Genomic DNA, 144,179 nt, shown 5'->3' with positions numbered 1-144,179 from the left:
ATGATACCGGATGGAAACTAGTTCCATGAAGAATGCTATTAGTTGATGTCTTTTTTCGGAACAAAGTTGTTTGTATCTTATTATTTTTTATGTACATTTTTGTGTCCAGAAAGTCTATTTCTTTATGATGTATATTATATGTGAATTGGAGCCCCACCTTGTTGTTGTTGAGTATGGCAATGTATTGAAGTAATTCCTGTTTTGTGCCTTTCCATAGTAGGAACAGATCGTCAATAAATCTTAACCATAACAGCACATTTGTGGTGTATGGATCGTTTTCTTCTCTCCAAGCTATGTGTTTCTCCCACGATCCCATGGTGAGATTAGCATAGCTTGGAGAGAAGGAAACACCCATCGCCGTTCCTCGTTTTTGTGAGTAAATCTTATTGTTGAAGAGGAACACATTATTGGTTAAACATATTCTAATGATTTCTAGAATCATGTTAGTGTGATTTAGTTCCCCTATTGGACGTTGTTTCAAAAAGTAGACAACTGCTCGTAGACCAAGTTCATGGTCAATTGACGTATATAGCGACACCACATCGATTGTTGCCAATAAATATGTGGGTTGCCATTCTGTTTCCGTAAGTATTCAGAGAAAATCTCCCGTGTCTTTTATGAAAGAATTTAGTGTTGGCACTATTGGTGCTAAGAAAAATTCTACATATGATGCTATGTTCTCATAGAGTGAGCCAACACTCGCGATTATTGGGCGTGCTGGTGGTTTATTGAAAGTTTTATGAACTTTTGGTAAAAAGTAAATGGTTGGAGTTATGGGGTTTGAAACTGTCAAAAAGTTTTTTTCCTCTTGGCTGAGTAAACCTTTTTCTTGCCATTCCGTTATTTGCTTGTGTATTTTGGTTGTCATCTCCAACATCGTATTGCCTGCAAGTATTGTATAGTTATTTGTATCATCGAGTTGTCAGTTTGCTTCATCTATGTAGTCTTGTTTGTTAAGGATCACGATGTTTCCACCCTTGTCAGCCGGCTTTATTTCAATTTGATGGTTTTCCTTTAGAGATTTTAATGCTTGGCGTTCATTCCAGGACAGATTTTCTTTTTTATCGTTGTTGCTATTTCTCATGTTGTCTAGGTCTGCATTTATTAGATCTTGAAATGCATCAATTCGATTTCCCGGGTGTAACACTGGGCAGAACTTTGATTGGTTTTTAAATCCTGTTTTTGGGTGTACATTGTGAGGAACTTCCATGTCCGTGAGTAGTTGTGTTTCCGTCATCTCTATTTCATCCACTTCATGTACTAGTTGGTAAGCTGTTCTTAAACTTGGTATTTCTGATATTGTATATCCTTTTTGTATGGTTGGTTCATTCATGGCATGTTCCGATCTCTCAGCAGATTTCATGGGCATTTTTGCAAAAAAAAATGTCAGTTTTAATTTTCGAATATACTTGTACATGTCAATTTTAGTCTCCACTCCATCTTGATGTTTTTCTGGACAAAAAGTAAGTCCTTTATTTAGCAATGTTTATTCTGTTTTTGAGAGAGTGTAGTTGGATAGATTGATTATCAGGTTTTGGACTATGTCATTCCGTTTTCCAATATTCATTTTCCTATTAAGGTACGGTTGCGCAATGGATATCTTTGTGTGGTTTGCTCTTCTGGTTTTGCGCTTGGGTTTTGATTTGTATATTGGCCTCGCCCACGGCCTCCAGGTCTTCCTCTGCCCCGACCCCTTCCTCTGGATTTTGGATTCTGTTGATCCAGATATAGCAGTTCCATTTCCTCTAAAAAAGAAAACTTTTTTGATGCAGTTAGCTTCTCTGCACGTGCTCTTTGTTCTCCTTCACTTGCGTCCGATTCTGTTTCGCTGATTGCTGGTAGTGTTCCTCTATATTTAGCTTGTTTGGTGGTACCTTGTTGTTTCAGGACATCGAACCTCTTTGCAAAGGTAAAGATAGTGCCATGGGCATAATCGAACTCATCCCTTCTAAACTTACGTTGTTTTCTCTCCTCTATTTCATTTTCATGTTTGTCCAAGTTCTTTTCCATTTTTGCTTGCAATTTATTGGCTTCTTCATCCTCTTTTTCTGAGGCTTTAATTTGTTGTTCCATTTCCTCGATTTTAATGTGCAACTCCTCTACACTTTTCTTCGTATATTTCACAATGATTAATATCATCGTTCATGAACACTCCATATTGTTCCGCCCCCATTCTTCCAGCATTTCCGCACTAGTGTCGGGGTGGTTGGGTAGGGTAAAAATGCGAAGTCCTCTTGGTACTCGTCCTAATTCAAGGTACTAATCTCAGTAACCACAGCACCAATCACAACACCCAATACAGCGTTGGAAAGGGCAGTTGCAGCAGAAGGACATAGGCTATGCAGACTGCCACCATATACATTTAAAAGGTAAAAGAACCGTGCCAGCAAAGTAGTCCCTTGTGGGCGTGTCTGCGTTCTGCTGTGGGTGTGACAAACGCTGGGGGCGTGTGGTACGTTCCGCCCTTCATGCCATGTGAGTCGTAATTGCGCCGCATCAACGGGCACACTGGGAGCATGACACGCTGGGGCCGTGACAAACGCTGTGGACATGTGTCCGCGCTGTGGGCGTGTGTCCACCCTTCATGCCATGTGAAGCGCCAATTACGCAATTGCGCCGCATCAATGGGCACGCTGGGGGCACGACAAATGCTGGGGGCGTGTGCTACGTTCCGCACTTCATGCCATCTGGGTCATACATTAATCAGATCGCTGCTGTGGCCGTGTGCCGGGGACAACACAAAGGCGTTCACCTCGAAGCGTGGTAAGTAACCATTCGCAAGACTCCCTTGGGGGACTGCCCGTTGTCTCACACATACTGGGGGTGCCGAATGCAGTGTGTGCCTTGGCCTGGGTGCGTCTAAAAAGCACTCGGGCCAAAGAGCGTTGGTGTGGGTCATACAAAAATAAGAACAGCGGCAAACAATCATTCAAGACTCACACAATTCTAATTGTTAGACGGTCGCCGCTGGCCCTCAAGCGGGGGCCACACGCGACTGAGCGTGTCTGCGGGGACAATTACTGCAGCCTCTCATGCGCGCTGTTACTGAACTATCACATTAAACCAAATAACACGTGCCTGCTAACATCAGCCAGGGCTGTAGCCGGGCTCAGGCAGCGGATCACTACACTAATTACATGCGCCTGCTAACATGAACCAGGGCTGCAGCCCGGCCTCAAGCGGGGGGACACGCGCCTGCTAACATCAACCAGGGCTGCAGCTGGGCCTCAAGCGGAGGAACACGCGAATGACTGTATCTGAATACACACATTACACACATTCTATTTCATACCCGGACAACGTCGGGACGGGCTGCTAGTATATATATATACGCCCAGATAGAAAGGGACAAAGCCAACATGAAATTAATAAAAGCAACCCCTGACACGTGTTTTGCTCTCATTAGAGCTCTTCAGAGAGGTATAGCTTTGTCCAGACACAAGGGAGCACCCAGTGTAAGTCAAAACAATACCCTTTCAGGCATAAAGTGGTGCATAAATTATGAAAAAAAGAAGCAGAGAACTCTGGGTAGTTCTCAAGTTTAGGTGGAAAGCAGCTCCTGTATAGAGCACCCTTAACACCAGCTGCACTCTAGATCTGTTCGCCTCAAATGTCTGCTTTTCAATCAAAGTCTTTAAGCATAGGATTAGCACGGTGCCATGATCTCATTCAGACAGAGGGACAGAGCAGAAGCAGGTGGGGAATTAGATTACTTAGGAAAAAGATATGTTTTTATAGACTGCATGGTTTTGGATGCTGCTGATGCTCACCGGGAGGGAGTTCCAGAGTTTAGGAGCAAGAGCTCGGAAGGAACGCCCTCTCGCCCTAGTTCTCTTGACCAGAGGGACAGATGCCAGGTGCTGACCAAGCAAAGGCAGATGGCGGGTGGGGGTGTAGGGTATGAGAAGATACCCCAGGATATAGGGAGATTCGGCATTCAGGATGCTATGGGAGATACAAAGAGCTTTAAAGTAGATTAATTTCTCCACCGGAAGCCAATGGAGTCTGCAGATGAAGTCAGAAGTATAGCAGGTTCTGGGTAGACCGAAGAGCAGCTGAACTGCAGTGTTCTGTGCCTTTTGTAGGCGCTGTATCTCTGTTCTATTGGCCCCTAGAAAGAAAGAGTTTACGTAATCCTGCCTGGATAGTACAGTGGCATGGATAATAATCTGATGGGTGTTAGCATAAAAAAAGCCTAGCAGGGGTTTGAGACCCCGTAGGAGCCCAAAACAGACTCCAGCTACCCCCTTTGTTTGTTCCACCCATACAGCCAGGTTTTTGACCGTTTGTTTGGGGGCAGGTGTGGGGCCTAGGGTGGATGGCCATCAGAGCTCACTCCACAAATGAGTGTTTTTCCCCACCAACGGGATCTCAGATTTGCTGGCATTCAATTGAAGACAGTTAGATGTCATCCAGTCCGCAATAGTTGTTAAATGTGTATCATCCGCATAGGAGACCACAGTCAGGCCCCTGTCCTTAGCGGCTGCAGCCAGGGGTCCAACTCCAAGTAGTAACAATTCTAAAAATAATAATAAACAGGCACAAAATGACCACTCTTACAACAATTTGCACTAATTAAGGCATAACAACGTCTCGTTCAAAGCATGCTTGCCTCCGGATTTTACAATTCCACCATCTTACATTTGTTTCCACTTCACTTTTGTCTTTCTGAAATAATATCCCTCCGAGGCGAGTGTCTCCCTCTCGACTGACCCGCGTGCCTTTCCTTACGCTTAGTCAGACGCATACAATGGAGATGGCCTCACAAATCCTTGCCATCTCATGCCCCAAAAAGGAAGGATTCGCTCCCATGTAATAATCTTCTGTTTTGGGCAGGGAACATTGGGGCATATTATCAAGGGGGTTTATCTCCGCTTTTTTGGCTTTAAAAGCCAAGAAAGCAGAGATAAAATTATCTCCCTATTACCTAGCTGTCGCTAACACCAGTTAGCGACCGCTAGTAGGAGATAGCGACCATCTTGGGCCCCACTTTGCATGTCAGTGATATTTATCACTAATGACATGCAAAGTGGGCGTGCCAAGATGTTAGCGACTGGAAACAGTCGCTAACATCGCTATCTCCTATTACCAACTTTTGGAGATATTCGCGCTAAGTGCGAATATCTCCAAAAGCTAACACCTGCCCTGAGCAGTTCTTAGCCATGTTATCCAATGGGAGGTGGATAACATGGCTAAGAGCATTAGCTCGGTAATGCATGAATATCGCTGACTTTTCAGCGATATTTATGCATTGCGGCCGTTTTTTAGCGCATTTGCGATAAACCTTGGTAATACCAAGGTTTATCTGCGATAAAAATCGCCGCAGCTCAGCGGTAAAATTTTGTCTCTAACCAATCAATAGCGATCATTATCGCTATTGCTTGGTAATATGCCCCATTGATTTTTCCCATGGTTACCCTGAGGTATTTATAAAAACAGCAAAACGAGTGAATAACATCCACCCCAATGTGCACCGTACAATCCAGCCGTTCCCTGTCAGGCTACATAAATCGTCCCTATTTTGTGCCGCCTTTGATGTAACTTTGCATTTCAAACATTACTTCCACTTTCCTGTGTCCATCCATGCAAGTACATCCCGGGAGAGTGAGCTTCTTGTATCACCCCTTTGCTATATGTATTCATTTATTTTCGGAATAGTGCTTTCGCAGGCCAAACTCCGCTTCATAGCACTTACATCCAGGGTGGCGCTACAATATGACGTGAGAGAGCGGTAATTAGCTGTCAGGGTGACAGCACTAGCACCAGGAGTCTTTGTTATGAGCTGTGTGGCAGAACAAAAGTCTGGCTGGACAAGTCTTCGGAAACTTCTCGAATCTGAAAAAATGTGTCTTTAGCCTACACTTGTGACCTCAGTCTGGCAGCACTGACAGGGGACTTATTCCTAGGGTCCATATAACAGGACATGGGCCGAAGTGATGTGGTTCATTTGCAGACAAAAGTCTTGAAAGATGCAATGCGTGAGCACAGGCACAGCTACATTTAAATGTTAGTTGCCCTATATCTGGGAAAGTATTACCCACAGTCTGAGGGTACTTGCTTCCTTGTTCATAATTCCCTCCTCATCTGCGGTCCTCATCCTTGTACTTATGTGAAGGGAGAACCTCCTCATGTGTGAAAGGCACTCGGACGAGGAAGACTGGGACACGGAGTAATGAAGAAATTATTATCCACACTCTGAGGGTACTTGCATCCTTGTTCCCTCCTCATATGGCTTCCTTATCCTTGTACTTATGTGAAGGGAGAAACTCCCCATGTACGAATGGCACTCCTCGGATAAGGAAGACTACGACGCGGAGTAATGAAGAAAGTATTATCCACACTCTGAGGGTACTTGCATCCTTGTTCATAATTCCCTCCTCATCTGTCTTCTTTATCCTTGTACTTATGTGAAGGGTGAAACTCCCCATGTACGAAAGGCTCTCCTCGGAAGAGGAAGACTAGGACGCGGAGTAATGAAGAAAGTATTGTCCACACTCTGAGGGAACTTGCATCCTTGTTCATAATTCCCTCCTCATCTGTCTTCCTTATCCTTGTACTTATATGAAGGGAGAAACTCCCCATGTACGAAAGACACTCCTCGGATAAGGAAGACTCAGTAGCGGTCGGCAGTAGGTGTTTCTGTAGGGCGGTGACGTGGGCAGGGGGAGGGGCTGGGTGGGGGGTAGTAATGTATGGATTACGGAGTTTTACAGGTAAATAAACATTTAAATAAATAAAACGAATTTCGTTGCGCGCACTGCATCAACAAATGTGATGCAGTGCGCGCAATGAAATTCATTTTATTTATTTAAATGTTTACTTACCTGTAAAACTCTGTAATCCATACATTACTACCCCCTACCCTGCCCCTCCCCCTGCCCACGTCACTGCCCTACAAAAACACCTACTGCCGACCGCTACTGGGAAGACTAGAACGCAGAGTAATGAAGAAAGTATTATCCACACTCTGAGGGTACTTGCATTCTTGTTCATAATTCCCTCCTCATCTGTCTTCCTTATCCTTGTACTTATGTGAAGGGAGAAACTCCCCATTTACGAAAGGCACTCCTCGGATGAGGAAGACTAGGGCGCAGAGTAATGAAGAAAGTATTATCCAGTCTGAGGGTACTTGCATCCTTGTTCACAATTACCTCCTCATCTTCCCTCCTCGTCCGTGTATTTATTTGAAGGGAGAACCTCCCCATGTATAGAAGGCACTCGGACGAGGAAGACTGGGACACGGAGTAATGAAGAAATTATTATCCACACTCTGAGGGTACTTGCATCCTTGTTCATAATTCCCTCCTCATCTGCCGTCCTCAGCCTTGTACTTATGTGAAGGGAGAACCTCATCATGTAATGAAGAAATAATTGTCCATAGGTCCTTACCTCAGTGGTAACAATGCCCTCCTAGTGTGTCTTCCTCATATTTACACAAGAGGTCAGTCTCCCCATGTACGAAAGGCACTGGGATGAGGAAGAGAAAATGCGAAAGGGTCCAAAATACAGTACTCTTCTTGGCCCCCCACTGAGAGCTCTTGCATCCCCTTATCTCAGGGAGCTGCACTTGCTTCCCATCAGGAAGAGGATCCTTTTCAAGACGTTGCTCCTGGTGCACAGGGCGCTCCATCAGTCTGGCACTGGATACCTCAGAGCAAGGATTTGCTTTTATGATCCTTCCAGGCATCTGAGTTTGGCCAACCTATTTCTGGCCAAAATCCCAAGGATTCAGCAGTCGAGAATGGGGGCAGGTCCTTTTTAGGGCTCGGCCTAGAGACGCGCTAAGCACGTTCTCGGCAGAGAACTATTGTAATCGTTTCAGTCTCCAAAGTCGACAAAAGGAGACAAGAGCTGGGCACGCGCCCAGCATTCTCAATGGGAGAGGTGCGACAAGTGCTGGCCACGCGCGGATTTAGTCGCGCGCACGCTCATGGCGCCAGCGTCCCCGCCGCGCGCCGATCACTGCTCTCTTCCTGGCCGGCATCGAGAAGTTTCGCAACGCAGTGAGGGCACTGAGAGGTAGGTGCTTGTTCAGAATGTTATGTCCTCTAATTGCATGGACTTGCAGGAGTGTTTGCAGTGTAAAGTACCGGAATGGCGGGAGCAAAGAATGATGTCAGATGTGCTTTGAAGGATTCTGCTAATGTACACAGAACATTCAGTACAGTCTGCTCTCTGAGCGTGCACGTTACTGATCGCCTATTCTTTATTGGACACCAGGGTGCGCCATGTGTTTTTTTTAATTCAACCCACCAAAATAAACGTGTCTATTCTCTTCTAGAAAAGAGTGTTAACCGTCACCAGTGTAAAATTAATCAGTAGCCTTGCCTGCTTTCTGAGTAGTGAGTGCAGAGTGGTGAGTAGTGAGTGGTGAGTGCAGAGTGGTGAGTGCAGAGTGGTGAGTGCAGAGTGGTGAGTGCAGAGTGGTGAGTAGTGAGTAGTGAGTGCAGAGTGGTGAGTGCAGAGTGGTGAGTGCAGAGTGGTGAGTGCAGAGTAGTGAGTAGTGAGTGCAGAGTAGTGAGTAGTGATTGCAGAGTAGTGAGTAGTGAGTGCAGAGTGGTGAGTGCAGAGTGGTGAGTGCAGAGTAGTGAGTGCAGAGTAGTGAGTGCAGAGTAGTGAGTGCAGAGTAGTGAGTGCAGAGTGGTGAGTGCAGAGTGGTGAGTGCAGAGTGGTGAGTGCAGAGTAGTGAGTGCAGAGTAGTGAGTAGTGAGTGCAGAGTAGTGAGTAGTGAGTGCAGAGTGGTGAGTGCAGAGTGGTGAGTGCAGAGTGGTGAGTGCAGAGTGGTGAGTGCAGAGTAGTGAGTAGTGAGTGCAGTGTGGTGAGTGCAGAGTAGTGAGTGCAGAGTAGTGAGTGCAGAGTAGTGAGTGCAGAGTGGTGAGTGCAGAGTGGTGAGTGCAGAGTGGTGAGTCAGAGTTGTGAGTCAGAGTGGTGAGGCAGAGTGGTGAGTCAGAGTAGTGAGTAGTGAGTGCAGAGTAGTGAGTGGTGAGTGCAGAGTCGTGAGTGCAGAGTGGTGAGTGCAGAGTGGTGTGTGCAGAGTAGTGAGTAGTGAGTGCAGAGTGGTGAGTGCAGAGTGGTGAGTAGTGAGTGGTGAGTAGTGAGTGGTGAGTAGTGAGTGGTGAGTAGTGAGTGGTGAGTAGTGAGTGCAGAATAGTGAGTGCAGAGTAGTGAGTGCAGAGTAGTGAGTGGTGAGTGCAGAGTGGTGAGTGCAGAGTGGTGAGTGCAGAGTGGTGAGTGCAGAGTGGTGAGTGCAGAGTGGTGAGTCAGAGTGGTGAGTCAGAGTGGTGAGTCAGAGTAGTGAGTAGTGAGTGCAGAGTAGTGAGTGGTGAGTGCAGAGTGGTGAGTGCAGAGTGGTGAGTGCAGAGTGGTGTGTGCAGAGTAGTGAGTAGTGAGTGCAGAGTGGTGAGTGCAGAGTGGTGAGTAGTGAGTGGTGAGTAGTGAGTAGTGAGTGGTGAGTAGTGAGTGCAGAGTAGTGAGTGCAGAGTAGCGAGTGCAGAGTAGTGAGTAGTGAGTGCAGAGTAGTGAGTGCAGAGTAGTGAGTAGTGAGTGCAGAGTAGTGAGTGCAGAGTAGTGAGTGGTGAGTGCAGAGTGGTGAGTGCAGAGTGGTGAGTGCAGAGTGGTGAGTGCAGAGTGGTGAGTGCAGAGTGGTGAGTGCAGAGTAGTGAGTAGTGAGTGCAGAGTGGTGAGTGCAGAGTGGTGAGTAGTGAGTGGTGAGTAGTGAGTGGTGAGTAGTGAGTGGTGAGTGGTGAGTAGTGAGTGCAGAGTAGTGAGTAGTGAGTGCAGAGTAGTGAGTAGTGAGTGCAGAGTAGTGAGTATTGAGTGCAGAGTAGTGAGTAGTGAGTGCAGAGTAGTGAGTGCAGAGTAGTGAGTAGTGAGTGAGTGCAGAGTAGTGAGTAGTGAGTGAGTGCAGAGTAGTGAGTGCAGAGTAGTGAGTGCAGAGTAGTGAGTGCAGAGTAGTGAGTGCAGAGCAGTGAGTAGTGAGTGCAGAGTAGTGAGTAGTGAGTGCAGAGTAGTGAGTGCAGAGTAGTGAGTAGTGAGTGCAGAGTAGTGAGTGCAGAGTAGTGAGTAGTGAGTGCAGAGTAGTGAGTAGTGAGTGCAGAGTAGTGAGTAGTGAGTGCAGAGTAATGAGTGCAGAGTAGTGAGTGCAGAGTAGTGAGTAGTGAGTGCAGAGTAGTGCGTAGTGAGTGCAGAGTAGTGAGTAGTGAGTGCAGAGTAGTGAGTGCAGAGTAGTGAGTGCAGAGTAGTGAGTAGTGAGTGCAGAGTAGTGAGTAGTGAGTGCAGACTAGTGAGCACAGAGTAGTGAGTAGTGAGTGCAGAGTAGTGAGTAGTGAGTGCAGAGTAGTGAGTAGTGAGTGCAGAGTAGTGAGTGCAGAGTAGTGGATAGTGAGTGCAGAGTAGTGAGTAGTAAGTGCAGAGTAGTGAGTGCAGAGTAGTGAGTGCAGAGTAGTGAGTAGTGAGTGCAGAGTAGTAAGTGCAGAGTAGTGAGTAGTGAGTGCAGAGTAGTGAGTGCAGAGTAGCGAGTAGTGAGTGCAGAGTAGTGAGTGCAGAGTAGTGACTAGTGAGTGCATAGTAGTGAGTAGTGAGTGCAGAGTAGTGAGTGCAGAGTAGTGAGTGCAGAGTAGTGAGCAGTGAGTGCAGAGTAGTGAGTAGTGAGTGCAGAGTAGTGAGTGCAGAGTTGTGAGTGCAGAGTAGTGAGTAGTGAGTGCAGAGTAGTGAGTGCAGAGTAGTGAGTGCAGAGTAGTGAGAAGTGAGTGCAGAGTAGTGAGTGCAGAGTAGTGAGAAGTGAGTGCAGAGTAGTGAGTAGTGAGTGCAGAGTAGTGAGTAGTGAGTGCAGAGTAGTGAGTGCAGAGTAGTGAGTAGTGAGTGCAGAGTAGTGAGTAGTGAGTGCAGAGTAGTGAGTGCAGAGTAGTGAGTGCAGAGTAGTGAGTGCAGAGTAGTGAGTAGTGAGTGCAGAGTAGTGAGTAGTGAGTGCAGAGTAGTGAGTGCAGAGTAGTGAGTAGTGAGTGCAGAGTAGTGAGTGCAGAGTAGTGAGTGCAGAGTAGTGAGTGCAGAGTAGTGAGTGCAGAGTAGTGAGTAGTGAGTGCAGAGTAGTGAGTAGTGAGTGCAGAGTAGTGAGTGCAGAGTAGTGAGTAGTGAGTGCAGAGTAGTGAGTGCAGAGTAGTGAGTGCAGAGTAGTGAGTGCAGAGTAGTGAGTAGTGAGTGCAGAGTAGTGAGTAGTGAGTGCAGAGTAGTGAGTGCAGAGTAGTGAGTAGTGAGTGCAGAGTAGTGAGTGCAGAGTAGTGAGTGCAGAGTAGTGAGTAGTGAGTGCAGAGTAGTGAGTGCAGAGTAGTGAGTAGTGAGTGCAGAGTAGTGAGTAGTGAGTGCAGAGTAGTGAGTAGTGAGTGCAGAGTCGTGAGTGCAGAGTAGTGAGTGCAGAGTAGTGAGTGCAGAGTAGTGAGTGCAGAGTAGTGAGTAGTGAGTGCAGAGTAGTGAGTGCAGAGTAGTGAGTAGTGAGTGCAGAGTAGTGAGTGCAGAGTAGTGAGTGCAGAGTAGTGAGTGCAGAGTAGTGAGTGCAGAGTAGTGAGTAGTGAGTAGTGAGTGCAGAGTAGTGAGTAGTGAGTGCAGAGTAGTGAGTGCAGAGTAGTGAGTAGTGAGTGCAGAGTAGTGAGTGCAGAGTAGTGAGTGCAGAGTAGTGAGTGCAGAGTAGTAAGTAGTGAGTGCAGAGTAGTGAGTAGTGAGTGCAGAGTAGTGAGTGCAGAGTAGTGAGTAGTGAGTGCAGAGTAGTGAGTGCAGAGTAGTGAGTGCAGAGTAGTGAGTGCAGAGTAGTGAGTGCAGAGTAGTGAGTAGTGAGTAGTGAGTGCAGAGTAGTGAGTAGTGAGTGCAGAGTAGTGAGTGCAGAGTAGTGAGTAGTGAGTGCAGAGTAGTGAGTGCAGAGTAGTGAGTGCAGAGTAGTGAGTGCAGAGTAGTGAGTAGTGAGTGCAGAGTAGTGAGTAGTGAGTGCAGAGTAGTGAGTGCAGAGTAGTGAGTAGTGAGTGCAGAGTAGTGAGTGCAGAGTAGTGAGTGCAGAGTAGTGAGTAGTGAGTGCAGAGTAGTGAGTAGTGAGTGCAGAGTAGTGAGTGCAGAGTAGTGAGTAGTGAGTGCAGAGTAGAGAGTGCAGAGTAGTGAGTGCAGAGTAGTGAGTAGTGAGTGCAGAGTAGTGAGTGCAGAGTAGTGAGTAGTGAGTGCAGAGTAGTGAGTAGTGAGTGCAGAGTAGTGAGTAGTGAGTGCAGAGTCGTGAGTGCAGAGTAGTGAGTGCAGAGTAGTGAGTGCAGAGTAGTGAGTGCAGAGTAGTGAGTAGTGAGTGCAGAGTAGTGAGTGCAGAGTAGTGAGTAGTGAGTGCAGAGTAGTGAGTAGTGAGTGCAGAGTAGTGAGTGCAGAGTAGTGAGTGCAGAGTAGTGTGTTCAGAGTAGTGAGTAGTGAGTGCAGAGTAGTGAGTGCAGAGTAGTGAGTGCAGAGTAGTGAGTGCAGAGTAGTGAGTAGTGAGTGCAGAGTAGTGAGTGCTGAGTAGTGAGTGCAGAGTAGTGAGTAGTGAGTGCAGAGTAGTGAGTGCAGAGTAGTGAGTAGTGAGTGCAGAGTAGTGAGTAGTGAGTTCAGAGTAGTGAGTGCAGAGTAGTGAGTGCAGAGTAGTGTGTTCAGAGTAGTGAGTGCAGAGTAGTGAGTGCAGAGTAGTGAGTGCAGAGTAGTGAGTGCAGAGTAGTGAGTGCAAAGTAGTGCAGAGTAGTGAGTGCAGAGTAGTGAGTGCAGAGTAGTGAGTCCAGAGTAGTGAGTGCAGAGTAGTGAGTAGTGAGTGCAGAGTAGTGAGTAGTGAGTGCAGAGTAGTGAGTAGTGAGTGCAGAGTAGTGAATGCAGAGTAGTGAGTGCAGAGTAGTGAGTGCAGAGTAGTGTGTTCAGAGTAGTGAGTAGTGAGGGCAGAGTAGTGAGTGCAGGGTAGTGAGTGCAGAGTAGTGAGTGCAGAGTAGGGAGTGCAGAGTGGTGAGTGCAGAGTAGTGAGTGCAGAGTGGTGAGTGCAGAGTGGTGAGTGCAGAGTGGTGAGTGCAGAGTAGTGAGTGGTGAGTGCAGATTAGTGAGTGCAGAGTAGTGAGTGGTGAGTGCAGAGTAGTGAGTGCAGAGTAGTGAGTGGTGAGTGCAGAGTAGTGAGTGCAGAGTGGTGAGTGCAGAGTGGTGAGTGCAGAGTGGTGAGTGCAGAGTGGTGAGTGTGTGAGCGTGCAGAGTGAACAGTGTGTGAGCGTGCAGGGTGAACAGTGTGTGAGCATGCAGGGTGAACAATTCCAATCCAACCACATAATTCCATTACACACCACATGCATACACTCCATAATACATGGCTAAAAGACATTGCCATTTACAATGCCATTAGCTCTAACTCAAATAAATCCGAGACCTATTGCATTTCCAATGCTTGTAATTCTTAGGACCTTCCACACGGAACAAACTCCTTTTGGAATTACGGAGCAGTTCCGCTACCTCCCAGTATTGGAAGAAACTGAAAACATGGATTATTAAGCAGGATTCGTGTTTTTCTCTTTCAGTCTGTTATCACACAGGTGCAGAGTGCCAAGACACTCCTTGGAGTAAGAGAGCCCTAAAGAAATGCCCTTTACATTACATACAGTGCAAGGATTTTTCAGTACTGAAGAAAGTAATATCCACAGTCTGTAGGTACTTGTGTCAGTGGAGGCGATGTGCTCCGCATCCAACTTCCTTGAACCTCCCCACGTGTGAAGGGTACTAGGACACGGAAGACAGAACCTGGAGAAATCAAGAAAGTATTATCCACTGCAAATAGGTACATGTAACAATTATATCCTCATCCGTCTTTCTCGACTTTACATAGGAGAGGAGCCTCCCTACCTACGAAAGGCACTGGGATGAGATAGACTAAAGCTTGGAGTAAAGAAGATTGACGATCACAGCTTAGTTTTTTGCAGTGGATCACTGTTTTTTTAAATGTAAGGGAAGATCTTATTACCACACCTAACTTGAACATCACTTTTGTTTTTTCAGTGGATATCTGTTTTTTTATCATATGCAGTCATATTCCCTGCTGTGCACAGATCCTGCAGCCAACCATGCATAGTGGGGGTTGGCCATATGTAGTGGGTTGGGTGCAGTGCCAACCCACGGCTGAGCACAGCTGAAAAGCTGTGCGCTGCAAGGGGGATGGTCACCTATGGATGGTTGGACATCCGTAGGGGAATAGGCACAGTGTCCTGGCCATAGCCACCACCTTTGGTTCATGGTCAAATGTCGTTTGGTCGCTCACAGGGGGTGGGGTGCAGGGTCTTGCCTCCACTGTGCACAGCCAGGAGTTGGGTTCCTGTGCAGAAGGCCGTGCGCACCAGGTGGTTCGGCATCTGTGGGTGGTTGGCCACAGGCAAGGGCAGAGTTGGACACCCGCTGGAGACTGAATGCAGGTCTCGGCCAGAGGCCAAGTTCTATGCCAAACCTTGCATTGTGCTCTGCCAAAGTTGGCCTTCCAGAGAGGGATGGACACTGGGCCTGGCTGTAGGTTGGGTACCACCGGGGGTTGAGGTGCCTGTGGAGGTTGGACACCCACTCAGGGTTGGGCTCAGAGCCTGGCCAGAGGCCACACCTTATGCCCAGCATTAAGTTGGGCATGGCTGAATTTGGACTCCTCACAGACGGATGTGCATTGGGCCTGGCAGGAGTGTGGGCACCAGCAAGGAATTGGGCACCCGTGGGGGTAGAGTGGAGGCCAGGACCTGTGACCAACTTCCCCTATGCACGGCCAACGAAGTTAGGCTTATGCTTAAATTTAAATATGAACAAAAAACACAGAAATTCACTGAAAAAAACGTAAGGTTAGAGTGACATTATATCGCGTATAGGAATAAGATCTTAGCTTAAGGTAAAGAATCCACAGAAATTCGTTGAAAAACCAAGGACTAACGCAGCGTTGTGTTTAGCTGTTAAAATTAGCTAAGAACTACCATTTAAAAACTGAAATGGCAGTGGAATTCACCAGTTATGATTTAGTGAACTAGCGCTCCTGCCCTGCACGACTTATGACCGCACATTTTACAACTGCAAAAAGAACATTTTACAACACCTTTGACATGTTAAATGATCCTCGGTTGGGCGTAGATTGCCTGAGGGGGTTGGGCGTATGTTCCTCCTAGAGTATGCTCATGCCAACGACCTCGTGACCTGAAACTGATCCCATGTAAACAGTGGTTGGATATTTGCATGCATATGCCTTAAAAGACACATACAGGTAAATACCAAAAATTACATTTACATGTATAGATTTGTATGCAGGGAAGGGATATTCCTACACATACTTTGTACTGTGTCTTGTGCCTTGTGCTGAGTAAAGGCTGTGGTTGGGGGAGGGAGGGTGCAACACATGTTGAAACCAGTGCTTTCCTTAGTGAATAAAAGATGCACAGAGGTTTGGCCTCACACTTCCCCAAGCATGCCAGAGCGTAAACAGTGGGGAAGATGTGTTTAGGTACAGCAGTCTGTGAAAATACAGCGCAGATTGGCAAAATATGTTACTAAACTGATCGTTATCAAAGTAAAAAAAAATGGTAACATTGAAAAATGTTTTCCGTTTTGTCAGTTTGAGTTTGGAAACTTCTACCACACAAAAATATTTTGCAGGGGATTTCGTTAACTTTTATTTATTGTATTGAAATAAGAAAAACAATCTCCTTGGATATATGTTATTTATCAATTTTGAATGTTTTTACTTCTTTTTTACAGTTGCAAATTACATTTCAATCAGAAATGTTGCACAATCTAACATTTTATCACTCAACTTTACATAGGACAGTAAACATTAATAGGTAACACAGCATAGATGAACCTTCTACGAATAATAAAGCCATGCATTACCCGTTGTGGTTTGCAAGTAGAGCAGACGTGATTAATGACCACAGGCACATTTCCATAAAAGATTTCTAAATCCACTACATTAGATTAGATCAAAAAGGCTACTCCTACAATTGTTATTCAAGCTTCAATATGTTCTACACTATTCACTGTGAACACTGTATGGACAGCCTATTTATCTTACAGATTGGATGTTGAAGAAAACACTTCAATAGTTAAATCTTCCATCAGTGGCGGCTCCTTGAGGGAGTGCTGCAGGGCGGTGAGGTGGGTCATGGGAGGGGCAGGCTGGGGGGTAGTAAACTCCGACATAAGGCCGAACCGAGTTAAATACATAAATAAATAAATAAATAAAACGAATTGCATTGCGCACACTGCAATACAATCGACGATGCAGTGGGCGCAATTTAATTTGTTTTATTATTTTTATTTCTGTACTAAACTTGGTTCGGCCATATGCAAGAGTTTACTATCCCCCACCCTGCTCCTCTCCCTTGTTTTTAAAAATATCATTGTTGTAAATATTATTTTAAAAAATATAATTGCAAAAAAGATTGGTTTTTTTATAATCTTTATGTGTGCTAGTTTATATATGTTCGTTTTTGTGTTATTAGTGTTTGCATAATTGGTAATAATATTTTTAAATAGAGTTTGTAATGCAAAGTGATTGATAACTTTTAATTTAATTATTATAATCATTTATATTGTTGCAGAGAATTGCTAGGTTTGTAAGAGTGCCAGGTGGGAAGTTAAGTAAGTATAATTAATTAACAAATAATTATTAATGTATTGTACATTTAATTGATTATTGATTATGTTAATTGTGTATTTATGTATAAGTTATATATTATGCAGGCTGCCGGGTTTGTAGGGGTATAGGGCGGGAAGTTCATTAAGTATTAATTAATTAACAATTAATTAACAGTTTATTTTATAATTATTCAATTGGATATTAACTAAGTAAAATGTTTAATAATTATAATAATTATATTTGTTACGTTATTTCTTAGGTGTGGGTTTCTGGACTTGCAGGGGTATAGGGTGGGAAGTTAAATTAATCATCAATTAATTAACAATTTATTAATACATATTTAATGTACTATTAATTATGTAAATTTTGTAATAATTATATCTTTTAAGTTATTCATTAGGTGAGTTGGTGGGTGTGTAAGGATATGGGGGGAGTTCATTATTAATTAATTAATTAATTAATTAATTAATGTGTGTGAATTGATTAATTAATTACTCATTCACATTTAATCGATGCATTAATTATTAATTTAGTGGTTCATATTTAATTAGTAAATAATTATGGTAATTGTGTAACATGTATTTATTTTAGTTATATTTGAAGTTGAAGTGTGGGCTGCTAGATGTGAGTGGGAATAGTGTGGTAAGTTAATTAAGTAAAACATAATGACCACTTTTTAAAATTAATAATTAATTATTAAATTGTATAATAATTATGTTAATTATATATATTATATATATATATATATATATATATATATATATATATATATATATATATATATATATATATATATATATATATATATATATATATATTCACTGAAAAAACCATAGGTTATAGACCATATATAGTTAGGAATTAGCATTTACAAAACCTTGAAAATTCACTGAAAAAACCATAGGTTATAGACCATATATAGTTAGGAATTAGCATTTAAAAAACCTTTTTTACTCACACAAAACCATTGAAATTCCATATATAGTTAGTAGTACTAACTATATATCGCGCACCCGCAATCCACTGCTGATCATGTCACATATTACATCATTCATGACATGGTCAGTGACATCACTGATGACATCACTGATGACATCTCAAATGACATCACTGATGACATCACTGATGACATCTCAAATGACATCACTGATGACATCACTGATGACAACATCCAGTGACTGTGTATTTCTGTAAAGTTAAAATATGTCTTACATATTGAAGAATGAGTGGATGTAGAAGTGTCTGGATGAAGGATTTAGTAGGTGCATGACTGACTGTATGAGTGAGTGGTTAAATGTGTCTCACTGAGTGCATGGGTTAGTGACTGAACTGTGTTAATTTGTGCATCATTATGTTTGTTGTTCTGTAAACTGCTGCATGTGTTCATCAGTAGCTATATGAGTAAGTATATGGGTTATTGATTGGTTGCTCAAGTATTTGTATGGGAGACTGAGTGTGTGTGTGGGTGGCTGGGAGGTGTATGACTCTGTGCATTGGTGAGTGAATGGATATCTCAGTGCTACATGTCAAAGTAAGTACATATGTAAAACACAGTACATGTGAGAGTTGGCATATATAAATAACTGTGCATAAGAGCCAGTGAATGTGTGAGTGGCTGTATGGATGATTGTGAACTTGTATCAGGGATTGTAAAAGAGAGTAAATATGTGTTAGTATATGTTTGAATAAGTAAGGTGTGTATAACTGTATAGTTGAGGAAATGGAGGTGTGATTGATTCTTTGCATGACTGACTAGGTGTGTAAGTAACTCCATGGATGAGTGACAGTCTGTGAGTGTCTGTTTACACTGCGTGTATCTAAGGTTATATTAGAGTCTGAAGAGGTTCATCGTATTATCACATGAATAATGTCATCAGTGATGTGATCAGTAATGTCAAATGAGATGTCATCAGTGATGTCATCAGTGATGTCATTTGAGATGTCATCAGTGATGTCATCAGTGATGTCATTTGAGATGTCATCAGTGATGTCATCAGTGATGTCATTTGAGATGTCATCAGTGATGTCATCAGTGATGTCACTGACCATGTCATGAATGATGTAATATGTGACATGATCAGCAGTGGATTGCGGGTGCGCGATATATAGTTAGTACTACTAACTATATATGGAATTTCAATGGTTTTGTGTGAGTAAAAAAAGGTTTTTTAAATGCTAATTCCTAACTATATATGGTCTATAACCTATGGTTTTTTCAGTGAAATTTCAAGGTTTTGTAAATGCTAATTCCTAACTATATATGGTCTATAACCTATGGTTTTTTCAGTGAATTTTCAAGGTTTTGTAAATGCTAATTCCTAACTATATATGGTCTATAACCTATGGTTTTTTCAGTGAATTTTCAAGGTTTTGTAAATGCTAATTCCTAACTATATATGGTCTATAACCTATGGTTTTTTCAGTGAATTTCAATGTTTTTTTAATAGCAAATATCATAAGCTGTCGAATGTCAAGTACGTGGTAAGAAAAAACATTTTCCTGTTTATGCACACTGATCTGCTTTGAATGCTGCCCCCCCCTCATTTCTATTAGGAGTACTCTCTCTTTGCAGATAGTGAAGGGTAGTTATCGCAGGCCTTTGCCCCCGTTGTAATCCGTCGTGCCTGCTTCTCTCTCCATTTGATTGATTGTTATCCAAGCATTTACTGTTTTAGAATTGGTTCTCTTTGGTTCATTCTCTATTTACAAACAAGCACAGAGTCGCAATACTCTGTTTAGTCTTTGCAGATAGCGAAAAATCGTGTAAAAAAACAAAAGGAATCGAGCAAAATCAGTAGGCCACTAATGGGATCTCTTTTTGACCTCGCTAAAATAGAAACATTAGGAACAACCCCTCATGACAAATACGAAACTAGTGAGATGAACTGAACTCCACACCATGATGGCTGCAAGACAGCTCGGCTCCGCCACCCACCCCGCCCAAAATAACGATAAACTCTATGCAAATATATACAACACACCAGCAAAGTAACAGGGTAAAACATTTTATTAAACAACTATTTACATAACTATTTTAAACTTTTTGTTGCCCGATCCGGCTAGCTCAATCGATCGAGCATGAAACTCATGCACTCTGATGATTCAAAGTTTTGAAGAGTGCTTGTAACACTGTCTGAAGCCTATTTGCACTTGCTTCATCTTCACTATTCTAAAAGTAAGTGGGGGCTGTTTGAGTACGTTACTGCATTTGTAAACAATGTGATGCGGTGCCACCCTGAACCGCTTAACGGAGGCCCCCGAGGGACGGTGTGATGGCGCGGACTCGGAGGGGGCGCTTGGCTCCGGCCCCCTCCCCAAGTCGTGTTCTCCTGGTGTGGCCTGAGATCGCCCCCGACATAGGTGGCCGGCTCCCGGGATCAAGCGGAACTTTTTGCCTTTTGGTAACTCTTCCATTCTTGACCTTGTCCCACAATCCGTTTCACCTAAAGACACGCTGTAGTGGGGCGCCCCTTTACCATTTCAGTTGCCACTCCGCCCGCTTTTGCTACACTGTGCCTCTTCCGCTATTCAGCTGTTTACCGCCCGCTCTTTCGACTACAACGTCTCGCTCACCATGTAGTTGAGTTGCTCCCGCTCTTGCGGTGCAGCGATAGGCGGCTGCCACAGGACTCTCAAAATGGCGGCCGGCTCTTCAGATTTGGGCGTGGTCCACTAAAATGGCCCTGCGACACCTTGGAACTCGGACGCTTGTCTGCTAGAGCTTGGGCTCCATTCTCGAAAGCGTCCCCTCAGCCTTGAAGATTCTACAAAAGTCTTGGGGGCCCCCGACTCCCTCAGGCTTCTGGTGGGGAGCGGCTAGCATGATTGCTCGTGGAATGGCCACGACGGAGCTACGAAATGGTGGTGCTCTCATGCTAACGCCAGCTTCAGTCTGAAACATCCAGAAACTCTGTAGACTACCAATTCGATCAGTTCCGGTAGCGCCCCAACGTGACCCGGTAGAGAAGAACTTGCCCTCCCCTCTTTGACTGATGGTTCTTGTTGCCGGTCCCTTCTGTTGTCATTTAACAGAACTATTTAGCCTGCTGAAAGGGGTTGTGTTCCGACCGCTGGTTGGTGGAGACATTTTGACTATATTCTGGACCTGCGTTGTCGCGTAATGCGTCATATGACGCGCCGCGTTAGCGCATCCGGAAGTGATCCGGCGCGCAGCGCGTAACGTAAGCATAACAGATCATGTAACTTGTTAATAAAACTTTTCATTGGTTCATTTTACTTTTCTTATTCTAATGATGAAAGGCTTGGTCATATGACCTAAAAATTACGCTTTTTATTACTTTCGAACATTATTTTTTCTTAAACATATGTTATAATGTTCCAGGCTAATGTACTTTCCCGGAAAATTTACAACTGTCCTGCAAGTAAAATATATTCCTTTTTCGAGAAAAAGGGCGTTTCTTCGTCCCATGACGGAGCCGTTGAGCAAAAGAGGGTCGGCCTGCTGTCTTAGTCGCCGATACGCCAGAATATCAGATTCTTATCGATCACTTTATGTTGCAGGAGTAGAAAACACAACAACCCTTGACCATTTATCTTTACTGCGTTCCTGCGTATTATACCTTTTACCCTTCATGTAATTCGAATGCTTTATTTCACTTGCCTTTTACTGATTCTAAAACAGTGACTATTATTAAAAACTTTACCAATGTAAATACTACTACCATGTTTTCTTTTAAAAACCTTTATTGTGAAAATGTCAGTATACAAATACGGGCCTATAACCACGTGGGCCGGCCACGGAGCAAACTGTAATCGTATATGATGAGTAGACATTTACACTGTAGAGGAACGTAACGGGCGGGCCATTAGGTTGCAAGAACTAAGGTGTCTAACAGTTGCGGAATCGGTGGACGTACATTTTATAATTAAAATACGACAGGGCCAGTTACAATAAAATTATCTAGATATACATTTGCGGGCAAGTACCATGGGTGACGTTAATTCGAACTTTCAATAGTACAGTAATCAATAACACATCAGAACTTAATATCAATAGGGATGTCGAAATATTCAATCAATTCTCGTCCCCGCCCGCCATGTGCTTCAAAACTGCATACGTATCTCGTGATTTCAAGGTTCTGCAACCAGTACACAACAACGAGTTACGAGTCCCATTTATTCCGGCGCCATTTTGGGCGAGGACGGGCAGGTCCAGGATATAGTCAAAATGTCTCTACCAACCATCGACTATGATGATGTTCATATGCTGTATTTATTAGAGTAACACTCATCTGTCCACATGAAATTAATTTGCCACAATCTAAACATGTCATTTTAATCTTTCCAAAGTTCTTCTAAATATTTGGGACCGTTTCCCTTGCCTCTGATGCTGTCAGTGCCAGTTCTTTGATGAATGTACTGGCAGGTCGGGGGCTCTCCTCCAAATCTCTCTTTTATGCAGCACTATAATTAATCGGTGCCACCTCTCCATATGACGATGCATGGTATAGTTACCATAACTATATTTTTTTTCGGTTCCTCTGGAGAGTACATCGTGGCAGATGAAGCGTGTAACGTACCGGGAATTTACCTTTTTTGCATGTAGAGGAAAGTAAAAAAAATTCGAGCGTCCGAGTTCTAAGGTGTCCCAGGGCCATTTTAGTGGACCAGGCCCAAATCCAAAGGACAGGCCGCCATTTTGAGAGTCCTGTTGCAGCCGCCTGTCGCTGTAGCATCAAGAGCGGCCGAAACTCAGCTGAATGGCAACTGAAACGGTAAAGGGGCGCCCCACTACAGCAGACGAGCCTCCACCTGGCAAGGCCCGTTCACGCCGCCTCCCCCCCCCCTTCGGGCACCCCACGCCGTTATTCGGAGCAGGATTGTAGGATGGCCACACCAATGCGGCAACTTACTAGACACCACCTCGGTGCCAACCGAATCTCAGCGCCTTGTGGTGTCTTCTATTCAGAAAACATTGTTGTGCTGCCTTCGACCTATTCGCCGCAAGTGCGCACGCAACTCAGCTGCATAGCTTGCTAGACACCACCTCGGTGCCATCCGGATCTTGGCGCGTTGCGCTGCCTTTGGCCCAATTCGCACATCGGTCCGCTACTGACGCCACCTCACAGGCCAACGGGGCGCCCCACGCCGACTTTCAGCATTGTAGGATGGCCACACCAGTGCGGCAACTTGCTAGACACCACCTCGGTGCCATCCGGATCTTGGCGCGTGGTGCTGCCTTCGGCCTATTCGCACATCAGTCCGCTACTGACGCGAACTCACAGGCCAACGAGGCGCCCCACGCCGACTTTCAGCATTATAGGATGGCCACACCAGTGCGGCAACTTGCTAGACACCACCTCGGTGCCATCCGAATCTTGGCGCGTAGTGAAGCTGCAGCAGCTGCAAATAAGCTTCAGACAGTGTTACAACCGCTGCTCAGAACTCTCAACTATGACACCACCTCGGTGCCATCCGGATCTTGGCGCGTTGCGCTGCCTTTGGCCCCATTCGCACATCGGTCCGCTACTGACGCCACCTCACAGGCCAACGGGGCGCCCCACGCCCACTTTCAGCATTGTACGATGGCCACACCAGTGCGGCAACTTGCTAAACACAACCTCGGTGCCATCCGGATCTTGGCGCATTGTGCTGCCTTCGGCCTATTCGCACATCGGTCCGCTACTGACGCTGCCTCACGTGCCAACGAATTTTGTACGCTTTTTATACCCTATGCCGCATAACAGGTCATGTGACTTGTTTATAAAACATTTCATTGGTTCATTTTACTTTTGGTTTCCTAATGATGGAAGGCTTGATCATATGACCTAAAAATAACACTTTTCATTGGATGAAAACTTTTTTTTTTCCCAAACGATGAAAGCCCCACCTTGTTTCTGGATGTTTCAGACTGAAGCTGGCGTCAGCATGAAAGCACCACCATCTCGTGGCTCCGTCGTGGTCATTCCGCGAGCAATCATGGCAGCCGCTCCCCACCGGAAGCCTGCAGGAGTCGGGGGCCCCCAAGACTTTTGTACAATCCTCAAGGCTGAGGGAACGCTTTCGAGAATGGGGTCCAAGACCTAGCAGACTAGCGTCCGATTTCCAAGGTGTCCCAGGGCCATTTCAGTGGACCAGGCCCAAAAAGGAAAGAGCCTGCCGCCATTTTGAGAGTCCTGTGGCAGCCGCCTATCGCTGCACCGCAAGAGTGGGCGCAACTCAGCTGAATGGCGGATTTTGACACAGTGGACCAAAAGCGGACGGAATGGCAACTGAAACGGTAAAGGGGCGCCCCACTACAGCAGACGAGCCTCCACCTGGGGAGGCCCGTTCACGCCGCCTCACCCCCCCCCCGGGGCGCCCCACGCCGTTATTCGGAGGGCGGCAACTTACTGGACATCACCTTGGTGCCATCGTTCTGCTGCCTTGGAACTATTCGCACAACAGACCGCTACTGATGACCCACCCCCCGCGACGCCCCACGCCGGATACCGAAATCAGTGCAGCACCCAGGCAACATCACCTGGGTGCCGTCCAGAAATCTGGACGTTGTGCTGCGTTGGGACTATTCGCACAACAGACCGCTACTGATGACCCACCCCCCGCGCCGCCCCACGCCGGATACCGAAATCAGTGCGGCACCCAGGCAACATCACCTGGGTGCCGTCCAGAAATCTGGACGTTGTGCTGCGTTGGGACTTTTCGCACAACCGACCGCTACTTCCTTCTTTTTCCCTAAAAATGTTTAAATGTTTTTACTGTTTTTGTTTTGTTGTATATATTTATAAGTTATTAAAGTTTTATAATCCTACTACTTTGTTGGAGTGCTATATATTTTTAACGTGACACATAATTGTAAAAACTTTGATGTACAAAGAGGCATCCCTGGAATCTTCCGCTTCAGGCTCGGTCCCCTCCCCAATCACAATACAGAATGGTTTTCAGATAGTAGGAACGCGTGTGGTGTGACGGATCTCATCGGGTGTGGGCCTTGATCTACTATAACTCCTTTGAAGAGGGGTGATTCTTTACAGCTGGGGCCATAAACTACATCTGCAGGGCTAGCTGATAGCCTGGGACCGGCCTGGACAATCGGACACAGAGGAAGAGGAGTGTCAGAGGGTGCGGTAGTGAATAGGGCGAAAGGGAGCTGTCGGACAGGCACAGATTGTGATTCTCAGGGAAGAGCAGCGCAGATGGGGGGAGGTTTATTGCCCATGCGTAAGACAGAGAGCGGGGGTGACCAGTGCCTGGGGGAGATGCTTGCGAGGGTGGGGAGCCATGCTAAGGATCGACAGCGTGCAGAGAGTGGGTCTGGTCAAGGCATCTAAAATGGCTGCCGTGCACGACAAAAGTGTGGCATTTGAAAAAAGGCAAGATGGCGCCGACAATGTTTATCAACACTTCCTGATTTCCTTCGAATCGAACGTTAACAGACGTTATCTCTACCACACTACCGGTCCCCCTGGGCTTAAACGCCGAGATGGTAGGGACTGCATCCCGTGGAGATAGGCCGAGACGTCACTCAGCAGAAAAAAAAGAAAAAAAAAAGTCTATAAACATACAATAAGTTAAAAGTCAATCATTCTTGTTTCCTTGTAGTACGCTCCCCAGGCCCGCGGGGCCCTTTTAAAACCTCCACATCAAACCTAGGGGGTCAGGGAGGATCTACTATGCCCCCTTATGGTCATTTGCCCCTTCGCTTTGGCCTCCTCTTGTCTCTCGATCCTACCGAGAGACAAGATGGCGGCCGCTACGGACTGTTTGGAATGTTTACAGACGCCGGAGAACCAATCAGCTTCGCTTCACAAAGCTCCGTAACGCGAAAAGTACGCGAAGCGGAGCGCTGCCCGGTCCGCTGTCACAGATATATATCTTTTTTTGAACGTTAATTTCTCAAAATCCACTGGAGCACATATATTGAGACATAGCAAAGGCACATCGGGCTACCAGTACCTACAATTTTGCCAAGTTTCGTGCAAATCCATTCAGCCGTTCGGGCTAAAAGTGAGGCCAACCGCCCTATGGAAATTAACATTGGAAAAACGCGTTTTGGGACCCCCCTTTTTTCTCAGCCCCCCCTTGACGAACCCCCCCCAAATTTCCAGGGGCTGCTCAGAAACAAAATGTTCCATTTTCCTGAAAATTTCTGCCAATTCCGTCCACAAACGCCAAAGTTATTAGACATAGAATTTTCAAAAATCCCATAGAGAAAAAATCCTAACTATCCTAACAGCAAAAGAACGGAGTCCCAGCAAGCACTCAGGTCACCAAAAAATAACACAGGGTCAAATCCTTCAAATCAATTAAACCAGGTAAATGTTACCCCTTCGAAGTCTTACGTTTTCCCTACTGTTGCACCGATTAGAGTGGGAATAGTAAATTATACCTCACCAAGGTTCAACACTTTCCCTACTGTTGCAGAAACTAGTGTTGGAATAGTAAGTTTCTCCCCGCCCATGAAGTCCAACACATTCCTTACTGTTGCATAAACTGAAGTGGCACTAGTCAATTTAACACCTCTGGAGTCCAATGCTTTCCTTACTGCCGCATAGACTGGAGTGGGAACAGTAAATATTACCCCTCTGCAGTACAGTGTTTTCCGTACTGTTGCACAGACTGGAGTGGGAATAGTAAATGTTACCCCTCCGAAGTCCAACGCTTTTCCTACTGTTGCACAGACTGGAGTGGTAATAGTAAACTTTACCCCCCTCTGAGGTGCAACGCTTTCCTTATTATTGCATAGACTGGAGTCTAATGCTTTCCCTACTGTTGCATAGAATGGAGTGGGAATAGTAAATGTTACCTTTCCTAAATCCAATGCTTTCCCTACTGTTGCTCAGACTGGAGTGAGAAAAGTAAATGTAACCCCTCTGGAGTCAAACTCTCTCCCTTCTGTTGCACAGACAGCTGTGGGAATAGTAAATTTGACCCCTCCAAATTCCAACACTTTCCCTAATGTTGCACAGGCTGAAGTGGGAATAGTAAAAGTTACTCCACTGAGCCACAACACTTTCCCTACCATTGCATAAACTGAAGTGGGTATAGTAAATGTTACCATTCCGAAATCCAACACTTTCCCTACCTTTGCACAGATTGTTGTAGGAATAGTACTTTAACCCTACTGTTACAAATACAGGAGAGGGAATAGTAAATATTTCTTTACTGAAGTCCAACACTTTCCCTACTGTTGCACAGACTGGAGTGGGAATTGTATATGTTACCCATCTGGAGTCCATCGCTTCCCCTACAGTTGCAACGACTGGAGTGGGAATAGTAAATTTTACCCCGCCAGAGTCCAACGCTTTCCCTACTATTGCATGGACTAGAGTGGGAATAATATATCTATTATTCTGAGACTTCAATATTTTTTTTTAATGTGTTTAAATGTATTTAACACTATTATTTGTTTAATTTTATATTATTTGATTATAAATATAACTTTTTATGTCAAATCATTTAAAATATATATTTGTAGTAAATGTCTTTTTTGTTTTTTTAAATTAATTAATAGGATAATTTATTACATGTTTTACAATTGATTTAACATTTTTCATGTTTATATAGAAATAAATATATATATATACTAGCAGCCCGTCCAGACGTTGTCCGGGTATGAAATAGAATGTGTGTAATGTGTGTATTCAGATATGGTAATTCGCGTGTTTCCCCACTTGAGGCCCAGCTGCAGCCCTGGTTGATGTTAGCAGGCGCGTGTACCCCCGCTTGAGGCCCAGCTGCAGCCCTGGTTCATGTTAGCAGGCGCATGTAATTAGTGTAGTGATCCGCCGCCTGAGCCCGGCTACAGCCCTGGCTGATGTTAACAGGCACGTGTAATTTGGTTTAATGTGATAGTTCAGTAACAGCGCGCATGAGAGGCTGCAGTAATTGTCCCTGCAGACACGCTCAGTCGCGTGTGCCCCCGCTTGAGGGCCAGCGGTGACCGTCTAACAATTAGAATTGTGTGAGTCTTGATTGATTGTTTCCCACTGCTCTTTTTTTTATGACCCACACCGACGCTCTTCGGCCCGAGTGCTTTTTAGACGCACCCAGGCCAAGCCACACACTGCGTTTGGCCCTTTCAGACGCCCCCAGGCCAAGGCACACACTGCATTCGGCACCCCCATTATGTGTGAGACAACGGGCAGCCCCCCAAGGGAGTCTTGCGAATGGTTACTTACCAAGCTTCGAGGTGAACGCCTTTGTGACGCCCCCAGCACACGGCCACAGCAGACGATCTGATTAATGTACGACCCAGATGGCATGAAGTGAGGAACGTAGCACACGCCCCCAGCGTGCTCCTTGATGCGGCGCAATTGCGTAATTGGCGCTTCACATGGCATGAAGGGTGGACATACTCCCACAGCGTGGACACACGCCCTCAGCGTTTGTCACGGCCCAGCGTGTAACGCCCCCAGCGTGCCCCTTAATGCGGTGCAATTACGACTCACATGGCATGAAGGGCGGAACGTACCACACGCCCCAGCGTTTGTCACGCCCCCAGCACACGCCCACAGCAGAACACAGACACGCCCACAAGGGACTACTTTGCTGGGACGGTTCTTTTACCTTTTAAATGTATATGGTGGCCGTCTGCATAGCCTATGTCCTTCTGCTGCAACTGCCCTTTCCAATGCTGTATTGGGTGTTTGTGATTGGTGCTGTGGTTACTGAGATTACCCGCCTCAAAGGTTTGGGCTCTCTCTTTATAATATTAGTATGTATATGCCATCGTAACTAAGGATCAAACGTATCCGGTGGCCAGGCATTTCGAAAGTACCCATAACAGTGACCCCAAACATCTACAATACTATGTCATCGATTGTGTGATGCCATTAAAACGGGGTGACAATAGGGAGGCACAGCTGCGGGTCCTGGAAACCAGATATATACTAGAGCTTGACAGCAGAACCCCTGGGGGCCTTAATGCCAGTGAGGATCTCTACACTTGCTTGTATCGACAAACTAAGAGCCGACATGATGATGAAGTTGGGTAACGAGGAAGACGCTATTAAAAAACGTAAAGCTTTTAAATTTGAGCGAGACCGCCTAGATTACCTTAACGGACAAATCTTTACCTATGCCAAGAAGTATGAAAATGTAAAAGCGCGAGCCAGGAAGACTCGCGCAGTACAAGCAGAAGATACCTCTGGCACAATATCATCTACTGACGCGAGCTCAGCTGCAGAAAGTGATCCTGAAAATGAGGCGGCTAGCATGTCAACGGTGGGGTTTACAAAGTTGTCCATGGCACAGGAAATAAGCTGCATGTGCCAAGACCGCCGGGACACTTTGAGATCAAGAGCGAAAGCAGGCGGACCTGGAAACAACAAAGGGCAAATAGGAAGTGCAGTGAAAGGCGCAAATGCAGCAAAAGGAAAAATAAACAACGAGAAAAAGCCACAAAGGGGCCGTTGGAACAAGCAACCCCAGAACCAAGCCCAGGGGTCAACTCCTGCTCAATAATAAACCTCACTACTATGAAATTGACAAAAAAGGACGAAAAAATCCTAGGCTTAGGATTGTCATATTGCCCACCGACCAATTTCAACTATGCAGATACTAGAATGGACGCCTACAGATTCGTAAGGAAGCTCAAACTAAAGAAATATTTCAAGTTACAACCTACTAGAAAGAAATATGTGGAAATACTTAGCAGTCCAACTCTATTGGAAGCAGGTGATCATACAGGGTTTGAGGAGATTTGGTCTCTACAGCAAGAATCGGGCCCATCTACGTCGTCTTCTCTAATAACAGCAAGTGAAGATCAAGCCACATGTAGTACCCCTTTCAAACCCAAATCAGTGTTTTTACCAATTATGACACACGACAACTTGGATGTTTATCAGGAACTCATTACTAAAGACCTGAAAAAATTGTATACAGTCACCAACAAGAAACATGCCGCAATAAATAAAATGAATCAAAGCTACAATAACTTGGTGAAAAAACTTGATTCAAATAAAAACATCAGTGTCCGCCAGGCGGACAAAGGCGGAAATATTGTTTTGTGGCCGTGCCAAATGTACATTGATGAGGCGGAAAAGCAATTACAGGACCCTGCATGCTACAAAAAGAGCAATCTGGCCACAATAAGAATATCGTGGTAAGATCAAAATTCGAAATTGATGGCATGGAGGAGTGGGGGCCTGATCTCCAAGGAAGAGTTTGGCTTTCTTAAGAAGGAATACCCAGTAATACCATCCTTCTATTTGATACCTAAAATCCATAAGAGCGTGGACACACCACCTGGTCGTCCGATCATTTCCGCAATAAACAGCTCAACTGAGAACATTTAGAAATACATCGATTATTTTTTGCAGGATTTGGTAAAAGGTTTAAAATCATATGTGCAGGACTCCTCAGACGTTATCCGAAAATTGGATGTTGTCATGTGGGATTCGGAATGTTTTCTCATTACATTGGATATATCTTCATTGTACACCTCTATAAGACACACTGATGGTATTAAGGCGGTGGAATATTATTTAAACAGACGTGCCACCAATTTTTCATCGCATAACAAAATGCTTCTATCCATGATCAAGGTCTGTTTAGAACAAAATTATTTTGTCTTTAACAATCAAGTGTACCAGCAAATTAAGGGAGTAGCAATGGGGGCCTGTTTTTCCCCCAGCCTAGCATGATTGCATATGGGTTGGTGGGAGGAGCAGGTCCTCATGGGACAAAATCTAGCTACAATGCAAAATCATGTTCCCTTGTATCTCAGATACATAGATGACCTATTTATGATCTGGCACGGTCCCCTGAAAGAGGCACAGTCATTTGTAGAACAGTTAAACAGGAATGATTTGAACTTAGACTTTACTTCTACAATTGACAGGACATCTGTCTGCTTATTGGATATAGAGGTGCACGTAGAAAATGGGGGACTAGCTACCAGGTTACACAGGAAACCGACAGCGGGCAATACTGTCCTCCATGCGGCCAGCCAGCACCCTCACCACCTGATACGCAGCATTTCTTTTGGGGAAATGTTGCATATCAGGAGGATTTGCAGCACTGAAAAAGAATGCTTTAGGGCGCAGGAAGCCAGTAAGAAGCGATTTCAGGCCAGGGGATACTCAGAGGAGATCCTCTCTAAAGCAATTGATTGGTCTAGAGCCATTACTAGAACACAGGCTCTAACATCCAAATCTTCCCATAAAACAGATAACAAAACCTTTACATCAGAGCAATCTAGGGTAATTGTCACGTACAACCGACAACACAGAAATTAGAAGGATTTTCACTCGTAATTGGAATCTGGTGATAGGGGACCCTATCATTGGAGGGTTGGTAGGGAAGAAACCAGAACTGACCTATAGAAAATCCATATCAATGTCGGACAAATTGGTTAAGAACTACCTGGAGCCACCAACTTTAGGAAATTGGATGGCACTAAGCAGGGGATTCAAAATGTGCCTAATTTGCAAAAAGGACTCACCTGCAAATCAGAATTTGCGGTGTATGTGTTGCAATGCCCTTGTGAGCTACGGTATGTAGGGAGTACCCGACTACCAGCTCACAAGCGGATTTTGCAGCACATAAGGGCCATCGTAACTAAGGATCAAACGTATCCGGTGGCCAGGCATTTCGAAAGTACCCATAACAGTGACCCCAAACATCTACAATACTATGTCATCGATTGTGTGATGCCATTAAAACGGGGTGGCAATAGGGAGACACAGCTGCGGGTCCTGGAAACCAGATATATACTAGAGCTTGACAGCAGAACCCCTGGGGGCCTTAATGCCAGTGAGAATCTCTACACTTGCTTGTAGTCCCCGAAGAGAGTCAACCCATTGGGGTGGCAGGTATCTAGATCCATTATAGGGCCATGTTAACTGTACATATTTTTGAGACTTAACATCTAGAGTTGTAGGGAAATGAAACAGTACTAGATTGCTAATAGTAACATCAGTATAAATGAATACAAACACAGGCAGTCCCTCTTTATTTATAATTAATTCTCTCTTTTTTTATATGCACTTGTCACTTTATGGCAAAAAATGTGTGCACTATTTTTGCACTACTGTTCTGCATTATAGGACGAGGTACTAATAGCACAATATTAGAATGTTGCACAGGCACTTTATATCAACCCACTTGGGTTATACAGATAATACTTGCACTTGGAGATTTATGTAAAAAAATGTCAATACAAATTAAAAAGATGGCAATATGTATATTGATAATGTTATAGAAAATGATTATACATTTATTTACTATTATTTCGCAATTTGCACATATTTATTACATTGTATAAAATATGTAAGAGGTTGGGAGAAATTTTTAACAATTAATATGTTATCATAGTTCTAAAATGTATTACCAGCCATAGTCTTTTTATAGTTTCCATGTTGCGAGTTTTGAATACATAAAAAAAGGTGGAAGAACTAAATCCGCCTTCCATGTTTACTATAAGTACCTCCCTCCGATGTATCAAAACACATCATGTGATCAAGCCTGTGGATACAGGCGAAACGCATCATGGCGGACAAGCTGGGCGTTAAAAGGCACGAATAAAGCACCTTTGTTTGGCACCAGATTGGGTTTCCACTCTTCGTCATTCTTTACCGGTAGGAAAGTTGGTGGGGCCATTGGCGTCTGGCGAGAATCTGTTCATGTATATATATATATATATATATATATATATATATATATATATGTATATATATATATATATATATATATATATATATATATATATATATTACTTCGAATCTTCTGGTTCCCACCTTATGTACAGAAGTCACGGCACCACAGCAGCAGTAAGTTTAAGTTATTTATTCTTTTATAACACCATGTGCATTTAGCAACAGGACGGCCTACGCGTTCCGACTACACTTAGTCTTCAACTGGACCATAGAGTCCTATGTGTCTAGACAATTTATACTGTGCTCTGTGTAAGTACCCTCATCAGTTTCCAAACATTTTTTAAAAATAACTAGACTACCAATCTTGAGCATATGTATAAGGCCCATTGTCAACGCCATTTTACACTGAGTTTTCATTTCCAACATCACAGTTCTATAGTAAAGTACTATTAAATGGTTTATGCGGAAGAAAAAACAGTTTGAAGTGCAGGTATGTAAAAAAAGAGAAAAAAAAGGATGTCATCCATAGGTTTTCCATTATGCCTATTGAAGTCCTTAATGTGCGTTTCTATAATTCTATGTATGTTACAACCATCTATACATTTGTACATTTTTGCATTTATATTTTTCAAATTCATGTGAGGTACATGTCTGTATTATAAATAAACACAAAAAAAGAGATTTAATTAAATCATCCAATTAAATGGTCTACAGCAACTAAAGTCTAATTTCTCGTTGTTTATGCAATTACACTTATCCCTAATTATTTTGTAAGATAAACATTACTGTTATTGCTTCTTCTACTGAAGTACAGTTTTAGGAGGGTGCTAATATGCATAAAACAATATGTACATTAAGGATATATATATGTCATATATCACATTTGTACTACAATCCATGCCAGGACCAATAAGAAAAGGAGTTCATTCACTTATTTGTGAGATTGTAACTAGCAGAATTCCTATAAAATGCAGATTTTTCAATGATTGGCACAATAATGGAAAGCAATGACCAAAAAGTAGAAAACTCAAAGGTAAAAGGCTCAAGAGGAAGAAAGAGGGAAATGGTAGATGCTAAAATAGAATAGACTGATTCAATCAAGTCCCGATCTAAGGTGGCCGGAGTCTGTGTAACTAAACAAGATCAATAGTTCCTGAGTTTTTTCTCAAGTAGGACTTTTTGTCCTTTTCTAGAGTTCAAACATGGCTTTGATTTCAGTATCTTGCCACTTCCTTCTTGTTGCTTTTCAAGGACATTTCCAGCCACATGTTCAGTTACAGTAAAGGCTCTTCACTCTTGTCAATCCCTCTTATCATTTCTTATAGTCCAATTTTTAGTCATTTTTTGTTTATATATATATTCACATTGTTCTTTCACTTCTCACGGGCTTTGTTGTTGGTGAGATTTTTTCTGTTTCGCTTACATTTCAGAGACAGGGGACAGAGAGATAAATCCATATGTTGTACATTGCATTCGATGTAATTGGCTTGCTAGTGTTATTGAATAAGCTATGCAAATTGCTTGTTCTTTTATTTATCCAAATGTACATACAACTCTGCATCCAAGTTTTGACCATGTGGGTATTCAGTTCCCATCCCAAGAATCAACCTGCTTTCCATCTTTCTTAGTTTCAAAGTGCGGTCTCCTCCTCTTTCGGATATCTTGGCAAGTTTCAACCCCGAATATGTTAATTTGGTGCAATCCCCTTTGTGGTGTTCATTAAAATGTTTTGCCATGGGGTAGTTCGAATCATTGTTCTTTATTGCACGCAGGTGTTGGAGGATCCGCAATTTTAGTTTGTTAATGGTGCTCCCGATGTATTCTTTTCCACATGGGCATCCAAGTCTGTAAATGACAAACTTTGATTCGCAGGTGATATGGTCTGAGATCTTTTCAATTTTCCCATTTAGCAAAGTATATTCCTTGATGTTCTCACCATGTTCGCAAGCTTTGCACTTCGCACATTTCCAAAAGCCTGGTGTGCTCAACCACGGTATTTTTTCCTTCTCTGGTTGCTTTTTCTCCAAGTGGCTTTGTGTCAAGATATCTCTGAGGGACGATATCTTCCTATAGGTGATACTCGGATAGGGAGTTAAGTGTTCCCTAAGAGTTTCGTCTAATAGAAGAATATCCCAATTCTTTTTTATGATCTTCTTCAAATTTTGGCTTTGGTTATCAAAGACCATAATGAGACGTGTTACATTTTCAGATTTTTCCATCTGTAGATCTTTCATGATCTCTTGGGCTTCCATTGTTTGTTTTTGTTCTTTCCGTGAGATCAAGAGTTCTGATCTATTCTTCAAATGCATCCGGGTTTTTGCTGTTGTCAGAACTTCTAGCGGGTATCCTCTGGATAGGAACCGGCTAAACATTCTCTCTATTTCTGCATCCAAGTCTTCTTTTTCGGAGCATTTCCTTTTCGCTCTTAACATCTCTCCGTACGGTATACTCCATTTTAAATTTGAGGGATGACCGCTATTTGCATGGAGGATGCTATTGCACGATGTGGGTTTGCAGTACATCTTAGTGCATAGTTTGTTTTCTTGTATGCTTACTTCTACATCCAAGTAGATTACACAGGTGTTACTGATGGTTGATGTGAAGTGTAGATTGTACCGGTTGTTCTCCAGAGAGTCTATGAATGCCTGTAGTTCTGTTTGGTTCCCATCCCAGACTACAAAGAGGTCGTCGATGTAGCGACTCCAACTTTTGATCTTTAGATGTTTTTTGTTTTCTTCCAATAGCACCTCTTTTTCCCAGATGGCCATGAGTAAGTTTGCATACGTGGGAGCGAAAGATGTTCCCATCACCGTTCCTTGTCGCTGTAAGTACAGCTTACCCTGAAAGAGGAAGATGTTATGCGTCAGGCAGTAGGTCAACATCTCAATTAACATGGCCGAGTGTTCTAGAAAGCTAACTGATCTTTCTTTTAGAAAGGTCTGAACCGCATCTATACCGTCCTGATGTCGTATCGACGTATAGAGCGATGAGACATCAATTGTTGCCATTAGGTAGCCCGTGTCCCATTTTATGTTGTCCAACTTATTCACAAGGTCCATAGTGTCCATAGTGTCTCGCAAGTATGAGGGAAGTTCCGTCATGTAGTTCATTAGGAAAATATCTATGAACTTTGACGTTGTTTCTAGTAGGGAGCCGATTGAGCTGACTATCTGCCTGGTGGTTTGTTTGTTGATTTGTGCACTTTCGGCAGAAAGTATATTGTTGCAGTGATAGGATTAGCCATTTTCAAGTACACATACTCGTCTAAGTCAATTAGCGCCCTCTCTTTCCATCCCAGTAGGAGGGTATGATATTCTTCCATCCATTTTTCACTCGGATTCTCATTCCCTTGTTCACGATCAATTTGGCTCCAGGCTCTCAGTCTCAATATAGTGAGTCACATTATTACATCATGGCCTGTTTGATGTTATTTTGGCCCTCAGCCTTCTGGATGATGTAGTTTTTTGCAATTTTTTAATACTTTTTTTATCCGTCTGCATAGCCTATGTCCTTCTGCTGCAACTGCCCTTTCCAACGCTGTATTGGGTGATGTGATTGGTGAGGTGGTTACTGAGATTACCCGCCTCAAAGGTTTGGGCTCTCTCTTTATAATATTAGTATGGATTTATATATATCGTCAACAGTAAAAATGAACGCTCATTCAGGACACACCCAGAAAGTTGCGAAGATTTCCTGCACAAAGCTCATGACACGTTTTGACGTGACTCGCGGTCTTGATCACATGAAATGATGCATGCAGGTGGAGGCAGAGGCAGCTCCTCCGCTATGGCGGAGGAGCGTCGCCCCACAACCCGCAGAGGCAAACGAAAAATAAAATTATCTTAATGCAGATAATTTTACTTTTTCGTCCTGTGGCTGATTCTTGGGGGGGCGGGGCCACAGCACTGCAGCAGGGGAGGAGGAGTGGTGGACCCTGCTGCAGTGCGCATGAGGGTTTGGCCAGCCGTCTCAGACAGGTCAAACCCTCATGCGCACTGGACGCAGGGATATGTAGGGGGCCCCCAAAACCCACAGCTGAGGGCCAGGTGGTCAGGGGGCCTGCTACGGGCCCCCAAAGTCCCTTTCTGCCTGCCTTTTTCTGGTGGGTTGACCCCTGTGAAACGGCGGGCGGAAAGGGACATTGTAATCCCTATGTCGGTGCCTGGCAAACACCGCCACCATTGTAGGGAATACAACTCCCTCCGACGGTCCAACGGGCTCCTTGAGCCCCTCATATCCGTGGCGGTTGGTCTCTCTGACCGCCACCCATCCGCCGCAATCCTAATGTGGTGGGTGGGAATCCTCATTGCGATAGCAGTGGGACCAACGGGCTATTGGTGGCGGTCCCACCGTCATCGTAATCAGGCGCTGGGTTATTAACCATGATTAAATAGATAATTTGAATAATTCTAAGTGTTATAAATGGATTTCAAATCACTTGATAAATGTATGGCCTTTAATAAATTAAATAGATTTTTAACAACAGCAATATTTCCTCATGATTGTAAGGAATTTACTTTAGGACAGAAAATAACACAAATGTGGTTTCCAAACTTTGGTGATACCCCCTTCGTGTTTGTGCATGAACGGATATCCTTCAGATTGGAGGTGGTTTATTTGACCAGATTTCAGTATTCTTGGTCAGAGAATACACTTCTGCAGCACAACAAAAGTGACTTTACCAGTACGAAGAATTGCTTGAAATTTGGATGTTTTTTTTTCTGGCAGGTACATGCTCACATTATATGACCATGGCAATTATTTCAGGGGTAGGAGCCTCATTCAGGGGGACATTATTCATGTTAACCTCATATTCATATTTATTGAATCCCATTTTCAGAAAGATAACATTTATTATTCATGTTTGCCAAAGTTTTTCAGCCTTACAGGCCGAAAGATCACAGGATTTGGTGCAAAGATAGACCTTTCTACAAGCGTAGGACGGAATAATGGCAGAGGTGTTTTTCCACATCAGAAAATGCAGGGCTCTGCTGCTTGCTGAGGCACAGCCCTGTGGAGCAGCATTCCCACAGAGGATGAGGAAGGAGTCATACATTCCAACATTTTACAAGAGGAAAGTGGGAGATTAAAAAAAAAAAAAATTATCATGAGAATGTATTTTTCCCACTGAGTTCTATTGAAGCAGAGTTAATTTCAGGAGGGAGACAGCCCCAAAAATAAAATGTTTGGCTTCACAAATCGGGAGTCTCTCGCCTGACCCAGATCTACTGGCTTGTATAAGAAGTGTATTTTTAGAAGCTGAAGGGATTTGTTCAAAATGAACTCTGTGTAGATGCTCCAAATGTACATCCTTGATAACGGTCCTCAAAAGACACTCTGAAACATATCAGGAAAGAAATAGATCCATCCACAAATATTGGCAGGGCAGTGCGATCACTAATGAAGTTATTGCCCGTGCTTCATATTTTATGATAGTGGGTAATTCCAAGGGACTGATGCTATTTCAGTTTACGTGTCAGAAACAACCTTCCACAGGACATTCAAACAAGTGCTGGCAGCCATATTGTAATATGTTTCACTTTTTCAGATTTCCAAAGTGCACTCTGGAATTGATCAGTGTTAAAACTGGGCTCTACTCAATTACTGGAGCTATTTCTGCCAAAAACAAAGGGATACATGTTCTGAAACAGGGAAACGACTTACTCCTTCAATGCGCTTGTGATTTGTGCAGCATATTTAATTACCACACGAAGGGAACGGTTTATCAAACTTTCACACAGCGCAGCACAGCAAGCCACCTTGCTGCGCACCATGACAGGAAAAGGGCAGGAATGCACTGTATTTAACATTATACGGTGTAATCCTGTCCTTTCCTTGCACTGGCACACAAACTACTGCCTAGTGACAACCCAGGCACCATTTTGCTGTGGTGCAACGGTGCCTGCGTTGCAGACTGTATTGCTTTGTGCAAGGTACACCTTCCTGCACAAAAACAATCATCAGAATGCAGCACACATAGAAAGAGGAATAAACCCAAGAGAAATAAATATATTTCTCCACATTATGCCTCACCTTGGGAGGCGTAGCATTTTGATGTATTCCCATGTCTACCAGTAATGATAAATCATCCATGTGTGGATGCGTGGGAAAACCCATGCTCCACCCATGGATAGCCTCCCTGGGGCAAAGTAATGCAACGCAGTGATTTTTGCTGTGTTGAGTTACTCTAGACTTATCAAGCTACGCATGGCCATGCAAGGTGGCCATGTGCGGCTTGATAAAGCTGACTTAGTTGTTGTGTCACCCTTGCCCCTCTTTGTGGGGCACAAGGGGGATGTAGCTAAATGATAAATATGCCCCAAAGCTTTGCCAAATTTCTTGACTCACACATCCTATGAAGCATCAAATCATGATGACGTGCAGAAAAAGATACCAGTTGGGTACCGGATGAGTACTGAGGGGCTTATTTACAATCCCCTTGCACCACCGGTGCAACACTTTTTGTGATGCAAAGGCAGTGCATTTTACTGCTCCATATTTCGGAGGACAGGAAAAACCATGCAGGGTGGCTTTACCTGTCCTTGTAAATATGGCCCCTTTACAAGCAGTACTTTGCCTGAAAGGAGCATTCCATGGGTGTTGCTGTGGGTGTTCCCACACAACACCCATGGAACCTGACACATTTCCAGATTTACGAGAAATCGTAAACCTGGAAATGCGTCTGAATGCTACGCCTACCCAGGGGAGGCATGGGGAGGCGCAATAAGCAGAAATGTATTAATTTCTCCTTGGTTTTTTCCTCTTTCTGCCGCACCCATAGAATGAGGAAATCACCGCTGGTGATTGTTTATGTACAGGAAGGTGTCCCTTCCTGTACATAAACAATCATTAAAAAATTACGTTTTGCAAGTTCTATTTGTGCTAATGCAGCACACATAGAATGCCTTTTCAGATTGTTTATGTGCAGTAAGGAAACCCTCCCTGCACATAAACAATCATCACTGAAATGCAGGCATCCTTGCACCATGGTGCAAGGGTGCCTACGTCTGCCCATAGCAGCCCATTGTGCGCCAGCGCTGGGGAGAGACCAGGAAAGCAACATTTTATTGTAAATATGCCGCATCCCTGTGCCAAAGGGCTTGCGGTCCCGCGCTGCAGCACTTTCTTGTAAATGAGGCCCTAAATGCAATTTTTCTATATGTCATGTTGAGGCCGGCACATAGGTGAGCATAACTGGTTTGGTCACACAAAAAGTGGTGTCTACATAGAACAACTGATGTAAATGTTTGTCTATGTTAAAAAACAACGAATGGCCTCTTCATTGGTTTTGCAGAGAATGTCATAGTTCTGTTATATCAACTTTGTGGTTTCACAAAGCAGTTGCATTTTGTTAAACATTGCGGGCACATTTATTGGTATTTGGTGTAGAGCAGCGCAACAAGTCACCATGCTGCACTGCCCTAAGTGAAAGGACAGGAATGCACCATATTAATCTAATATGGTGCATTCCTGCCCTTTCCCCCTGCACCAGTGCCATTTTGGGCAGGGGTGCCTATGTTGTCAGCAGGATTGTTTTTGTGCAGGAAGTGGCAGCTTCCTGCACCAAAGCACTCCTGGGAGGCTCTTTCCACACATGGAAAGAGGAAAAAACGAGTAGAAATGAAGTTATTTCTCCTCGTTGTGCCTTCCCCGGGGAGGCATAAGGTTTTGGCACATTCCCAGGTTTACATGGTCTTGTAAGTCTGGGGAAGCATCATAACACATGGGTGTTATGTGGGACACCCACCGCAATGCCCATAGAACGCCTCCCTCTTGCAGGGTAAAGCAAAGCAGTGATTTGCGCTGTCTTGACTTTCTCCATATTTATGAAGGCATTCGAAGCCATGAAAAGTGGCTTTTCGTGGACTCATAAAAAGTATTTTGTGGTTTGCCCCACTGGAGCGTCACAAAAAGTGACACTACGGTGGCGCACGCGGCTCATAAATGTGCCCCTACCTGTTTTTCCCATGCAGATTTTGTCACCTACTCTTTGAAGCCAGTGCTGCTGATTCAACACACCATCCATAAACCAATAGGAGGAGAAATACAACAGCCCACATAAAAACTAGACACATTTGTAGGCGGGGGAGAATTATGTGATGATGTTGGTTAGACTTACTGTGCAATACTTCACACAAAGACATTCCTTGGATTCACAATAATAAATCCTTATTTCAGTACTGGTAGAGTAGCAAATAGCAGTCTGGCTTTGCAAAAGGAATATGTGTTAAGCATTTCAGAGTAACATGGATGATCAAGTAATTGACACGACAAAGAAATCTGACACCAATTTATAATAATAATGCAGATTTTCATATAAATGTAGACACCAAAACAAAGTAAATCAGATAAGTATAACTGGAGTTATGGATTTTAGAAGCATAATTATGTGTGCGGTCCTGTTGGTGCCTGCACAGGTGCATATTGTCTCTGGAGTATTGGCAATCATCTTAATGCCAGCACCACTTTTTGTTTCCCTCCTCTTGCCAAGCATCGATTTTTCCATCATGCACAATTAACTGAAGCACCAGTTCTGTTGGCGCAGCATCTCTTCATGCAATCTGTATTTTGTCCAGGAGTTGCACCTCATTCTCTGTCACATGTGCTTCTGAAGGTATTTCTCCAACAAGAGTTTCTTAAAGATCATAGTAATAACTTTTCTGTATACTTTTCACTACATAAGGGTCTATTTTAATAGCAGGCGGATCGCCACTGCCCGTATGGCGGTGGCGATCCACCCGCCATTATCTACCGCCCGCCTCCCTTTCCCCCGCCAAACTATGATGGCAGGGGGACCCCGGCGGGTTGGAAAGACTGTCTGCCGGTTTTCCTCCCGTCGACGAGTCGACCAGGCGGAAAAGGGGCTGAATATAGTGGCTATGTCTGCAAGACACTGCCATCCATATTACAATTCAGGCAGAGATGTGCCTTTCCATGGCAGCGTTGCCGCCATAGAATGGCATGCGGTCCCTAAATGTGGGGGCCCGTTGCGGGCCCCCAGGGTTTTGGGGGGTGCACATGGGGGATACCTATGGTACCCCCTGCATTTGCATGCAAAAATGGCAGGTACCGCGCGGTACCTGCCACGTGTGCATGCAAATGCACAAGGTGCATCCACAGCATTGTGGCAGGCGGTGCTGTGAGCATCACCCACCACAATGTTGTGGATGGGGATGCCACCATGGTGGTGGCATCCTAATTGGCAGTGCGGGACCGCCGCATCACTGGTGGCCGGTCCCAGCACTGCTCAGGTGGCGAGCAGAGAAAAGTCCGCCCGCCATCCTAATAGACCCCATAATGTCTTCTGATTGGTGTCCTGGTAGGTTTACTCTGAAATGGTGTCATTATCACATCTGCCAATGCTAAACTCAAGTTTGGTTTCACCGGGAGATGCAGTGTCAGCAGTGCATGTGTCAACATTTCATCATGATACATTGTGCTCCCACCTCTATTGTTGCTTGTCGAGAAGAAGATGTGAAAGGGTGAGATAAATCCGTCCATGGTTGCTCAAAACTACATTGCAATGCTGCTAGTTAGGCATGTTGATGTGCTACAGATATTAGAAGTACAGGACTAGAGTAGCTAAATAATTCGGCAGTGCTGTGCACATGCGCAAGAACACAACTGCAAGACTGTGGGGATAAATACCGCTGCCTCATCCTCACAAGCATCCATGCCTGACAAGCCATTGATACTCTTCAGGTCAATGGCAGTCTATACTCATTCCTGAATAGGGGTGAGGTCAAGATCGATTGGGGAGTTACCAACTGTCCTCCAGCAACCTTCATTTGCCTGCACTGTGTTTGCTTCAATCCTAGATCATAGAATATACACTCTTTTTCTACACTCTTCGGCATCACCTCTTGCTGTTCCGACCACATTCACTTTGTTCACCAATTTATTTCACCAAGCTTTCCATGCTAAATGAGGCATGCAATGGCATTTTGATCTGAAGAAGTTGGGCCGAAAAGGCAGGATTGCTTTCACCAACATCTCAAGTTCTCTGCTGGAAAATCTGCTTTTACAATTTTGTTAACTGATGAAGTTATTGGGCTATGATAAGAAAGAAGCAATTTGCCTATAATAAGAAAGAAGCTATTGGCCTATGATTAGAAAGTACTTGAACTCAAGAAAATACCAATCCGGTTGACAAAGAGTGAAAGCATATGCGACAAAAGACAACCATTGCTGTGTTAAAATTACTTTCTCATAGTATTTCTTTGTAGAAGATTATTCTGTAAGCTAGCTCTTTGGATATACAGGTAATGCAGATCAGGGACTAATGCATGTGGTGTAGCAATTTCTGTTTGACCTGCAGGTCATAAGGAGGGGTGTGTGAAATTATAACTGTGCGCTTAACACAGCCTACGATGTGACACCCCAATATCAATAGTGATGTTTTGTATACAATAAGAAAACATGATTCTTGGCCCAAACTCAAAGTTCAGAATTCTGGGCAGCTCTGGAAGTGCCAAGGAAGACTCATATTTTATCATCCAATGCACCATGATGTTATGTGCCTTCACTCAGATGCCCCCCTTAGCTGCCACTGAAACCCTGATTACAAGAAAGCCTATTCACTTTGCCCAAGATAATAATTGTTGGTGGAGAGAGGAATTGCAGCACCAACCATATCTTTGTCCCAGTTAGGAGGATATAACAAGGCTGACTTTAGGCTGTATGAGAATGCCAGGCTCATCTGCCTGCTACAGGCATCATTCTTCCAATATAGAGGATGTAGTTCTGCAGGCCCGCTGAGGGCTCGCCAGTTCCTAAAGGGTTGAATGGTCGGTCAGATCCCAGTCATAGCTGCAGCAGGTCCAGATAGAGGGCTTAGGCCTATGTTCAAGGAACTGACCATTGGTGTCCCAGGCTACCCAGAATACACTTTTGCAGGCCCAGTTAGCTTCCCCTCCATCAAAGGTGGGAAAAGCTCTGACTGGGTCCCAGTAAGAGCTCTGGCCTGGGGTACGCCTACCTGGGCCTTGCTTCCATCTCCAGACTGCAGTGTCACAAAGTGCCACACCTGGCTTCTGCAGGCACAGAGAAGTTTCTGTTGCTCTGATATTGTGAAAAGCTCTGTTCAGGGTCCAAGTGCCTGGTGCCAGTGCGGTACAACCCACTACAGAGACACAGGCAGGTGCGGAGTTTGAATGGTCTGGTACACCTGTCAAACATCAGATTTCGTAAGGTGAGGTGAGGGAGGAAAGAAACCTCCTCAGGAGCATAAGGGCAAGGGTTTGCTTGATCTTGAGTCTCACCTGCACTTTAAAGAGGGGAGAGAGATCCCCTTGCACACGGATGCAGTGAGTTACTGCACCCTCCTGCAAGGTAATGTCTGGGGGGGTCCATGGGATCCCCTTTCTCCCCCCCCAGAGGGCTGCCTTTAGGAGGCGCACTTTCCGTGCACCACTTTTTTGTGGTGCACTTTCAGTGCACCTCCTAAAGGCACGTTTGCCTCTACGCCCATAAAGGTGATATGAGGTTGGCACAGAGGCAAAGATATTCCCTCACTTTTGTGGGGCCATGCAGCACATGTGCACCAGTGCTACCTGCATTTCAGTCGCATAAGCGTCTGCAGCCCCTTCTGCAAAACCAAAGTGCGCCGTGGGCACACAAGGCAGGCGCAGAAGCCTGTTGCACCCCCTGGGCACTTCTGTAATTATGGCCCCATTTGTGTTACAATGATTGTAGTTTTCGTATTTGGCTTTTCTTTTACCACTATAACAAATCGTCTATCTTGATCATTTACCTATGCATACACCTATAAGTGTAGTGATTTATGTAACATTGTGATGACACTATCAATCTGATATGATAATATAACAAAACAATTTACTAGCATCCCAGTTTTCAGCAAACACTTTTTTCCTTCACTTTATCCAATTCTGCTTTTGAAGCATTAATACATTAAGGGCCCCATTACGATGGCGGGTGGACAAAATCCGCCTGCCACCTAACGGTAAACGGGACCGACCGTCAGAGGTGCGGCAGTCCCGCTATGCCCATTAGAATGCTACCGCCAACCTGGCGGTCGCTTCCCACATATTTTACATTGCGGCGGGCGGTGCTGTAAGCAGCACCTGCCGCAATGCAAAAGATGCATGTTGTGCATTGGCATGCACAACGTGACAGGCACCGCGTGGTGCCTGCCACCTTGTGTATGCCAATTAGGGGGGTACCATATGAACCCCCCAAGTGCACCCCCAACAACCTGGGGACCCGCAACTGGCCCCCACAGCCAAAGACCGCATGCCTTTCCATGGTGAAATCAATGTTAAAAATATACTTGTACAAAATATCAATGTTTATATATATATATATAAATTAAAATAATATATATTAAATATATTAAATAATAAAAATAAAATACAAAATAAAGCAGGTTTAATATACATTTGAATAAATATAACAAATATACATAATAAAAAGTTACACACATACATAATAAATATATATATATATATTTACTTTAAAACAATGATTAAACTATTAATTTTAGTTTAATTTATTTTATCATTTTAAAATGGTATAAATATGTACAAATATATATATATATAAATATTATAAATATATATATATATATATATATATATATATATATATATATATATATATATAAACTATATATGTAAATTGTTATATAATTATAAATTGATAAAATAAATTAAATTAAAGTTAATAGTTCAATAGTTGTTTTCAAGTAAAAAATAATAATATATATATATAATATATATATATATATATCCACACAAAACAGTGTTGACGTGACCAGTCAACCATAGCAGCACCTCGTCCCAACAGCGACCGCACCAAAGGTGCAAAATATTTCATCTGTGTGGGGTTCATCACATCGTGCAGTCAGCCACCCACTTTGGTGTTTTATTTATTTCACAAACGGAGCGCACGCCAACTCACAAGAGGAATACTTCCTTCAGCACTACTAGTACCATGAGGCTGCAGGAGTAGCCACGCCCCCTGGGCTGGTACTTTAATCATCAGGTGCTCACCGATGGCGTGTGCTCATTTGTTCAAGTGACCCTTAGATGGAGAGCAGGAGCCCGCAACGCGTCAGCGTTTAAGTTTTAAAAACACCCTGTGCTGCTGGCGATGCAATCACTTTGTTGCAGTCTCCAATAAAAGATACAGAAGATTTCACCCATGTGGGCTCTATCTTTGACGCACTCTTTTGTGTGGATATATATATATGTATATATATATATTTATATATATGTATATTTATATATAAATATATATATATATATGTCCAAAAAAACAATTTGTCAATAAGCAATGCGCGCACTCAGGAGTATGGATGCTATATTTTATTCCTTAGAAAACGGTACGCGTTTCGGCACCAAGTGTGTCTTGATCACACGTTAACAAAAAATGACACAATGGCTTATTTAAATAAAGTTTCAAAAACCAAAAATAAACAGCGAAGAGGTAACTTCTGCACAATAGATAAAGCAGGTACAGACTGTTAGTGAATTGGTTGGCCATTTTGTAGTGTGGAGTTACATGCAGAAAAACATAATAGACCCATCAATTTAGAAGTATACTTGTTACCACAAATATATGTAAGCCATACAAAGGACAATAAAATACTGACGTGATGTTCACATGTACATGGTACTAATGACAAATAGAATCGAAGTACAGACAAGTGCCCCCGCGAAACACAAAAGTCAAAATTATGTGTAATCCCTAATTTCGGAGATACACCGAAAACAAATTAAATTAACCCCCTATGTGTACTAGGGAAGTTATATGTACCCTAATTTACTTGGTACTTATATGTGTTATTCAGAAAATAACACCATGTATCAATCCAACTTATTGATAATTTCCTTCGGTCTAGTGCCAAAGGTCGGCTTTTAAAGGGGACAGCTCTACTACTGAGTAGTGTCTCCCACTACCAACAATATACTCTCTTTACTCATGGTTATGTCAGATTATCCAATTCCATGGGTCTAAAACTACAATTGACAACAATAGTGGCTTGTAAGATCAGATCTCCTCAATTCAAAACTTAAGCAAAAATAAAAGCCAAAAAATGTCAAAAAGTGCAAACAAGTGAAAGTCTTATCTCTAAGTAGTGCAGTGATCTTCTTTTGAATCATTGAAGAAAAAGGTAGGGAAGAGTGAGGTGCATAAAGAAAGTGAGTTCTCCCTTCCTTTTCTCCTGAAAGAAACATTTAAACATACTATTAAAAATGTCATACATTTAAAATATCATACAACAGGATATCAGATTCTAAACTAGTCTAGTACAGTTCATTACACAACCTGGGCAGATACACAGTAATTCATGGAGGCTTTTTAGACAGAATAAACATGCTTACTAGGGTACTGTATAGAGCGAATAAGACCCCTCATCTCGGCTATTCTTCATGAAAATGAGTTGCTAATTCCTCATCTAAGTTGTGTCCTCCAGGGAATCTAGTTTCCAATTCCATAATCCATTTGGACTCCCTCTTTCTCAGTGCCAGATCTCGATTGCCCCCTCTTCTACCAATATGAACCGGTTCCAACGCAAAGAATCTGAGCAGAGAATTATCAGATTGGTGAAGTTCTTGAAAGTGTCTTGCTACCGGGTAGCGGATATCTGAATGTGTTACTGCTCTTAAATGTTCCTGAATACGTTTTTTAACCATGCATCTTGTGCTGCCTACGTACTTGAGTCTGCACGGACATTCCAGTACGTAGATAACAAAGTTGGAATTGCATGTAAGGAACTGTTTAATCTCATGTTTTTTGTTGCGTCCTGGAATTTCTATCTCCTTCACCATAAAGCTTGTTTTACAAGCTCTACAATGGCCACAGGGATAGAAACCTTTGAGGCCTTGGATGTGTTGTTTGGTATCAGATATATCACCTCTCACTAAGAGATCTCTAAGACTTTTGCCTCTCCTGTAGGTGATTTGGGGCCTTGCTTCCAACCGGGTACCTATTACATGATCAGGCTGTAGGATTTTCCAATTGTCCGCCAAAATTTTACGAACTTGGTTAGACCTATGGTTGAAAGTAGTAATGATTCTAGTGGGATTTTTTCCATCACTTTCATCAATGGGCTTAGCTTGTGAGGTTTCTGATCTCTCTACTTCTGAAATCTTTTTGATAGCTTTGGTGAGTACCCATTCGGGATAACCTCTTTCACTGAATCTTATCAGCATGTTGTTTTGTTCTTAAATAAAAAATTCAGTGTTACTGCAAATCCTTTTTGCTTTTAACTATTCCCCATAGGGAATACTCCACTTCAGTGGTTCTGGGTGGGCGCTCAGGGCATGTAATAGGCTATTACCGGCCGTCTCTTTTCTGTGTAATTTAGAGATCAGAATTCCGTTGTTAACGTCTATGGTGGTATCTAAGAATTCGATCTTGTGGTTACGTATGGTATGGGTGAGCTGTATGTTATATGTGTTGTTGTTCCACCTCCTAATGAAGCTTTCTGCCTCATCTTTTGTTCCACTCCACACCAAAAAGGGATCGTCGATATATCTCAACCAGCAACTAACTTGGGCAAAATCTTCCTCAAAGTTCTCATCACTTCTGATCTCCTCCTCCCATTTTCCTAAGAAAAGGTTCGCAAAACTCGGCGCAAATGATGAACCCATGGCCGCACCACGTATTTGTCTGTATATAGTCCCATCAAACATAAAAATATTGTTTTTAAGACATAGTTTCATCATTTTCACTAACATCTGAGTATGCTCAAGGTAGCCTATTTCCCTTCTCTTCAGAAAGTGGTAGCTTGCTTCCATGCCTTGTACATGATCAATTATAGTGTACAAGGCACTCACATCCATGGTGATTAACAGAGAGCCCTCTGTCCATCGGAAGTCCTGTATTTTATTAAGGAAATCTGTGGTGTCTTTAGTGTACGAAGGTAATTGGCACACATAATCTCTCAAAAAATGGTCGATGTATTTGGACAGATTTTCATTAGCACTACCAATTGATGACACTATTGGCCTACCTGGGGGTTCACTGTGATTTTTATGGACCTTCGGGAGAAGGTAAAAAATGGGAAGTTTTGGGTAATCCTTTTTCAGAAAATGAAATTCATGCCACGAAAGTAAGCCTTTAGTATGCCATTCACTCAATTTTTCCCAAGTCTCCAAGATGCTGACATTATATTCATTCATGTTACTTTTGCCATAGAATCTACCCCCTTCTATTTGGAAAAGAGCTTCTTTCACATACATGCCCCTCCCCCACAAGACAATGTTACCACCTTTGTCTGAAGGACAAAGAACAATGCTTTTGTCTTTAGCTAATGAACAAATGAATTCTTTCTGTTCTTTTGTCAGATTAATCTCACCTTTCCTAAATGTGGGGCGTGTGTGTTTGAGTTTAGTAAGCTCCCTCGTCACCGTCATTCAAAAGAATTCATTTGTTCATTAGCTAAAGACAAAAGCATTGTTCTTCGTCCTTCAGACAAAGGTGGTAACATTGTCTTGTGGGGGAGGGACATGTATGTGAAAGAAGCTCTTTTCCAATTAGAAGGTGGTAGATTCTATGGCAAAAGTAACATGAATGAATATAATGTCAGCATCTTGGAGACTTGGGAAAAATTGAGTGAATGGCATACTGAAGGCTTACTTTCGTGGCATGAATTTCGTTTTCTGAAAAAGGATTACCCAAAACTTCCTATTTTTTACCTTCTCCCGAAGGTCCATAAAAATCACAGCGAACCCCCAGGTAGGCCAATAGTGTCATCAATTGGTAGTGCTAATGAAAATCTGTCCAAATACATCGACCATTTTTTGAGAGATTATGTGTGCCAATTACCTTTGTACACTAAAAACACCACAGATTTCCTTAATAAAATACAGGACATCCGATGGACAGAGGGCTCTCTGTTAATCACCATGGATGTGAGTGCCTTGTACACTATAATTGATCATGTACAAGGCATGGAAGCAAGCTACCACTTTTTGAAGAGAAGGGAAATAGGCTACCTTGAGCATACTCGGATGTTAGTGGAAATGATGAAACTATGTCTTAAAAACAATATTTTTATGTTTGATGGGACTATATACAGACAAATACGTGGCGCGGCCATGGGTTCATCATTTGCGCTGAGTTTTGCGAACCTTTTCTTAGGAAAATGGGAGGAGGAGATCAGAAGTGATGAGAACTTTGAGGAAGATTTTGCCAAAGTTAGTTGCTGGATGAGATATATAGACGATCTCTTTTTGGTTTGGAGTGGAACAAAAGATGAGGCAGAAAGCTTCATTAGGAGGTTGAACAACAACACATATAACATACAGCTCACCCATACCATAAGTAACCACAAGATCTAATTCTTAGATACCACCATAGAGGTTAACAAAGGAATTCTGATCTCTAAATTACACAGAAAAGAGACGGCCGGTAATAGCCTATTACATGCCCTGAGCGCCCACCCAGAACCACTGAAGTGGAGTATTCCCTATGGGCAGTTGTTAAGGGCAAAAAGGATTTGCAGTAACACTGAAGGCTTTATTCAAGAACAAAACAACATGCTGATAAGATTCAGAGAAAGAGGTTATCCCGAATGGGTACTCACCAAAGCTAACAAAAAGATTTCAGAAGTAGAGAGATCAGAAACCTCACAAGCTAAGCCCATTGATGAAAGTGATGAAAAAAATCCCACTAGAATCATTACTACTTTCAACCAGAGGTCTAACCAAGTTCGTAAAATGTTGGCAGACAATTGGAAAACCCTACAGACTGATCATGTAATAGGTACCCGGTTAGAAGCAAGGCCCCAAATCAAATACAGGAGAGGCAAAAGTCTTAGAGATCTCTTAGTGAGAGGTGATATATCAGATACCAAACAACACATCCAAGGCCTCAAAGGTTTCTATGCCTGTGGCCATTGTAGAGCTTGTAAAACAAGCTTTATGGTGAAGGAGATAGAAATTCCAGGACGCAACAAAAAACATGAGATTAAACAGTTCCTTACATGCAATTCCAACTTTGTTATCTACGTACTGGAATGTCCGTGCAGACTCAGGTATGTAGGCAGCACAAGATGCATGGTTAAAAAACGTATTCAGGAACATTTAAGAGCAGTAACACATTCAGATATTCGCTACCCGGTAGCAAGACACTTTCAAGAACTTCACCAATCTGATAATTCTCTGCTTAGATTCTTTGCGTTGGAACAGGTTCATATTGGTAGATGAGGGGGCAATCGAGATCTGGCACTGAGAAAGAGGGAGTCTTAATGGATTATGGAATTGGAAACTAGATTCCCTGGAGGACACAACTTAGATGAGGAATTAGCAACTCATCTTCATGAAGAATAGCCGAGTTGAGGGGTCTTATTCGCTCTATACAGTACCCTAGTAAGCATGTTCATTCTGTCTAAAAAGCCTCCATGAATTACTGTGTATCTGCCCAGGTTGTGTAATGTACTGTACTAGACTAGTTTAGAATCTGATATCCTGTTGTATGATATTTTAAATGTATGAAATGTTTAATAGTATGTTTATATGTTTCTTTCAGGAGAAAAGGAAGGGAGAACTCACTGTCTTTATGCACCTCACTCTTCCCTACCTTTTTCTTCAACGATTCAAAAGAAGATCACTGCACTACTTAGAGATAAGACTTTCACTTGTTTGCACTTTTTGACATTTTTTGGCTTTTATTTTTGCTTAAGTTTTGAATTGAGGAGATCTGATTCTACAAGCCACTATTGTTGTCCATTGCAGTATTAGACCCATGGAATTGGATAATCTGATATAAACATGAGTATAGAGAGTATATTGTCGGTAGTGGGAGACACTACTCAGTAGTAGAGCTGTCCCCTTTAAAAGCCGACCTTTGGCACTAGACCGAAGGAAATTATCAATAAGTTGGATTGATACATGGTGTTATTTTCTGAATAACACATATAAGTACCAAGTAAATTAGGGTACATATAACTTCCCTAGTACACATAGGGGGTTCATTTAATTTGTTTTCGGTGTATATCCGAAATTAGGGATTACACATAATTTTGACTTTTGTGTTTCGCGGGGGCACTTGCCTGTACTTCGATTCTATTTGTCATTAGTACCATGTACATGTGAACATCACGACAGTATTTTATTATCCTTTGTATGGCTTACATATATTTGTGGTAACAAGTATACTTCTAAATTGATGGATCTATTATGTTTTTCTGCATGTAACACCACACTACAAAATGGCCGACCAATTTACTAACAGTCTGTACCTGCTTTATCTATTGCACAGAAGTTACCTCTTCGCTGTTTATTTTTGGTGTTTGAAACTTTATTTAAATAAGCCATCGTGTCATTTTTGGTTAACGTGTGATCAAGGCACACTTGGTGCCGAAACGCGTAACGTTTTCTAAGGAATAAAATATAGCATCCATACTCCTGAGTGCGCGCATTGCTTATTGGCAAATTGGTTTTTTGGACATTAACAAGCTTGGCTTTGGGGTCTGCCGAATAACGCGCCACCTGACGACGGGAGACGATCCCGGAAGGACCCTTGTTGCATTTGAAAAAAAAAATATATATATATATATAATCTATTATGAATTAAAACATTAAACTATTTAAAAATCTTTACATTTACCACTTCAGTCAGTGCAACAGTAGGGAAAGTGTTGGATAGCGGAGGGGTAAAAATTAGTATTCCCACTCCAGTGAGTGTAACAGTAGGGAAAGTGTTGGATAGCAGATAGGTAAAGATTACTATTTCCACTCCAATGAGTGCAACAGTAGGGAAAGTGTTGGATGGTGGAGGGGTAAAACTTACTATTCCCACTCTAGTGAGTGCAACAGTAGGGAAAGTGTTGGATAGCGGTGAAATACAATTTACTAATCCCACTTCATTCAGTGCAACAGTAGGGAAAATGTTAGATAGCGGAGTGGTAAAAATTACTATTCCCACTCCAGTGAGTGCAACAATAGGGAAAGTGTTGGATAGCGGAGGGATAAAACTTACCATTCACACTCCAGTGAATGCAATAGTAGGGAACGTGTTGGATAGTTGAAGGATAACATTTACTATTACCACTCCAGACATTGCAACAGTAGGGAAAGTGTTAGATAGCGGAGGGGTAAAAATGAATATTCCCACTCCAGTGAGTGCAACAATAGGGAAAGTATTGGATAGCGGAGGGATAACATTTACTATTACCACTCTAGTCAGTGCACCAGTAGGGAAAGTGTTAGATATCAGAGGGGTAAACGTTACTATTCCCACTCCAGTGAGTGAAACAATAGGGAAAGTGTTGGATAGCGAGTGGGGTAAAAATGACTATTTCCACTACAATAAGCGTAACAGTAGGGAAAGTGTTGGATAGCGTAGGGGTAAAAATTACTATTCCCACTCCAATGAGTGCAACAGTAAGGAAAATGTTGGATAGTGGAGGGGTAAAAATTACTATTCCCACTCCAGGGAGTACAACAGTAGAGAAACTGTGGAGAGATTAAATTTACTAGTCCCACGCCAATAATTGTAACAGTAGGGAAAGTGTTGGATAGCGGAGGGATAAAAATAACTATTCCCACTCCAATGAGTGGAACAGTTTGGAAAGTGTTGGATAGCGGAGGCGTAAAAATGACTATTCCAACTTCAGAGAGTGCAACAGTAGGGAAAGTGTTGGATAGTGGCAGGGTAAAAGTTACTATTCTCACTCCAATCAGTGCAACAGTAGGGAAAGTGTTGGATTGTGGAAGGGTAACAATTAATATCCTCACTCCAGTCAGTTCAAAATTAAAAACAAACAAAATATTAACAACACTAATATTTAAAAAACAAAATAAATAAAAAATATATAAATATGTTAAAAAGTATAATACAAATATATTTAGTATTACAAATGAAAAAAAAACATAGTATAATTTTAAATGCATATGACACATACCTACAAATAATATATTAAATATATTAAAACAATTTTCAAACAAATACATTTTTTTAATCAGAAATTAATTAGAAACAAAAACATTAATTATTACATAGATTTACTTTTTTTATTTACTACCCTATAACACCACACAATTCACAACCCAGATCTAAATTAAAAATAAAATGTGCTTATATAATTAACATAATTCATTACCAATTAAAGAAATATTATTAATTAAAAAACTAATTAAAACTCATAAAAATAATAAACTTCCCACACTAAAACCTATTTTCAATTAAAAAAACTAATAGTATTTAACTGGTAAATATAAAGTAAATAAAATTAATTTACTCCCTACTCTTTACCCCTATAAAAGTAAAACCAACATACTAAAATTACCCTAATTAAATATCAATTAGTTAATTAATATTAATGATCAACTAATTATTAAATAAAAAACATAAATTATTTCCCACCCATTACCCCTATAAACTCCACAACCACACCTAAAATGAATTACACAATTTCCATATTTGATTTTCAATTAATTAATGAATATTAATTAAGGACTAATTATTAATTAATGAAACATAATTTACTTCCCGCCCTTTACCTCTATAAACCCCACAACCCACACCTAAAATTAAATACACACATTTCATAATTATTTTTCAATAAATTAATTGATGTCAATTAACAACTTATTATTAATTAATTACAAATAAATTCTTCCCACCCTTTACCCCTATAAACCCCACAACCTGCACCTAAAAAATGAGACAATTACCATAATCAATTAGCAATTAATTAATTAATATTGATTAGCAACCGATTAATAATTAATTGATAATAAATTACTTCCCACAATTAACACTATAAAATCACAATTGAATACATTTTAATAAATACTAAATAATCATTAATTTATTATAATTAAATTACTTCCCAACCTATTCCCCTAAAAACCCACAACCGGCGACGGAACTAAAAACTCAAAATTTAATTGAAATAAAATTAATAACTACTAAAAATGTAACACATATATTAAAACACAAACAATTCTTGTGCAAAATAAATACAACACATAAATTTAAAATATATACTAAAAAACATAACTCAAATAAAAAAATCGATATAAACAACTATATTTTTGCAAATTATATTAATGACTTCTATATTTTTTAACTATATTTATTACCATGAAATCGATATTCTTGACCACAATCTTCTTACTGTCAATATTTCTGAATCACGATATTTAGGACTTAATATTTCTGTAGATCAACATTTCCAACTCGATATTCTGTCTACACACTGTTTTTCATAATCATTATAGCCGGAGATTATTTAGATGTCTAATCTATCGGAGTCATTACGATGACAGTTGGACTTTCGACTGACCGCCATCATTGCAATAGTGGGACCAGCCGCCTACGGGGCGGCCTACCCACCAACTGCATTATGATGCGACTGCCACAGCGGCGGTCGCAGGCCCTATTTTTTGCATTGCGGCGGGGTGCAGTCAGCAGCTCCCGCCGCTAAGCAAAAAAAAAAGCACTTGCATATTCCTGCACTACATGGCAGGCACCATGCGGTGCCTGTCACATGGTTTGGGGATATGTTTGGGGGCACCATAGGTGTGCCCCGTGCCCTTGCCCCAGCTCCAGGGATTCTGGGGGGCCTGCTAGGGGCCCCCAAATCCATTTCCGCCAGTTGTTTTGTGGCAGGTTGACCGCTGCAGAACGACCGGCGGAAAGGGATATTATAATCCCTACTGCGTGCCTTGCTGACACCGCCGCAATGCTGGCCTTTCCGGGGAGGTCCGATAGGCGGGGAGGTCCGGCAGGAGGTCGGAAAAAGACCGCCTGTCGGGACCATGGTGGTCAGTCTTTCCGACCGCCACCTGTGCACCTGCCATGGTTAGCTGTTGGGTGGAAAACCTCATTCCGATGGCAGAGGGCCCGCCACCGACAGGCTGTCGTGGTGGACCCTCCGCCATCGTAACGAGGCCCTATATTTCCAAAATGAAGGCTACCTTGGCACCATGCACCAATTCACAAAGGCATTTATGAGTGCATGGAGTAATACTACATGAGTACCAGGCGCAGTCCGTACATGTAAGAACGGTGAGGCGGATTCGACAGACAAAACAATGAAAACCACTTTTCTTGCACTCACCGCATCGCCAAGTCGGTGATGCGACGAGTGCAAGGTAAGTGATTTTCGTTTTTTTAATTTAAGTTTCCCTCATCGATGTCTGTCGACCCCCCCTGCCCTCACCCCACCGCTCTTACCTGTATGAACCGAGCCTGATGAGTACTATTTCACAAACTCTTAAATATCTTTGTGAATCAGCCCCATGGTTTGGAATATAGACATGTATGAAAAATGTTTTTTTTGTGTTCCAAAAGAGTTGTCATTAAAATACAGGCTCTCAAAACTGAAGCAATAATTTAGGGTCAGTTAGGAGGCAGTTCATAAAGGCATGTATGAGTGCAGGAAGTACTGCGACAGGAGTACAACTTCACATACTCTTAAAAGACTTCGGGAATTGGCCACATAGTATGGAACGCACATTATTGTGAAAAGTGGTTTTTATGTGTGCCAAAATAATGTAATTGTACAAACTTACATGACTATCAAAAGTATGGTGAAGAACTTAAAGACAGACTCACCAAATGAGGCTATCCCCACAGATTAATACGCCAAGCATTCAAAAGAGCAAAATATTTTGACCGTGACGCCCTACTTAAAGGCACTATACGCAAATCCTCAGATAGGATAACATGTGTCATCAACCATTCAACTCTCAATTACAAGATCAAGAACATTATAAGTAGGAATTGGAGAATCTTAAATACAGAGGATGGAGACACACAACTCTCAAAACCTCTAATGGCATACCGACGCAATAGAAATCTGAGAGATCGCCTGGTACATACCAGGAAACATGTCAAACCACACGCTATCCAAACATCTATTACAGGTCTCCCATTGATTTTGGGGAATCATAGATGTGGAGCCTGCCATGCGTGTGATGCGGCACTTACAACTAACACCATCAGTTACAATAATACCAATGTGACTCTCAAATCTCTTACCAACTGTCGAAACAGTAATGTGATTTATCAAATTCTATGTCCATGTGGGCTTGCCTATATTGGCGAAACGGGTCGCGAATTTCGTACCAGATTTAGCGAGCACAAATCTGCGATAAGAATGAAGAAAATCACAGCACCTTTGGTTCAACACTGTATAGAGTGTAACCACAATGAGGATGATCTAAAATGGTGCATCATTGAGAAGGTACAACACAGGTTAAGACAGAACATGACTCAGACTCGGAAAAGAAGAGAATGTTTCTGGATTTTTCAATTTGATAGTGTTCGAAAAGGATTGAATGAAAGCATAGCTTGGTATGTCACCAACAACATATAGGTGGTCAGCATCAAACCAATAGAGCTTACCTGAAATCAAAAGTAATATAGATTAATTCCTTATCCTTATCTGTACTGCAATTATGGAAGGATTATTTTGATAATGTCAGAATCTATAAGAGTTTGAATCAGTATAGGGTAAGACATGAGATTTAAATATATGTACCTCTCAGTATAAAAAATAAATATGGTTCCCAAGTTTATGTAATTTGTCTGATATATGCAGTGTGGGACAATATATGCATATATCAGACAAAATATGTACGATTGGTGATGTGTGGTTACCACAAATATACCGAACATTCTAAATTTCACCTTACTGTTCGTTTAAATCAGAACTATCCATAATTTGTAACTATAACACCATTTACTAATGGCGCCCGTATACAGGTACAAATACGTTGGCAGTAAATAACTATTTATTCCATCTCTTAGTTAGACTCTCAATTAGAACACTCTATCGATGTTCTGCCCCCCTTACATATTAGACCGCTATTAGAGATACATGTAACTTTAAACAGCCAATACACGATGTCTTTAAAATTACGACATCCACTGGTCATATATAATCCTGCTATCGAGTACTCGAATTTAATTTGTATAATTTCCTTAAACACAGCGTATAATTCAAGAGCACTAATATACTAATCCGATATGCATAATAAAAACACCATTTATAAATGGCGCTCGGTTTGTTGGATGATGAATTAGCTGAGATCAACAATTCGTTTCACTTCCGGGACACGCCAGGTTTTGGCGCAATGTGCCTGGGATCTGCTTCCTTTAAAATAAAAGAAATAACACCGCTCACTTACAATCTTCGGCACGACTTGACGACGCTGAGCATGGTGACTCTAGTTTACTAAACATCGGGCGAATGACAAGTAAGTATACCTCTAGGACTTCTGGCCGCTTTACTCGTGTCAGGAACTAAGAGACGTTTAAAACCGACATACATAGTCAGTTGCATGTCATGCAGCTTTAATTATAACAGACGCCGTCACGAGTAAACTTTGCTATACTTAGTGGGTCCTCAGGTACGCTACTAGTGATATGTTCATTCTTGTTTAGAAACGTGACTATGTTGCATTAAAACAGTAGAATTTAATTTTCAAACTGAATGCTTAATTTAAAATATATCGTAGAGGCCCGTTACTCGTGTCAGGAACTAAGAGACGTTTAAACCCGACATACATAGTCAGTTGCATGTTATGCAGCTTTAATTATAACAGACGCCGTTACGAGTAAACTTCGCTATACTTAATGGGTCCTCAGGTACTTTACTAGCAATATGTTAATTCTTGTTTAGAAACGTGACTATGTTGCATTAAAACAGTAGAATTTAATTTTCAAACTGAATGCTTAGTTTAAAATATATTGTCGAGGACCATGGGCAACCAGGCCATTCATATTCATTAACAGGTTAGGAAGAAAAACCTGATGTAAACGATGGATTCCATTATGGGGACCGAATTTACATCAGGGACTGCTCATAGATGAGAGATTAAATGGCTATTAGGAATGTTACAATCTCTTATCCCAAGGCAGCTCCATAATCAGATTATCCTTTAATTTGTTTAGCGTAACTGTCGCAAGGAATATCATAAGAAAATAAAGAAAAAAATCAGCTGGAAAGCGATTTCCCCTATTTATAAAGGTCAGTATGTTTCTTTAAAATAAAAATAGATATAATTCCACCTAGTATATAAAATTCTAATAACTGATATATTTAAATATTACAGTTATAATTAAAGAAACCAGTTCTGATAGAAAATTAAAGGAATCGCAATTATCGCATGACAGTCTGCATCGAATCATAAGGTTAGTATGAGAATACCATGCGCCCTTGTGTTGTCACAAATAGGATCCACTAATTAGCGTAATGAGTTGTCGACATAGTAATATACAAATTGCAACATTTACTTTTAGGATTTGAAGAATGCGTGCTATATTGAGGAGACTAAGAGAACTCCTCATAAAATGAACATCTAAATTTGGGCAACTTCTTTGATACACCAGGTAATACTCTAAGAGGTCAAACTTAACATATAAACTATAACATCTTTAACTGAGAGTTTACCTATATGCACTCTTTCCTTCCTTAGGGAACTGTTTAACTAACTGCGCCATCTGACTTACACGTTAGAAAAATACGTCTGTAATCTATGCCTGGACAGACATAGAAGGTATTATGGAATGCTCTATCCTTCCTTGCAAAAGCTTATAGGATACCGCAGTATGTCTTTCCAATGTTCTCCCTGCAATTTATACTTACCTACATCGTAGTATAAGTGTCTGTAATGTAAAACTAGGGGGGACGAGAGTAACACAATTTCTGTGGAATTAAATTTTCGTCTACTTGGATAAAACTCTATGAGATAAATGATACTATTAGTGCAATAATCAGTGGGCTGGCCGTTTGCACACAGTTGTCCCTAGACAGTTAGAAGATGTTTTTGAATTAATGAATTGTTTCGTAATTGATTGCTGGTTGTGCAGAGTTTATATACACAGATACATATACATATATTTGTTATTTCAGATACCCTGTAACCACTATGGCAGGAAGATAAATTCTGTCGGTCCTGAGGAAGGTGGTTTCAACAGACCGAAACGCGTAGACCTGGCGTTTTAGTCACAAATTTCATCTGGACTACCTCCATCGCAGAAATTAGTGGTTGTATGTAGTATGATTTTAAGGATGTATGCATAGGGAGTGATTGTTGGTATATGTGTGGTTATCAGGGTCCATTTAATCGATTGATTTAATTGTTCTTAAAATATTGGTATAATGTATTGTACTTTTTTAATATCTAAATGAATGGTGAAATAACTTTTTGATACAGTGAAAGCACTTAATTTAAAGCATATGGAAAAAAGAAAATGTTTACATATATAAAAAAAATAAAAAATAATAAAGAAAATAATGAAAATGTGTTATCTAAATGAGAGTATTTGAAATGTTTTTTGAACTATGTCAAATGTAAAATTATATAGCCATAGGGGAACTTCTCATGTTTTTACTACAAGAATATTACTTCAAATACTAATAAATACCTTTGTGAGTTGGCCCAGATAATAACTACCTACATTTTTTATTGTTTTTAGTATTCCTAATTTTACTACTATGTGGATACTCACAATGTTGTGACAGTCTTGTTTCATGGACTTATATTGGCAATAAAGAATCTTGCACTGCATACTAACTAATCACCCAATTATAATTTGTATTCATTCACATTTCTTACTTTGCTCGTTAGTTGCACATCTCAGTCCTGTTTTGTATCTGTACATTATATCCATCTTTACACCCACATATGCAGCGTTATTATGGCTAGACTCCTAGCAGACAGGACAGGGTTGTTGTTAGTTCTGAGTTTTTGCCCTCCAAACTTACTGGTACAAGGCTTTCTACATCACAGGGCATATTTATTGGGTTCACAATATGTCTCCACCCCGCCCCAATAAGGTAAGCGAGAGTAGAAAGAAGTGTTAAGAGTCAGACAAACCTGTCAAGGAATCCCTCACTCGCAGGTGATTTCTATAGGGCTGGGTATTTACCACTGAAATCAGTTCACAATGGTTCATATTGTACTGTCTGATTACTTATTATCGACTATATGTCTGTAAATTTAGTGCATTAGAATTATTGCATATATTATAAACAGCTCTGTTACAATTTTACATATTAGGGCAAATGTCAAATATACCCCATTTACATTTCATCACACATCCCTTCAATGCTAAGTTTACCTAAATTGATTCTAACCAGTCTTCTAAAGGAATGGTGAATTAGTTTTAATTAGACATTATAATGCTAATAAGCAATGTCATGCAATGCCTCCTGTATACTTTACAGTACTCTCAGTTTTTAAACCAGTGCTACATGCTTCAGCGAATCCTCCCACAACCAGGCTCTATGCCTACTAACTCTTCTAGGCATGGTGTTCAATGGAGTGATGAAGGGGTCAGCTCCTGCTCGGCTCCTGTATCTTTATGCAGGATTTTTAAGAAGTATATTTTGTTTGAAAGTTTATGCACAAGCTTACAGCTACTTTCTTTCCCTCTTCCTAAAGGACCAACCCACAAGGTCGTCTCTCATCATGTAGCCATTTCTTCAGCTGCCAAGTTCACCAACAATGTGTGCACCAGAGAATGAAAAAATTCCCTCGCAATCTTGTTAACATAAGTTAGAAAAAAAACAGTAATCCAAGCATATTTATTCACTGCAAAAATAAAAACAACGGGTCTGATTCACAAAGGGCCTCTGCACTGGTGGCGGAGGCCCTGCAGTCCTGTGGGAGTCTCTGCACTGGTGGCGGAGGCCCTGTAGTTGCGGAGGAGTCTCCACACTCATGGCAGAGGCCCCGCAGTTACAGGGAAGTCTCCACACTTGTGGCGTAGGCCCTGCAGCCGCAGGGGAGTCTCCGCACTCGTGGCAGAGGCCCTGCAGTCGCGGGGGAGTCTTCACAATCGTGGCAGAGGCCCTGCAGTCCCAGGGTATTCTCCGTACTCCCTGCAGAGTCCCTGCAGTCACAGGGTAGTCTTCGCACTCGTGGCAGAGGTCCTGCAGTCCCAGAGGAGTCTCTGCACTCATGGCGGAGGTCCTGCAGTCCCAGATGTGTCTCTGCACTCTTGGTGGAGGTCCTGCAGTCCCAGAGGAGTCTCTGCACTCATGGCGGAGGTCCTGCAGTCCCAGATGTGTCTCTGCACTCTTGGCGGAGGTCCTGCAGTCCCAGATGAGTCTCTGCACTCTTAGCGGAGGATCTGCAGTCGGGGGTAGACTTAGCACTCATGGTGGAGACCTTACAGTCACGCAGTAATCTCCACAATCCAGTTGGAATCGCCACACCAAGATTCCACCCCAAGTGCGGACAGTCCCTCACGACTTCAAGGCCTCCACCCCGAGTGCAGAGGCACTTTGTGAATCAAGTGCAACAAGTCGGCACCCATGGAATCTGAAAGCAAAACCCAATTGTTAAGTCACAATGCGTTGTTTGCAACCAGGAGTGAATTCCATGCAAATTTTAAAACACATGAAGATCTTGACACGCAGGTCAGTACATAGGGACTGAATGGGTGCAACACTGCCTAGGTAAGTAAGCATACGTGTTTATAGTTTTAATTTACCTAGTTTCAATCAGACTTATTTCCAATCTAATTGCCCTGAGATTTATTTGTTTAGTAAAAATGTGATTGTTATACAGACCTACAACGATCCAATCGCTACCTGTTTGTCCTGCAAGCGATACATGCAATGTAGTTTTCTTCTTTTCCTGCAGGGCATGTAATAGTGTACTGTCTGTAATCATGAGATTTTACCTGACTTTCAGACACTGTAATCCTAATCAATAGCTGTTTAGGAATTGATATGTAAATATGCCGAATCTTAAATTGCAGGTGTACATGCATTGATTTATTACTCTATCCATGTTTTTCTTCACTGACCAGTGGAATGATCTTTCAGCATACCATCTTATAACTACAAACCATGAATGACAATATTTTACCACCGACGAGAGCGCACCAAAAGAAAAGGGTCAGCAAATGACCAGGGGAGTTTGGGTTTAAAAGACCCAATCAAGAAGGAGGGGCGTGGTCATAAGCATGGCCATAAAGGCATCTGGGACAAGCAGTCCCCAGCTTTGTCAGTGAAAGAAAATTGATCCCACCCAGCCACACCATAGAATGCGGGCGTCTCAGCCAAATTGAGACAAGGCTGGCGGGGAGTCAAGAGGTTTACCAATAAAGATCTTCACAGAAGGACGTAAAATGGGAATTGCCTGAACAAGGTCCTTGGGATGCCTCACAGCAGGGATACTTGAGGGCAGGCAAGAAAGGAAGAAATGGTCAGTGTTGGGCAGACACAGCACTTGCAGCCCAGGTATGGATACAGGGACACAAACGCCACACATCCATTCACAAGTTGAAGCCGTGACCCGCTGTACCAAGTGACAGAAGTAGAGCTGTCACAGCAATCGGAAGTGATTTAAGACAACCTTGAAAAGATAGCATGGCTGTAAGGTTGGTGCATTGAAAGGTTAGGCAAGTTAGGGTTGTTAATATGCAATAGAATATAACATGTACACTGTATAACCTGCTATGAAATGCTTTATGGGGAAATCCAATATAAGTCAAACAAAATAAAGGAGGCCCCCTTATGTTATGGGTCTCGGACCAGGAGAAATCTTTGGAGGAAGTACAAGAGGTCCCTACAGGAGCCACTAAGGTGGTCTCTAATGCATAAATGTGCCCTATTTTTGTGACAATACCAATCTCACAATGGTCAAGACTCAAACACCTACCAGTTTCAAAAGGCATAAAAGTATATTATGGATATGACGCGACTTCAATATGGCTGATGACCATACATTAGTTTTGTAAACAAAATTATATACATCTGATAAGGAATAGTAAACAGAGAGAGAAATAATTTTAACATTTAAACAAGTACATATTTATTCAATGGTGTTACCATTTTTTCGCAATCTCAAAGAATGACAAATTACATACAGACATGTTATCTAAAAACAAGATCATGAAGACAATATACGACGATGGTTAAAATGTTCATAAAAACAGGGGTCGACGCAGCGTTTCGGTTGAAAATGTCAATTAAAACCTTCTTCAGGACCAATTCTATAAAGAAACACACAATTACTATTCATGAAAAATAATACAGTTTTTTTTATATACAATTACTTGTAAACATAAACATTCTCTGTTACTAGTACTGCTATTGTGGTCACTGTTAATTCCTGGTTAATTTTATTACAAACAACTTTAGGCTCTTACAAATAATCACTAGACGTATTCATTAAACACTAGTTATGGCGTCTTGGTAGGTTACTCTATTGGTATTGTCGAAAAAAAGGCTCACTAAGTTGCAACCAGAGGTTATATCTCTAACATTGTGTACTAAGCTATGTAGCACCCCGCTCTTTCTATTAAGTAAGGGCTTTCATGTCTCGTTACCTGAGGTTTTTACTTCCTCAAAATTCATTTGAAAACACCCTTTCCATGATCCGGGTCGTGCCGAGATCAGACTTTGAGGGTATGGATGAGTCTGAGTATTCTGGTATCTATACATAAAAGAATTTTTGACAAGGGAGGTGCTTTGTGTTAATAATATTTAACCTTCTCGCTTAGTCATATATGCACGGATAAAAGTTAATATTGGGTATAGTACCTTCAAGCGGTCATATTTGCTTCCACACTGTTCTAGTAGGAGCCACCGATGTCCGATTATCTATTTACTAGCGTTATGCTAGGGGAGAAAACAGAAAACTGAATTTTACCCTATCAATTTGGGACAGATTATATCTCATTAGTCTATAACCAGAACACCATTTAACTTACCAACCTTCAATGTATGGCAAATCGCTGTGGTCGTAGCCCTTTTAATTGGCTTTTCTTATTAACTTTCTAATGGTCTGGGGGTTGTCCTCCCACTGTAGGATAAAAAAGCCAAAATACAGATGGTAAAACCTTTCATTTTATTCATCTATTTTTGTGCATGGGATTAATTGTAACACTATTATTTTAGGTTTTCAGCTGCCTCAGTTTATCAATTAGTTCTAAGGCATATTTATCTGTTTATTCTATATCGTATTTTTCTGCTCATTATGTGTCGTATTTTCCTATCAAAAACTTGTATACAGTTGTTTCCATCGCAGTCAAGGAGTTTAGGTAAATACAAAGGGCTGTCTCAGATGTTAAATTAACGCTCGCTCGAGCTAAACGTTTCCGCTACGAGTCATGAATAGTAATTGTGTGTTTCTTTATAGAATTGGTCCTGAAGAAGGTTTTAATTGACATTTTCAACCGAAACGCTGCGTCGACCCCTGTTCTTATGAACATTTTAACCATCGTCGTATATTGTCTTCATGATCTTTTTTTTAGATAACATGTCTGTATGTAATTTGTCATTCTTTGTGATTGCGAAAAAATGGTAACACCATTGAATAAATATGTACTTGTTTAAATTTTAAAATTATTTCTCTCTCTGTTTACTATTCCTTATCAGATGCATATAATATTGTTTACAAAACTAATGTGTGGTCATCAGCCATTTTGAAGTCGCATCATATCCATAATATACTTTTATGCCTTTTGAAACTGGTAGGTGTTTGAGTCTTGACCATTGTGAGATTGGTATTGTCACAAAAATAGGGCACATTTATGCATCAGAGACCACCTTAGTGGCTCCTGTAGGGACCTCTTGTACTTTCACCAAAGAAATCCAATATAAGCCATAAATAAGCATGTTGATGACAAGTGCCCTCATTACAAGTGTGTACTAGCTTACGTGTGAATAAACTGGGGCTGTTCTAATGCTACGAATGTCTTGGTGTACATAATTATATTTGTGGGGAAAGGAGGAATGGTGGGAGGGCCTGTGAGATGCTCACACAGCAGGGGGGGGGGTATGTCACAGGTATGAACCTACAGGCGCTTGAATTACTTTTCTCTAAAATCTCCACCTTTAGCTATTAGTTTACTTAAGGGGCATTCTTACTTGTGTCCACACATGATACTATTAGTGGGAATTACCACTTTTGCTTCTTATCTTACCACAAACATGAGAAGGTTTTCTGGCAGTTTGCCAATATTTTTCTATCAACCGTGAAGCTAAGGGTCATATACCTATTCATGCCTGCCTCACTAATTTCGAGCTGAGTGACCGTTTTTATATATATGTTTGAGTTCCTTCATTAATCACTATAGAAATTTGGGGCGGATTAAGAATTTGGCAGATAGGTGCAGTAGTCAAAAACCATCTGTTGACCCGTTCGCCACCATGGAGGTCTGCCCGTTTGATTTAGTGTTGGGGGATGGTTGACGGAAGAAACTCTGTCAAATGGCTTCCCCTCTGTGGACGGAGTTATTGTAGTATTCTGATGTTATGATTTCTCTCCAATGTTATCCTGTTCCTAGCTGCTTAGCCTGTGTGAGTGTTCTGAGTGGAATGTTTGGAGAATGGGCTATGAGTGGAATGCATGTGTGACTGGATGAGTGATGACAGTTGGTGGATGGGGCTGAGCAGCTAGCAGGCTGCTCCTGGTGGGGCTGTTAATGATGATCTACAGGTTGCGCTACAGGACTTATATACTTTTTTTATAAGGACTTACTGAAGATCTATACTACCTGTCTACTTACCTGAATAAACCTACTTGGATTACCACATACCAGCATGTCTTCATTACTACATTAATTTTGGCGACAAGTTGGAGACCACCCCACGCTCTACAGTTGGTACAAGAAGCCTGAAGAGACTTAAAGATACCTTCTACAACATGTTGGGAAGAAGCTACTACATGGATGAGACGACGGGCGCACACAACAGGAACAAGACGCTACAAAAAGGAGTCACAAGAAGCCACACAAGAGTATCTCTTGAAAGACATTGTGCTACAATGGGGACAAATGACACAGGTACAACAACAGGGTGCTGAGCAGCCCCACCGGTGTGCATTACATTGGACAGCCCCCACACAAGTGTGCTGTACCCCCATCTCATGAAGTTTCAACATCAAGATCTGGGACTTCAAAAATACATTGAACCACTTCTTTGACGTCATGGACGCTGCGCAGAGTGAACCTTCAATGTACAGTGAGACATTATTTTTATTTCATGAGTGCTGCGCAATGTGTGACTCGCAAATAAATTTTTGCCCAAACAAGGTTTCAAACTTTAAATATGTGTGCCTTTTTCTGCCTGCGATGGAGCAGTGTTCCCTAAAAACATGGGTCCTTCTTTATGAAGATCTTGCGCCGCCGGTGAGTCACTTTTAACATGCATGAAAGCCTATCTGAGCTACTGCGTGTTTTTTACATTAGCAATGGCTGACAGAACAGTAACCAGGAAAAACGTGGTTGGGACCAAAAAACAGCGTTGTTTTTCAAATCTTTCAGACGAAGTGAGGTGATACATGACCTCGTGGGACATCATGTCTGCTGCATTCTCTAACCGGCATTTAAAATGCGCATTAATCTATTGAAAAGGATTGAACTCTTTGCTTTTATGGACGGAAAGGTCACTTCCACGGTGAACTCTTAAGTTTTTTCTTATCGGAGGTGCCAGACACGAGGACGTACTTGGCACCACAGACCAGAAATGTCTGTCGTGCTAATGGGGGCAAGGTCAGGTGAGAGGTAATTTTTTGTCTTTGATTTTTGGTCTACATTTAGACCTGATGTCTGTGGTGTTTCCCAACCGCCGTTTTCTAGTTTAAAAGTTTCTTGGCACGAGCTCTAGTCAGCACATCGATGTTTACCTTCTTTGTGCAGACACGCTCCTATGCCCTTTACATTACGTTGCTGCTTCTTCGGTGATCCGACGTAAGGACTCTGAGATGGTCTGTGCTGCAGGAGGACGTTCTGCAGAGCAATGCGGCCCCCAGGGGAAGTGAGGTCGGCAGATCAGTCTTCCCCTGGGGTGTTCGCGCGATAGTTAGGGACAGGGTATAGATAAAGTAGGGGGTGGGATTAGGGGTGGGGGCTAGGGCTAGATTATAAAGGGGGACAGGAGAGGAAGTCCTTCCTCTTCCTGTCCCAGCGCCAGCAGGGTTAGGATAGGAACGTTTGAGGATTGGTGGTAGTTAGGGATTTAGTGGCAGGGTGTTTGTATTCACCTACTTTTGGCCGAGTAGCGTGGGAGTTGCTAGGTCGTGCCTGGCTCTTTCCTGTCGGTGCAGGGCTGTGTCGGGTGGATCCTTCGGTACCTCGGAGGTGCTTTGGTGTCCGGGTGTTGCCGTCGGCGGGGGAAGGGCCTCTCCGGCAGGTAGGCGGCAGTTTGTGGGCGGCAATGTCGGAGCCAGACACGGCGGCGGTACGCGCCGCGCTGCTGGTTCTGGGCTGGGCTGGGAGGTCTGACCTCCTTCAGCCCGGCGTGCTACAGCAGGCGTGGGTCGGGATGACCCGAGCGCCTCGCTCTGCTCCCGCAGGTGTGGCCGCGGAAGTGGCGGCTTGCCTGGATGAGCCGCCACCGTCTAAATCGGGTCGAGGGCGGGGCGGGAAGCAGCAGAAGACAGCTAAGCGCGGTGAGAGGCGCCCGAGCCTCCCGGCACGTCCTCAAAGAGAGCCGGCTGCCGGGGCTTACAGTGAGAATGCAGGCAAAGGGGGCAGGGCGGCCAGAGGTGTGCAGCTAGTACCTGGGGGCCTTGGGTTGGGAGGGGCACAGCAAGACCTACAGGTCCAAGTGCTGCCTGGGGATGGCTTTGGGGACTGGGCGGGGGGCTCCAGTGAGGACAGTGCAGGTGAGGGTGAGAGTGCCACAGAGAAGCCGGCTGGTGAGGATTTTTTCCTGTGCCTGTCGGAGGGGGAGTCAGAGGAGGGGGGCCCATAGGGGAGCAGCTGGTAGACCTTTCCTGTGGTAGGAACGGGGTGGTTAGAACGCAAGGTTCCAAGGGCAAGGGGCCCTTGAGAGCCCACGTTGCCCAGACAGGCAAGAAGCCCCCGGTGGGGGGCACCCCAGCCCCTCCCCAGGTGGCAGGGCGAGCTGAGGAGGCAGGTCAGGTGTCATGGGCTGCACGGTGGGACCACATGTCAGAGGAGGAGAAGGTCCGTGACCAGCGCTGCATCATAGAAGAGACCGAGCAGCGCTGGCAAGTTTTGTGTGCGGCCAGGGAGGCAGGCTGAGGTCGGGTGCCTGGGGGCGTTGGGCCCCCGGTGCCTAGGGTGGGAGCAGGTGTGGGCAGAGGGCAGAGGCCTGGGGCTACAGGGGTCAGTGGTGAGTGGGTCTGGGTAGAGGAGCCAGGGACTGTCGTGACGACATTGAGACCTGATGGCGCTGGGGCCCCCTCTGGCGCAGACGGCCCAGGGGGGGTACAAGCCAGCGGCAGAGGCTGGCAGAGGCAAGGGTGAGCCGGCGGGGCGCAAAACGGCCTCCAAACGCCGGGGCGAAGCAGCAGGGGGGTCCGCAGCAGCCTGCCCTCCACCACGGGATCAGGCAGGTGCTGTTCTGGAGTGTGAGTTTGTGCCTGGGGTGAAAGGCAAAGGGGCGAAGAGAGTGGTGAGTGAAGTGTGGAGAGCTGTGGTGGAGGTTGTGGATGGGGAGCACCTGGATTATGACGAGGATGAGGATGAGTTGGAAGAGGGAGAGTTGCCTGAGGAAGGATGTTTGGGGAAGAATGTGGCAGCAACAGAGAAGCTTGGTGTGTTACAGGGGTCTCATAGCGGCACCAGTCGGGGCTCGCAGGCAGGACTTAAGACAGCGGAGGCCAGGTGGAAAGACCGGGAGGTGCCCGTCAAACTTTCAGGTGAGGGGGCTTGGTGGGATGCGTTGGAGGATGGTGCCAAAGGGGGTCGTAAGAAGACCTGCAGGTCGGTCGGGGTAGGTGATGGGTCTGTCAGGGACGGAGGGGCGCAGGGGATTTCTGGGGGGGCTGTGGGAGAAGGGAAAGCACAGGTGGTGGTGGCCAGTGTGCAAACTGATAAGCCGGAGGACCCAGACAAACACAAAAAAAAGTTGCCTTATATGGGCTTGGCGATGCCGCTTGGGTCTCATTTATCTGAAAAAACGAGAGCGAGGATATGGAAGCATGAATATGTAGATGTTTTCAAATTGTTGCACAGGGAGATTCGGATGTATGACGTTATAACGCATACTTTTACAACGCCTACCTTTACAACGTAATTTTTACAACGCAAAAACCATTACAACGCATACATTTACAACGCAATTTTTTACAACGCATATACTTTTACAACGCATACCATTACAACATAAGTATTGGTAAGGATATAATTATTTTTTTAATGTAATATAAGTAAAATTAATATAATATAATTTAATTTCATTTAATTAATTTATTTTAATTTTAATTTTTTTACCCTGTACCCCTGTACACCAAAAACCCCAAACTGACCCTTAACCCTAAAAATACCCCTTTACCCAAAAACCCAAAACTGACACTGAACCCTAAAAATACCCTTTTACCCAAAAACCCAAAACTGACCCTGAACCCTAAAAATACCCCTTTACCCAAAAACCCAAAACTGACCCTGTACCCTAAAAATACCCCTTTACCCAAAAACTCAAAACTGACCCTGAACCCTAAAAATACCCCTTTACCCAAAAACCCAAAACTGACCCTGAACCCTAAAAATACCCCTTTACCCAAAAACCCAAAACTGACCCTGAGCCTTAAAAATACCCCTTTACCCAAAAACCCAAAACTGACCCTGAACCCTAAAAATACCCTTTTACCAAAAAAACCAAAACTGACCCTGATCCCTAAAAATACCCTTTTACCCAAAAACCCAAAACTGACCCTGAACCCTAAAAATACCCTTTTAACCAAAAAACCAAAACTGACCCTGAACCCTAAAAATACCCCTTTACCCAAAAAACCAAAACTGACCTTGAACCCTAAAAATACCCCTTTACCCAAAAACCCCAAACTGACCCTGAACCCTAAAAATACCCCTTTACCCAAAAACCCAAAACTGACCCTGAACCCTAAAAATACCCCTTTACCCAAAAACCCAAAACTGACCCTGAACCCTAAAAATACCCTTTTACCCTAAAACCCAAAACTGACCCTGAACCCTAAAAATACCCTTTTACCCAAAAACCCAAAACTGACCCTGAACCCTAAAAATACCCCTTTACCCAAAAACCCAAAACTGACCCTGAACCCTAAAAATACCCCTTTACCCAAAAATCCAAAACTGACCCTGAACCCTAAAAATACCCTTTTACCAAAAAAACCAAAACTGACCCTGATCCCTAAAAATACCCTTTTACCCAAAAACCCAAAACTGACCCTGAACCCTAAAAATACCCTTTTAACCAAAAAACCAAAACTGACCCTGAACCCTAAAAATACCCCTTTACCCAAAAAACCAAAACTGACCTTGAACCCTAAAAATACCCCTTTACCCAAAAACCCCAAACTGACCCTGAACCCTAAAAATACCCCTTTACCCAAAAACCCAAAACTGACCCTGAACCCTAAAAATACCCCTTTACCCAAAAACCCAAAACTGACCCTGAACCCTAAAAATACCCTTTTACCCTAAAACCCAAAACTGACCCTGAACCCTAAAAATACCCTTTTACCCAAAAACCCAAAACTGACCCTGAACCCTAAAAATACCCCTTTACCCAAAAACCCAAAACTGACCCTGAACCCTAAAAATACCCCTTTACCCAAAAATCCAAAACTGACCCTGAACCCTAAAAATACCCCTTTACCCAAAATACCAAACATATAACATTTTAAATATAATTATATACTTACCAATACTTACGTTGTAATGGTATGCATTGTAAAAGTATCTGCGTTGTAAAAACATGCGTTGTAAATGTATGCGTTGTAATAGTTTTTGCGTTGTAAAAGTTTCGTTGTAAAAGTTGCGTTGTAAACGTTACATACCGGAGATTCAGGCAAAGGAAGGGTCCAAGGAGGAAGAGTGGGAGTTAACTAGGCGGCCGAGGGTGCTGGTTACGATGGAAAATTGAACGTCGGCATTCTTGATTTATGACAATATTTATTGTGAAAAGCATGGGGACAGGGCAATAGCTCTTTTCAAATATATGGATGTCATCAGAAAGGCGCAGTTTCACTTTGGAGGGTTTGTCTGGCACAGCTATGATGAGGAGTTTAGGGCCAGGATTAGCGTTAATCCGGATAAGGCTTGGGGTGATATTGATCAGAAGCTTTGGGTCGAATGGATGTCATCTACGCAGGCGGCGGCGTCCACACATACGGCGAGTGACCTTCCGGTTGCCTATCGGTCTTTTCAGTCGCGTCCCGCCCAGTATGGGGCGGGTGGTCAGGAATCTTCCACGAGAGCAGGGAGTCAGGGTACCTACACGTGGTCCGCTGGTCAGCAGCCCAAGTCTGGGGGAGTCACCATGGGAGCATGCTGGAATTTTAATAAAGGCTTCTGCACGCGTCACCCCTGTAAATTTAAGCATGAGTGTTCCAAGTGTGGGGGACGACACCCGGTTACGCAATGCTTTACGCTTGCCACACCTTCTGAGCAGTGGAGAATTACAAAGGGCAGCGGACAGTCTGGGCCAAAGGGCCCCTACACCGGTTGATGTGGCGGCCAAGAGTCCATGGCATTCTCAGTACCCTGATAGAGAGGCGGCTTTGAAGTTGCATTGGGGGTTTAGGGAGGGGTTTCGGGTAGGGTATCAGGGTGCTCGGGAGAGACGGTGGGCAGAGAATCTGCCGTCTGTGAAGGAATTACCGGAAGTGGTGGTGGGAAATTTGCGAAAGGAAGTGGAAGAAGGCAGGATTGTGGGCCCGTTTGACGCGTGGCCGACGCCAGACCTCATTATTTCACCTCTGGGTGTGGTCCCTAAGAAGGAGCGAGGGGAGTTCAGGTTGATCCATCATCTGTCATGGCCGGAGGGGAGTTCTGTGAACGATTTCATTGCGGAGGAGGACTCCAGGGTGGTGTACGCGTCGGTCGAAGATGCCATTGGTTTGGTGCGGGTGTGTGGTCGGGGGGCGGAATTGGCCAAGTGCGACATCAAGTCAGCCTTTTGCCTCCTTCCCATTCACCCGGCTGATTTCTCTTTGCTAGGAATGCAGTTTGGGGGGGGGGCATTTTTGTGGACAGGGTCCTGCCGATGGGTTGTGCGATTTCCTGCACGCTTTTCGAGACTTTCAGTTCATTTCTGCAGTGGGCCTTTGTGGACCGGAGTGGACACCGGCTGGTGTCTCACTATTTGGATTATTTTTTGTTTGTAGGGAGAGGAGAGACTGGTGAGTGTGGGGCAGCGTTGTCTCATTTTCAGGAGCTGGCTCAGGTTTTTGGAGTGCCTTTGGCGCCGGAGAAGACGGCAGGGCCCAGCTGCTGTTTGACCTTTTTGGGTATCGAGCTGGATTCATTGACGTGGCAGGCGCGCCTGCCGGAACAGAAGGTGCCGGAGATTCGGCTGTTTCTGTTGCAGGTGGTGGAGGTCCGTAAGATTGATTTGCGGTCGGTGCAGTGTCTTTTGGGTTTGCTGAATTTTGCGTGCCGGGTGGTGAGGGCCGGAAGGACATTTTGCAGGCGCCTCGGCATGGCCATGTCAGGGGCAGTACTCCCTCACCACAGAGTCAGGGTCACGCTCGGTGTTCGTTCGGATCTTCGGGTGTGGCTGGAGTTTCTGGAGGATTTTAATGGCGTATCCATGGATTTTGGACATGATAAGATGGTCTGGCAGGTGCAGCTCTATTCAGACGCGGCAGGGGCAGCAGGTTTTGGAATCTTTTAGGATGGACGATGGTGCGCGGAGCAATGGCCTGATCGTTGGTTGCGGCAGGGACGAAGCATTGCCTTTCTGGAGTTCTTCCCCTTGTTGGTGGCGTTGCAGGTTTGGGGGTCAGAATTTCGGAAAAGGTCAGTGCTCTTTCATGTGGATAACAGAACGGTGGTGGACATGGTGAACAAGCAGAAGGCGAGGGATCTGAGGGTGTTGCGCTTGCTGCGAAGCTTTATCCTGCTATGTTTGCATTTTAATGTGCTGTTTTGCGCGCAACATGTCCCAGGTGGAAGCAATGATATTGCGGATGCGTTGTCTCGTTCGCAGTGGCAGCGTTTCAGGAGGCTGGCGCCGGGAGCGGAAGCTTGCAAGACCAAGGTGCCGGAGGGTATCTGGGCCTGGGGGGAGTGAGAGTTGTGGGGTTGGTTGAAAGATCCATTGCAGACGCCAGGCGGCGCTCCTACAGATTGGCATGGTCTGAATTTGGTACGTTTTTGGGTTGGACCAGGAGCACATGACGTATGCCCGAAAGTGAATGTGAGCAAGGTGTGGTTTGTTGTGTGTACATTGCATAGATAAGGGGCCGTTTCAGATGACGATTTCAGGTAAACTGGCAGGGATTTCGTTTTACAGCATGGTTTATTTGGGGTTTGATCCCGCCAGGTCTCCTTTACTGAGCAGAATGCTGAAAGGTTGGGGGCATTTAAGGGGGGATGGGGGAGGAGCCAAGGGAGGCTAATACATTTGAGTTGTTGCAGGGCCTTTTGGCGGAGTTGCCCCATTGTTGTTATGATGACCGGGAACTGGGGTTGTTTCGTTTGTGCATGATTTGGATGTTCTATGGGGCTTTTCGGGTGTCTGAGTTGCTGGGAGCGAAGGGTGTGCCTGGGCGGCAGTTTGAGGACGTGCGTTTGGATGGGTCGCGTGTGGGCATCTGGTTGGGTCGTTCAAAGACAGACCAAGGTGGACGTGGCAAATGGGTATGGTTGGGGGAGAGTGGTTGTGAGGATGTGTGCCCGGTGCGTGAGTGGAGAGTGTTTTGCAGCAAGGGGCAACGATCATCTGGAGAGATATTTTGCCGTGCCTCTTTGAGGAGGGTGACTTCCTTCCAGTTGTTGGCGGTGTTGCGGATGGCGCTGCGACGCGTAGGCAGGGATCCTTCTCGGTACGGGACTCATTCTTTCCGGATAGGTGCAGCCACGGCAGCGGCACGTTTGGGGTGATCCTGGGATGCCATTAGGAGGATCGGGCGCTGACGGTCTCGCTGTTGTGAACGCTATGCGTGCAAATGAATTTCGGGGGGAGGGTGTTGAGGGAGTTGTTGGGGGCTTCTGTTTTGGTGCGGTTATGGCTTTCGCTGTGGTGCTAATCTCTTTTTCTTCGTAGGTTGCGTCGGGGGCCAGGGGCCAAGACGGTTACCTGGATCGTTGGGCATTCCTTTGTGCACTGGGCCTCGAAATAAGTGGACAGACAGGTATACGGCTGTAGCCTTGGACTGAGGAGCAGCCATCATGAGGTCCAGTGGGGCGATTTGCGGCCCTGGCTGACAAGGAAGGTGGCCCAACTGGGTTGCCCGGACATGATTGTGCTCCATTTGGGGGAAAATGACCATGAGGAGCAATCTGGCAGGCGCCTGTATTGTTTGGACAGAGTTTGTGCCACGACGTGTTTGGAGGGGGGCAATGAAGCCGGCAGTCATTGAAAGGGCGCGGTGTAAGTTGAATAGGGCCATGAGACTTTTTTGTGCCGATAAAGGGATCAAAGTGATTGCTCACACAGGCCTGCGTCTGGAGGAACCTCTTCTTTTTCGGGACGACGGAGTGCACCTTTCGTACATGGGAAACGCGTATTATTTAATTGAAATGCAGGATGCTATCAGTCTGTTGTGGAATGAGTCTATCTGGTGTCGGCGTGACTGAGAACAAAAGGTGCACTGGTATGGGTGGGGCAGGTAACAGCCCTCCGGGGGTTCCCTGGTTGGCAGTACTTGGGAGGGTGGGGAGTCCATGACGGGCAGAATCACCCTTCCGGGGAAGGGGATACAGATGCAGGATGGGGGTGTGGCAGGCAGGAGTACGATGACTGTAGATGGGGAGGAGGTTGAATGAGAAGGGTGGAAGTGAATGATATAAATGAAGAGGTCGGGTGTGAATTGGGAGTTGAGTAAGTGGAGTATGAGAGTGGATGATGTGTGGAAGAATTGAGGGGGGATTGTTAACTGTTTATTTGTGTTAATTTGAATTGGTTGTCAACCCTGTCCTAATAAATGGTCTTTTACGCTAAAGTAACAGCGTGGAGTGGTTATTGCGCGATGCGGCCCCCAGGGGAAGTGAGGTCGGCAGACCAGTCTTCCCCTGGGGTGTTCGCGCGATAGTTAGGGACAGAGTGTAGATAGAGTAGGGGGTGGGATTAGGGGTGGGGGCTAGGGCTAGATTATACAGGGGGACAGGAGAGGAAGCCCTTCCTCTTCCTGTCCCAGCGCCAGCAGGGTTAGGAGAGGAAAGTTTGACCACCCTCCCACCCTACAGTTTTAGGAGTGGAAAGGGGGGTGTTTTTTGGTTTGCTAAATCGTGCCATGTTTAGGACGGGTTGTAGGGGGCGTGTGACAGTACTTGGGGGGGTGGGGAGTCCATGACGGGCAGAATCACCCTTCCGGGGAGGGGGATACAGGTGCAGGATGGGGGTGTGGCAGCCAGGAGTGCGATGACTGTAGATGTTGGAGGAGGTTGAATGAGAAGGGTGGAAGTGAATGATATAAATGAAGAGGTCGGGCGTGAATTGGGAGTTGAGTAAGTGGAGTATGAGAGTGGATGATGTGTGGAAGAATTGTGTTAATTTGAATTGGTTGTTAACCCTGTCCTAATAAATGGCCTTTTACGCTAAAGTAACAGCGTGGAGTGGTTATTGCGCGAACGTGCCAGGAGCCACCCTGCGCAGCGTGATACAGTGTGGTGACATTTTGAAGTTGGCTATTAGTTCACCAATCGATTGTTGGTTTCCATTAGCCAAATATGTATTTGTTCAAAATACATTTGGAAACTGAGTTCAGTTACGAAACAGTTTCTTGTACGCCAACGGAACTTGCCTTTTGCCTGTCTGAAGAGTTGCTTGTGTTGGCTGCTCCGATTCTCAAATGGATCAGTCTGGTAAGGTTTCATTGACTCTCTCAGTTCTAAGATTAGATTGGGAGACCTTCGTTTTAGCTGCGACTTGGGAAGGATTTCAAGACATCTTGTGTGCACCTGCTTTGACTTTCTATTATTTCAACAGTATTTGGAGTGGTTGTCTGTGCACAATTTTGATGTGTGACATTCTTCACTATTACTGACGTTTCAAATAGTATTGTGGATTTACAGTTACAGTTGGGGTAAACAAATAGAGAGTTTCGTGCTCGGGTGAAGGGTCGCTCACCGATGTAACTTTCATTACAGTTTTGTCTTTTATATTGTTTTTGTAATTGCATGTCTAAAGTTACTCTGCACTTCAATAAGGTGACCATGAATTTCTGTAAGTTATGGTCTCTTTTCGTTTGCCTTACAGTAGGGATGTTTTTTGAGTATTATTCCTATATTCACATTTGCATTGTTTGTGTGCCTTTACAGTAGAGAGGTTTTTAAGGGTTTTGTTCCCTTTGCACCTGTTGCAAGGATACACTTTCCTTGCGTGCGTAAGACACCTTGTGCCGCACATTATTTGTTTATTACAGGGGTGTTTTCCCTGCTTGTGTAAAACACCTTGATCCGCACGTTTTTTTTTAGTTGCAGGGTTTTGTCCTTGTGTGCCTCCTCACACGGAGCGCTCCCTTCACGGAGAGCATATACATTTTTTTACATGTTGTCCCTTGTGATGTGGGGGCAGGACATTGGATGTTAGTCCCTTTTGTCCACATAACTTTTTCTCCTCTTAAATTTGTTGTCCCTTGTTTTGTTGGGGCAGGATATTGGGTTTTAATCCCTTTGGTCCACATGACTAGTCTCCTTTCTTGGAGAGCTTACATTTTGATGTTTATTTTTCATTATTAGAGGAGGGGGATGGGTATTCTAAATACATCTTTCCTTATTGTCTTTAGTTCCTTACCCTCTCATGATGCGTTGTTCCCGTCATCCCTGGGTCTGGGCTTTTGACTCTTATTGTATAGGTTCATATGGTCTGGGTGGTGTTTCGTCACCTTTGGGTTGTGGACTATTTACTCTTGCTGTATTTTTATGTTTATAGTTTAATGCTTATGTTTTGATCATTGTTCTGTTCAAAAGGGAAGAGGTAATGTAGTATTCTGATGTTATGGTTTCTATCCTATGTAATCCTGTTCCTAGCTGCTCAGTCTGTAGGAGTGTTCTGAGTGGAATGTTTGGTGAATAGATTATGAGTGGAATGCCTGTGTGACTGGATGAGCGATGGCAGTTGGTGGATGGGGCTGAGCAGCTAGCAGGCTGCTCCTGGTGGGGCTGTTAATGATGATCTACAGGTTGCGCTACAGGATTTATATATCTGTTTATAAGGACTTACTGAAGATCTACACTACCTGTCTACTTACCTGAATAATCCTAATTGGATTACAACATACCAGCGTGTCTTCATTACTACAGTTATATCTCAAACATGACAGACAGAGTAATCCAAGCCGTAACTCCACCTATTGAAATATGAGTTAGCTTTCTGTCAACTTAATCAAGGCAGCTGAACCTTCACACCTGACGAGTACAAAAAAATCTATAAATAGCCAAACCATGGCAAAAAGCCCATTAATGGGACGTGAACAAGATGTCCCTGCCCCTCCAATGTGTGGGTCTCCATTTGGCACTTCTCAATGACCGACAGCGAATCTCCAACAAAATCAAAGGTATTTCTTGTATATTTCATTTTTAACCCCTACCGCGCTACCACGTTTTCCCGCTGTACGCAGGAATTTCAAAAATGGCTTGTTTATGACAAAGCCAGCTCGTCATCCGCGTAGCGCAGGTAACGCCCATGACGAGCTGGCTTTGTCATCAGCGCCGAAGGGGTTAAATAAGCACACTGTTTAGTATCAATGCTAATAAATGCAACGTTTCAAAACTAAACCTAACTAATTGGTAGCCATTAATTTTGTCTGGCCCCATGTTTCATACAGACACCCATATCAGCTCTTACGTGTTAATTGTACAACCCCAAACACCTCAAGTAAGGTTGTGAAGTTACATTTTAATTAAAAGCCACTTTTCACAATAATGTATTTATTTATACATGTTTAATATATGAATTATTAATACATATTAAAAAATTAAAATAAATATACAAAGTATATTAATCCCTCGTAGTTAGGCACAGAGCTGAAAACCTTATATTCAGCCAAACCATGTATGTATATGTATATATATATATATATATATATATATATATATATATCAAATGTGAAATTTAAAACATGTAAATAAATTATTTAATTTATATATTAAAATAACAAAGTTCAAAATCCTATAAGGGCAACTGTATATATTTTAATTACAATTCATTAATTGTAATATTGCCAAAAACCACAAAGCACCAATCATTGTCTATGGAAGCATTAGACTGGGGCCTAGGCACCGTTACAGGCTGATCACGATGGAGCCTTCTTTGGATGCATTATGTGGTTTGGTCCTAGTGAAAATATGGAAGCTAAATATTGAAAAGAAAATCAAAGTCCTATATTTTCAGTCCTCTTTTAACAGCTCCTAAAGGTCTCTTCTAAGACTTCCTCAGACATAATATTTAAGAGCTAAGACCTTCTCTTGCAGATATCACCATCCAGGTTCTTTTGCAACTGGCCAAAAGGTCCCTTCAGCAAAAAGGATTTTTGCTTATTTTGGAGTCCGTCCATTTCTTTGTCTGCTGTACAATAGGGATCAGTTCCACCCATACTGGGTTCCTCTCGGGTCACACACAGCAGTGTTCAGAGGAAGGGCCTTGGGGGTGTCATATTTATGCCTAGCTCCAGTTAGTGGTTGAGGGAGACTCCTGGATCTTACATAACCAATGGGGTCTAAGTCCCCGGGTGCAACCCTACCCACTTTCTCTGTGATTTCTGTTAGATTTACCTCAAACAGTCACAAAAAGCCATGTGCCTGAGCAATGCCAAGACGACCAAAGTCTTCAGCCACAATAAAATTCGACTTTGCTGGCTGAGGTGGGGACTATGGAAATCAACAGTGTCCACACACAAGTAACACTAACAAGCATTGGAAATGCAATAGGTCTCGCAATAACGCGAGTCTGAACTATTAGCATTGTAAATGATAATGCCCTTTATTTTTGCGTTCTAGTTTTTGGAAAATAAATAAAAGGCTTTGTCATTTACAAGGCCTATAGCTTAAATTTGCGTTAAAACGAGACCTATTGCATTGCAATGGTGGTGGTGCTGCTGAGTTTTCTCTGAATCTGCACTCTGAATCTGCACTCTGAATCTGCACTCTGAATCTGCACCCACAATCTGCACCCACAATCTGCACCCACAATCTGCACCCTGAATCTGCACCCACAATCTGCACCCACAATCTGCACCCACAATCTGCACCCACAATCTGCACCCTGAATCTGCACCCTGAATCTGCACCCTGAATCTGCACTCTGAATCTGCACCCACAATCTGCACCCTGAATCTGCACCCACAATCTGCACCCACAATCTGCACACACAATCTGCACCCACAATGTGTGAGTGGCGTTGCGTGTGTGAGTGGCGTTGCGTGTGTGAGTGGCGTTGCGTGTGTGAGTGGCGTTGCATGTGTGAGTGGCGTTGCGTGTGTGAGTGGCGTTGTGTGTGTGAGTGGCGTTGTGTGTGTGAGTGGCGTTGCGTGTGTGAGTGGCGTTGCGTGTGTGAGTGGCGTTGCGTGGATGATAGTGGGCTTGCGTGGGTGTGAGTGGCGTTGCGTGTCTGTAAGTGTTGCTGTGTGGGTGAAAGTGGCACAGAGCCTTTGATGTGGTCTGGCGCAGGAGAAATGCTGCTGCTGCTAATTAAATACAAGAGCGGCCGGGAAGCGGCCGGGAAACACAAGTACGGCCGGCCACATAATTAGGGGAGGAGAAGCCGCACAGCACACGCTGGGAGAAGCCCTTTGATGTGCTGTGCGGCCGCGATGCGCGCTCTGTGCTGGGGGAGGGCCATTAGCCTGAACTCGCGGCAAGATCAAACGAAGGGTGGGAGGGACATTGAGGAACAGATGGCCATGAAAGTGTATGGGCCAAAAGCGCGTGCCTGTGGCCACGTGCACTCGAAGAAAATGCCACGAAAAAAAGCGGTGGTTTGACAATCAGTTCGAGCACTTGAATTCTCGCCATTTCCCATTTCTTCGGAATGGTAAAGGTGAGACCTAAAAACCAGATTGAAGCAGGCCCTGTTCCAAAAATAACAGGAGACCTGGGTCTGGTAAGATAAAAGCAGGATCCTTCAGCACTAGACATTCATATACAAGAATGTTCCTGGCTTCCTGTTTGATCCCTTTCAAGTATGGCAAAATGTTACATGTGACTCAAATAGCCCTGCAATATTTGACATTGTGGTGCCAACAGGATGGAAGGACCCCACCATTCTATTGAGCTCAGAGTGGTACTACCAGCCCATTCAGGGCAACCTGTCAATCACAATGACCTACTGTGTAGCTCCTGAAATAAATATCTCACTTCACTCACACCTCATTGATGTCACATACAGGCTGGGAATTTATAGAGAGTTAATACAAATTAGCCTCCAGTAACTCCAGACATGGAAAACATAATTTTATTTAAGTTACTTTCCAAAACTGTTTATTTAAAAACCCTAGTTCATCATAGAATTTGATTGTTATTAAATATTTAAAAAGGGTGGTTATATTTTAGATGGTTGGTCCCAAACTCAAGATAGCACATTTTTAAAATTGTTTCTCAAGTTTTCTCATAGACAGCCAGGGCCTGCAACAGTGGAAACAGCTTGTGGGGGTGCTTGTGACTGCAGGGACATTATAATATTACATGTCCCACTTTTAAATATCCTGCACCACCCTTGAGGTCAATAGGGCCTACATAGGGGTGACTTACTAATATTTAAATTGATTGTTTTATTCCTGAAAAGAGTTATTTGGAATGGTGGGTTGCCTGTTTAAATTGCCACCGTCAGGCTAAAACTGGTAAGCCCAAAGCCATATGTTCATGGTCACAGTACTGGATGGCACAATAACTGGTGCAGTACACAGGTAAAATGTAACTTTCCACTCCACGGTTAAAGTTTGTAGCAAATATAATATGATCTCATAAGAAAGTGAAAAATAATAATCTGCTTTTTGACAATTTCTACCTATTTTAGATGTCGGGCCACATACAATGGGCATAGGACTGCGGTGCCCTAGTATCCATAGTTTCAAAACACCAAAACAAATCTGAAGAAAATGGTGTTTAGCATCGAAAAACAGGGACATTTCTTCACGTGGACAATGGCCACTTTATTCCTGTTTAGCAGGGAAAAAGTGCACAGGGATCATAAAATCCCTACAAAAAAGGGTGTGATTTTTACATATATGGTACATGTTTAGACATTTAATAACCACAATATAATCTGATATAAACAGCTGGCACATTTTCACAATTATAATTTCCATATAAAATGGGAAAAATGAAATCTTCTACTAAGAGATCGGTGTAAATAATTAAATAGTATGGTCAGGGGTTATACAATAAATAGTGCCCCCTCACAGTCCAGGAATTTAAGTTGCCATGAGCCTCCAGCCAGAGTCCTTGCTTTCCCTGTTGACTCTCCATCCTCCTGGAGCTGATGATTTCCAGGCACCTGATCCTTAGGAGGGGTGGGGTCTTTAGAATTATTATAGAGAGGGAAGATCCAGGTGCTTCTGAGGAGAACAGGGATGGTGAGGTTTGTGTGATTCAGGAGATTGTTGGATATGGGGGTTTGGGGGTTTGGAAGTGTTTGGGGTAAGTGAGGATTATGACTACGGGAGGACTTGAGAGTATGAGAGGATGTAGGAGCTTGGGAGGGTTTAGGGGTATGGGAGGATGTAGGTGTAGGGGAGGAGTTTGAGGATGGGAGGTTTTAGGTACTGAGTAGTGTTTGGGGGAATGGGAGTATGTAAGAGCATGGGAGAGATTAGGGTTATGGGAAGATGTAGGAGCAGGGAATGTTTGGGATGGGTGGATATAGGAGCAGGGAAGGCTCGGGAGTGGGTGGATAAGGGAGCAGAGAAGGCTCGGGTTGGGTGGATGTAGGTGACGGGGAGCGTTTGGTGGTATGGAGGGTTTGGGTAAATGGAAGAGTTTGTGTGTATGGAAGGGTTTAGTGCTTTGAGTATTGTTGGGCAAGAGTATTGTTTGTGGGAGGTGTAGAGGTGGTGTGGAAAGGTGACAATGCAGTGAAATGTGAAATGAGGACAGGAGTATGGATGGGGCAGGTGTGGGAATGTTGGAAGGTGGAAATGTGGGTACAAGTAATAATAGGTACAGATGTGGAGGAAGTACCTGGTCTCATAGAAGGCTCTTGGAGTAGGTAAATTGACCTGTAAAGCAGACATGGGAGAGGGCATGCCATCCAGGAGGGTAATGAAGTCTATTAGTTGTTGACTGACATCCTAGATGGCATTCAACAATGTTGTCTGCCATCCAGAAAGTCTCTTCAAGGACCTCCTTTGAGACCAGGGTTTATGGGGGCAAGAGGAGAGGTGCCAGGGGTAAAGGAAACCCGAGCTCATTTCACGACTGGGTGTGACCTAGTTTCTGGGCTGATGGTGGTAGACAGAGAAACAGATGGAACATCCTGGGATGTTTTCTATGCCACTACGAGGGTCTAGCCTGAGTCGGTGATCTCAGTGTCTGTTGATGTTTGGCTTCCTGACCAGCTCCTTCACCTTCAGGGTACTTTGGTGTTATACCCTCAAACTGCCAGCCCCCAACTCCTGTTGCTCCCCAGTAGCCGGGCCTACAATTTCATCATTAGCTCCAAAAGAAGCTAAAAGCACACATATGCACACATCAGTTGCAGAGTAACGAGGACAATGAAATAATGTAGACTCTTCAAAGACATACAATCCTACACTGCTTTGTTCAATACCAATTTTAATTAAAGATTATACAAAGAAACATTATGAAGGCCCTACATATGAATTAGATATACTGCCTGTTAATTAAAAAATGTCAAGGATATTAAAAATGTCAAGGATATTTTATTCTACGACCCTTATTATAAGTCTTTTGAATCCTATTACACTCCTACCTCTATGTTGGTCACCTCTTTGTTTTCCTAGTTCCTTTTGTGTATTTGTATTATCCTTGCCTTCCTTCTTTTACCTCCTTTTTCCTCTCTTTTCTACGATTCACTCCCCTTTCTTTCTATTCCTCTCTATTTCTTGTATATTCACTGTCTCACTTCCATTGATCTTCTACCCTCTTTACTCACTACACTGAAATCTTCCCTCTCCCTTGCTCTCTCCTTCAAATAGTCTTCTTCCCTCTCCATATTTTTTCTATTGCTTGTGTCTTTCCTGCTTTTTTCCTTTCCTATCCTTTACCTTTTCTGTCCTTGCATTCCCTGTTATCATCTTTCTTCTTTTCTCTACTCTTCCATCCTTCACACAGTTTAAGCTTAAGCATTTTTCCAGGTTTTCTTTATTTAGTTAATACAAATAGAAGTAGAAACCCTGGATACATGAGCCTCCCCCCTTAAACTGTGTGATCTTAGGCAAACATTTTATCATAACTACTTTTTCTTAATTATGGAGCATGAAAGCACTTTCAAATATGTGAGTACAGAGTACGAGTTGAAAAAAACCGATTGTGTTTGATTTGATAGACTATAACGTTGCTCTATAATAATCTGAGCCACGTATAGGGTTTACAAGACAAATGTCTTGCCTCTTGGTTCACTAATGGTTCATGTATCAAAAACTATGGAGCATATATACAAGTCCCTAGTGCTTCCAGAGAGTCATTTTTTTACATTCCAGTGGCGCTGTGTGCTGGCCCATATTTCCATGGCCACGCAAAACCACTATGCGTGGCTTGACACTGCCTTGTAAATATGGCCCTCTTTCGCACAGTATTCTGCATTAAAGGAGTGCATTATGGGTGTTGCTGTGGGTGTTCCTATGCAACACCCATGGCTTTTTGACACTACCCCAGATTTATAATGATTGCCTTTCATGGGGATGTGTTAAAGTAGCGCAACGAGGAGAAATACTTTTATTAATCCTAATTTTTCGCGTTTTCTATGTGTGCTGCATTTTTCAACACACATAGAAGCAGTAAAATGCCATTAATAATTGTTTTGTGCAGGGGGGCACGGAGCTTGCCAAGAAGCGAGATGGCCACGTTTTATGCGAGCTCCTCGCTGATGCCCGCATACATCTTTCATAATCCTTAAACATCACGACTTAACCTACCTTTTCTAGGTGTGATCTACAGCAAAGAACCACCGGATACCTGTCCATGCAAAAAACAGGTGATTTAAGAGGCTTTCTACAGTTTAAGACGCGGACAGCGAAGCTGAGGCCCAGCTCCACAAACGAAACTGAGGCAGCGGCCTGAAGTGCCAAGAGCAGCCGTGACTCACAGCACGCACAGCGGACCGGAGAGAGAGCCCTTGCCCGGTGAAGGCCGGGACACCCAATCTGCCACCCCGTCTCATGAGCGCAGATACGGTGAGGAAGAGGTGAGACCGGCAGCAGATGGGAGGTGGGACTGTCGCCCGCCTAATTTCATCGCGGGGGGAGACATAAGACCGCCTGCACTCCGTAGCTAGGGAGAGACCACTGCTAACACCAGCTGCGGGCACACGAGATGCGGAGTGGCCTAGACGGTAATGAATGCGACATATTGAAATGAATTAAAGCGAGAAACACTGGGCGGCTGGGAAAAATACACCACCATAAGTGGGGGGAAAGGAAGCACCTCCACCAGGGAAAGAAACGCTACCATTTTGGACGCTGCTAGGTGTTATTACAACTTAGAAGAAATACTGCCCAACACAGGGAAGTGTAGAGAGGAGCGCCGTTTGCTCTCATCCAGCCAGGGCCCTGTGCCCAACTGCCTTGCAGCCCCCATTGCACCCCGACCAGCGCTACGACAATAAGGGACTGGGCACGCAGCAATGGAGCTCAGAGTGAGCATCTACAACCTGTGATAGACCGGGAAACTCAGGCGTAGGTGTTTCAAGGCACACCATAGTGCTGTGCTTTTTGCGCAAGTTCACAGAACATGTTAGTTTGCGAATACACACGAGCCTGAGGCCCCCAACTTAACAGGCCTCTTGGTGGAGGATTACAGAAATATTGGATTACACCTGGCTGTCCGGACGTCCTTAACAACGTGAATCCTGTATGGAACGACCCTGGCCGGGAGAGGCGTGAACGGTAGAAAGTATTGAGACATTTACTGGCGAAAGGCGAATTCTGACACATCCTGGGCTGGGCAACATTACATACGCAGCCTGAGTCGAGACCTCGTCTGTCGTGTGATACCCCATATCATACAAACAGAGGAGTGATAGACTTAGACCTACAGGTTAGGTGTAACGGGGCACACCCAAACCTGAAAACCGCAAGTTCCTGAGGAAAAAAGGTGTTGAGGCTGGACACGTTAGCTAAAATGGGCAAGACGGACAGGACCCAACCAAAAATAACCTTTGAGCATACCAAAAAACAAACGGACAGAGGACCGGAAGAGCAACAACTACAACAGGAGGGACCGGGCGCCACTAACGGCGTAACACATGTCGAAGTTCAGGCCATGTTCAACACCATACAACCTGCTCTCACCAACATAGATTTGAAAATCGACTCTCTGGCATACCGGGTTGACATGATGTCGTAGCGCTTAGACAAGCACACTGAAAGACTGGACATGGTCGAGCGCCGAATCTCTGAAGCAGAAGATGCTCAAGTACAGATGGAGACGAAGCAGGTGAAAATGGATAAACAAATGGCAGCTCTGGTGGCAAAGGCAGAGGGTTTGGACACGAGATCCCACAGAAACAACATCCACTTAACGGGCATATCGGAAACCATGAACGGGCCCCATGGAGCGATATGTGGAACAATTGCTCATCTCAATGTTGGGGCAGGAAACTTTCACACAACTATTCATCGTCAAAAGAGCGCACAGGCCCTTGGCACCAAAACCACCAGCTGAGTCAAGACCACGGCCGATCATAGCACAGATATTAAATCATAGGGACCGAGATGCGGCACTCCGGAAGGCCAGAGAGTTGGGGCAGCTGAATCACGAAGGAATGGATATATCAATATACCCTGCTTTTGCCATCTCTGTCCAGGAAGCAAGAAAGAAGTTTGGCCCGGCAAAGCAAAAGCTGCGAGATCTGAACATACCATATGCAATGCTGTACCTGGCAAGGCTCAGGATCTCAGATGAGGGGAAGGTGAAAATATATAATGACCTTCATACAACAGAGAGGACCTTCAAAGCCAAGACGGAGATCTCCACGAGGGGAACAGGAAGAACAGTCTACAGCATCGGACATCGAGTAACGAGACATTGCAAGGTTTGGAGGACGACACACCTACTTGCATAATATGGATCAGACTTGGTGACTTGGACTAGATGACCAACGGTACCTGCTGCTAGAGGCAGTGTTTTTTGTTCCCACTACTCAAATGATGGCAGATTTTTAAGTACTATCCACCGATAAAGGCATGACAGGGTAACTGAGTAGACCCATGAGATGACGAACTTGCTGATGAATACCAGACGGGATCTGAGGGGCCTGGCGTCATGACACAGATAAGTTGAATATCGATATAATCTAAATACTTAATTGTAATATTACATTGTCCATTGACACAGAACTGGTTTGAACTTTATGCATGTTCAGAGACATTGTACTGCTATCAAGGACTCACCTGGAGTAACTTCCTTGACAAAATACGCTATGTTAAGTTTTGATGTATATGCTTAGCGGGGCATCTGCCCATGTGGGGGACAGCCCAGAGGAAACGGGCTGGCAGCCCTCGCCCTTCTGTGTGCACCATGCTATTTCACTGTAAAAGTTTTTTTCTTTGTTCTTTTCTTTTTTTCCTTTTTTGTGTTATTTCCCCTTGGGTTTGTATGATATGTTGAGTTGGGAATGGCTCCACTGTAAGGGACAAGGCAGAGTGGGCGGGGGTGGGAATGGGGTTGGTAGAAAATGTCTGGTTGACAAAATAATGCTCTTCACACGGTTATTGCTTTGCACATGTAGCAAGCACGGAGCATGGCAGCCCCAAGCAGAGATAAGCGAATATGGCTGACAGTGGTAACACTACTTGAAAACTAAAGTTTATAACATGGAATGTTAGTGGGTTTCAAAACCCCCGGAAAATACGCAAGGTGCAAGTGTATTTTGACAGACATGGTATTGATGTGGCATGTATACAGGAAACACATCTCACCTCTATAACAGAAACGCGGGTGGGTATACGGTGGGCATCATCATACACTACCTATTCAAGAGGGGTCTTATTATTAGTCAGATGCAGCACTCCGTTCCAACTAATCCAGGCTATAAATGATGATCAGGGCCGCTATGTCATAGTGCAGGGAAGGTATGGTGTTAACAATAGTCATGTCATACGGCCCAAATACGGACGACCCTAGTTTTTATGTTGAGATATAGTCCAAACTTAGGGAATTCCCGAGTGCGATAATATGGGGTGGGGATTTCAATACATGCTTAGATTCAGCCCTTGACAGATTGACCGGTAATGAAAGCTATAGAAAACAGGCAGCTAAGGCACTGAAAGATGGTATGGCAACATGGGGGATGTCTGATATATGGAGGATGAGACATAAGAGTCGTAGGGAGGGAACATGCACGTCGACGACACACAACACATGGGCCCACATGCATCAAGCATTTTTGGAGTCGCAAACGGTGCGATTCCTTAAAATCGGCCGTTTGCGAATGCAAAAGTGCTGTTTGGGATGCATCATGCTATTTTAGAAATTGCAATTTTTTTGCAAATTCTAAAATTGCAATAGCGCATAAGAAATCGCAATTGTGCAATTTCTAAAATGCTATGCATAATTTCTTAAAAATGTGCGATTTTACAAATTGGAAGTGCAAATTACCACGAAGTTCAACCTCGTGGTAATTTGCGAAATTGTTCGAATATGCACAAAAATGCATTTTTTAAACTGTTAAGTTACAGACACACATGTCCTTAGGACATGTGTGTATGTAACTTATACTGAAAAGTACATTTCATGGGTGCAGGGGGGGGTCATTTGCACCCCCCTCTCCACCCTTGAAATGCATTGATGAATTTCGATTTCAAATTGCGAATTCGCAATTCCCATTCATTCCTATGGGCATTTTGGCCCATAGGAATGATTTGGAATTGTGAATTCGCAATTGAAAATTTGCATTTTCTATGCAATTCGGTAAAAATAGCGATTTTTACCGAATTGCAAAAAAAAAGCAAAAATATTCATGCATAGGCTTTTGCGATTTCTAAATTGCGAATCGTTATTTTTCGCAATTTAGAACTCGCAAAAGCCGATATTGATGCATGTGGGCCATGGTCCCGGATAGACTATTGACTGCTCACAGCAGAAGCATGCACGTGGACGAAGACAGTCAATCCTTTACCCAAGACCCTGTCCGATCACTCCTTGGTTTGTCTCACAATGGAACTCTCTACATGCATAGTTCGACATTTCACATGGAGATTGCAAGGAAGCGCCCTACTAGATCAGGTACTCCACAGTGAGCTCCATCAGGCAATAGTTGACTATTTTGAATTAAACTCTGGATCGGTGGACAGGGCAGGGACATTATGGTAGGCGTTCAAGGTTACAATCAGGGGCCACTGTATTGGCAAGCATGCAGGTATCTTGAAGGATATACAACAGCAATTAAATATGACAGAAAGGGACATCAGCACACTAGAAGCAGAACACACGCAATCACACAATCCTACCTTACTACGGAGAAATAGGGAGTGGATGGATGATTTTTAAAAATACGCCGAGGATGAGGTAAAATACAAGTCGAGAAGATACAAGGCGCAAAACTACGGGGATGGTGCAGACCAGGTCGCGCCCTGTCAAGTAAGATTAGACCTTCGCCCGTGACATCATACATAACGCAGATCAGAGATAACGCGAGCCGAATGCTATACGACACAACATCCATATCAAACTATTTTAGGATCTATTACTCACAGCTTTATGAAACACAAATGAGCACCACAGCAGAATAAATTGACCATTATCTTCAGGATGTAGCTCTGACATGGCTCTCAGATACTCACGGAAATTCTTAAGCCATCACATCACTAAAGATGAACTCACAGATGCAATAAACTCACTACCAAACAATAAAGCTCCTGGGCTGGATGGAATACCCGGGGAGTTCTACAAAACATATAAAGACCTGCTAATACCACACTTGGCCGAAATGTATGAGGAAGCGTATGAAGAGGGTAAGCTCCCTACCTCATTGAGGGGAGGCACTTTTGGTGACACTCCCAAAACCTGACAAAGATTTGACCTGATGCGACTCATATCGCCCCTTTCATTAATAAATACAGACGCCAACATTTTGGCAAAATGTAATGCTACTAGGATACAGCTTTTACAGAAAAAGCTGGTATTGCCTGATCAAGCGGGATTTGTGCCCACCAGATCCACCACTCAAAATATATGTACCTTCTTTGCCTTAAAGCACCAACTAGATCTGGTGCTACCTGCGGCGGCAGCTTTGTTAGACGCAATGGATAGAAATCTTATATCATGCCCCAACTGCCAGAATCAGGCTAAATGGGAAAGTATCTGACCCTATAGATGTAAGCAGGGCGACGAGGCAGGGCTGCCCGCTGTCTCCGATATTGTTCACACTGATTCTGGAACATCTTGCCAGTAGGATCCGACTGCTTCACCGGGAGACTGCTCCACAGCTTATACTGCACCACCTTAGTATCTCCCTATATGCCGATGAAATGTTACTTTTCACACGACACCGCAATGTACCCTTAAATAACCTTATCAGAGAATACATTTGCTTTGAACAAAATGCTAGTTTGCGAATCAATAGGATAAATCTGTTGTCATACCTCTCACACTGGCAACGACCCAACCGGCACTAGACTACCCCCTAAAATGGCAAACTGAACCGGTGAAATATCTAGGCGTGTGGCTACATAGGGACCCAGACTTAGTCATAATGGAAAATTATGGTAGGGCAATGACTAAGCTAGAAGAGCAAATAGCTTGATGAATAAAGATGCCTCTGTCGATGGGCGACAGGATTGCACTACAAAAAATGATTATTCTGCCAACATTTTTATATCCCTTTATCAATATCCCTATCTGGCCCACGCAGGCATTCTTCGATAAATTACAATTGGCAATGCAACGACTAACATGGGCGGGCAAGCAGGCAAGAGACAGCTGGACTGTACTGACAAGGCCATATCATAGAGGCGGTTTCACAGCACCAGATTTACAGTTATATTCCTATTGTGCACAGGTGCAACATACCCACTACTGGACGCAGCCACATGCATATACGGCACATGTGGCGGTGGAAACGGACAGTACACAACCCATTTCACTGCTTGCATTTGTATCTGATCCGAGACCTCACACACATAGGGACGCAATCCAGCCGGTGCAGTGCACCTCACACGCATGGCATGCACTAGCAAAAAGGGCGAACATGCTGCTCATCAACGCCCCGGCACTCCCCATTGTCAATCATCCAAAATTATCTGTAACGCAGGAGAAAAGAAGGATGTTACTATTGGGAGATATGAAAATATCCACAATGAAGGATGTCTTCCCAAATGGCAGATTCATACAACGGAACGACCCATCATTGAGCACACATAGCACATCAATGAAGATGTTCGCACACCTGCAGTTGCAAGTAGCGACTAGGGAATTATACAACACCTAACCAGAGGAGCCACAAATACTGCATCCATTACAAGCCCTACTAATAGCGCCGACACGCCAGAAATTAGTCTCCCGCCTATACAATGTGGAACAGAATGAGATGGACAACAGATCGCTCACTAGGTGGGAGACATTGATAGGGGACCAGATAGATGAACGTGATTGGGAATATAGCTGCACACAACTGCAATTGCTGACATCAAACTGTAATTTACGGAACATACACTTTAAATTTTGACACCAATTTTATTATACCCCCGGTCCAGCTCCACAGATATGGCCTTAGATTTCATGACAGGTGCCATAGGTGTGACACCATGCATGCGGACTTTCTACATTTGGCGTGGGCGATAACTGCAATGATGGCTGAAATGGTGCCAAACACGCCCCTTGCGTGTTTATTGAGGATATACAAGTTGACGCCAGTGAGAAGGCAGACATTTTTAGCGGTAGCGCTACTGTTAGCGAAACGACGTGTGGCCATTTGGTGGGGAAGAGACGACCCCCTAGATTCAAAGACTGGCTTACAGACATGTCCTATTGTAGGGAAACCATGTAGACATATGCAGAGGAACTACCGATGACATCACAACCCCGCAATTTTTGGGAACCGCTGAAACAATACCTTTTGACAACACAGGAGAATGTTTAATATATGTTAATTGATTAGAATGTACAAAGATAGGTGATGTCTGATGGAAACGAAAGAGCATTTCCATGAGTAACAAAGTGTAATATCGAATGACGAAAGTGGTGCTGTTAACCTGTAATGCTGCTTTTTTTCTGTTTTCTTTGTCTCTGCTCTGCTACCACAATACGAAGCAAAGAAGAGCTCATAATCAAATCTTGATGTACGAAATGATGGAAATTCCTAATACATGTAGATGTATAAATATGCCATGCTATGTAACCTGTGAACAAATAAGCTACACTGTACGCGTGTATCGCATTGTTAACCAGTCGAAATAAACTAATTGAAAAAAAAATTGTTTTGTGCAGGAAGGCAACCATTCCTGTGCAAACACAATCATCCCTGCAAGTCAGGGACCCTTAGTTCAAGGGTGCCTGCGTTGGTGAACAGCTGCTTTTTTTGCGCCGGCTCAGCAGTGTAAATACAGCGCAGCCCTGCATTTTTTAAATGAAGCAGCTTAGCGCAGCAAAATTGCTTGCTACGCCGTGCTGTGCCATTTTATTGCAAATATGCCCACTGTCTTTTAATGAGTGCAGTGCTATAATATGACTTAATAATGTCAAAGCTTTCACATGATAAAAAAATACACATTTTTGAATTTTGAAGAGATCATATTATCATGTTTTACATAATTTTATTTTCAGGGTTTAAGCTCTAAGAGAGAACTATGCAACTGGTACCTAAAGGTGAAACAGGCTCAGCATTTAAAAAAATGTTTTACCATTTATTTCTTGTAGAGGATATGGCCTGGAGATTATAAAAACACACACAGGAATACAACTCAATGTTTTGTTTCCGCAAAGTAATCAAGATCTAAGTTTTATTGCTGTGTGAAATACAATCACAGCGTGGAATGTCCTTTTGCCTGAAGCACTTCATTCTTAAATATATCAATGAAAAGAGCAGCAGCCTTGTTTTCACCTGATGTCCTGGAGTGCTGCCTGTCACACAATAAAAGAGGAAGGGAAGTTTTCACGCCTGTCGCATCTTTGTAGCATGCGGCTGACGTAGGCACAGTAGGCCTCATTTATGAGACTCCTTGCGCCTCCAGAACGTCACTTTTAGTGACGTTCCGTGGCGCAGAAGCCTGCATGATATTTATCAGGCAGCACTATTTTTGGTTTAAATCTGCCTGATAAATATCAGTCCCTTTAACGCAGTGTTCTGCATTAAAGGGGCGGGAAATGGGTGTTGCTGGGGGAGTTCCCAGCAACATCCATGGCCTTTTGACACTGCTCCAGATTTACGAGAAATCGTAAATCTGAGGCAGGGCCAAAAGCTTATGTCTTCCCAGGGGAGGAGTAAGGGAGGCACAACAAGGAGAAATATCTTTATTTCTACTCGTTTTTCCTTTTTTTACGTGTGCTGCATTCTGCAGCACACTTAGAAAGAGGAAAAATTATCTTGTGTTTATTTTTGTACAGAAAGGTTTCCCTTCCTGTACAAAAATAATCACCCCGGTGTCGTGACGTCTTCGCCTGACTCTGATGTTGGGACAGAGCAGGCGGAGGCGGAAGGGGCGGGACAGCGGGAGAAAGGGGAAACGGCAGTAGAGCAATGGCAGTTAAGGAATAAAGACGTGCCTTACCATAGCTCATGTAGCGTCTTCCTTGGGGGGCAGAGGATATCACACCCCGCAGCACAGGCACCCTGCACCATTGTGCAAAGGTGCCTGCGTTGCTGCGTGGCAGGCCATTGTGCACCAGCGCTGGGGAAAAGGACAGGAATGTGCCGTATCTTATAGATATAGTGCATTCCTGCCCTTTTCTTTTGCTGTACGAAAGCGCAGTAGGAATACCTCTGCGCTGTCATACGGCAAAACCTCATAAAAGAGGCCCAATATCCATTTTGTTGCCTTTTAGTTCCTGGGAGCGCCAAGCACACTCCCCGACACATTCTGGGCACTGGTTGAAGCAAGGATGCACGCATGCGGGCAGCCTTGAGGGAATATAGGTCACAACATTCTTTTTACTGTTGCAGTAGATGCTATTCCACTTTAAATAAGGTGGATGGGAAATGCATGATGCATAACATGGAGTAACCTTTGCAACAACTCAAAACCAAAACATGATTCCAAGATTTCTGTTTCAGATGTGAGTGTAGAAGCTGCAAAATGTAAGCAAATGTTATTGTAGATATGGAAAATATTATAGATCAAAACACTTATCTTCTAATCACTGCTATGTGACTTCAGATCCCTCGCCATGTTAGGGTCAGCTGCACCTCCTGCAGGTAAGAGCGGTGGGGCCGGGCGGGGGGCGGGGGGGATGTCGACAGACGACCATGCAGGAAAATTAAATAAATAATTAATTGTCCCTCGTGGTCGTCTGTCGAACCCCCCCACCCCCACCCGGCCCCGCCGCTCTTACCTGCATGGGCCATGGCTGGTCAGGGTAGGCCACTGCCAGAATGTACAGCATCTTGAGGGTCAGTGATCACTGTACCCGGCTCTTTTGTTGGGAGGACCTTTTTGTAAAACTGTGATGTGGGTCTACCGCTGAAGGTCCTGACATCCTTTGTGACAGTGCTTGCTCCGGTGCGTATTGACCCCTTGCTGTCACACTTGCCTGGCAGTGACCCTCCAGATCTTCTTCTTGTAATGGGGACTGACCTATAAAGAGTAAGAAAAGAACAAAACATATATCACTAAAAAAAGTTTATTCAAAACGCAATAAAGAATGAATGAAATAATTAATAAAACACAACAATAGCCTGGGGCGAAACACATGTTTATTGGGAAGAAATTAATACAGTTATGTTCTAAAGAGCCATGTTTTTAGGTTCTTCCTGAATTTTAGTAAGATTTTCTATCTCTTGAGAGAAGTTGGAAGAGTGTTCCAGACTTTTGCTGTGGTACAGGCAAAACTCTTTCCGCCCCACTTGATCTTTTTTGTCCTAGGTACAATCAGATTCCTAAGTTCTGCTGATCTTAAAGGCCGATCCGGACCATATGGTTTTAAAAAGCTTGCTTGTTGAATTGGGCCTGTTTGAGTCAATGTTTTGAACACAATGCAAAGGGATTTGAATTGGATTCGCTTTGCTACCGTCAGCCAATGCAGCTGTGGAAGGGCAGAGGTAACAGACTCAGATTTAGGAATACCCAGGAGAACTCTGGATGCAGTATTTTTGGATGCTACCTTTTGTTGCGCAGGTGAGCAGGGCGTTGCAGTAATCCAGTCTTGATAGGATCAAGACTGAGATCACCGTATTCCTGAGTTCTACTGGGATTGAGAGTAGGATCTTCCTCAAACTTTATAGTATGAAGTTACAACTCAAAGTGGTGTAGTTTATTTGGGCCTCAAAGGATAATTTATATTCCATGATTACTCCCATTTTCTTTTCTTTTAAGACAAGTGTGGGTAGTGGTCCTAACTTGGATGGCCACCAGTGGGTGGTCCAGAATTGAGGGTTATTGCCAAAAAGTAGGACCTCTGTTTTGGAAGAGTTGAGTTTCAAGCAATTTTCTGACATCCATATCCCAGTGTGGCTCATGCAGTCCTGAAAATTGCTGACAGTGGAATTGCAGGAATCAGTTACTGAGACGATAATTTGGGTATCGTCGGCATACGATACCAGGGCAAACCCTTGACTTTTTATTGATCTGGCCAGTGGGCTGACATATAGGTTGAAAAGTGTGGGGCTCAGGAAGGAACTTAAACAACAGAAGGTGTCCATGGGTCTCATCAATCAAACCTTCGACCTGCACGTGGCAAGGGCCCAACAAAACTAAATATTGGAACAAAATAATGCTAACCACGTGTGGCTAAGGCAAAACAGAATATCTCTAAGGCGTAAAAGATACCCATCAGTTGCTGTCCGATACAGCCCTTGTCATCATCTGGGTCTCCTCACGAAGGAGATCACAGTTGTAGCCATCAGAACTAGATGTATGTGTTGAATGCTACAAAGCTAGTGATGAAAAGAGGATTATTTAAGGTATCAAGATACTATGTGCTAACTGATTTGCAGTGCATCAAGTGGTGAAAAACAAAAATCGTGATGTGCATAAAATTGGAGAGATGGGAGGAATTGAAATTTTAATGGTGCCTCTCAATCTTCCAATGATTAAAAACAGTGCAAAGAAGTAGCAGTTTTCCAAATATCTGCTACGAAAAACGTATGGTCAACAAATTTCATCAGAACAAATGGACTAGATTGTCCTCTGCTTTCGTCAGGACCTAATACTCGCTACTGCAATGGGTGATCAAATTATGAAATAAAGTGAAAAAACTCAATATAAACCATGTCACCTGGTGATCCTAGGTACATCTGGTTGCTCCCCCTGATTGCTGGATCATATGAAGAAGGAAGTATTGATTTTATGCCATGTACAGGAAAAAAGGAAAAAATACAGAATATGTCGGTGTCATTATTGTAAAACATCCAAACAAAGCATCAAATGCCGGTGAATCAGTATGAGTCAATAGTACACCAACTGACTCCATATAACTAATATCTCTATGTCCCTGCTTACCTACTAGATAGGAGGGTATGGCTTCGCCTCACCTGGCTGCGGCTCAGGTAAATGGAGCTCCGCTCTAATAAAAAAAAGGAGGTGGATAGATCATATGTGTGTTGCCCAACCCTCCTTATAGCAATCTATAGTGTATCACACAACTGACCCCGTTGCTCACTTTGCCACTGGATTCAAGCAAGCCGGGCTGAAGATGATTGGAATGCCAGAAACCGGTCCTCGGAAGCTTGTTTCCGGTCCAGGAAAGACATGGCTTGGCAGTTCGGGCTGGACTGTTCCCATGAGGCACAGGGTCAGACTGATTTGCATATAGCCATGTCTGAACTGGGGTGGCAGAGTGGGCTAAAAAACGGTGATGGATTAAACCCAGATCTTTTGACTGGGTGTGAGTGTTTGATTGATTCAGATTCTCCGTCCATCACCACCCTCTTTTGTACCGCTTTTGGCCGCCATAAGGGTGGCAGGGTATGCTCAGACCTGAGTCCCTTGCTCACTTTGCCACTGGATTCAAGCAAGCCGGGCTGAAGACGGCTGGAATGCCAGAAACCGGTCCTCGGAAGCTTGTTTCCGGTCCAGGAAAGACATGGCTTGGCAGTTCGGGCTGGACTGTTCCCATGAGGCACAGGGTCAGACTGATTTGCATATAGCCATGTCTGAACTGGGGTGGCAGAGTGGGCTAAGGAACGGTGATGGATTAAACCCAGATCTTTTGACTGGGTGTGAGTGTTTGATTGATTCAGATGCTCCGTCCATCACCACCCCCTTTTGTATCGCTTTTGGCCGCCAAAAGTGTGGCAGGGTATACTCAGACGTGAGTCCCTTGCTCACTTTGCCACTGGATTCAAGCAAGCCGGGCTGAAGACGGCTGGAATGCCAGAAACCGGTCCTCGGAAGCTTGTTTCCGGTCCAGGAAAGACATGGCTTGGCAGTTCGGGCTGGACTGTTCCCATGAGGCACAGGGTCAGACTGATTTGCATATAGCCATGTCTGAACTGGGGTAGCAGAATGGGCTAAAGAACGGTGATGGATTAAACCCAGATCTTTTGACTGGGTGTGAGTGTTTGATTGATTCAGATGCTCCGTCCATCACCACCCCCTTTTGTACCGCTTTTGGCCGCCATAAGTGTGGCAGGGTATGCTCAGACGGGAGTCCCTTGCTCACTTTGCCACTGGATTCAAGCAAGCCGGGCTGAAGACGGCTGGAATGCCAGAAACCGGTCCTCGGAAGCTTGTTTCCGGTCCAGGAAAGGCATGGCTTGGCAGTTCGGGCTGGACTGTTCCCATGAGGCACAGGGTCGGACTGATTTGCATATAGCCATGTCTGAACTGGGTTGGCAGAGTGGGCTAAAGAACGGTGATGATTTCCCCCAGATCTTTTGACTGGGTGTGAGTGTTTGATTGATTCAGATGCTCCGTCCATCACCACCCCCTTTTGTACCGCTTTTGGCTGCCATAAGTGTGGCAGGGTATGCTCAGACGTGAGTCCCTTGCTCACTTTGCCACTGGATTCAAGCAAGCCGGGCTGAAGACGGCTGGAATGCCAGAAACCGGTCCTCGGAAGCTTGTTTCCGGTCCAGGAAAGACATGGCTTGGCAGTTCGGGCTGGACTGTTCCCATGAGGCACAGGGTCAGACTGATTTCCATATAGCCATGTCTGAACTGGGGTGGCAGAGTGGGCTAAAGAACGGTGATGGATTTAACCCAGATCTTTTGACTGGGTGTGAGTGTTTGATTGATTCAGATGCTCCGTCCATCACCACCCCCTTTTGTACCCCGTTGACTGTAGGCTAGCAATTCAACCATAAAGACAGTGATTCTTCACAATGTAAGATAATTGACGTATCTGCGACAATTGATCATTCATATGTTGGTTTAAGAAAGCAGAACGTGGGGGGAGGAGCTTCGCCTGCAACTATGATGGCCGCCTAGACTCTCGGCTCCGCCGACCTTCGCGCTTTCCTTCACGATCCTGCAATTTATCCTGCCACTGAGCCCAGTTTGAGCCCAGCTTTGAAACGGGGAACCGATCCTGAGTATAATGGTGTGTTTCCCGGCTCGTTCCGGGCGGTAGCGGCGGTGATAGACCCTCGTTTCTTCCCCGGCCCTGCGCAGCGGAAGGTCCGGGTCTTTGTCTGTGCGGCGCGGCCGGACCCGACCACGAACAACAGCTGACGTCGCAGATAAGGCAGAGTCGATCGGCCGGTGAGGGACTATCGCGCTGTGCCTCCCGCTGCAGCGATTCATCCCGCCCCGCGATCTTGCCCGCCTGGACACATTGTCACTAAGAGACGTACATTGTATTGTTTCCCGGCGTGGAAGCGACCTGTACAGCTCCCTCGTCTACCCCTGCTCTGTAGTGGACGCCATTTTATACACCGCACATACAGCGCTTGAAAGTGGAGACCCTAGAACACGGCCGTGAGTCCGGATAATTGCTGATTTCTTATCAGCCCTGTGGGTGGTACCGCAATGCAGTCCATTGCCCCTATGCCTCTGGCTCAGCCGTACTCTGCAGACTATCGACGGGGTGGTCTGCTGCTGACGAGTGAAGATGGCGACCGGATTCCGGAGCTGCTACACGTCCGTGAGCCCTGGATAAAGAGAACTGCTGCGTCCTCTCTTCCTGAGACACCCCTGGGGCTCCGCGATGTTCTGAGTGCTCTAGATGCTGTACGAGCTGCCTTGCAGGACAATGCCCGGGATCTGGGGAACCGGCTTGCTGCCATTACTCCGGTCGGCCGTGGTTGTCCTTCGGTGCTGGACACTGCGCCACACCCTGCACCAGACCACAGTGATCTGTTTACCCAGGTGCCTACGGAAGCGGTGGAGGATCATGGTTCAGGGGCGGCCGATGTACTGACCGCGGCGGCCCGGAGGGCTGGTGTTCATGGTTTCGTGCAGTGGTTGGGATATCGTCCCCGGACGCCATGTTTGGCACCTCCTTTGTGTTCTGATGGCGTGGCTCTTTATTCCTCTTTTCAGCTGGTGCTATCACTCAGGCCTGCTGCTTCCGGAGGTCTTCTGTACTACCTTGGTCCTTTTTGTATTGTTCTCGGACGCGCAGGGGTGGTCTGGGTGGACTCTGGTGGACGTCTCCCCATTCTGTATTGGCCATACCGGGCGCCTCTGCCGTCCTTGATAGCGGCTGGACTGCTGGACTCCATCGACCATCTTGATCGCAGGGGACAAGGTTGAGGCTGCTTTCGGACTTGCTCGAGCTCACAGTGCTGGGACTAGGGGGGAAAAGCGAGACATTGTTTGAAGTCGAAAGTTGGTATCTACTCATCTTCAATTGATCGTGCGGGCCGGGGTGGAGGATGTTTGGGTGATTTCTGGTATTTGTTTGGTCAGTGACAATGTGGGACACGCTTATAATAATATCACGATTAGCGTTATGTGGCATTGTATGACTTGCATTATCATATGTTAATTGTTTCTTATTCCCAAGCTTGATCCGTGTGGAAAATCGCGGCAACTCATTAGCACTTGAAGGGGTTTTCGTGGTGGAACGTGAGGGTTTGCGCTGAACTTCATTGGACATTGAAGCAAGGTTTCTTTTGTCTTTGGTGGGTTATATCTATGGGAGCGAGAGCCAGACGTGGTTCTGAGTGTTTGATTTCCTTGTCGGCTGTATGCGGGACGGGTTTGCCGCTTCTGTGGGGCCGGGAGTCGGGCGGGATGTTCCCTTTTTTGACTACTACTCCCCTACGAACTGTCTTTTGATTTGCTATAACTCGCTTACCGTTCCAGTTCGGGGTGCTTGCCCTTGCCGGGGGATGGGAGTCAGGGAGCTCGTATTGCTTCGTTACATTCTCCTCCTCCATCTTTTTTCCCTTCCTTGGGGTGTAGTTTAGGGGGCGACAGGCACACTGCTAGTGGGGTTGGGTCGTAGCCATCGGCAGGGGTGTAGGGTGGGTGGGGGGGTTTATTTTTCTTTGTTATTTTCTATGACCATTCTATTTCCCCTTTCCTTCTTCACAAGAGATGTGGCGTATTCTCCTGATTCTTATCTAAAGCGTATTCGGGTGCCCCATGTTGATCCATATATCCTGTACTTCTGGTGGGCGGGTGTCGTTGGGAGGAGATTGCTGTCATTGCTATCCAATTGCTTGCTTTTGGTTCACGCTGCATTTGAATTTCTGTGGATTATGGCTGTACATTATTTCGTCCCTCAATTTGCCCGTCCACGGTTCTGATGTAGTTCGTTTATTGCCACCCGATATGTCTATGTATATTTTCCTCTTGTGTTATAACAATAAAAAGTTTAAAAAAAAAAAAGAAAGCAGAACGTATTTGAGTCCTCTTTGCTTGGTACTATTGCCATACGTATTTGTTATATACCATATCCAATCAGAAATGTAATGAAAGTCTTCGCATTCCGTAGGGTATTAAACAAACCACTGTCCGGCTAGGTTAAGTTTAAGGAAAGTCAGACCGGCAGGAAAATTCCAGTCTTCCGAGCTAGTTAGAGGACAGCGTCTCACTCGGAAAATAGCCACGGACATAAACCACACAATCATACTAGCAAAGCAGTTTGGCTCTCAATCTTGTTAAGAGAACCGCTTGTGGAGAAGTGTGGCTCACTGGTTAGAAGCGGCAGACCCTGAAGCAGAGGTCGGCCTGGGACCAGGGTTCAATTCCCGACGCGGCAGGGTCTTGGGTCAATGTCCGCGGACTCGATAATTCTCGCTTAGGTGCCTACGCTAATCATGGGTCCCACTCTGCAACTCTGGGCAATAGCTTGCTTAATCTCCACAACGGCCCCAGCAACGCCGGGGATGCCTGACTTCACCTTGGGGTGCCCTCTCACAGGGAAAGCCAGGACGGGTTCCCCAGCGGTATACAGCGCCAGGACACCACGTAACGAGGTAACAGTGCGCTTTACAAGTATACATACATTACATTACATTACCCCAAGCCACCAAACAAACCACAACCGGCTTACCTCTCCGTCGTTACCCCTGGCGAGCAGCTGAGCCGTTTTGGGGAGGAAACCGGTCAGGTCTGGGCGCCATTTTTATTGCTTGTACACGAAGCGCATTGGTCACGTGAGCGCGTCAATCCAAGTATTACAAGGACCATGGGAAACGAGTATGTGATGAGGATGTAATGTTTGACAAGCCATGCAGGCTCATAATTGCGTTGATGGAAAAAACCCATCAAAACGAGTATATTTAAGATTTATCGGTAATGTAGTTGATGTAATTCCCACACATCGATTGAGCACATAGTAGTGTAGTGGATTAGGCCCATAATCATAGCAATCGAATGCACCTAATGTATTCAGAAAGCGCATTAATCACGTGAATTTCTTGATCCAAATTTTTTAAGGATCCTGGGAGGTGTAGTATGTAATGAAGATGGGCTGTTAGTAAACCAATCAGGGTTGTAGTCGCGTTGGTCGACACTACGCGTCAAAAAAGGTATGCAGGGATTGTGGGCAATGTAGTTGGTGCGATTACCGCACACTGGTTGTGCATATAATAGTGATACCCGATCGCAGCCCTGGGTGTAGTGGATTAAGTCAATAGTCGTAGGGATCAAATCCACAAATGTAGTCGCTATGTCCATTTAAAAAGCAACATTATCCACGAGAAACTACACAATAATTATGATGTACCCATCCTTTAGACAACACACTAATGAGGAACGTAAATCAGTGTGCTACAGAATTAAGGTATAATGATCTTATCACCCCAAATACCATCCACCTCAGAATGATGCTCGATGATGCCGAGCATAACCTGGAATGGAGGCGCTAGATGTCGTCATAGTCAGAAGAAGGTGGCATCATAGAACGAAAAAGAAGAGAAGTCTTATTCCCAGAATCATAGTGTTATAATAGGTGCAAAAGGCATCATAAGTACACCAACTGAGGACATCAGAACATCAATGCCATTAATTAGGAGGATGTCACAATTCGATGGGTTATGTAGTTTCGAACGAGTGACAAAAAAAACCCCAATGGAAATCAGCCCTCAATTGATAATGATATCCATGGAATGTCCCCGTTCAAGCCTTCCTTATCTGTGTTCAATCTATATACCCACTTCTGTTCTTTCGAAAATAGGTATTTACTGATGTCAACTATGTGGTCAGGAATGAAAGGTTGTTCTACCACAGTCCACGTAAATTCTGTAGGTCCATGACATGATTGAGAGCCAAACTGCTTTGCTAGTATGATTGTGTGGTTTACGCCCGTGGCTGTTTTCCGAGTGAGACTCTGTCCTCTAACTAGCTCGGAAGACTGGAATTTTCCTGCCGGTCTGACTTTCCTTAAACTTAACTGAGCTGGACAGTGGTTTGGTTAGTACCCTACGGAATGCGAAGACTTTCATTGCATTTCTGATTGGATATGGTATATAACAAATACGTATGGCAATAGTACCAAGCAAAGAGGACTCAAATACGTTCTGCTTTCTTAAACCAACATATGAATGATCAATTGTCGCAGATACGTCAATTATCTTACATTGTGAAGAATCACTGTCTTTATGGTTGAACTGCTAGTCTACAGTCAACGGGGTTAGTTGTGTGCTACACTATAGATTGCTTTAAGGTAGGTTGGGCAACATACATACGATCTATCCACCTCCTTTTTGTTTTTATTAGAGCGGTGCTCCATTTACCTGAGCTGCAGCCAGGTGAGGCGAAGCCATACCCTCCTACCTAGTAGGTAAGCAGGGACATAGAGATATTAGTTATATGGGGTCAGTTGGTGTACTATTGACTCATACTGATTCACCAGCATTTGATGCTTTGTTTGGATGTTTTATAATAATGACACCGACATATTCTGTATTTTTTCCTTTTTTCCTGTACATGGCATAAAATTAATACTTCCTGCGTCATACGATCCAGCAATCAGGAGGAGCAACCAGATGTACCTAGGATCACCAGGTGACATGGTTGATATTGTGTTTTTTCACTTTATTTTATAATTTGATCACCCATTGCAGTAGCGAGTATTAGGTCCTGACGAAGGCAGAGGACAATCTAGTCCATTTGTTCTGCTGAAACATGTTGACCATACGTTTTCCGTAGCAGATATTTGTTCAAACTGCTACTTCTTTGCACTGTTTTTAATCATTGGAAGATTGAGAGGCACCATTAAAATTTCAATTCCTCCCCTTTCTCCAATTTTATGCACATCACGATTTTTGTTTTTCACCACCTGATGTACTGCAAATCAGTTACCACATAGTATCTTGATACCTTAAAAAATCCTCTTTTCATCATTAGCTTTGTAGCATTCAACACATACATCTAGTTCTGATGGCTACAACTGTGATCTCCTTGGTGTGAGGAGACCCAGATGATGACAAGGGCGGTATCGGACAGCAACTGATGGGTATCTTTTACACCTTAGAGATATCCTGTTTTGCCTTAGCCACACACGGTTAGCATTATTTTGTTCCAATATTTAGTTTTGTTGGGCCCTTGCCATGTACAGGTCGAAGGTTTGATTGATGAGACCCATGGACACCTTCTGTTGTTTAAGTATTCTGTTCAATCAATCAAGGCATTTGTAAAGCGTGCTACTCACCCGGAGGGTCTCAAGGCGCTTGGGGGGGGGTCCGCTACTGCTTGAACAGCCAGGTCTTGAGTTGCTTCCCGACTCTCTGGGTTCTTCCGGCGAGGAAGGAGATGATCCACTCCAGTGCCTTCTCCTGGATTCCGATGTTGCTGAGGCGCTGCACTAGGATGCGGTGGCAGACAGTGTTGAATGCCGTGGAGAGGTCCAGGAGGATGAGGGCCACAGTTTCTCCGTTGTCGAGCAGGGCTCGGATGTCATCGGTGGCTGCGATGAGGGCGGTCTCGGTGCTGTGGTTGGCCCGGAAGCCGGACTGCGAGAGGTCGAGGGAGCCGTTCGTCTCGATGAAGGCGGCAAGCTGCTTGTTGACGGTCTTCTCGATGACTTTGGCTGGAAACGGGAGGAGCGAGATGGGGCGGTAGTTTTTGAGGTCGGTGGGGTCCGCTGATGGTTTCTTCAGTAGGGCACTGAGTTCGGCGTGCTTCCAGCTCTCTGGGAAGGTGGCGGTGTCAAAGGAGGTGTTGATGATGTCACGGAGATGGGGTGCGATGATGGAGTCGGCCTTGTTGAAGACGTGGTGAGGGCAGGGGTCGGTTGGTGATCCGGTGTGGATGGAGTTCATTGTGCGGATGGTGTCTTCGGTGTTGATCGGGGTCCAGGCGCGGAGGGTGGTGGTGGGGGGCGTTGGTGTGGTCGTAGGGTGCGTCGGCTGTGTGCTGAAACTGTTGTGTATATCTGCGATCTTGCTGTGGAAGAACGAGGCGAGCGAGTTGCAGAGGTCTTGCGATGGGGTGATGTCGTTGTTTCCGGCGCTAGGGTTCGAGAGCTCTTTGACGATGTTGAAGAGTTTCTTGCTGTTGTGGGCGTTGTTGTCTAGTCGTTCCTTGAATGCGGTTTTCTTGGTGGTGTGGATCAGCTGGTGGTGTTTTCAAGTGGCGAGCTTGAGGGTGGTCATGTTGTCTGGTGTCGGGTCTCTGCGCCAGGCTTTCTCGAGGGCTCGGCAGTTCTTCTTAGAGCTCTTGAGTTCGTCGGTGAACCAGGATGCTTTCTTGTTGCCGGATCTGATGGGGGGGTCTTCAGTGGAGCGAGGTCGTCTGCGCAGTTGCTGATCCACCTTGTGAGGTTGATGGCGGCTTGGTTGGGGTTCGCTGAGCTGGCGGGAGGGTTCTGGCTTAGGGATGTGGCGAGCTGGTCGGCTGTGATCTTGTTCCAGCTTCTGCGGGGAACCTGTTGCGGGTGGTGGTGGAGCGTGGTCCTTCTGAAGCTGAAGTGGACGCAGCTGTGGTCTGTCCAGTGGAGTCCGGTGGCGTGGCTGAAGGAGATGTGCTTGCTGGAGGAGAAGACGGGGTCAAGCATGTGGCCGGCGGAGTGTGTCTTGGGGGCTGTGTCCATGCCAGGTCTATAAACATGCCCTAGGACCCTCTCCTAATTGTGTGTTTTGATGCTCAGGGAGGAACACCACATGGTAGTGAGAAAGGGAGGGAGACAAAATCGCTGAATGCGACCCACTGAGATAGGTCGGATAGGAAAGAGCCTAGCAGGTAGAGCGCCTTGTCCCTGATCCCGATGATTGCTAAACGGTCCATCAGCAGCCCTTCAAAGCAGTGTCAAAGGCCATTGACAGATTTAATTGGATCAGGACCACACTGCCCCTGCCATCCAGCATCCGTCTGAGCTCCTCAGTGGCCGTGATCAGTGCTAGCTCTGCGCTCTGATGAGCCCAAAACCCGAATTGGGACGAACCCACAATTTCGTTGTTAGTGATGTAAGCAGAAAGTTCTAAATTAATAGCTTTTTCCACCACCTTAAAAGGGAAAGGGAGTCTTGAGATGGCCTGTAAGTCAGTGGATCCTCAGTATTCAAAGTGTATTTTTTTTAATAGTGGCATTATGGATGCTTTTTTCCATTCCATGTCTCAGGTGCTAAGAGTAACATTTTAAGGGGGCAGGGTTCTTCCGGGGAGCTTAATTTGACGGTTATAATTAATTTTAAGGTTTTTTTCTGTAGTTAGGGTTGTAAATGAGGGCAAAGTGGTAGATGGTCTCTCTAAAGTGGGGGTACTTTCATGATGCTCTCCAGGGTCTTTTTGGTCGTTGAGCAATTGTAGAAAAGAATCGTAAACTGCTTTGACTTTGTTTTGAAAAGTATCCTCAAGAATGTTACAGAATACTTGCTGATACTTTCAGGAATTGGCAGTTTAGATAGCTTTTTTATGGTGACAAACAGCGTTTTGGGGCATTTATTAGATGCTCTGGTTTGCTCTGTAAAATAAGCGGCTCTCTCTGTGACGATAAGGTTTTAATATATTTGGAGGGATTCTTTATATTTCTTTTTAGCATCTATATTATTATTCAATCTCCAGTTTCTCTCTAATCTACGACAGTGTATTTTTTTAATACGAATTTATAATTCCTAACAACCGAGAATGTTGTTGAATTACAAATGTTTTCATGTTTGTTTTTTGCTTTCCACTGACAGAAATACATTCCATCTGTAAGTACATGATGTGCAATAGAGTATGTTTTCTGTTGGATGTGATATCTGTTACCTTTCAAGATAATTTAATATGCCATATTATATAAAATTATCCATACAATATCCATGGCATTTATTGTTGTGAAATGATTTCAACATAGTATTAGTGCCTTCAAAATTAATGAGTTTTTATGTTCTATGCATGGCCTGTATGTCCCATTGTGATGCGGTAGGCCATATTTACTTAAGTAAATGTAGCTCATTTTGTTTTCAGCATTGGTTTTTTAATTATAAAATTTCAGGGAATACAAAGGACATAAATGAATATAATATGGTATTTGTAGACTTGTGGTCTACAAATATCTTGCCTGGCACAATAAAAATGATGTGAAATACTATAAACTCATTTAACACAGCAAAAGCTTTGCTAAATGAGTTTATAATGCTTCACACCATTTTTATTGTGCTTGGCTTGCCTAGTGCCATTTTACAGAACCTTGACGTGTTTTGAACAAAATTCAAAGTTAAATGGGCAAGAATAGGTTAAACCATGAATGTTCCTATTGCTATCCCAGGAATCAACCACACATTGTGCCCATGTCAAAGGCTGGCCCTCCATGCGCTCTACAGTGTTCTTCTGCTTTGATGCTAACACAGCATAAATTGTCACTGTACATAATTTTCACACTATTCACACTATTCACGGTATTCTTTGTTTAATTCCTCCTTAATGGTACAGGGCTATATTAAAACTAAAATCTTGAGCAAATAATTTTCTTTTTTTTAAAAAGCCACTGAACAATGGAACAAAAACATATGTATAATAAGATTTTTAAAAAAATGTTTTAAACATGAATTGGCGTGTACTACCTACAATTGGGTGGATGCATAAGGCGCAATGTTTTTTTAAAATATTTGTAAGATTTATTGTAGGCTCAGTAAGGCTGTTTAGTTCTGCAACAGACACACGAGCTCATAATTAATGTTTCAATTACACAAGCATGCATTAAAATATCCTTTTCATAACATTGTGAATTTTTTTATATCAAATAGCATGTACTTCACTTCAACAATTTTTGTTCGAGACTGTATTGAAAATCATAACAATATACAGACCAACCAGGTTCATACAATATAATAAGACCTGTCACAACAGGACAATCACTGAGGTAAATGCAGTTAGTCAGATCAAAAAGACTTTCCCAAATAAGACCAGTACATTTGCAAAAAACATTTGTTTTATGCTGTTAGCATCCTACTGGTGAGAATACAGAACTCCCACTAAAACCGTGTCACATAAAAACAGATGTTACTCAGTGATAAAAGCTGCAAAATATAAAAATGCAGGTCTTGCTTGTTTAAAGTGCAAGGGAATTAATTAAAAGAGGCCTAATGAATCTATGTTGAAGAGAATTGTTTAAAGTGTTACATACAGAAAGGTTGTCGCAAACGCATACTGGGAGGTTCGAGGTTTTTTTACCAGGCCCCGTTTATAAAAATCAGCTGATGAAAAATACCAAGCCGAAAATGGGTCAGTAAATGTTTGTGGTAATCGAACATCCCCAATTGCAAATATGTTTCAATGCCGGGTACTGACTTGGCCATAACGTCCTGGCGGGCGGGCTGTTTAGTTAGAGCAGAAGCCTCACACTCCGCTGCTACTCACCACCATTGTATATTATAAAGTACAGGGTTGAACCCATAAAGTCGGTGGGACCTGGGTAGTTAGTTATTATAGACAGAGGGGTCCCAGACTACAATATTAAGTGATTGTTGTAAAAATAGAGATAGAAAATTACATTCAAAACATAGAGATCAATTGTCGTGCAATGTTTTATTCACAGTGCACTCTCATAGCCATGGTTAGACAATATATTAAACAAATATTCAATACCATTTTGTGCCCATAGAGAAAGGAAAGGGGTAGGGGGGGGGGGGGTGGGTGTGGGGTACAGCTCGGGGTAAAAAGAAATTGTGACTCAATTTACAAATGGTATGGTATTAGCATATACATTAGAAATCATGTATACTTATTTATTAGATGGTCTCCATCTGACGGGACCTTAAAGAATGTGCAAACATCTGAACATTGTTCTATGTGGTCAAACTCCTAAATAGCTGTAAAAATCACGCTGGTATTAGGGGTTGACAGGGAAGATGTCGGTCTACGTTTCGACCCAGTGACGTGTAGGATTGATGATCCTTACAGGGCGGGTCTTCGTCAGGACAAATGGGGAAGGGCAAACCTCCTGCACCCTTGTACGTAAGGGGGGGAAAAAGGAATGTGGCGGCGGTAGTTCGTCGGCGATCTGGTTCAGTGGAAACGGAAGGATAACTCGGCAGAATTAATCGGTTGGTTGAGATCCAGGAAAAGAGTATTCCGTCTATGTGTCAGCGAAAGGGCTGGAAACCCGGCAGCGCGGTTCTAAATCAGGAAGTCATTCCTGATTACGGGGAATTCAGACGAGCCACTAGACGGATTGTTTCGTGTTCAAGCTTCTAAATTTAGAACCGCGCTGCCGGGTTTCCAGCCCTTTCGCTGACACATAGACGGAATACTCTTTTCCTGGATCTCAACCAACCGATTAATTCTGCCGAGTTATCCTTCCGTTTCCACTGAACCAGATCGCCGACGAACTACCGCCGCCACATTCCTTTTTCCCCCCCTTACGTACAAGGGTGCAGGAGGTTTGCCCTTCCCCATTTGTCCTGACGAAGACCCGCCCTGTAAGGATCATCAATCCTACACGTCACTGGGTCGAAACGTAGACCGACATCTTCCCTGTCAACCCCTAATACCAGCGTGATTTTTACAGATATTTAGGAGTTTGACCACATAGAACAATGTTCAGATGTTTGCACATTCTTTAAGGTCCCGTCAGATGGAGACCATCTAATAAATAAGTATACATGATTTCTAATGTATATGCTAATACCATACCATTTGTAAATTGAGTCACAATTTCTGTTTACCCCGAGCTGTACCCCACACACCCCCCCCTTCCCCTTTCCTTTCTCTATGGGCACAAAATGGTATTGAATATTTGTTTAATATATTGTCTAACCATGGCTATGAGAGTGCACTGTGAATAAAACATTGCACGACAATTGATCTCTATGTTTTGAATTTAATTTTCTATCTCTATTTTTACAACAATCACTTAATATTGTAGTCTGGGACCCCTCTGTCTATAATAACTCAACACCATTGGGCACATGCATCATTGTAGGATTTTGCAATTCCTAAATTGCGAAAATTAAGGAATCGCAATTTAGGAATTGCAAAATCCTATGCATTAAGAAATCTTTAAACTTTTTAGGATTTCTTAATTTTCGGTATTTGCGATTCCTTAATTGTGAATCGCAATTAAGGAATCAATGCCTTTTTGCATTTTTTTAATTTGCGAATCGCAATTTGTTGATGCATTTCAAGGGTGCTGAGGGGGGTCCAAAGGACCCCCCCTGCACCCTTGAAATGTTTTTTTAAGTGCAAGTTTCACACACACATGTCCAAAGGACATGTGTGTGTGTAACATGACACTTTCAAAAATGCTTTTTTGAGCATTTTTGAAAGATTTCGCAAATTAACACACGAGGGTCAACCTCGTGTTAATTTGCACCTCCTATTTCCAAATTCGCATTTTAAAAAAAAATCATGCATTGCATTTAAGGAATCGCACAAATGCGATTCCTTAAAGCAATTGCATTTTTTGGAAATGCAAAAAATTGCGGTTCTTTAAAAATTATTTCATGCATACCAAAAAGTGAATTTGGAATCGCAAACGGCCGATTTTTCCAATTCGCACCGTTTGCGACTCCAAATTCACTTGATGCATGTGGCCGCATATCTTTTTTACCTATATGGTTAGGATCCAGGAAGAGCATCGGCCTACCAAGGTCCTTGAAATTAGTCTTTATGAACCACAACCACGGGATGTACAGCAGATTATTAAAACCCATGCGGTCTCTGATGATGTGTCTATTTAACAGTGACTCCTCCTTCACCCATACTGAGAGCCAGGGTAAGAGGGGATGTAGCTGTATAAAACCTGAAATATAGACCATGTCCAACTCCCCATGAACGAACATTGAGGGAGTACCTTGTGTGACACTTAAGAGGCTTCTCATGAAAGTGTCTTCCACAACCTGGAGTGGAGCAATTGTGGCGTATCCCCTAATTTCACAACCAAACTTGGCAGTCGGGTTACATTTAGCTTTATATATGTCAATAGGAATCTTTATTGGCTTTAGCCCCAGTCACCGTGAAAAAATCCTGCATATTAAAGATAGCTCCCTTAAAGTTGACTCTTCATCATAGAATGCTAACCAGGCATTAATCTATTAAATGCCCAAATATGAAAAATTGTCCAGTTTGCTCAAAATTATGGCTGCTGGCTGAAAAACCATGAGTTCTAGGGGTCTTAGGGCAAACAACCATAATATAGGACTTTATAAAATTTGTTGCTGGGTCCATACTCTCCATACTGTCCATGAAATCAATTAAACAATCTAAAAGGTGTTGGAGACTCTTTGCCGTGAGTGCACTTAAAACCACGTCATCCACGTATAAAAGGAAGTGGTCTGCCACCCACCTTCGGGACATCACACCTGGCTCACATAAAACCTGTTCCAAACGATTAATATACAAAATAAAAAGGAAGGGGGCCAGGATGCAACCTTGACACATGCCTCTCTTTAGCTTAATGTTCTACATGCATTAACCAGAGGGGCCATACCTTACAGATGCGAGCAGGCTGATGTGGAGATCCCCCAAGAACACAAGAAAAGCCGGTTCAACCCCCATAGTGCCCAGTTCATCCCAGAGATTATATTTATTCACCCTATCAAAGGCCGAGCTGAGACCCATGAAGGCCATAAAACACCAGGACTCCCTTGGCCCTTGTATATTTCCTTACTCGCAGATGTAAATTCAAGTACTGCTCCGCCATGCCTCTGCGCCGCCTAAACTCATACTGCACAGGGGGCTCGTGGCGACGTACTCACACGAGTTGCAACTTCATCGCCCAGACGCCTGACCCCATGCAGCACTGATGTCTTCCCTGAAGGGTAAGAAAGACAGGACCCTCAAGGACAAGCCCACAGCGATGAGGGGCAAAAGGGAAGGGTCCCCCCAGTGACGACTCACCATCCCGACCCTTGGAATGATGAGATCCCAATCACACGCTCCTTTCTGGAGTCTCTGTTCAACACCCTAGGAGAGGACTTTCACACTCTAAAAAAAGCGAGGTGGATAGTGAAGTGAAGGAAATCAAGTGGGATGTGGATGCGATAGGCGAAAGACTGGCCGCCGTGAAAGACCAAGAACAAAATCAGGATGAGCGAATAACAATCCTTCAACAAGAAGTGATCTGCCTGAGGGAGCAACACTTGGACCTCCAAACCCACACAGAGGACCTCAAAAATCACTCTTGGCGAAACAACATAAGGATGAGGAGAGTGCCTTCGGACACAAAAGGTACGTACATGGTTCATTTCCTACAAGAGCTCTTCCGAGACATTTTGGGAGCTGAGTCCTCCATGGAGATTCGAATTGATCGAGCTCACAGGGTAGGGTTGAAACAATGGGCACCGGCGCCTCCTCCAGATATACTTGCTCTTCTCCTGGACTATTCCCTTAAAGAACGGATCCTTCGGGCGGCTAGAGCGAAGCAACCCATCAAGTATATGGACCACTCCATCACCCTCTACCAGGATCTAGCCGCAAGCACTCTACAAAAGAGAAAGGACTTTAAGGAAGTCACTACCCTCCTACGAGACAAGGTGATTGCTTACTCGTGGGGCCATCCGTTCCGCCTGATCTTTAAATGGAATGGCATACTTAGGCAAATCAGCTCCCTCACTGAAGCCTGCAAGCTGGAGGGTCTCTCCCCTCCCGGACAGGAGGAGCCAGCTAGCCCAGCACATCGCTCTGCCAGATCGCTCTGGCACAAAGTTGGGAAGAAACGCATTTCGACGGGTTCCATGCGACCCGACCCCGATACCATAGCGCAAGAGCAAAAAGCAGCCCTAGACACCGTCCTGAAGGACACAGCGTCACAGGATGCCTCATGATTCCTGGAGGGCCTGCAATATTGATATGAGAAATGATGGGCGGGAGGGGGCTTGCTGGGGGTGGGGGGACGGGAAGTCTTGGACCACAATATGCCCCTATCTCCTTCTTTTTCCAGAGACCCGCAACCATGTGAAGTGGGTAATGGACATTACGGGGAATGTTGGGGGTTTGTGTTGGGGTTAGGGGGGGCTGGGAGGGAACTGGTGTGCTACAGGGTGGGGGATAGATGCTGCTACACGGAGCTGGGCATTTGCAGTATCGGAGACAGGGGGAGGCGGGACTGGGAGGAGGGGACACCTTCCCCCGATTTAGAGAGAGGGTAAGGTACAGACCCCAGGATGCACTCTCCATTTTGCATTGTTACCCTTAATGTTCAAGGCCTCAATAACTCCAATAAAAGGAGGGCTATACTATCCTGCTTAGAGAATATGGGAGCAGAGATCTGCCTTCTGCAAGAGACTCACCTCCTCCCTAAAGATTGGCATCGCATGCGGTCCTGGGCATTCCCCCACCAGTTTTTCTCCTTGACTCAAGATAAGAAGGCAGGGGTGGCCATATTGGCAACTAAGAGCTTTGCGGGCGGATGGGGATAAAATAGCAGACGTAAAGGGACGACTCCTAGCCTACAAGGTTGAAATGGGGGGCTTCAATCTGGTGGTGGGGTCCATCTATGCCCCTAACTCGGGTCAAAATATATTTTTGAAGGCCGCCTTGTCTGCAGTTCTGGTGGTGCAGGAGAGATGGGTACTCATAGGTGAAGGCCACAATCTAGTCATGGACACAAGGGTGGATAGATCGAATCAACATTACGCTCAAACAGGGGCATTGTCACAGGATGGGAAGCAGTGGTTACAATCCCGAGGACTGACAGATCTGTGGCGAGAGGCACACCCACACTCAACACAATTCTCCTTTTATTCACATGCCCATGATTCATAAGCGAGACTAGACTACCTAATAGGCACGTCAGAGCTGCAACGGCCTGTCCAAGATGTAGACATCATCCCTGTAGCGCTCTCAGATCACGATGCAGTCACAGTGTTCCTGGAGATACCCCACCCAGGGAAACAAACCCGGGGGCTGGCGATTGAGAGAGAACATGCTCCATAGACCAGAGGTGAGAGAACAGGTCCTTCAATGCATCACAAATCATCTCACACTAAACGACTCCCCTTAGGTTTTCCCCACCACTCTCTGGGGGGCCCTTAAGGCAGTGGTGCGATAGGAGCAAATAGCAGTAGCAGCGACCGAGAACAAGGAGTGTAAAACCAAAAGGGCACAGTTAACGGCACAGGTCCTGGAACTGGAGAGAGTGCACAGTAGGTAGGTAGCTCCGAGGGTCTGGCGACAATTGAAAGCGGCGCAGGCTCAACTGGCAGGGCTAGATCTAGATAGGGCAGAATACGCCACACTCTGGCTCAAACATTCTTTCTATATTGGGGGGGGGGGATAAAACTGGATGACTGTTGGCGAGCAAGCTCCGTGCTCGTACTCAACACGCAAATGTGCAGGGCATCAGATTGACCTCCGGCAATATGGAAGCGAGTGACGATGGGATCGCAGAAACTTTCCGGGCGTTTTATGCCAAGCTCTACCAGTGGGATAACCCGTCTCTTTCTCATATCAAAAACTACCTGAGGGACTCCCACACGGCGGGGCTGCACCCGGGCCAGGTGGCGCTGCTGGAAGCCCCAATATGGATGGAAGAGGTGATAGGGGCGATTTACCGCCTCAAGCTACTGAAGTACCCAGGCCCAGACGGCTACTCAGTCGGGTTTTATAAAGCCTTCTGCCAGGTCTTGGCCCCAGTTTTGACAAGATTGTTTAACTCATTCATGGGTCCAGGGGCGATCCCCTCAGAGATTCTGGCAGCATCTATAGTGGTTTTAGCTAAGCCGGGAAAATACTCTACGTTGTGTCGCTCCTATTGCCCAGTGTCACTCTTGAATGTCGACCTGAAACTATTCACAGGCATACTAGTGGCCCGCCTGGGCCCGCTCATGCCGGGCATCATTGAGTCGGATCAGGCTGGTTTTATCCAGAATCGACAAAGCAGTGATAATACCAAACGCATTTTACACTTGGTCGCTAAAGCTCACCATATGAATGTGAATGCTCTTCTCTTGATGGTCGATGCTGAAAAGGCATTCAACCGGGTGAATTGGAATCATCTAGACCAGGTTCTGAGGCACTTCGGCCTTGGAGACAGGTTCCTGGCATGGATCTTGAGCTGCTATAGTTTGCCCAAGGAGACAATTAGAGTAAACGGGGTCTCTTTTTACCCTTTCGCGATCCACAGAGGGACAAGGCAGGGGTGCCCATTTTCGCCACTCCTTTTCACGCTCTACGTTGAACTGCTGGCTCAAAAGATCAGGGACAACCCCGAAATTCGGGGTTTCCCATTTGGGGGGGAGAACCACACAATCAGCCTGCATGCTGACGATATTATCGCCTCCCTAGAAAACCTGGAGGAATCAGTCCCAGCTTTTCTAAAAGAACTGGAATCCTTCGGACAGGTGTCCTGGTCAACATTGGGAAGTCGATGGTCCCTTGGCTGAATCGTCAGTGGACAACCCCCCTGCCGACTGGAGAGTCTTACCAGGCGATTCAGGTGGTGACGTCCATGCCGTACCTGGGCATTGTGCTGGCCCCCTCTGTGGCACAAACGGTTAAGCTTAACTACTCTAGACTACAATCACTGAGTCAGCAAGGAGCTGCATCTATGAAAATTTCACCCACTGTCACTATTGGGAAGGGTGGCTGCAATCAAAATGTCGATACTCCCCAAGGCACTATACTTGTTCCAAACACTCCAGACGTTTCCCACTCCAGGCATTCTCAATAAGATACAACAGGGAATACATCAATTCGTTTGGACGGGGGCTCGGCCTCGAATGCGTAAAACTCTCCCTCTGGAAAGTCCCTTTCCTCAAGAGAGCGGATCGACCTTCAAATCTAGGGGGATCCCCCATTACGCATACACAACTTTGGGTATGGGATGGAGTGGCCCTCAGGGAAGGGCTGATGTCTTTTCCCTCGCCCATGACTCCACTGTTAGAGAATGGGGATTTTACGCCGGGGCTGGACGACCGAGCGTTCTTGGGGTGGAGAGGAACGTAGCACAAGGCTGCGGGTTATTTCTTTGACCTGGAAGGGATCGTTTACTTCCCGGATCTTAATACGACCTATGCCCTCCCCAAAACAGAAAGGTTTCATTACCTACAGCTGCAGCATTGGCTCCTTCACCCTGAAGTGAGACCAAAGGTTGGCAGGAAACTGACCAGATATAGAAGTGGTTAGTGACCAAAACGTCCGATAAGAAAATGATTTCGGAAATTTATGATATGCTACGCCCATGACACCCCAAGACCCCAACTGTCAGTCAGAAACACTGGGCGACAGAGCTATGGAGAGACCTCTCCCCGAAAGAGTGGAAAGATATCTATTACAGAGCTAATCACATGGCAAGGAACATGGCTAGCAGAGAGACGGCAGTCAAGGTGGCCACATATTGATACCTTACCCCAGTCGACTAAACAAAGGAAACCCAGACTGTAGTCCCACTTGTTGGAGAGAGTGTAGAGAATTAGGTACGCTGACGCATCTGCTATTGGAGTTTAAAGAAGTGGAGGGCTATTTGCAAGCGATATTAGATGAAGTAGACAGAAGTTTCGAAACACAAATCCTGAGATTCCCAGCTTATATAATACTTGGCTTGCCTAACCCCTTCACTTACCCCTTGAGATCTAGGCGGGGAATTCAGATGGACCTGGTCCTGGGAGCTGCCCTTCAAAACGTCTTATAACACTGGGGCACGCTGATCAAACCAACATACCTGGGGTGGCAACACAGGGTATTGGACATTCTGGGGATGGAAAGGATCCAGGCCTCTCTCACTAACTCCATGACCATTTTTAATGCTGTCTGGCAACCCATAGTGTCTCTGTTGGCCACTGAAATGAACGAGATCACATGTCCGAGGTACCTCCGCCTCCTACACGCTCTTGATTGTCCTCCTAGCCCTGATCGAAAGGTTGGTTTCCTCCAGTTAAGTCTTCAGCACACCAGTTCGTGGGAGGGTTCAGGGTTCGTTTTTTTATGTCTTGTTTTTTTATGACACAGCTTCTTTTCTACGACGGAACACACTGTTGGTAACCTACAAACTGTTTGGTCCTCTGCTTCCGAGGTAATCGGACAGGACTGCAGAGACATTAAAGCTTTAAGAGCTAATTCCGAGATATTTGAGCCATGAGGGGCACAAAAATGTTGTAATTGCTGTGTTATTGCTGCAGAATGTCAATAAAAACAAAGTTAAACTTAAACAAATACTGGATATCTGATAGAATATTATGATCATTGGCCCAATCAGTGAGTCTCTCAAGGATCATCCTCTTTAGGAATTTCACCTCTGAGTCTACTAGGGAGATTGGCCTGTAGCAGGAAGGATCTGCTCTATCCCCCTTCTTAGACACAGGCACTATCACTGAGTGGTGCCAGTTTACCAGCAGAAAGCCATGCATGACAGCGTTAAGATGTTGGGTTAGAATAGGGGCCCACAGATCAGTCCAGGACTTAAGCAGATCCCCTGGCACCCCATCACAGCCTGGTTCCTAACTTCTTCTCAGAGCATCACTGGCCTAGAGGCCCCCTGACAACACAACACCACTGAGTCCCTGTGATCGCAGTCATTTAAAGATGAGTAATGACCACACCAGACCTGTGATGAAACTGTAAGTGTCTGATCTGAACTTGTCTCCATGTTAAAAAGGGAATGGTTCACCACCCGCCAGAAGGTGGCGCTATGCTGCTGGATGCTTGCCTCCAGCAGATACTCCCACATCTCGTTCTTAAGGTGATTCTTTCTGCCATAAACTGTCATAATATAATCGTCCGAGGCAGTTTCATCGAGACAGGCCCGAACATTACTCTGGCACACATAACACATTTCGAATTAAAGGCATCCGGAAAAAAACCTTGGCCTACTTTAACCTGCTCCCCTGGTCTTTAAGGGAGACAGACTCTTTGTAATAATTTCCATGATCCACGGACTTCATGTCCCAATGAAAATTACCCACAATGGGATTATGGTCACTTAAAATATTCCAGTCCCCGCTAAAACCAAGCAAAGATGGAAATAATCAAGGTGAGACAAGGATAAATTAATGCTGGATCTAGCCCCTGCACCTTTGAATGTGGGCACAGCCTTATATGCATTGGCCTAATTTATATTCAATAAATTAACAAGATTACGATCTAAGGGCCCGATTCACAGAACTAATTTAAGACAAAATCCTATACTTACTACTTCTGGTATTCACAGAAGGCATTTAGTAGTAGTAAAGTTAGGATTTGTCTTAAGTCTGTCTTAAGTCTGTCTTAAGTCTGTCCTAAGCCTGTCCTAAGTCTGTCTTAAGTCTGTCTTAAGTTTGTCTTAAGACTGTCTTAAGTCTGTCTTAAGTCTGGCTTAAGTCTGTCTTAAGGCACACTTAAGACAAAATCCTAACTTTACTACTTCTAAATGCCTTCCGTGAATACCAAAAGTAGTAAGTTTAGGATTTTGTCTTAAGTTAGTTCTGTGAATCAGGCCCTACGACTAGATTGTTCAACAAGTCCCCTTGCATGGTGTGCTTAAAGTGAACCTTTCTCGCTAAGAGCGATATCATTATCCGACGGCTCATACAGACAGCAGTCCAGGCAGGGGTTCATATTGATATCTCCCATCATTATCAAAGCTATATACAGGGAGGGACCGGAAAGGAGCTAATCATGTACAAACTTGTTAAGTTCCCTGATCACCTCATCTGGCTCCTTCCAAAAAAACATTATACATGTTAATAAACAGGATTCTGAGCTCATTTTCAAGAGTCAAAAGAATGCCGACAAAAAAAGGCAAGCTGGATACAATCCTCTCCATGTTACCTTTCAAGTCCAGTTTCACTAGAGTAACAAGACCCTCTCTGGCTTTTCTACTGGAAGAAGCAATGGCCTTTGAACTAAAAGAAACAAACATAGATATAATCCCCTATAGATCCCACGTGTGCTGAAAACTGATAATATCAAAACAGTTCATCTTGGCAACCCAGTCATCGACACAGATTTTCCCCTTTTACCCTGCTATGTTCCAACTTAGCACCTTCAGGTTTCTGTCAGGGCAAATAGCCCCCATGACATTATATCCCAGTCAATCTAGATCACCAAGCCCACTCAAGGTATCAAAACAATTGCTCAAAGCAAGTTTAGTTAGCTTTCCACTAGAATTGACCCCTCCCCAGATTACAATATATATCTGGCCTTAGTTTTCCCGGAACCTCTCCCCCCAAATAGCATGTCTGATATAAATATAAAACATTACATAAAGTTTGTGACATCACTCACACTCATTTTCTGACATATCAGACATATGTATGTTAGGCCTTTTAATGTGTGGAGCTTATCAGAGTCTCTGCTGGACCATACAGTTGACTGAAGTTGGTCAAACACCCCTCCACTAGGATGTTAAGTTTTGCCTCAGTGAAGCTGGTGGTTCTTTCACCTGTACCCTCATCCATGGTTGGATCCCAGCAGAAGAATAAGAGCTACTGCTGATGAGGTTGATGGCTAGGAAACAAGTGACAAAATGGCCCCCAAAATTCATGTACACCAATGTAACATAATTTATATCAACAGACGCTCACACAGCATAGATGTGTTCCATTAATCACGCTCTGTTATAACCAATCTGGGAAGAAAAAAACACAAAAAGGTAGCAACAGACTAAACGTATTAGTCCATCATCCATTACAGATATGCCAGGTAATCGCAATGTTACCTCAGCCAACATAACCCTACGTTGTCAGGCTTTGTTATGGCTGCAATATGGCAAACCGGTATTCCAAATTAGATGGAAGCTTCAACCATCTGTGGCGTTCTCTCTGTCAAAATTAAGAAGAACATCTCCCTTACAAAATATTGAGATAAACTGTCCGTGGTGTAAGGTATTGGCAGAATTAAGCCACATTAAATATTTTTTAAAACGGGGGAAATGTATTTAATATTCGTATTTACAAATAGAATACTGTTACAATGGTACATAAAAATATATGCACAATCCTAATGTATTCCTAACCTATATTTTATGCTGTATTTACTACAATGTTTTGAATAAGTAGTTTGCATAACCTATTTTTTTTTTTAAATATGAAATAAAAATGTGGCATGTAAACAAATTAGCAGTATATTGTATGTATTTATGTTGAATCCAAAATGTTTTTATTTTTATTTAAATGTACACAACCTGTGTCTAAACAACACATTTTCACCCATTGCACTTACATTTTTCACATATTTCTATTCACCAGTACAGGGGAGAAAAGTCAGAAGGCGATGTTTTTTTTTTATTTGACTCAACTTTTTTTTATTTTCTTTAAGAATAGGGTGCAATTTCCATGTTCATCAATACTCTACACAGTTTGCACTGTTCTGCGTACACATTTTTAAAAAAACATTTTATTGTGTTTTTCTTTATTTTTTTGCCTTTTATAATACATTTTCATCACATTCATTAGAGATTACATTCTTAGGTCAGACGTCTATCTTAAGAAAGAATCTACAAAACTCTTCCTGATCTGGAACCCATGTAGGAGAGGAACATCATTGCAAAACAACGGCATAACCATGCCACAATTCCATCCTTAGCTCAACGATTTTGATCATAACTGTTGGCAGACATAAGAAATCGAACTGCCATCCCATGTAATGTGAAGATAATAGTATTTTTACATTTCTGTACTACTGGTTATTTCCAGTACACTTTTAGTGACTCAGTAGGATTTTGCAGCCAACTTCTTCTGCTGTCCTAAGCCATGTTATGGATGTTATGCTCAGACATATAAATGCCTTCATCCAATGTCCTACAATAAAGTTACATTGAACAATATCGAGGCCAGGTTTTATGATTTTGGAGGCACACCAAATGTTGTTGGTCCCATAGACGTAACTCACATTGCATTGGTGCCACCTCATGACCAGGAGCAAGTGTACCACAATCTGAAGCTTTTCCACTCCATCAAAGTGCAGGTGGTTTACATAACTGATCTCTACATTAGCAATATGTGTACAGGATTTCCTGGCTCAACCAACTTGCTAATGCTATGTAACAGGTGCATACCATAACAGATGTAAGACCTTGTAGCAGTAAGGTCCCGTTTTGCTGGTTAGTAACAACATTAGTTTTGCATTGATATCAATTTCATTCATGTTGGTATTCTGACATATTTACAAATATGTTTGTATTTTGATTCATATTTTTCCAGGGGCTCGGCTTATCCTAGCCACACATGGCTTCCAACACCACTGCAAGACTCAACAATGCTATAGGAAGTCTGCGTCAGTGAGACTGAAAACAAGGGAGCCTGTGGAGCAGGCTTTGGAGCTCGTAAAGGCCTGGTTCCGATGCCTGGGCAAGTCTGGAGCGGCCCTCCTATTCTTTCCTGCCAAGGTCAGCCAAATAGCTGTGCTGTGTTATGGTGTATGCTGCACAACATTGCTCTGCGAAAGTACATCTCATTCATCCCTGATGTTGCCAACTAATGGGAAGGAGCTCCATGGTGATGTTGTTGTGATGTGTCAGAAAAATCGCACTGATAAAGATGAAGGCGTGACCTCATCGAAAACATCTTATGCCTAATGGTAAGGGTAATGAAGTACAATGACAATATATAACTGCTATATAACTGTATCCTCTACTACTAATCCTATCATTTTATTACTACGTTGCAAACATTTGTGGTACATAAATGAAGCCAATTTGTAGTTCTATTGTCAAGAAAAAACATATGATATACATTGAAATGTGACATTTACAGATATGCCTGTTTTGTTAGATAGTATGTATCATGGTTATGCTAATGAATATAAAAATATATTACTCATTGAATTTTAAAATGCACGAGTCTTTAACAGCCATATTAATATGTCTGCTTAATCCTTCCTAAGCCATCTCATCATGTCATCTGCTGCAGCACTAGCAAGTCATCCGTGGGTATTTTGTAGTCTCGTATATAAACTGATGATGGACAAGCTTGCATTGCAAGTTGCTTGAACATTGGTGTTAGTGATTAATATTTGTACACCCCTCTCAGTCCTGCAGTGATGCCACTGTTACTGAGCTTAACCTATGGTACCTGACACATGCAGTGTCTATATCAAACTAAAGATCTGATTCTTGAGTAGTTCATCTGTAGCAAAAAAAAAAGCAACAAAAAAAATCTGTGGAAATTTGATGTATTTTTTAACTACTTCTGAGCATAGTATGTGTGAAAAACATGAAGACAATGCCGAAGTATGGCTGAAAACGACCATTGGTGTAGCTAATGTGATTAAGGGAACAATTGTTCAATTTGTAATGCCCGCCTTTTTCTTTTTCATTGTGCATCCACATCCTATATTATTTGAGTACTCCCTTGAGTACTTCCTTATGTGTATTATTTTCATGTTTTCCATTTGTCAAGTTTTTGTAGACTCTGATGATAGGTTCTTTTGCCTTGCAGGTGCATTTGGAATCATGTATGCTAGGAAATTCATGAAAAAATAATACCCCCATATAGCTGAACTGTAAGCAAATGAGATTCAAGTAATTTATTGTTTGTGTGCAACCAATATAAGTATGTTTCATTTCATAACTTCATTACACATTATGTATGTGTATGTATTACACATTAAGTATGTTAGCAATAACATACATTCTTAGCAGTATAATAATATCGCAAAACACATTGTTTTTATTATTTTCATTTTTAATAAATAAGATTATAATAAACAATTTCTTTTTTTTCAGAACATGAGTAAATGCGTATGGTGTATAAGAAATGAAAGATGAGCCTACATTTGGTTAGAGTCCTTTTCCAGGCAAACAGTCCATATTGCAAATGTGAAGACAGAAGGTGAATCGGATGAATTATCCAGGCGCTCACAGAAATAGTTGATTTTTTGTGTCTCTGAAGCAGCTTGAGAGTAAGCTGGGAAGGTGGTGACAGGTGGCTCCATGGGCAACAGAGCTCCCTTTCTGTGGATCTGCAAGCTGGAGATGGTATTGGGATCCATGCTAGCAGCAGATGTTGCGTGCCCACGAAAGGGCAGCTATATTGGACACTTTTGCAGATAATGACCTAAAGACACCCTACACCATCCCAGATTGTAAAGTATAGGTACTCATGTGCTGCTACTGAAGAACATTTTGGGCCATCTCGTTCGTATTTTTGGACTTCGGGAGATCATTCTGGGCCTTTAGAAATTCTATAATCTGGCACAGCTGTTCCTTCCGGCGTGCAGCAGAAGCCATCAGGTTGTGGCTCCGGATGGTAACATTTATAGCTTTCCGTTTACCTCCCCGCAGCAGATCCTACTTCAGCCCTGCCAAAACGGCCCTGCAACCTTGACTGAGTTGCCATAGGTATTGCCTGTTTTGTATGAACAATAGCTGAAATGTCTGTGGTTGTCTCAGGATCCAGGACTGTGGTGGCCATAGCTGATGGTGGGGGGCCACAGGGTCTCATGGAGGCACAGAATTTCCTAATATGGGCATGACTCTGCTGCCAATATTATGTATAGAGTCTTGATGGAGGTGGGTAGACGTAGGGCACCGGCGCTACAAACCCAGTGGCCTGGCTGTCCTGCCAGAGGTTTTTCATCGGCAGGAGAGCTGCTCCTACGGAAAGGTTTGAAGGATGTTTCTTAAGCAGTGCAACTACCGCATTAGAAGTTGTTGATTGTAATCCGAATGGATGACCTATATAAACAATAAAAAATAAATGATACTCTATTAGATAATAAAAAAAAATAGAAAACATCATAACATTTGTGGGATGATTTAGACCAAGCAGATGTATAGACAACTGATAACATTGCATATCTTTGCTAATGTATCTTTATTAATATTATTACCAGCATATCACCAAGATGTCTCTTTTTGGGGTAATAATGATGTGCTTTATCAGTTTCCATCCATTTATAATTTTTCATTTATTATTTTATGAATAATTATGATCATAGTTCTTACTTAAATTATTTGAGAGGTGAAAAAAATATATATATATTTGTAGAGGTGTAGGATATAATAAATATAGTACTTGTAAAATACCAATACATTTATGTGCAGTAATTTCAGGGTGGATGTATGTCGTTACAACGCATGCTTTTTCCACACATGCCTTTACAACGCAGGTTTTACAACGCAAGTCGTTACAATGACTTGCGTTGGGGGCGCTGGATAGTGAATAGTTTAATTTACTATTCCAACTCCAGTCCCCGTGGATAGTAGGGAAGGTTTTGGATAGTAAATTAAACTATTCCCTATCCTACAGCGCCCTTCAGTGCAAGTCGTTGTAACGGCTTGCGTTGTAATTCCTGCGTTGTAAAGGTACTGCGTGGAAAAAGTTTCGTTGTAAAGGATGTTTCCCTTTTAGGGTCCAAGGTGTGGGTCTATGTTATCAGTTGCTGTTGGGAGTGCCTCTGAAGAGTTCATTTGACTCTTAACACGTTTACCAAAATGAGCATAACTTTCTGAGAGGGGCGCGAGGCAACTGGCAATTTTTCTTTTGTCGGAACAGCTTGCTTTTTTGCAGCCTATGAAATCTATTGGGTGTAACCCCAATAATTTCCTGTGGGAACATTGGGCCCAAGGAGGAGCATGGCCTTAAAAATGTGTTACACAGTGACCGGGTCACTGCTGCTACTCTGCCCATGTATGTAATTTGGTGATACATGTTTTGTCTAGGTACGTAGATGGTGAGTTAATTTTAGTAAACATACACTTACCTATACATACCGTACTTCTTGATATTTTAATTATCAATACTTTTGCTATGATATTTTTTGTAGAAAGATATTTACAACTTGATATTCTGATACCTTAGCATATAGAACATGCTGGGCCACCAGAGTCACAGAATCACTCAAAAGGCAATTCTGTTGCCTATCTAACTTTTAAATCTGTGATCCACATATGCAAAGTAACAGCCGTGACTCGGTCACAACTTAATTTAACCAGGAATTGCATGCCACAACACAATCCAAACAATAACTAATTCACCTTATATGCCTCTTAATAAAGTAGTTCTACCATTCAAGATCTTTTTGATCAATTACATTGGCCACCTTAAGCCAATTAATAAATGCATATACATATGGTAGTAGTAGATTCCTGTAGTTGCCTTATGTGGATGTAGGCACAGTTGCAATCCACAGTTCACACAGTTGGAAGAGGTTTCTGCCTGGTAGCAATGGGTGGTTGGCACCTTTCAGTCACATCAGAGGAGAGATTGTACTTCGAAAGTGTTAGCAGGGGCCCATACCGAAGTGGGAGTGCACTTTTAATTCTCCAACTCCTTCAAGCCCAATTCAAATAGAGCTCTGGAGCCAAACATTAGCATGCTTAAACAAACCTTCCTTATGACAGTCTTAAGTAAAGGTGCACACTAATTAAATAACCTAGATCATGCACACCTTTGAATAAGAAGCAGAGATGATTTGTGTTGCTAATTTGCTTACCTTATGAAATGTTATATGGCATGATAATGTATATGCTAGGCATTCAGGGGGGTGAACATTCCTCATTATCACTCATTCCTTGATCTGTTGAAGGATTTGGAGAAAACCAGTCAAAGTTTGAGATAAAGGTAAGCTGCTGCACCTTCTACATTTGTAGCTATTGATTGATTACATAAAGCCTATGAACTTGTGGCTGAAAAGCTGGGAGGAAGAGAAGAGTTTGGACCAGCCTACATAGGACCTGTACTAGTCAATACAACAGAAGACACAAAAACTGTGGGGCATATTACCAAGGGGGTTTATCTCCGCTTTTTTGGCTTTAAAAGCCAAGAAAGCGGAGATAAAATTATCTCCCTATTACCTAGCTGTCACTAACATCAGTTAGCGACAACTAGTAGGAGATAGCGACCATCTTGGGCCCCACTTTGCATGTCAGAGAAATGTATCACTAATGACATGCAAAGTGGGCGTGCCAAGATGTTAGCGACTGGAAACAGTCGCTAACATCGCTATGTCCTATTACCAACTTTTGAAGATATTCGCGCTAAGCGCAAATATCTCCAAAAGCTAACACCTGCCCTGAGCAGTTCTTAGCCATGTTATCCAATGGGAGGTGGATAACATGGCTAAGAGCATTAGCTCGGTAATGCCTGAATATCGCTGACTTTTCAGCGATATTCATGCATTGCGGCCGATTTGTATCGCATTTGCGATAAACCTTGGTAATACCAAGGTTTATCTGCTATAAAAATTGCCGACGGTCGGCGATACATTTTTGTCTCTAACCAAGCAATAGCGATAATTTTCGCTATAGTGATAATTATCGCTATTGCTTGGTAATATGCCCCTGTGTTCTTACCACCTCTAGACAGAAAGAAGAAAACAGAGGCAGGTGTTGATTAACTGAACAAAGCAATATCATGCACAGTCATCCATTGATGTTAGTGAGAACACAGCAAGCTGCGCCTTAGCCAGAGAACTCATTTAATGAAAGGCAATTGGGCATAAGCACAGACCAAAAAACACTAAGAATTGTGGTGGTTAAGAATGAATGAGAGCATGATGCACACTTTGTAACAGTCCCATCAGCACTACCAGAAACACCTTTTTTGACATAGTGAAGATTTAACTTTGATTAATTAATTTACCAGATGCCAGCACAGAACTATCAGTCTGAAACAGTTTTTAAAAGTACATGTGAAGATTGGCAAGATAGAGTTTTCAATCACACAGATTAAAGAAAGCAGCGAGTCAAAGTCAGAGTCTGATTCGGCAAAGTAAATGGGTTATGTTTAAGCGTGCAATGGAAACATACCAAAGACCACCCCTGAGTTTATGTTTTGAATATATAACAATCCTTGTGATGATAATCTGGATGCTTTTGTAGTGTTTCCTATTCAAGTGGTGCTTGCAAACACTTGCCGGATCTTGAAGAACCAAGTCCAGTCATAATACTGTGAGGCCGGTAGGGCAGACAACATATACATATCATGAGTGTGTATGCTATCAGTGTGACATCTACCTAGCTGATAAATTGTGTCTATTTTGGTCAGGGTCTCTGTTTTAGCGTAGCCCCATATCCCAGCTCTATAGATCAACGATGTTACAGCTGAGGCTCTATATAGAGTGATAACAGGGGACACTGCACCCCCTGAGGTTGCCCTAAATTTCCTCCCTATTGCGGAAGCTTTCTGGTGTAGGGTGGCTTTGCTTTTTCTAACTGGGCTACTAATGATTGGTTATCAGTTAGCCTGACACCCAAATAATCAAAGAGTGAGTCTTTTTCAAAGGACATCCCCTCTATTGTCACATTCCCTCTACATGTTCTATGCTATGGGGATTTATGGTCATTAATTTAGATTTGGTTGGATTCAGTTCTAAACCCATTTCCTCGCAAAAGGTAACAAAGACATTCAGTTCTGATTGGAGCCTCATTTGGGTTCTCGAAATTTGTAGGGTGTCGGCCGCGAACAGCAAGACACTCCTGCTAATTTAGGAGCATCATGTTTACATTCCCTCAGCTTTCTCACTGCTCTGTTGATATATAGGCAAAAAAGTGTAGGGGCAAGAACACACCCTTGTCTCACCGCACCCCTTGCTTAATATCAATCCTGTCCGTCATGTTCCCTGCACTGTTCCATCTCACCTTGGCGTAGGTATTTGCATGGAGGGCTTTCAGTTTTCTTAATAAGTTTGAGGGATACCATACCCATTCAGAACTTCCCATAGAGTACTTCCCACTTGGTACCAGGTCAAATGCAGCTCTCAGGTCAATGAAAGCAACATATAGATGGTCACGCCTCAAGCTGACATATTTCCAAGTTATCACCTTGAAGCGGAGGACCTGGTCCAAGGTACTAATCTTTGTACTGAACCCTGCTTATGCATCTTCTAGAATGTTATTCTGTTCTATCCATTAATTGAGCTTGAACAGCACCTGTCTACACATAATCTTTTTTGTGTGTTGTCCAGCAACCTCATATGTCTATAGTTGATGGGGTTGTTTCTTTCTACCTTTTGGTATAATGGTACAATAACGACTCCATGCCATGTGGGGAGAACTGAGTTGCCTTTTAGAATGCTATTACATACTGCATTCAAATACGGGGACCAGATGACTGGTTAAGACAAGAAAAGATCACCTGGTATGCCATCCATTTAACCCTGAGCGGCGTTGTACTACGCTACGCTCGGGGAGTGTGCGCAGTTTGGGCTACTACACGAATTGCACGTAGCACAGTGCAAAAACACGTAGCGGGCATTTTTTGCTTGCTCGCGGTCCTCAACGTCAAGTTGGCGACCGCAAGGGAGCAAAATCAACATCCCGGCGAGACTTTTTCCTCGTTGGCGATCAGCAACATCAAGTTGCCAATCGCGAGCGTGGAAAATAAAACTCCCGGCGAGATTCTCAACGCGGGGAGGTCAGGTTTCTCATTGCGACTGGTCACGTATTCTTGCGACGGCTCGTGATGAGAAACTACAAGTCTGCGTTGCGAAAGCTGCCGCTCGGGTACAAATCTACTCGAGCAGCAGAAAATGACCGCTTGCACTGTGCAAGATGCCGCTTGCAATGATTGCACAGTGCAGACAACCATCCGGTACTGTGCAACAGCATTTTCCCTACCGCACTATGCAGTTCGCGTAGCTACGCGTAGTGCGAAGTGCACTTCGCGTAGCTACGTGTAGCGCTACTAAGCAAACTACGCCCAGGGTTACATCCATTCCTTGGGGCTTTTCTTTTTTCATTTGTTTTAATATCCGGTCTGTTTCGGCTAAAGTAAAGTGAAGATGGGCTACTTTGGTTGCAGATTCTCTGTTTTCTCCGTGGATCGTGATTCCCACATACCCACGCGCTCCTCCTAGAGGGGAGCAGTTTACTTTTTTTGCTGCTTCATACCCTTATACAAGCCACTAAAATGGGTGACCCATATTTCAGGTTTTATTACTGGGTCTAAATGATTGGCGCTGTGGGGATTAATCGCTATTAATTTCCAGAAAGTTTCATGATCCCCCATTTCTAGGACTCCTGCAATTGTCAGCCATTGATCCTCTTCCCATTCCCTAACTCTGGATAGTACGATTCACTTTAATTTCTACATGAACATGTGGAACAGATTTTATATGTGGAAAAAAAGAATTCCTTTACATAGTATATGCGGAAGAGGTGCTTGGGAGACCAAAGAGAAGACACCCTATTTCTAACATGTTGTTATCTTAAATATTTCATATTTTTAAAGGACACTTTTCAGCATACCACTTGTTTTAGTTTTGCTAGTATGAAGGAATTAATAGTTCTAGTAGTATCACAACAAAATGATTCACATGACAATTGTAATGGACCATATGTTTATCATTTACATACAAAGGAATGCTGTAAGGTATTTGTCAAGTATGTTGCACATCCACTGGCTAGTAAGGTGACTACTAGATTTTCTAGGTTCAAATTACACCTTACAGAGTAGGGTAACAATAATCTAATGATCATCCCCCAGCTGTGGTCAAATTACACATTGACTCACTAGATGAAAATATGAATGGCAATGATTTTCTCAAGGGTCAACTAAGAATGATAAGAACAAAAAGAGATCACATAACACTTGCTGTTATGGCAATTATTCATAAATCATCATACTCTGCAAAAGAGGCAGTTAGGCGCATCAGGGAAATTAATATCAAGAATGTTAGAGACACAATCAAAATAATAGATGTTCACTCAAACATTTACATCATCAACAATTGAAATTTAAAAGAAACATTAGGAAATTAAACCAAAACTGTACAAAGGTATATTAGCAACACAATCTTCTTTGGAAGTACTGAAAAATCTCAGAGGTAAACTGAACCTTATTGATGGTATAATATTTTTTTTAACTTATAGTATGAATTCCAAGCAACAAGCTATAAGTAAGTGAGACTTGATATATAATTTGGTTTCCGTACAGGAATTTAAACTAACTTCTCCTACGTCATGTGAAAAACCCAGTACCATAAGGCTCATTCTTAGAATTGTTTCTTTACCAATTCATGTTTTGCGATTTGTGGGCTGCTCAATAAGAAAAGAGATAGGGTAGTATAACAGATGGAGATAAGATACTGCATATTTCCACTGGCAAATGTTATTCTTTCTACATTGTTTGTTAGAAACCAAACCAGTTTTCCAAAGAATGAAGGCCTGCACTAGCCTTTTGCGGACTACCTTGACATGCAACCATTTACACTGATGAAAATTGGGTTACATGCAATATAATTTCCCAAATTATGCTTTTTTTAAAGTATGATTCGGGCATATAGTAGCAGTGAATGAATAAACTGAGTGTCCTTAATATGAGATATTCCCACCATCACATGAAACAACTTTGTTGCACTACTGGCCAAACACTAACAGGATTCCTTATTAAAACCCTGGCAAATTAACCAGTATAGTAGTTCTCCTATTAAAGCAGAATATAATATCAACAACTGACTATTAGATATTTCAGGTATCACATACTGCAACACAAGTGTTGATGCTAATACAGTAGGCTTATCCACTAGTAATTATTGATACATTAAACAATATTCTACATGCTTGCAATACACCAGGAATAGCCTCAATTAACACCAGTTTGTAAAGCATTATTAATGGCATTTTAAATAACCTTTAAGATCAGCTTGAAAAGAAGAGAAACAGTTTTGTGCCTTGTACATCAACGTGGTGTCAAATGTGACTCAAAGAAATGAGGAGAATGTATTTGATTACTGAACTAAAAGGTAGCACATGAATTAAACTGAGTACAAGTACTTAAAATGAAATTAACAAATTCTATTAATATGCATTTAAGCATTTCTGTTGAGAATTGTTGTTCCACAGAATGAAGAAATATGCAAGCCTGTACCCAGGGAAACATTTCACACTAATGAGTCACTGAAGAATAACAGCGAGCTATTTGTCTAGTGTACTGGATGAACTGCATATAACATTCTGAAAGCCCAATGAATTGAGCCAAGTCCTTAGATATTAGAACATAATCATTGCTTACACCACACATAGGTTAGTGAAAAGGACTGTTAAATTGTTAAGGATTAATCTCAGTAAAAGACATGCATAAGATTGTCAAATGCAAATATTTCACCAAAGATCCGGTGACATATCTGGGCTGGAATTTTATCATGCGTTTAGATAATTTTACATATAATACATTACTTTCTTTGTATTAACATGGTCACTGTTTGTGAATGCAATTCATGACTGATGTTTAAAGGGTAAATGGCAGGTCTGTTTTTACTAGTGGGGGGCTCTCAGCTTTATGCAAGCTTTCAAATTGCTTGTGCTCAATTGCCATGTATTTTTCTGTTGCTCACTTTAAAAAAAAATGGGAGAGGGATTTTTCCAAACTCTGCACCCTAGTTGGGAATCTTTTAGCAAGTGTAAGTGACCTTGCATAGATCTGCATCAGAGGAAGAGGTGAGCAGCAGTTTCTAAAACTGAATTGAGGCCTTTTTTTACCATTCTGTGCAACAAATACACGAGACGAGCATGAAGAAACCCCTCCTTGTTTGCTCCACCACCATACTTGAAAAAGTTATAAAACATACCAGTGACTGGAATGGTGCAAGGTAAATGAAGCAGTTGCTAGAGTGATGCGGTGAGATGGGTTTCACACTTCAGGTCCAATGGCATAAAGGTATGAGGTGACTTTGTGTGACTCAGCATAAAATATTCCTTGATAACTGATATGTAAATTAGCCAAGAATATTATATGTGAGTTTGTCCTTTGATATGGTATTTTATAGCATAAAAAGGTACCCACTGTGTACATCTACTAATGGTTGTGCTTCAAATTCAGCTGGAATCCCATACACTGACCTATAACAATATATGTACAACATACAAGGATTCTAAAACCTTACTTAGTGGGATGTATCCAATGATCATTAGACAAATTGTTAAATATAATTTATGATTAATATATCCAATATATACATTTCCATAGTTTAAAAACCGATGTAATTCTGAATATTCAGTAAGCACATATACTATGATCTCTACATTTATATAACATCAAATTTTACATATAAACAATAACGTTTGTCAAATAGAACTAAAATAAGTCTTCTTTACAACAGCCAACATGTGTTTGGCGGTTCTTATGGTAGCTTCGTTAGGGCTCCGCGAAATAAGATGAAAAAATAAATTAAAAAAACATACATATATTACATTGTTAGACAAACAAAAATATAAAATATAAATGTCAATAACTTAGTACTAAACAGGTTAATAGTCATATGCTAGCTTTATAGGAAAATATATGCATTTGTTACTATCTGTAAAGGGACTAAAGATCTAATTACAAACCACTTTTGACAAACTGCACACTTAAACAAAACTGACTAGACAGCAGAAATGTCAAGTAAATCACAGTACAAATATTACACTCTATTAAATATGACTGAAAATGTGTCCACTTATTTGACGAAATCCTCAAAGTTAATGTATAAGTCAAAAATGTTCACTTATTAACTGTACACTCTAAAAAACAGCTAACCACACAATTAGGATCTTTGAGAATACCTCAATGTATGTTGCATAAAAAAACCTTGAATGTGAAGATGCTGTTTCGCTTATCACATGACAGAGGAAAATATCAGTGGGGTAATGATCTGTAATGATAATTAGAATTCAAATTTATGTTCAATAGATCTTAATCAGAAAATAGGTAAGTACTGGAAGGTCCTCTTATTTAACAATGATTAGCGAACAATATTTAGTTTAGCATAATAGTTTAGAATTACAACAAAGCAAATATTTACCTTAAAGGTTTTCAGTGAGTAAAATCTTGGAATAATGAATTTCAGTGTTTTCAAAACTTCAAGAGACAGTTTCTATTCAAGACTTATTTCAAAATAATGAACTCTCTTAGGAGCTAAAACAAAAGAAATGGCATTTAGGGAAACTCACTTTCTCCTTCGCTTTTAAACAATATGATTTTTGAAATATTAAAGGAGCATTAGTCTTACATAGAAATAAGATTTCCCTAACCCTAGCAATAGCTAGACATGTTGCTAGTTGGGAGCCTGTACCAACCTTGACCAGCTAAATAAAAACATCCTGGCACACTGTTAGGCCTTCCTAAAACTTTAGTATATTTTATATAGCTAGGGAAAGCGTAATATTTTTCCACCATTGATCTCAAAGTGGCATTGCGTAAGATTAATCTGTCTGCAATTTAAGGATATCCACCTTGTCTCAACACAGCAATAACATCATCATTTGTCCAAGATAGTAAATCCCAAGTTTGCTTCACATTGCCTTCTAGCACCATCCGGTCACCCGACTCACGAGCTGGGTAGGATATTATATATTCCGGAATTATCGCAAAGTAGTGAGGGAGTAACAATCATTCGCAATAGCGAGTTTTGTCCTTGTATTTCATTTGGGAAGGAAGGGCAGTGCTTTTGAAGCGTATTCTTAAATCGGAAATATAGAGATATATTTAAAGGGTTAGTGGCCCCCAGCTTTTCAAAATAGAGTAAACTGAGAAATGTTCCTCCTGTATATATTTCTCCCATCTTGGAAGCGATAGTCGTGCCAGCTGTTTCTGGGTCTTATGCTTGGAAGCCACTGACAAAAGGGGATTATTACTCATTGAACACATTGTAGCAGTAATTGGTGCCAGTCCCACACTGTACATGTTTTTCTTATAGGTTGGTCTTACAGTGATTGGGCTCCAACCGTTGACATTGGACAAGGGGATCCATATCTGCCTCTGTTGCCACATTTGGTATTGTTGTTCCACTGCTCTTACAGGAGTTAGCATTATATATCTGCACAACCCAGAAGTAATGCCCAAGATCCAGGATCACTGGCGTCAATCTCCTTAGAAACATATGTGGCTCCACATCTAATTTGTAGGCACCTTAATGTGCCTTTTGGACTGTCTTTATAACAGAAACATATGCACCAACTTATTAATGCCATGCCAGAACTGCTTACATTCCAGGACATTATCCTGGCTGTTAAAGTCCATGGAAAAATACAATTTTAAGTGTAGCATAACTCTCAATATATTATAAGATGGAGGCATGACAGTAAAGATGAAAATTGTGAATATTTTACAACTAGTGCTTATAGTACGGCTGTTAAGCCTGATTTCCAAAGAAAATTGTTTACCTTATGATAGAAAGCAGAAAGTGGGTACAGATATTTATCTTTGTAAGAGTAATCATATAAGAGCAAGACCCCAAGTGTATCTTGCCTATGATGTCATATAGACTAATCAAAATCCAAGATGGCCAATAAATATCAAAAAATCATTTAAAATCTTGTGATTTGCATCAAATTTGGCACAAAAGTTCATGTGTACACGTCAGTGCATGTCATGTACATGCCTATGTAAGATTTAGACTGTGACGTCATAAATATACAACAGAGCGGAGCATTGACGGGGGTCCGCGGTGGGCCTGGCAAGTGCTGAGAGGTCCTGACAGCACTTGAACCCTATGGCAATGTCTGTAATATACAGAGCTGTGGGGAGGCTGCAGCCTGTCTCTTATGCTCCGAAAGTCTTGTGGTGAGTGAGACGTGGTTGCCAGGAGATACGTATAGAGAGGGAGTTGTTGCTTGGCACAACCTACTTCCTGCTTGGCTGGCCAGCTCTTTCTTGGTTTAGATGGAGCCTGCAGTGGTGTCTGATGCTTCACCTGGGAAATCTTCTTCCAAAAGGAAACATGCAAGATTTGGAAAACAGCAATTTGTAGCACATATCAAGATCTGATTTGTAGAACTTGATTAATAATGCGGTTCAGGCTGCCTTGAATGAGCCTCAAGCAAAATAGCAAAAGGCGTTTGGTGATGATGAGATGGACCAATCTCTTAAGGGGAAATATGTGCAGAGAAAGGTTTTCTCTGATATGTTGGCACATATTTTGTAATAACTCGGATTTGAACCTTAGAGTCTGATGTAGGATGGGTTTTATTTGCAATAATGTGTCTCAGTGGTGGATGATTTGCCCTTGCAAAAATATTATCAGGGAAATCCTTGCTAAGGAGTAGAAGGATCTGGATAAGCAAGGTATTCACCGTTTCCTGAGCAACAATACCTACTGGCTCAGTTTGATGACCAATTCCAGAGTTCTCAAAGGTTAATTCCATCTTGTCCTCCATGGCTGCTTCTTCCTCATTGTCATCTTTGGTTGGAACGATACAGAGAAGATTAGCAAGACCCCTGCGGAGGAGGCGACCCTTTCAGACCCAGTTAAGTAAAAGATGGAGGCTACTTTGAAGCACACTTACGCAGCTTCTAATTTGGGATCAGTGCCGGTACATATTCTGTCTAAGCGTCACAGGTCCTCATTAAGGATTTTGTGAGACTGTTTGATTCCCTTCAGGATCGAGGGGATCCAACTCCTGTCCTGACTCATATGGTGTTGCTGGCCCAGTTCCTCTCTGACGTCACATTTGATACCTTGTGTGCTTTTTCCTAATTGGGTGGGGCGGCTGTGGCTTGATGCAGGTCTATGTGAACGAAACCATGGCAGGTGGAGGCAGCGCAAAAGGCACTGATACATAAATTACCATTTGATGGTCCTAAGCTTTTCGGCGACGATTTGAACACTATGGTGCAACGGTCTCCTGAGGAGAACAAAATGTTAAAGCCTTTCCCATCTGTTCAGAGGAAGAAATATTTCTTTCACAATCAGAATTTCCAGGTGGCATTGTCCTCCTTTCAGCTGCAGCTTGAGGTCAAGGAGCTGCATTCACCAAAAAGTCCTGACCCCAGAATCAACAGTACCAGGGAGCCAGTCAGAAATGACTATGCTGGAGTCTGGTCCAGGCATTCCAGGATCAATGGTTCCAGTGGATTTCTGACCAGTGGGTTTTGTCGCTCATCAGCGTGGTTATCGTATTCCCTTTGTTGGTTCTCCTTCAAAGGGACAATTTTGGTATACCACATTGTCAAAAGACATTCAGAAGAGGACCCATATGTTACAGGAGTGGAGAAGTAACCCGCAAAGAAAACAATCATCACCGTGCCGGCAGTAGAGGAGCATCTGGGCCACAACTCCATTCTGTTTTGGTTCACAAACCTGATGGTTCTTACTGGCTGATCTTGAATCTGAAGGCTCTGAACAGGTCGGTAAAAGTAGAGCTGTTTTGGATGAACACTTTGCAAGCCATCATTTCTCTGATTCAGCAAGGAAATCTTTTGGCGATGCTGGATTTGGAGGTCACCTATTTTCACATCCCTGTCCATCGGGACAGCTGACAGTTTCTGAGATTTGCAGTGAAAGAGGTCCATTTCCAGTTCCAGGTGTTACCCTTTGGTCTGTTGACTGCTCCTAGGACTTTTACCAAGGTATCAGCTCCAGCTGTGGGTGTTTTACAGCTTTGGAGATTCTCTGTGTTTCCTTACCTTAATAGTTGATTGATCTGTGCTTCCTTTCTTCCTAAGCCTTTGCTGGTGGTGGAGGCAACAATGGCTCTGTTTCAAATATTGGGCTTCACACAGAACCTGGCCAAATTGCAGCTAGTCCCTGTGCAATTGTTGCAGTTTATCAGCGCTGAGTTTGACAGATGGGGGCAGTATTTCTACCTTCTACTTGAAGAAAGGCTCTGCAATGTCTTCTGTTAGCCTTCTTGTCTTAACAGTCAGCTCCAGCTCAGACTTGGTTGAGGGTCCAGGGGTTGATGGCATCCACCACGCCAGTGGTTCCCTGGCTTTTCTTCACCTAAAGCCTCTCATTAATTATATGTTGGCCCACTGGGATTCCCCCCTTACAGATTACAAATCCTGGGTTCCTCTCACTCATGTTCTGTTTCAGCATTTTTTCTTTTTTTACTATTTTCTTTATTAAAAGTTTTCACATAAGAATCAACTTTTCTCCGTAATGTTGGATATTACATTCATGTGCATTAAACCTTGTTTGTACATATAAGTCTGGCCATGGTCTGGACAGGCCTTTTATAATTTGCATAAACATTTAACCTTCACATAGCGAAATAGGAACGCAAAATAACTTTCATATCACAGTCGGTCTGCTCTGCACTTAAACCAACGTTCCCCAAATAATCAGGATAGCAAGACTTGTCCTTTATCATTGTTTTTAAGAATGCAACCCCTACGCCCCTGCAGGTGCTAAGGCCTTTATCCAGGCGTTCCCTCTCCTCATAACATCTGCTCCAGTCGGTGTTCCAGCAAGAATGTCTGCAGAGGGTCCCAAATGTCTTTCGGTCTGGAGATTATCGGTAACAGTTCTGCGTACGTAAGTGTTTGTTCCTGAAAAAATATGATATCTCCAATCCAGTCCTTAAATGTGGGGTCCCGGCCCCTACCTCATTTGCAGGCTACCCTCGGTTTAGCTAAGAGGAGTCAGAGAGAGGCATATTTCCGGAAGGATGCTTCCACCTCCTCAGTGTAGCCCAAGCAATGCAATGAGAGGGGTAGCGGGCAGTGAGGATCCAATCATCTGTTTAAGGGCCCTGAAAACCTGTTGCCAGTAGTTTCTAATGGGCTCGCAGACCCACGCTAAAATTAGGTAGTCTGCTCCTTCCCTTCTGCACCGATCACATTTGCAGTATGCCCGTAAGTGAAATCAATAAAGTCGAGGGGGGTATAATACAGCCAATTCAAGTATTTATAATGAAGGATATGCATAATGCAGTCACCCCTACTGTCTGAAGCATCCGGCGACAGCCATTTTTGTGAGTCACACGGAGGTCTGGGTGACTGGTTCAGGATTTGGGTTGGTGGCTGCACATTCCCAACTTGGACAAGATCAGTTTCCAGTTCCCTTCTCCCCTTTTTTTGATGATCGATACCAGTCTGCGGGGTTAGGGGGGCCCCACTAGGGTCCTTGGAAGCAAAGGATCAGTGGTCTCTGAGGGAAAAGGCTTGTTCCTCCAATTGGCAGGAGTTGGCTGTGATTTGGGAGGCAAATCAAGTTTTTTGGGACCAGTTGCTGGGGTCGAATTTCTTGATTCGTACAATCAGGTAGCTCATTGTTATTTAACTCACAAGGTTGGGACACGGAGCTCCCCTCTGAATCATCTGGCCTCGCTGATCTGTTCCTGAGGGGAGGCTCATTTCAGGGCATTGAGGGAAGTCTACATTCAGGGTCAGCTCAATTACCACGCGGACAGCTTGAACCTCAACCTGCCTTCCTCATTCTTGTACCATCTATCTATGCCCCTGTTCAGGGACATTTGTCGTCAGTTCGGGGATCCATGAATAAACCTGTTTGCGTCTCCTCACAATGCCCTCCTTCCACAGTCTTGTTTGGAGGTGGCTTGTCCTCAGGAGTGGGCGGTGGATGTTCTCTCGTTTCCTTGGCCCTCGAGTCTTCTGTATGCCTTCCCTCCAATTCCCTTCCACCCAAGGGTGCTTCAGTAGATTCAGGTGGAGAGGTTGTCTTTGATTTTGAAAGCCCTTTTGGCCCCGTCGCCTTTGGTTTCCTCTGGTGCTTCAATTGTCCACTTTGCCCTGGATTCAAGCAAGCTGGGCTGAAGACGGCTGCAATGCCAGAAACCGGTTCTCGGAAGCTTGTTTCCGGTCCAGGGAAGGCATGGCTTGGCAGTTCGGGCTGGACTGTTTCCATGAGGCACAGGGTCAGACTGATTTGCATATGGCTATGTCTGAACTGGGGCGGCAGAGTGGGCTAAAGAACGGTGATGGATTAAACCCAGATCTGTTGACTGGGTGTGAGTGTATGATTGGTTCAGATGCTCCGTCCATCACCACCCCCTTTTGTACCACTTTGTTCGCCATAAGTTGGCAGGGTATGCTCAGACGTGAGTCCCTTGCTCACTTTGCCACTGGATTCAAGCAAGCCGGGCTGAACACGGCTGCAATGCCAGAAACCGGACCTCGGACGCTTGTTTCTGGTCCAGGGAAGGCATGGCTTGGCAATTCGGGCTGGACTGTTCCCATGAGGCACAGGGTCAGACTGATTTGCATATGGCCATGTCTGAACTGGGGTGGCAGAGTGGGCTAAAGAACGGTGATGGATTAAACCCAGATCTGTTGACTGGGTGTAAGTGTTTGATTGGTTCAGATGCTCCGTCCATCACCACCCCCTTTTGTACCACTGTGGAAAGGTCGAGGTCCCTACCTTAGCGGGGAAGCATCCTCGCGCGGGAGACGACTTGTCTAACCTGGATTGCACCTTGTTTCCTTTCCCCAGGAGTTCTGCTCTCTCTCGTCCCCTGCAGGTACGCCAGGAACCGGCGTCGGAAGACGGGATGCCGGAAGCAGTTCCCCGTGACCCCGGAAGTCCCTCCCCCTGCTCCGACCCGGAAGATAGAAAAGCCGACGATCCACAAGGAAGGGGGTTCCAACCGTCGGACTCGTGGCAGGAGGCAGTAAGGAAGGAACCGGAGCTGAGAGCGAGAGGTGAAGAGGTGGAGAGTCGAGTCGAGACAGCAGAGGAGGACGCCGACGACGACGTGTGGTCTGAGGACTGGTGGAGTCCTCAGGAGGTGGCTGGAGAGCGGCCGCAACTCACCAGGGAGTTGCGGCGGGCCACGTGAGTAACCACTATCCTTCTCCGTGGGTCCCTTGTATAGTTTAGTGTACATATTGTAAAAATGCCACACAACCCCCTGAGCACTGTGACACTGTAAATAGACGTAGGACACTTCCAATCCCTTGAGCACACTGTTCACCTCTTTTTCCCCCCCCTTTGTGTCGTCGGTTGCTTCCACCTTCCCCCCCCCGTCCACCCCTCCCTCACCTCGCCTTTTCCGTTCCCCCACAACCCGGTGTTGGTGCTGGTTACGTTAAGTCAGGAGAGCAGGAAACTAACGGCTCTCTTTTCCTCTCGTCCCAAACCTCCGAGGCCCACCGGTGTGTCATACAGGACCAGACGACCTCGCCGCGAGTGAGGAATCCCATCGCCCGGACAACGTCAGGAGAAAACCCCGTGTACAGACGACCTCAGCCCAGCAGTGGGGAAAGAAACCCCCTCCCCGGGACATCTCTTCTCACCCCGGATAACGTACCAGATACCTGTGCAACCCTCGCAGAGACTACCCCCCACCCCTGTACCTTGACCACAATAAAACAGGCTCATTATAGCGCATTACATCTGGCCTCCCCGCTTGTCATTCCGGCCCGCCGAAGCCCACAACCCACAACCACCCTCAATTGTCCTGGGGCAGGTTTGTTTGGTTACCAGTGACTCCGTCCCTGCTTCAGTTCCCAGTCCTGTCCTTGCCCTGTCTCTGTTAACTGAAACTAATGGTTTGGCTCTTGAACGCTTAGTGTTGGAGTCCTTGGGTTGTTCTTCTCTGATGGCAAAGCATATTCAGAAATCCGACAAATATTTTATAATAGGAACTGGGGTTTCTGTGTGAAGTGGTGTACAACTCACGGGGTGGATGCAGTTGCCGGGGAGCCAGTGAAGATTTTTGAGATCCTGAGGGATAGGCTTTTGAAAAATGTCGCCCCCTCTACTCTGGCTGCTCAATAGGTGGCTATCCGAGCCTGCAGGGGGTCGGGGGATGCTTTGGAGGGTATTTTTCCTTTAGCGGTTTGGTTGTTGTGGAGGTTTAGGCTCCGTCGACCGGTGTCTCCAGTGATTGTTCCTTCCTGGGCTTGCAAACTGTCTTTCAAGGAATCCAGTTGTCACCTTTTGAACCTTTGCTGGAGGCTGGTTTTGTATGGTTATCTGCTAAGTTGGCTTTTTTGTTGGCCACTACTTTGGCTCGCCGGTTGGTAGAAATAGTGTCTTTGCGGATTTCCTATCTCTATGTTAATTTTTTACCAGATAAGATGATTCTGAAATTGGATCTGGCCTTTGTCCTTCAAGGTTCCATTTGCACCAGGATGTTGTTCTTCCTGATTTTCCTGGGGAGGTTGATGGTCAGGTTCCCCCCATTTTGGATGTTGGAAGGGCTCTTCAGATTTATCTGCAGCACACTCAGGATTTTTGCCTTTCCCCAGCTGTTTGTGTCCTTTGGTGGGGTGACTAAAGGGAAGAAAAAAGTAACTACGTCTACTCTCCATTGGGGGTGCGCCTGGCAGTTTGTCAATCTTATATGTCCTTGGGGCTGGTTCTTCTGCCTCAGGTTCTGGGTCATTCCACTAGATCTGTGTCCAATTCCTGGGCTAAGGCTGCAGGAGTTTCTATTCCGGAAATCTGTAGGGCTGCTACCTGGCAGTCACATCACACTTTTATTAAGCTTTAATGGCTATTTGTGGTGCATGCTTCTATGGATAATTTTGCTGTCAGCGTTATGAATGCAGCTGTGTCCTGAGCTTGATTTAATAAACTTGGGTTTTGACCAGTTTTCAGTGTCAAGCTTATTTCTTGTATCAAGTAGAGATTGTGAAGTCCTCATATAGTAATGGCTGGAATAGGAAGGCACTATGTGGGGGTAATATGTTGTTACTTACCGGTAATCTTCATTACCCAAATTAAGGTCCTCCTCATCCCGGTCATGTCCACTCTCTCACTCCCTCGATTGTTGTGTCTGGTCTTGTTACTAGCAGGCATATAGGTGGGTGGGAGGTTCTTTTAATAGACAGCATTAAAAAAAGTCTAACGTGTTTGGAGCCAGTCGGGAGGTGGAACTGCCTCATATAGTACTGACTGGGATAAGGCAAACCTTAATCAGGGTTATGAAGATTACCAGTGAGCAATGACACACTGTGTCTTAGGAAAATCTATTATCAGTACAATACCTGGTGTTGGTGTGTCTCTGTGTGTAAGTTACTTTGTAGTTATTGGATTGGATTTATGTATTTGAGGGGTCCAGGGTGATGCTTGTATTGCTGTTGCTGCTTGCATGTTCTATGTATCGTGAGAGACAGTTGTGCATTTGTAACTCCTGCTCTTACTTTGCTGTGAGGGAAGCTTGCATTGCTGCTCCTCATGCTGCACCTGTTCTTTGTGTGAGAGAAGTTTGCATTGCTGTCACCAGTGCTTAGTTTGTAAAAGAAAGGAAGTAATGGGATGGGGCCCGAAGTTTTTTATAGGAGCTACTGCCAGAGCTGAAAAATGCTGGGATACTACATTCTGGTGCTTTATAATGTTTACCCCAATGCCTGACTCTTTCATTCACTACCCTAAACTTTGTCTCTTTTTCTAACTCTTGTAGATTATTTTACTTCCTTGCTTTGTCACTAGTTTCCTATATTTCTTCACCTCCATATTTTCCTCTTTCTTTTCTGCCTTTCTCTCTTGTATTTCGGGTCAAAGTCCGATGATGGAAAATAAGTTCTGAGCCCCTAAAAAACATGTACGAGTGCCCGCCAGGCGCGCAACACCCATTGTCCTCAAAAGGCTTCAGCCCCCCCCGAACCCTCCCCCCTGTCGTGTGTGGCAGCCCGGGATGAGACACTTCCTGGGCCAGCTCACAGCTGCACCCGAGCACTTCACAGGTCTTTAAAAGACCTTGTGCATGTTAATGGAGCTTTGTTGTTGTTTCACCCCTTCTAAGAGCCCCTGCAGCTCGACTCTGTCGATTGTCTAAAGATTCACCCCCCCCCCAAATTTTTTCTTAGCCCCCCCCGAAATTTGACTCTAGTTTCGCCTCTGGTGCCCACCACCTTCAACAACCACTACAAAGTACTGCCTGCTGCCTGTCCTGTATCTGTTTTGCGTGTACTGACTTTTCAATGCAGAACCGCAGGCAAAACCAACAAAACCTGTTTTCATTCGAAGGACTTGTCGGAATCTGAAATCCGCACCTGCAGCATCACTGCTCAATACCGTTTATTTGCACTTCCGTTTTTCGAAAGCGTGTCTGCAGCGCACGCGAGGCATTGTTACGACACTGTTTTAAAACTCAAACTCTTTTTCATTAGTGATAATGAAATAAAGGGCAGGCCAGTGAAAAGCGTACAGGTGCATCAATGTTTCCCATGGCTGAGTCAGTAAATAAAGTTACACCTTTGAAAAGGATTTTGGTCATGCGCCCATGACACATTCTGCATCAATCAGCTCCAAGCAGCAAAACCAGTCTTGTCTGCACCTTCAAGCTCTGTTCTAGGAAAATGCAGTACACAGGGCAAACCTTCCCACTCTTGTTCTCTTCTCAGCATTTCTGACTCAGCCATTTTACAAGGTGCCCACCATCTGCATTACCTGATGAGGTCTGTTCAAGCTGTGCACTTAAACTTCACAAGCAGGCCACTTACAGTGACCTGAAAATATATAATGATTGATATGGTAATTGCATTTATATAGCCAGTCAGTCAGTCAAATTTGCTTTATTCGAGGTAAAAAAACCTCATAAAAGCATGAAACAGTTAAAACCATTACATCCACAGAAACAAGTTTTTAAAACATATTTACAACCTCATAAAAGATTTTAAAATGATAAAGCATTGTGACATCAATAGTATTAAAATTCATCAGTAGAACCTAAAATTCATACAGTTATTTAGCCAGTATAAGCACAAAGAGACCGGGTTCTCATTAGCTGGGAGAGCAGAAAATGGCCTAGGTACATCTCATCAAGCCTACTATTGAGCAAGAGATTTCCTTCTGATAGCCCATGCCCAACCCAAGAATTTAGCAACTGCCACAGCAATGATTGGTGAAGAACTGGTGCAGATGATCCTTAGGGCCACGTCACTCTCTCTCGTGCCTTGCTGTTTGCACATAGCCCTCAGCCAGACACGTCGAGGGACCGAGTAAGCCCCGCACATAAAGAGTGTGTGGGGAATAGTCTCAGTCTTGATTTTACAGACTGGGCAGTCATGAGAATTACCCTCTGCCCATCTTCCGGTTAGTGATCTAGTTGGGAGAGACCCCACTTTAAGCTGGAAGTATAGCTTCCTGTCCTGGGGTTTGGTTATAATGTCCAAATAGGGCTCAAGGGAAGGGGAAGCTTTTACTTCCAGAAATTGTCCCTCCAAGGAAGAAGGATCGGCATCATTCCAGTTCCGGCGTTCTACCATTTCCCAATACTTTGATTTTATGGTTGCTTTTGTTGGGAACTGGGCCTCCTCTGGTTTCTCCCATAACTCATTCATGCCTAGAATCCCTAATATTCTACCCAAATCCCCTAGCCAGCCTGTCTTGTGGAACTTGTCGCAGTTAATTACATCCAGAAAGCCCCTTGCATAATGAGCGAGTTTGGGGGTGACCCAGATACGCTGCCAATAGAAAATGGGTCTTAATCTAGCCATGTCTGAGATGGCTTTCCTACCTAACTCACAACGCAGAGGCTTCATGGGTGTACTTTTAGGGAGGCCGATAAGGTTTCGAAGGAATTTGTTCTCCGCGAGCGTTAGAGGTGCTAGATTGCCATAGCCCCAGAGCTCTGCGCCGTAAAGCTGCTGGCGCAATAGGTTTGATCAAAGACCTTTTGTGTTCGGCACTTATAACACCAGTATTTTGGCATAATTTGTGAGCCGCCATTTCTGTGTGTTTCCCCCACTTTGCGCCCTTAGCTATGTGAATACCCAGATAAACAAAGTCCGAAACCATTTCTACCTTTTCGCCATCCATGAAGAAATTCCCTCTGAAGCTGGAATGGGGATTAAATGTCATGAGCTTCGTTTTGGCTACATTTACTTCAAGCCCATGATCAGTGCAAAAACCCTCGAAGATATTCAAGGCACGCTGCAGGCCGCTGGGGGTTTTAGATAGTATGAGCGTGTCGTCTGCAAATAATAGGATTGGCGTTTTCACACCATCCAAAATTGGAGCATCTACAGAAGCAGACAACATACGCTCCACTACTCCATTAATGTAAAGGGAGAAAAGCATCGGGGTCATGGCACAGCCTTGGCGTACCCCCCGTTCTACCGGGAACTCGTCAGATACTTGCCCATATCTCCCCCACTGGATCTTTGCGGAGTTTGACTCGTGCAGTGTCATCACTAGCGATAGAGTTTCAAGTGGCATACCCATCTCAGCTAGGACTTTCCATAACAGGGAGCGAGGGACTAGGTCGAAAGCTGCACGTAAATCTATAAAGGCAGCATAAAGACTGCCCTTCGGCACCTGCACTGTCTTCCAGTGCAGCAGCGTAAACCAAAAGATCTGGTCTGTCGTGCTGGTCAGTTTACGGAAACATGCTTGATAAGAAGATAGGACATTATTTTCTTCCTCCCAGGTCATGATTTTTGCCAGGGTCATTTTGCCTACGACCTTCTGTACTGTGTCTATAAGGCTGATGGGCCTGTAGTTCCCTGGTGAAGTTTTGTCCCCTTTTTTATATACAGGGATTATTACCGCCCCTAGCCAAGACTTTGGTACCGGTGCCCCTAGTGCTACTGCATTAGCCAGATTCAAGATATACTTGCCCCAGCATAATTTCTCATGGAGAAAAACATCCGCAGGCACCCCGTCTGGACCTGGAGCCTTGCCCCGTGTAACTGAGTCCAAGGCCACTGCTACATCCGCA

Source organism: Lissotriton helveticus, chromosome 2_1 (genome assembly GCF_964261635.1).
Source record: "Lissotriton helveticus chromosome 2_1, aLisHel1.1, whole genome shotgun sequence".
In the NCBI taxonomy this organism is placed as follows: Eukaryota; Metazoa; Chordata; class Amphibia; order Caudata; family Salamandridae; genus Lissotriton; species Lissotriton helveticus.
Note: the sequence above shows the minus strand (reverse complement) of the source record.